Source organism: Dryobates pubescens, chromosome 21, assembly GCF_014839835.1.
Source record: "Dryobates pubescens isolate bDryPub1 chromosome 21, bDryPub1.pri, whole genome shotgun sequence".
NCBI classification, from domain to species: Eukaryota; Metazoa; Chordata; class Aves; order Piciformes; family Picidae; genus Dryobates; species Dryobates pubescens.
In genome coordinates this window covers 18,534,044-18,678,222 of record NC_071632.1, presented here as the reverse complement: position 1 = coordinate 18,678,222, position 144,179 = coordinate 18,534,044, and the positions used below count along the sequence as shown (strand labels likewise).

Genomic DNA, 144,179 nt, shown 5'->3' with positions numbered 1-144,179 from the left:
TTTTAAATACCTCCAGGGATGGGGATTCCAGCACAGCCCTGGGCAGTTGGTCCAGGGCTTGAAAATCCTTTTTGGTGAAGAAATTGTTTCTTATGCCTAAACCAAACCTCCCCTGGCACAATGTGAGGCCCATTCCTCTTGTTCTATCACTTGTTCCTTGGGAGAAGAGACCTGGCTGCAACCTCCTTTCAGGGAGCTGTGAAGAGTGAGAAGGTCTCCTGTCAGCCTCCCTCTCTTTAGACTAAACAACTCCATGTTAGGATGTTAGGAAGAAGTTCTTCATAGAAAGAGAGATTGGCCATTGGAATGTGCTGCCCAGGGAGGTGGTGGAGTCACCATCACTGGAGGTCTTTAGGAAGAGACTGGATGAGGCACTTGGTGCTACGGTTTAGTTGATTAGATGGTGTTGGGTGATAGGTTGGACTCCATGATCTCGAAGGTCTTTTCCAACTTGGTTAATTCTATTCTATTCTATTCTATTCTATTCTATTCTATTCTATTCTATTCTATTCTACTCTATTCCATTCCATTCCATTCCATTCCATTCCATTCCATTCCATTCCATTCCATTCCATTCCATTCCATTCCATTCCATTCCATTCCATTCTACCCTACCCTACCCTACCCTACCCTACCCTACCCTGTTCTAAACTGCTCTTCACCAGACTAGCTCTCAAGATCCTTCACCAGCTTCTTTGCTCTTCTTTAGACATGCTCCAGCCCCTCAGAGTCCTCGTAGTGAAGGGCCCAAGATGTCTAATGGGTTCCTCCCTACTTTTAATCAAGTGAGCAATTGGCAGAATCAAGGCAAAACATCACCAGGAGGTGCCATGAGGTCTTTCTGGATTTGACTACATCTGGTAAGAGCTGCCACAAGATGAGGCCTGACTTGTACCTAGTCCTTACAAAGGTGGAGCTGCCGCCCTGTCTGCATTAGCTGACACAAGGTGAAGGTGAAGCTGGAGGAAAACCCAGCTCCATGTTCAAAGTGCTTCAGTTCCTTAGAGACTGCTGCATGCCCCATGCCCAGAATTAAATGCATATTATGTGCATATCTATTGTGCCTATTAATATGCAGAGAGCAACAGCTTCTACTTTTCTCTCTAGAGTCCTGTTCTCAAAACACAGCAAACTGCACGTGACTGCAGAGGGTAGCTCCAGGCACCCAACTCCTCTGGGCGAGAGCAATGTGATCTGGTGGCACATGGAGTGTCCTTGGGCACGGGCACTGCCTGCAAACCCTCAGTCATAAGAGACAAGTAGGTCCAGCTCCCATCCCTGGGAATTTCAGCAGCACCAGGAACTGCCTTTTGGATATTTCTTTGCAGACTGACAGCAGAAATCACACACAGAGACAATGTGCCTGTGGCTGCCCTACTTTTTGGCAGCATCAGGAAGGTCTGGACAAGAGACAGGCAGCAGTTTGCTGTGCCTCATCTCAGGGCTGCTTTTTACTTTGGCAAGGTGGATGAGGGTGGGATTGTGTAGCAGCAGTTGAGCTTAGTGAGGGTCCTTGCAGTCTTTGCAGGTGTGAGGCACGGAGAAGAGGTTTCTGCTGTCTCCAGTTCTGGGCTCCTCAATTTAAGAAGCACATTGAGAAACTTGAGCATGTCCAGAGAAGGGCAATGAGGCTGGGGAGAGGTCTGGAGCACAGCCCTGTGAGGAGAGGCTGAGGGAGGGTTCAAAAGGGATTGGATGTGGCACTTGGAGCCATGTCAGGAGTTGTCAGGAGGTGTTAGGTATTAGGTAACAGGTTGGACTTGATGATCTCTGAGCTCTCTTCCATGCTGGTTGATTTTGTGATTCTGTGATTCTTCTTCAGGTAACTCACTAAGGTAGATACCAAATTCATTGTAGGTCCCACCAGCTTTAACCTTTGCTGGGCTGTTGGTCAGCATTGGAGGGTGAGTGGAAAGGGGGTGACACCTGCAAGGAAGCCTGGTGGGTTGAGTACAACCAGACCTCAAACCTTCTTACTAAAGCTCTGCCTAACCTGTAGAGATGGTCTTCATCTAGAGTCTGGTCATGGCACTGCTCTGGTAGAAGAAAGCTGTCCTGAGCTCTGGGAATGTCACAGAACCACAGATTGGTAGGAGTGGGAAGAGGGTGGTTCCTCATGTTGTCTGCCCCCTTGCCTGGTCCCTGGTCCATCAGCCTTAGGCAGTTGAGCTGAGCTGCCTCTGCTGCCAGTGCTGTTGGGAGCAGGGATGGAGTGGCTCAAGAGGCAGGACTGAAGCTGTGGTATGGTGTAGCTCCTGCCAGGCCCTGTGGCCTCTGGTATGTCTCCTTCTGCTTCATCCCAAACACATTACTTCGAATATGTAGCCCTTTAGAGCTGTGGTGTGGGGTTCTTCTTTCTTTGTGTCAGAAGCAAGATGAGGAGTCTGGAGGGTCTCAGTGCTGCTCACAGGTCTGCCTGAGCTGCCTGCTGCTCTGAGATCAGCAAAATAACCAACCTGGACAGCTCCCAAGCTGTTTCTGCTCTTTAAGACTCTGTGTGCCTCCAGGAGGTCAACCCACAGAACAACTTTGCAGTTCTCACCCAATATTCCTTTCCACTCCCCAGCTGAGGGAAGGTTGTTCTCCCTGGAGAGGAGCCTGGCTTTGTGTTGATCCGGGGCAAGAGTCCTGCTGGATCCTTTGCTCTGTTAAACACAGGAGTGTGTATAGAGGGAATCTGGCTCTGGGATTTTCCCAGCTAAGCCCAGCACTCACTCTGTCTTTGATCAGCAAAGAGGAGTCATCTCAAGAGGGTGTTTATTTATTTTAGTTTGGGTTAGGGCTGGATTGCCTTTGGTGGACATCTTCAAACGCTGCACTAGCCCCAGCTGCTGTGCAGATAATGATGAGTTGCTCTTTGAAGCTGGGATCTGTGTGCCTGGTGTGTCAAGCCTTCATAGCATTGAACATCCTTACCTTGGGATCAAGAGCCACTGTTGAATTGTATGCCAGGCACGAAGCTACATCCCTCTCAGACTGGAAACAACAAAGGCTGCAACTACCCTGTTAAACAGCTTGGACAGGACAAGTCCACAAAACAAAAGAGGGAAGTGGGGCTGACTGCTCTGCAGGTCACATTCTTGTCTGGCCCAAAATATTACCTTGGAAGACTGAAAGGGGGAACCCCAGGAATGTCTTGTTGCAACAGGTGCTTTGCTGTCTCCCTGGGATGGGACACATGGCCAAGCTTCCCAGCTGAAGGACTTCGTGGTTCTGCAGAGCTGTTTCCAGGAGCAGAGGCCATCTGTTTCTCTGCATCTCCCTCCAAAGGATGGCTGATTTTCTGCAACACTTTTTACACTCTCTTGGTTTTTCTCCACAGATGGAGCTGGCTTAAGAAAAAGCATCTCATTCATTCAGGATCATACACAGGATCATAGCCTTGCTTAGACTGGAAGAGACCTTTAAGATCATCAGCTTTACCTAATCCAACCATTATCCAGCCCTGCCAAGCCCACCACTAAAACATGTGCCTCAGCACCATGTTTACATGTCTTTTAAATCCCTCTGGGGCTGGTGACTCAGCCACTTCCCTGGGCAGCCAGCTCTTTCTCCTTGCTGAGCTCATTCAACCCATCCTGTAAGAGTATTGCAGGAGAAAAAGTTAGTGGGATAGCACCATGCAGGGCTTTTAATCTGCATTCTTATGGATCCTTTGTGTCTGGAAAGAAGGAGAAAGTGTCAGCATTGTGTGGCTAGCTGTGTTTTGAAGCACAATGAACAGAAATATCCATTGTCCCAGCCTGAAAATGCTTCAGCTCTGCAAATCCAGCTCCACAGCCCTGCAGACATAAACTAGCACAGCTCCACAGGCTTTGGCAGGGCAACACCAGTTGCAGGCACTGATTTTTCACTAATGAGGATGTTTGCTTGCAGAAATCCACCCAGTTACACCAGAGAAGGTAACTTCCATCTAGCTGCTCTGATACATACCACTGCGACACTGGTGTGTTCAGAGCTCAATTACCTCAGGATCTGGCTTGCCATGAACCAGTTGCATGACTCAACCACAGCTCCTAACAGATGAGAGGGTTCACATCCAGACTGTATCACAGTGCAGCCCAGCATGGTGTTGACATGAACTGCCTCAGCTGGTTAGGTTATTTCCATGGTCTCTGTGCTAACTGGAGCCAAACACTGCAAATCCTTTAGAATCATAGAATCAGTAAGGTTGGAAAAGACCTCAGAGATCATCAAGTCCAACCTGTCACCTAACACCTCCTGACTGACTAAACCATGGCTTCAAGTGCCACATCCAATCCCTTTTTGAACACCTCCAAGGATGGTGACTCCATCACCTCCCTGGGCAGCACATTCCAATGGCTAACAACTCTTTCTGTGGAGCACTTCATCCCCACCTCGAGCTTTACTGCAGGAATGTGAAGATCTTAGCGATGCCACCACATGTTCACTGAGGGAGATGCTCCAGTTTCAGTTTTGGAGAACCTGAAGGCTGTGAGGAGTGGCTGTGTGTGGCAGAGCAAAGGCATGCTACCTGCATGAAGTCAATAATGTATTTATAGGCCTTCAGCCTGATGGTTTTTCTATAAGGGCAAAATGATTTATTTCCCCCCCCACCAGTTGGAAGCTTTTGTGAAAACCCTCATAAATCTTTAATGTTAGTAAAGAGTCCTAGTCAAGCATCCTTAAAGCAGATGAGCTGCAAGTAGCTGTGTTGGGTCTTCCTTTACTGTGAAATTCTTCCTCCAACAGAGCTGCAGGCAAAAGCACAATGCTTTGGTTATTCTGAGCATCTGTGCATTTTGACCCAATTGCTGTACAGTGCCTGTCAGCAGAGAGCAGTGAAGAATACAGACCTGCCTGGTGCTGGCAGCTAATTAGTGTTTCCTTTGTAACTTATTTAGGAGAGGGATGAGAAGGAGGTGGGAAGAGGGGGATATGGTGGAGAAATTATTTCAGGAGCTTGAAGTAGTTTCGATTTCAAGTGTGGTTAGGGTCATTTCTGCTCACAGTTTGATGATGATGTTAAAAAACCCCTGTTTACCTACCTATCATTCTGTCTGTCTGTCTATTGCATCTGTCTACCTCTAGCTATTCTTTATCTATCTCTTCTGTCTATCTATAAAATCATATAATGATTATGGTTGGAAAAGACCTGTAAGATCAAGTTCAACTCTCTCTTTCTCTCTCTCTCTCGTCTCTCTCTCATCTCTTTATCACTCATCTCTCTCATCTCTCTCTCTCATCTCTCTATCTCTCATCTCTCTCATCTCTATCACTCATCTCTCTCATCTCTCTCTCTCATCCCTTTATCTCTCATCTCTCTATCTCTCCCTCTAGAATCATAGAATGGTTTGGGTTGGAACTGGACCTTAAAGTCCAGGTTGCTCAAAGCCCCAAGTAATCTGGCCTTGAACACCACCAGGGAGAGGACATCCACAACCTCCCTGGGCAACCTGTTCCAGTGTCTCACCACCTTCCCTGTAAAGAATTTCTTCCTCATATCCTGTCTAAATCTACCCTCTTCTAGCTCAAAGCCCTAACTCTCACAGCCTGTCCCCAGAGGGGAGGTGCTCCAGTTCTCTGATTATCTTTGTGGCCTCCTCTGGACTTGTTCCAACAGCTCAGTGTCCTTGTGCTGGGGCCACATGTACTGGATGCAGTACTGCAGGTGGGGTCTCACAAGATCAGGGAATCAATCTATCTGTCTATCTATCTATCTATCCATCCATCCATCCATCCATCCGTCCATCCATGCATCCATCCATCCATCCATCCATCCATCCATCCCTCCATCCACCTATCTACACACACATGTGTGCCTATAAAAAGAAAGACATGTATCTGGAAAAATCTGTGAAGTTTGGAGTGACAGCATGTCATTAAAGAAACAATCAATCTGTGGCATAATGAGTGAAGCTGTTCTTGCTGTCAGTGAAGAGAGCCATTTAACTATTTCTGGACCAGAAAAGTCCCAGTGGTGGAACTCTCCAGGGCCAGGCTGATTTGCACTAGCTAGGGAATGACTTTAAACCCCTGGCTCGAGAAAGTGTTTCTGGGAAGAGCCAACGTCTCACAGTTCCCATCACTCCAGTGCCAATGCTATGCACAGCTGGTGGTGGTGCTAATGGAGAACTTCATACTCAAGCTCCTGCTGATTAAGACTCCTGTCTTAATCCTGATGAATCCCTAGGACCAGTGGTGCACTGTGAAGTATCACTCATAGATCTACTGTGTGGGAAGACTTGGAAATAGGAGGCATTGGTCTCTTCTCTCAAAGGATAGAATGGGAAGAAACAGCCTCAAACTGCCCCAGGGGAGGTTTAAGTAGGGCATTTAGGAACAGTTTCTCCCTGTCAAGCCCTGGAAGAGACCTCCCAGGGAAGTGGTAGAGTGGCCATGCCTGGAGGTGTTTTAAAAATGTGTAAGTGGGGTGTTGAGGAGCATGGTTCAGAGGAGGACTTTTGCCAAGTTAAACAAAAGGCAGCCCCAGAACAGGTTCAGAAGATAAGGAAGCTGCATTCATGAACAGAAGCTGCAGCCTTAGAGGTAAGAAACGACTCAGCCTGCCTAGAGACAACAAAAGGACCCAGAGAACAGGGAGGCCCCAAACTCTGATCATGGAGAATCATAGAACCATGAAATGGTTTGAGTTGGAAGGGATCTGAAGACCCTCTAGTTCCAGCTCCCGCAGCCACTAGACCAGGCTGCTCAAAGCCCCATCCAACCTGGCCTGGAAGGACCTTGTTTTGGTTTACTGGTTGAGTAGGAACCTAGAGCCCAGCCCTGTTAGGATGGCTGGCATGTGTATCTGCCAAACACAGCAGAGCCAGGAGGCCCAGACCCACGCTTCACTGCAGATGGATCTTACTCTGTGTGGACAACGAATCCAACAAGCCTGGGATGCACAGCACTTCCCACACACATAGTAAAGACACATTATACATGTGCTGAAGTGCAATCTGTCCAAGAGTTCAGTCTACTTGAGTCTATGTGTGACCCACAATGGAGCAGCTGGTAGGTCTACCTTTGCAGGGAGCATGTTAATTAATAGGTGGCCTCCTTGGAGGGATCATTAAAGACCCAACACAATGCATGGGCTAGGCTAGGAGAAGTGCTGCCTTTCAGCCCAGGCATCAGCTCAGAGCTTTGATGCCTAATGGCCATTGAAAGGAAAAAGCCACTTCTCAGAAGCATAATGGCCATTTGGCTGAGTTCTCACTTGGATAATTACCCTTAAGGACCACTGGAGTCTTGACACGGGCTTCTGGCTGCTGTAACATTTACTGTGAGGCTTTTCAAATCCTCTCTGCTGAACAGAGACAGTATTGCAAGCATCTTATTGTGGAAATGTCAAGGTTTTAGTGATACCACGATGTATTTGTCTATATAAGTATCTTTGTGCTCTGTTTCCAGTTCTGAATCATCTTGTTTGCTCAGAAAAGCTGTTCTGCTGTCACTCTGGATGTGGTATGGTGAGTAAATTATGTCTTCTCTGAAAGTATTCCCAGGTAAGGAACAGTGTTGTGAAAAACAAGGCAGCATTTTATGGCTAAAACCTTTTGTTGTTGTTTGTATTTCAGGGGAGATCACAGAATCACAGAATCACTGAGGTGGGAAGAGACCTCAAAGATCATCAAGTCCAACCTGTCACCACAGACCTCAGGACTAAACCATGGCACCAAGTGCCACATCCAATCCCCTCTTGAACACCTCCAGGGATGGTGACCTCCCTGGGCAGCACATTCTAATGGCCAACAACTCTCTCTGGGAAGAGCTTTCTCCTCACCCTGAGCCTAAACTTCCCTTGGTGCAGCTTGAGACTGTGTGCTCTTGTTCTGGTGCTGGATGCCTGGGAGAAGAGACCAACCCCCTCCCTGCTAGAACCTCCCTTCAGGACAGACTGAAAGAGTTGGAGCTGTTCAGTCCAGAGAAGAGAAGGCTCTGAGCTGACCTTATTGTGGCCTTCCAGTATCTGAAGGGGGCTACAAGAAGGCTGGGGAGGGACTTTCAGGATCTCAGGTAGTGATAGGACTGGGGGGAATGGAATGAAGCTGGAGGTGGGGAGATTCAGGCTGGAGGTGAGGAGGAAGTTCTTCCCCATGAGAGTGGTGAAGCCCTGGAATGGGTTGTCCAGGGAGGTGGTTGAGGCCCCATCCCTGGAGGTGTTTAAGCCCAGGCTGGGTGAGGCTCTGGCCAGCCTGATCTAGTGTGGGGTGTCCCTGCCCATGGCAGGGGGTTGGAACTAGATGATCCTTGTGGTCCCTTCCAACCCTGACTGATTTTATGACACTATGATAATAGTTGTAGAGAGCAATGAGGTCTCCCCCGAGCCTCCTCTTCTGCAGGCTAAGCAACCCCAGCTCCCTCAGCCTCTCCTCACAGGGCTGTGCTCCAGGCCTCTCCCCAGCCTCCTTGCCCTTCTCTGGACACCTTCAAGTGTCTCAAAGTCCTCCTTAAACTGTTTTGAAGGCACCAGGGTGCTAATTGCTGGTATTGCCAATCCATTTGTGTGGAAAGCAGACAAACGGCAGTTCTGAAAAGCACTTAGGCTGCCTCTTTTCCTTGCTTTCCAGAATAAAAGCTTTCAGCACGTTTGATTTAAATGGCATTCTGTGTTTCAACTCCACCATCTCAGCAAAATAAGAATCCCTTCACGAAAGCATTGGTAGGTGAGGCTGAGAGTGTTATTTACCCTCAAACAGTGCTTTGGAACCACTGATTATTTAAAAAGGGGGGAAAAAAAACCCAAACCCCAAACATCTAAGAGAATTTTTTTTGTTGTATCCAGACATTATTGTTATTTTTTTTTTCTCCTGTGCAAATTCTGTGCAGGCTGAGAAAGCAACAATGCTGGAGCTCTCTTAATGAGTCTGTGGGCTGCAGCTACTGTTTGAGTGGAGCTTCACATGATTTCTTATAGTTAGGAAATACAAAGGGCTCTTCTCTTTCCTTGACTTGTGGCACTGCTGTTACAGGGTGAAATGGCATAGGATCATTGACCCAGGGAACGTTTTGGGTTGGAAGAGATCTTTAAAGGTCAGCTAGTCAGGGTGCCCAGGCGGCCAGGAGGGCCAAAGGCATCCTGGCTTGTATCAGGAACAGTGTGGCCAGCAGGAGCAGGGAGGTCATTCTGCCCCTGTGCACTGTACTGGTTAGGCCACACCTTGAGTCCTGTGTCCAGTTCTGGGGCCCTCAGTTTAGGAAAGATGTTGAGCTGCTGGAAGGTGTCCAGAGAAGGGCAACAAAGCTGGGCTGCCTGGGGAGGTGGTGGAGTCACCGTCATTGGTGAGTCACTGCCTAAACCTCCCCTGGTGCAGCTTGAGACTGTGTCCTCTTGTTCTGGTGCTGGCTGCCTGGGAGAAGAGACCAACCCCCACCTGGCTACAACCTCCCTTCAGGCAGTTGTAGAGAGCAATAAGGTCTCCCCTGAGCCTCCTCTTCTCCAGGATATACAACCCCAGCTCCCTCAGCCTCCCCTCACAGGGCTGTGCTGCAGACCTCTCCCCATCCTCTTTGCCCTTCTCTGGCCATATTCAAGTATCTCAACGTCCTTCTTAAATTGAGGAGCTAAACTAAGTCTGTTTCTCAAAGGCAGTGATCATGTCCACAACAACATTTCCTGCAGGTGAGATTTAGGTGTGAATTAAGATGCTCCAAGGCTTTTCAAGGCTTAGCAGGCTGAGCTGTCAAGCCATCAGTGGATTAACTCAGTGGATTTATTCTATTTATTTTTTCATCCTCTGAGTACAAGAAGCAAGAGATTGCTCTATGCATTTTTTTTCCCCCTGCCAAAGAAGTCACTTGCAAGATTCAGCTGAATTCCAAAGCAGCTTAGATTGATGATTTCATCATAAAATAGTCATGACAATGCATAATCATGGACTGGAGTACATTTACAACTGCACAAAAGATGAGACCTGTTCCAGTGAGTGAGAGAGGGCACGAACACATTCAAAATTCTTCTGCCTTTCTTTAGATGTGTCCTTAAAGGCATCATCCTGATGGCAGCTCCTTTGGTATGCTTCCTCCCCACCCCTCCTTGTTTTTTTGTCCATAGGAGAATCAGTTTTGCCCAGGTTGGTTGAATCAAGAGCTGTTTCTAACACTTGCATATTGATGCCTGCAGCATTGCAAATTTAATGTATGCACCTCACTGCTATGAATCATTGAAGAGCAAAGCTCCATAGGGGAGTGTAGAAAGATTAGCCTCTATTTTTGATCCAAATCCTAATGAGGCCAATGGAGAGGCTCATCAGGCATTGCTCCTAGACCCTTTCTGCCTTCTACCTCTAAAGGCTCCTATGGTTGGACTAGGGAGCAGAAGGTGCAGTTTTCATTCCTTCCTTTCACCACTGGGTAGCCTTCAACTAGTTGTGTTGTTTTGTTAGGACTCCAGTTTCTCTCCCTGATAAAGGAGGGAGATGTTCCTGAGTTCCCTGAATAATGATTTGGGTTCCCAGCAGATCAGGTTGGTTAACTCATGCTGAAACTGAGGTCATCAAAAATTAATACTCAGCTGGTGCTTAACCCCTGATGGATACAGTCAGATGCTGGTAAACCCCACAGCCTTTAAAGGCAGAGATGTTTTAACTCCCTCTATCAAAATGCAGGTTGTTACCTGCAGAACACTGTGTTTTGCTGTAGAAGCTTTGAATTCCATGAGGAAAGTCTGTGCAAAAGCCTTGCTCCTCTGCTGGTGGCAGCCTGTATGGACTCACAAGCCAACATGGCCATTCTGAGCTTAATAAAGCAGGGTCTTCAGTTACTCCCTGTTCTTACACAGCCTGATTAATTTGACATAATCATAAAATCATTAAGGCTGGAAGACACCTTTAAGATCATCAGGTCTGTTAACCCAGCACTGCCAGGGCACCACTGAAACATGTCCCCCCAAAACCACATCTAGGCTTTTAGATCCCTCCAGGGAGGGAGACTCCACCACTGGCTACAACCTCCCTTCAGGGAGTTGTAGAGAGCAAGAAGGTCTCCCCTGAGTCTCCTCTTCTCCAGGCTAAACAATCCCAGCTCCCTCAGCCTCTCCTCATAGGGCTATGCTTGAGGCCTCTCCCCATCTTTGTTGCCCTTCTCTGGATACATTCAAGAGTCTCAATGTCCTTCTTAAACTGAGGGGCTCAGAACTGGACACAGGACTCAAGGTGTGACTTAACCAGTGCTGAGTACAGGGGCAGAATGTCTTCCCTGCTCCTGCTGGCCACACTGGTGCTGATACTTGCAGGATGCCTGTAAAAGGCTTCCACAAGAAGTCTTTTGTTTGTCCAGGGAATGTACAATCGATTGCTCACCTACTAGACCTCATGTGTCTTGTGGATCACAGCACATGTGGCTTCTCATGGATCACAGCACATGTGGCTTCTCGTGGATCACAGCACATGTGTCTTCTCATGGATCACAGCACATGTGTCTTCTCATGGATCACAGCACATGTGGCTTCTCGTGGATCACAGCACATGTGTCTTCTTGTGGATCACAGCACATGTGGCTTCTTGTGGATCACAGCACATGTGTCTTCTCATGGATCACAGCACATGTGGCTTCTCGTGGATCACAGCACATGTGGCTTCTTGTGGATCACAGCACATGTGGCTTCTCATGGATCACAGCACATGTGTCTTCTCATGGATCACAGCACATGTGGCTTCTCGTGGATCACAGCACATGTGGCTTCTTGTCGATCACAGCACACTGCATTTTATTCTTTTCTAGGGAGATTAAAACCTGAATAAATATTTTTATCTTGCCAGGCTGGATTATTTATTCTCCCCTCCCTCCCTCCCTCCCTCCTTCCCTCCTTCCCTCTCTCTCTCCCTCCCTCCTTCCTTCCCTCTCTCCTTCCCTCCCTCCCTTCCTCCCTCTCTCCCTCTCTCCCCCTTACCCCTCCAGCAATACACCCAGGGAGGAGGCTGGGCAGTGGGTAAAGCCCCCAGTTGAGCTGTGTGGGGCTGAAGGCTTTATCCCAGTGAAAAAGGTGCAGCAGCCTGAAGAGCCTTGTTTGGTTTAGCACCCAAGCTCCCAGCTGGGTGCTTGACAGTCAGATGCTTCACAAATACTGGAGTGAAAAAAAAAAATCTCAAAGTAGGTTTTAGGCTTTTTGTTTTCTTTGGAGTGAGCACTTTTATGTGGTGCCTTTTGTTGAGAGCTCCCTAACAACCCAAGGGCAACGTGAGTGTCGTTAATTCAATGAATGAGGCTGTAAATAAAGGGGGAAATGTCAGTGCTAAATTTGATATCTCTATTATCTCCCAAAGCATGGCTTGTGCTAATTGAGCTAGATGAGAGTTCTTGCTGTCTGAGGACAGAATCAGAGACACTGTTCTCTGTTGCCCACTCAAGAAGATGGGAAGCACTCAGGTGCAACACTACAAGAGAGGGATCGTGAAAAGATTTGGAATTAGAGGGGCATCCAGACCAGGAAGCCCACAGAGGATGCTGCAGCACCATGTAGGCTGATGAAGGTACTCTTAACTGCACTAGTGGTCACACAGACTAGTTCTCTGTTAACACAGCATGTCTGAGAGAAGGAACTTGGACCTGGATGGAGAGCTCTGCATCTCATTAGGTGAGTCACACCAGACAGATCTGTATCTGCTGTGACCTAGCTATCCAGACAGATCTGTGCTTAATATTGTGGGACAGGGTTCCTTGTTGTGACCATGCTTAGGTCAGAGGAAATTGTGAGGAGTCTACTGAGAGCTTTTAAGCTTCCACTTGGCAAAAATGCTCTTCTGATGTACCAGTGCCACCGCTGCCAAGTTCAGCCAGAGCTCCAATTAGCACCGTGCCTGCAGCTGACCTCCATGAACTGTCTGTTGTGATTAAAAATCATCAACAATGAGCAATCTGGAAGGCTTAAACCAGGGAAATTAGAGGCAAAAAAAGCTGCCTGGTATGGAACCACGAAGCCCTGTAACACAATATTGCCATGGCTGCTAGAGGACCATAAGCTTGGCACTGAATTTGCAAGGCCTCGGGGGTGAGGCTTGTCAAGCTTGCTCTGTCTGAACTTTTCTTGACCTGTCCTCAGCTTTGTTTTGCTCAGTGTAGCTGTGACAGCAACATTCTATGTCTATGGCTAATTTCTTTTACTTCTGGAACCACATTTTTATATCCACAGCAGCAGCAAGCTGAAAAACTTCCAAGGAACATTTCCGAAGCACCCAATTAAAAGTCCCTCTCAGGAAACCAGGGCTGCACTTCCTGAAACCTTGCTGCACAGCCTGGAGGCAGGAGCCTGGGAACCAGCTTAAAAAAGCATCTTTGGTTTCCTGAACTGAGTCCCAGAGGGCTGAAGCCTCCATCTGAGAGGCAAATCAAGTAGTGTGTTCCAGGACTGGATGGAGAATGGGGAACAGGTTAATGACTTTGGGTGGGATTGATGTATATCTATTAAATGATCTTCTTGTCTAGCCCAGCCTAATTTGCTAGAGCTATAAACTCTTGCTGCATTCAATAGAGGGAAGCAGATGCCATTGGAGAACTGTTCAGCCATCCCAGCTGAGACCTAGTAGAATCTCTTGAGAGTTAGCAGCTAGGCAGTTCTCTTCTCTTAGACCACACCTTGAGTCCTGTGTCCAGTTCTGGGCTCCTCAGTTTAGGAAAGATGTTGAGTTGCTGGAAGGTGTCCAGAGAAGGGCAACAAAGCTGGGGAGGGGTCTGGAGCACAGCCGTGGGAGGAGAGGCTGAGGGAGCTGGGGTTGCTTAGCCTGCAGAAGAGGAGGCTCAGGGGAGACCTACTTGCTGTCTACAACTACCTGAAGGGAGGTTGCAGCCAGGTGGGGGTTGGTCTCTTCTCCCAGGCAGCCAACACCAGAACAAGAGGACACAGTCTCAAACTGGGCCAGGGGAGGTTTGGGCTGGATGTTAGGAAGAAGTTCTTCATAGAAAGAGAGATTGGCCATTGGAATGTGCTGCCCAGGGAGGTGGTGGAGTCACCATCACTGGAGGGGTTTAGGAAGAGCCTGGATGAGGCACTTGGTGCCATGGTTTAGTTGATTAGATGGTGCTGGGTGATAGGTTGGACTTGATGCTTTCAAAGGTCTTTTCCAACCTGGTTAATTCAATTCAATTCAATTTGATTCTATTCTATTCTATTCTATTCTATTCTATTCTATTCTATTCTATTCTATTCTATTCTATTCCATGATTGATGACGTAGCTCCTGGATCCCCTTCTGGTGCAGCTTTGCATTGATGTATTTATATGATTGATTTATAGTTCATGTTTCCCTGTATTTATCTACTTTTAGCACTTTTAGCAGCAAATCTTTCTCAGACCCAGGGATCCCAGCTTTGTTCAGCCTTGCAGGCTGTGCAGTGACTCATTCCAGTCTTCTGCATTGTCTCCTTCCCCCCCTCCCTCTCCCCCCCCCCCCAGGCTCTCCTCAAGGCAGCAGCAGCCTGTAAATGAATTGCTCTGGTTTGCAGTTTGTTTATTTGGTTTTCACCTCGGAGGCAGCATGAGCAGTCAGATGTGGGTGGGTTTGTTCCTCCTCTTGGGGTTGTCAAACTCCATTTTTTCTCACTCAGGGTTAAGTTCAGCCAAACAGGCTGGAAGAAAGAGATGGAATGCTTATTCAGGTCCTCCAAGTAATGTTCTTTGGGGTGACTCATTTAAAGCTCTTGAACTTGGAGTTCAGTGCTTCCAAATTCATGTTTCTCCTCCGCCTGCACCTGCATGGTTCAGTGCATGCACAGATTGTGCTGACAGCATCCTGAGCAGCTCCTCAGATGTCCACCTGCTTTTTGTACATACAACTGTGGAGCTGTTGGCTTCACATCAGCCCAACCCACAGAGGTATCCTTCATTTCTGGGGCCTCACCTATCTTTTGCACGTTCGACTTCACACCTTGAGAAGTGATGTTGAAATGCTCTCATTCCAGTGAGTAATATGCTAGCCCAGAAAGAGAAGGAGATGGAAAAACCAGGATTACCACCCTCAACATCAATCACCCTTCAGGCTCTAATCCCTCTTCTGCAGCAGGGCTAGGAATCCCTCAAAGAAACAGATTGCAAGAGTGAGGAAGCAAAAGCTCCCCTCGTTACTGGAGCTCACCCAGCCATCCTAGAAACACAGGCTGGCTGAAGACATTAGTCTCAAGAGGACTGAAAAGAATGTCTAGCCCAAATTGTTATGCTTATGAGGCAAAGAGAAAAATGAGGTTGACACAGTGTTAATGGGCAATAGCTGCTGTGTATTTATTAAAGCATTTGGGCCAGATTTGTAGGCTTAGGCAGTTTTATGAGGAGATTCTGGTAAAAGAAGAATTCCTTAGCCCTGTCTCTATTCAGGGGAGAGAAGGAAACCTATGCCCAGGTAGTGGTTCAGAGCACCAATGATTAATGGTGGGCTAATCATTTAAAGGATAATTAATAACAAGATCTCTGCACTGCTCCCTGGTATTCCTCATCTGTGACAGGACAAGGGGTAATGGATAGAAACTACAGCACAGGAGGTTCCACCTCAGCATGAGGAGGAACTTCTTCATTGTGAGGGTCACAGAGCACTGGAGCAGGCTGCCCAGAGAGGTTGTGGAGTCTCCTTCTCTGGAGCCTTTCCAGCCCCATCTGGATGCATTCCTGTGTGACCTGTGCTGGATTCTATGCTCCTGCTCTGGCAGGGGGGTTGGACTGGATGTTCTCCGGAGGTCCCTTCCAACCCCTAACATCCTGTGATCCTGTGATCCCCATACAGTTCTTCCTTACACCTAGTCTGAGCCTACCTTTCAGTTTCAAGAGATTAATGGCAAAACTGAAATGTGAGCCTGGGAGGTTTGCAGTTCTCACCCACAGGTTCGCAGCCACCGAGCTGCACTGCATTAGATTTTGGTGGCCATGCAATTCAGACAGGAAACATTGCCCCAGAGTAGCACACATCTTTTGACACATGTGCAGGAAGGCAAAATGGAGCAAGGAAAGGTCTGATTTGTCGTTGCTCCATCTGGAGGCTAAACCTGACATTTCTGTCTGCCAATAGCTATTTGTCGTGGAGCAGAGCCGCAGGGGAGGTTTCTCCATGCTAAATCAACCAGAGAAAGAAATGAGCCTTGTGCTACAACCAAAGAGGAAATTTAATCACAGCCTACATGTCTGGCTGCATAAATAATTTAAATATAAGCAGCCCTAATTTCAATATATTGAAACAAAGCCTCCCCAACAGCCCTGTGAAAAGAAAGCTAAACCAAACCAAACCAAAACTGGAGACACTGTTAGTTCAATATCTGTATTGATGATCTGGATGAGGGGATTGAGTCAATCATCAGTAAATTTGCAGACAACATCACGTTGGGAGCAGATGTTGATCTGTTAGGGGGTAGAAGGGCTCTCCAGAGGAACCCTGACAGGCTGGACAGATGGGCAGAGTCCAACAGGATGGCATTCAACAAATCCAAGTGCCAGGGGCTGCACTTTGGCCACAACAAACCCAGGCAGAGCTACAGGCTGGGGTCAGAGTGGCTGAGAGCAGCCAGGCAGAAAGGGACCTGGAGGTACTGATTGACAGCTGGATGAACATGAGCCAGCAGTCTGCCCAGGTGCCCAAGAAGGCCAATGCCATCCTGGCTTGCATCAGGAATAGTGTGGCCAGCAGGAGCAGGGAAGTCATTGTGCCCTGTGCTCAGCACTGGTTAGGCCACACCTTGAGTCCTGTGTCCAGTTCTGGGCTCCTCAGTTTAAGAAGGACATTGAAATGCTGAAATGTGTCCAGAGAAGGGCAACAAAGCTGGGGAGGGGTCTGGAGCACAGCCCTGTGAGGAGAGGCTGAGGGAGCTGGGGTTGATTAGCCTGGAGAAGAGGAGGCTCAGGGGAGACCTCATTGCTGTCTACAGCTACCTGTTGTTGTAGCCAGGAGGGGTTTGGTCTCTTCTCCCAGGCAAGCAGCACCAGAACAAGAGGACACAGTCTCAAGCTGTGCCAGGGGAGGTTTAGGCTGGATGTTAGGAAGAAGTTCTTCAGAGACAGAGAGATTGGCCATTGGAATGTGCTGCCCAGGGAGGTGGTGGAGTCACCATCCCTGGAGGTGTTCAAGAGGGGTTTGGATGTGGCACTTGGTGCCATGGTTTTGTAGTCATGAGGTGTTGGGTGACAGGTTGGACTTAATGATCTTTGAGGTCTTTTCCAACCTTATTGATTCTATGATTCTGTTATTTCATTCTCCACTAAGCTCCAGCCCTCTCTCTTTCTGTCCCATTTAGCTCATAGCCAGGACTCACAGAATCATAGAATCACAGAATTGTGCAAGATGGAAAAGACACAAACACAGAACTGCCTGGATTGGAAAAGACCTTTAAGAGCATCAGGTCAATCATCAACCTCGCACTCACAAGTCTGACCAAATGCTACAAAGAACTGGATCTATACAACTGTTAAATACCTCCAGGGGTGGGGACTCCACCACTGCCCTGTGCTGCCTGTTCCAATGCTTGAGAGCCCTTTCAGTAAAGAAATCCATCCAGATATCCAATCTAAACTTCCCTTGGTGCAGCCAGGGGCTATTTCTTCTTGTCCTATCACTTGTTACTTTAAGACACTGAGTCAAACCACTAGCCTGCTACTGCCACTTGCACCGCTAGCCAAATCCCTCAGCCCAACATCTCCAGAGGGCTCACTGGGATCTGTTTCAATGGACTCTTTGGCTTTTGAGAACATGTCAAACATGGGAGAAGGTCCACACACATCTCACAACTCACAGATCTCTCCCTGAGACAGCAGCAACCACGAGTGCAAGTCACTCAGCCTGATTCTGCTGCTGCCAAAGCTTGTCTGACCTTGTCCTCTTGGCTGAGTCTTGAACTCACCCTGTTCTTGGTTCATGATGTTCACACTTCCAAGGATCTGTTTGTGAGTGAGAAGGTTATTTATAATCACATCTATCTGATGGAGAAGACTGCATCATTTGCTCTCTTCCCGCTTCCATTGCTGGCCAGGCACCAGCAGTTTCTGAGAGGATTATTACATTGTGGCCAAGGCTGGACAAGGATTAAGCCTGAAATCAAAATTACAGAGTATGGCTCAATTCTGGGCTCTCACTACCTCAGGGGAAAGCTTTGGCATTCATCAGCTGGGTTAGTTATTAGGGCTGGTGAGAGTAATTGGTTGCATGTGTCTGGCTGCTGGGCAGGAAAGGGAAATGGGAAGGGAAATAAATGGGAAGAGAAATGGGAAAGGAAACGGGAAGGAAGAATGGAAGGGGGGAAAGGGAAAGGGAAAGGGAAAGGGGAAAGGGAAGGGACTTAGTCAGGTGTGAGCACATCAGTTAAAGAGGGTTGCTTTCCAAGAGTCAGCCAGGAGAATGTACCTAATAAACCCCATTCGAGTCTGGAATTGAGCCATCCAACACAGCAAAACATTTCACCCAAGGTCCCTCTCTACAAAGCTGTTGTCTCTCTTTGGAGACAAACTAGAAAACTCCATTTCATTGCACAGTGCTTTCTCTCTGGTAAGTGGGTCAGAGCATGGAAAACTCTCATCAACTTTGTAAACAGAAAGCAAAGAGCAATCATTGTGGTGGTGTTGACTCTCTGAGGGAAAGTCCCTCTCAAACAGTTTAATTGTATCTGTTGTGCAGTTGTTAACGTCAGAGCCACTCATTTGAACTCCTTTCTAGGGAGCTGTTGTCAATGTAGTTAACTCAGTTTAGGAGGAAATTCTTCTGTCCAAGTGCAGTAGATAAATGGAGGCAACAGAAATGCAGCACACTTGAACAACTCCAGATTGTCTGCTATTGGGCTTTGCAAACAAAAAAAGACAGGGCAGACATTGAAACCAACAACTCTTCTGCTTGAAAGGGGCTACAGGTCCACCATCAAAGACCTCCTCTCCCAGAGGTGTTGCATGGAAACTGTAAAGAAGGCATTTAGAGATAGCAAATGGATGTGAACTGCTCTGCAAAGGTCTAAGTGTATGACCTTCTGAGACACAGCCACTCTGGTTCCTTTCACAGAGCCACAGAATCCCCGAGGTTGGAAGAGACCTCAAAGATCATCACGACAGTGAAGACAAAACCATTGATACCAAGCTCTTGTGAACACAGATGTGTACTGTGGGTGGAAACATCAGTAACAAGATACGAAGATGATGATGAAAAGCTGCTACACAAACTCATTTGTTTGCAAAGGTGGAGGAGGAAAGTGGCAACAATTACAGAATCACAGCCTCAGGGGTTTTGAGGTTGGAAGAAACCTCCAAGGTCAAGTCCAACCCAGCACTGACAGCTCACCACAAAACTGTGTCCCTCAGCATCGCATCTGCATGGTTTTAAAATCCCTCCAGGGATGGAGACTCCACAACTGGAGACTCCACAGCTTGCTTGGCCAGATTGTTCCAGGCTTGACAACACTTTTGGTGATGATTTTTTCCCCCCTAATATCACAGTATCACAATGGTTGGAAGGGACCTCAAAGATCATTGAATCCAACCTGTCACCCAGACCTCATGACTAGACCATGGCACCAAGTGCCATGTCCAATCCCCTCTTGAACACCTCCAGGGATGGGGACTCCTGATAGCTTGCTTGAAATACACACCTGCACACCTCACAGCACCTCCAATGTTCTTGCCTTTAAAATACATAGAGCTGCTGGAGTTTTATATTCTCTATTAACCTTTAATACAAATTCTTGCAATAAGAAAATGTTGGTCATGTGGAAACCTTGAGTATAATCATCTAAAAATACACCCATGAGCAGAAAGGACATTGCTGTTGTTAAGGATGTAATTACACTTGCTACATTAGCACTTAGTGAAGGTTGCCTTGGAAGTAAAATATAAATCCACAATATCTCAATAAAGCAGAGAAAACCTTTTCTACCTCCAGTAATACACCTAAAACTCCTGACTTGGCTTATTGGCAGCATTCTTTAGAGCAATTATTTGGGCAAAGTGGGTTCAGCTTAGAGTGAATTCGACCATAGCTCCAGTAAAGAGATATTAGTTGGGATAGAACAACCACTGCCACAGTCATTTTCCTTGTAGGTCATCAAAAGAGCTTTTTCTCCCTGAAGATCAAATGAGAACAAGCCTGCACTTATAGAATCACAGAATCAATAAGCTTGGAAGATCATCAAAGATCATCAAGTCCAACCTGTCACCCAACACCTCATGACTACTAAACCATGGCTCCAAGTGCCACATCCAGTCCCTTTTTGAACACCTCCAGGGATGGTGACTCCACCACCTCTCTGGGCAGCACATTCCTATGGCCAATCACTCTTTCTGGGAAGAACTTTCTCCTCACCTCCAGCCTAAACTTCCCCTGGCACAGCTTGAGACTGTGTCCTCTTGTTCTACTGCTGCTTGCCTGGGAGAACCTCCACCTGGCTACAACCTCCCTTCAGGTAGCTGTAGACAGCAAGAAAGTCTCCCCTGAGCCTCCTCTTCTCCAGGCTGAACAACCCCAGCTCCCTCAGCCTCTCCTCACAGGGCTGTGCTCCAAACCCCTCCCCAGCCTCATTGCCCTATTCTGGACACATTCAAATATCTCAATGTCCTTCTTAAACTGAGGGGCCCAGAGCTGGACACAGGATTCAAGGTGTGGCCTAAGCAGTGCTGAGCACAGGGCAGAATGACCTCCCTGCTCCTGCTGGCCACACTGTTCCTGATGCAGGCCAGGATGCCACTGGCCTTCTTGGCCACCTGGGCACACTGCTGGCTCACATTCAACTGGCTGTCAATCAGTAGGTAGTGACTTGGTGGGAAATACATGATGGGATGCAGTGAAAAGCCTCATCAAGTCCAAACAAGAAATCACATCACACAGAGGAATTTATTATGTGTAATAAATTTCTTCATCACCACAGACTGAAGCTATGTGCCTATCATATCCTCATACTGTTTTAGCTGGGAGCAGACAGGACAGAGTGAAATATTATGGCTTCTAACTGCTTTATGCCAAAGAGCTCACTGTTAAGTGGCTGATAAGAAACAACCATTGATTAGGCATCCTAGAGACATAAATCTGTAAGGGCTGAGGGAGGAGGATTCATGGCAGCAGCAGCAAACTCAGCAGTGAGGTCCTGTCTCTGGTGTTTGCCTTCCTTTGCAAAATCAGATTCACATGTGGATTCAGGTAGAAAGTGGCAACAGGCTGCAACCAGTTGTCAAGGCTTGCCAGATGGCAGGGAAAGATAAACAGTCTGTGGGTGTTGGTATGACATGGCTCTAGTTCTCTTGGCATTACTGTACTTTAAAAGCAGCTTCTCAGCTCCCACCCACCCCTCTCAGTTTCTAAGGACTTGTGTCACTGGCTGGGAAAGCTGAGAACTCTGCAGAGCTAATGACATGTTTGCAGTGCTCACTTGTGTGACAGCCAGCTGAACATGAGCCAGCAGTGTGCCCAGGTGCCCAAGAAGGCCAATGGCATCCTGGCCTGCATCAGGAACAGTGTGGCCAGCAGGAGCAGGGAAGTCATTGTGCCCCTGGACTCAGCACTGGTTAGGCCACACTTTAAGCCCTGTGTCCAGTTCTGGGCCCCTCAGTTTAAGAAGGACATTGAGACTCTTAAATATGTCCAGAGAAGGGCAATGAGGCTGGGGAGAGGCCTCGAGCACAGCCCTGTGAGGAGAGGCTGAGGGAGCTGGGGTTGATTAGCCTGGAGAAGAGGAGGCTCAGGGGAGACCTTCTTGCTGTCTACAACTACCTGAAGGGAGGTTGTAGCCAGGAGGAGGTTGGTCTCCTCCCAGGCAACCAGCACCAGAGCAAGAGGACTCAGTCTCAAGCTGCACCAGGGGAGGCTTAGGCTGGAGGTAAGGAGAAAGTTCTTCCCAGAGAGAATTGTTAGCCATTGGAATGTGCTACCCAGGGAGGTGGTGGAGTCATCATCACTGGAGGTGTTCAAAAAGGGATTGGATGTGGCACTTGGTGCCATGGGTTAGTAGTCATGAGGTGTTGGGTGACAGGTTGGACTTGATGATCTCTGAGGTCTTTTCCAACCTTATTGACTCTATGAGATCTCCATGACATCAAAGCAAGTCCCACATCGTCTCCCCTGAGCCTCCTCTTCTAAACAAAAGTCTTCACCCTGGCATCTTGCCCTGGAGTCCAAAGCACTGGCCATTGCCAATCATGCATTTTTCTTGCAGGCAATGATGTTTTTGCAGTCATGAAAAGCCATTTCACTGCTGAACTTACACAAAGAAGCTCTAAGAGCCCAGCTCAGAAATGCCCTGGTAAACATGATGGTATGGTCTGGCAACCCCAGAGCAAAACCTGTGTGTCTAGGGAAAGCCATGCTGCCCTCACAGCCAGCCAGGAAGGATGGCTCTTGCTCAGAGGACATCAAAGGGAATGAAGATACCTCAGACTTCTTAGGTGACCTTCATCAAAGGCACTTACACAAATTAATTTCTGGGAAGTGATTGGAGCTCCTGAGACAGAAGACATTTGTTGGCAGTGTGTGATTATCCTCACCTCTCTAGACACAGAATAAATCCAACTGGCTGATCTTCCTTTTTTTCCCCCCAGCCCTGGCGTCCTCTGTTTCTGATTTCTCATTTAATCCACAGAGGGATTCAGTGGAAGTCAGCACACAACATCTCTGCTTCCCAGAATGGCCCAGAGCACCAGGCTCTTTGCTTTTAAATGCAAATAGTTAATCCACACAGAAGAGAGGGACACACAGCAAAGGCTTGCCACCCCTCATTGCAGCTTTGGCCTTTATCATGGGAGTGAACAGTGAATGTAAATCAGCTTAAAATGGGGTGAGCTGTGGTGCTAGCCCTGAGGACAAGGGAAAGCTCATTGACCTCTCCCTGGGATCTATTTTCACTGCCTGATAGTCATGTGCATTAAAGAGTGTGTCTTTTAGATGAATAATTATTGTCCACTTGTTGTTGCCTGCTAGGCATGTCCTCAACTGTAGAGGAAGGCTCAGGCTGTGTTGTGAGCAATAAAGACCCGACAAGATGATGCCAAACTGGGCACCCAGCAAGGATGAAACACAAACATAGAATTATGGACTCATAGAATGTCTCAAATTGGAAGGGACCTTGATGATCATCTAGTTCTAACTCTCCTGCTACTAGAGGGTTACCACCCACTAGGTCAGGCTGCTCAAAGATTCATCCAGCCTGACCTTGAACACTTCCAGGGATGAGGCATCCACAACTTCTCTGGGCAGCCTGTTCCAGTGTCTCACTACCCTCATAGTAAAGAACTGCTTCCTGATGTCTAATCTAAATCTACCCAGCTCTAGCTTAAAGCCATTGTCCCTTGTCCTATCATGCACAGGCAGATGCATGTTTTAGGTCACCATCCAAGGCTCAGGAGGCATCTGGGCACCTTGCAAGGTGAGAAAGCTGCCAGGGATGTGCATGCAGAGCCCACAAGCTGAGCACTGCTGCTGTGTCTGATGCTACAGGGATCAGTGTACAAGATGCCAGAGCTTGGCACACACAGTGTCTGGAGGAGGCAGAGAGAGAGCCAAGTTCATGCACCACCAGCTTCATGCAGCAGAAATGGAAAGGAATAGTCTGGAGTCTCAATAGCCCTACTGAGGAATTCTGTGCCTGAAAGCAGTGTTAATTTAAATGCCTTGCTAATGATTTGGACTCAACTAGCAGAGATTTGGAGGCTTTGCAAAATCCAAGTACAAACACCAGCCCACTTCTTTCCATGGAGAGAGCTACTTCCAGCTTAGAGAGTATGTGAAGAGATTTAAGTAAACAAATTTGTCTTCTGCATTGAAAAAAAATCCAAAGAACCCTGCACTGCCCCAAAATCAAGGCATTCCTTCTGAGGTAGATAAACACATTCAGAGGACTAATGTGAACTGTATCCCAAAGGCAATCTAAAGCAACACCCAAGCAGCAGGATGCTTAGCTCCACTCTCAGTTGTTGTGCTTCCCTTTATCCCTGCCAGCTGTTAATTACTCACTCATATAATTACTGCTAGAGTCAGAGATATTGTGTTTGCAGATACATGTGCAGTGGTGGTGGGCAGGTACAGTAGTGAGGTGGGGGTGGGTTAAGAATCTGGAGGTAAAAGCTGCAGGCAGGGTGCTCTCAAGAACAGTGTGGCCAGCAAGACTGGGGAAGTGATTGATTGTCCACCTGTACTGAGCACTGGGGAGGCCACACCTCAAATACTGGCTGCAGTTTTGGGTGGTAAGTAGAGGTCTCCAGATTTGATAGTGATTTGGGTTATCTGGATAACCTTTCAAATGATGAGATCATCATACCTAACTAGGCAACCACCTTAACCAGTTTATTACCTTCTCCTCTGCATTGCAGCCCCTATTACAGGAGGGATCTGGATGTCCTGGAAGGTGCTCAGAGAAGGACCACGAGGATGAGCAGAGGGCTGGAGCTGCTCTCCAATGAGGACAGACTGAAAGAGTTGAGGCTGTTCAGTCTGGAGAAGAGAAGGCTCTGAGGAGACCTAATTGTGGCCTTCCAGTATCTGAAGAGGGCTACAAGAAAGCTGGGGAGGGGTTTTTGAGGGTGTCAGAGAGTGATGGGACTGGGGGGAATGGAACAAAATAGTAATGGGTAGATTCAGCTTGGATGTTAGGAAGAAGTTGTTCCCCAACAGTGTGAGGGTGGTGAGAGACTGGCACAGCTTGCCCAGGGAGGTGGTGGAAGCCTCATCTCTGGAGGTTTTTGTAGCCAGGCTGGATGTGGCTGTGAGCAACCTGCTGTAGTGTGAGGTGTCCCTGCCCATGGCAGGGGGGTTGGAACTGGCTGATCCTTGAGGTCCCTTCCAACCCTGACAATTCTATGATTTCCTCCTCTCTGTGTCTTCTTCAGCACTGAGAAAAAAAGGAAGTGTCAGCTGGAAGCTCTTAGACACTATGTCTTCACAATGGTTTTATTGCTTGTTTTCAGCAGTATCAACCACAGAGAAGAACCTCCTCTGAATCAAGGAGATGAACCAAATACAAAGGAAAAAAAACCCCAAACCAACCCAACAAAAAAGAAGTAACCAATTCCTTGCATATGTACAGAGTCAGACCAAAATAAATAACATCAGGCAAAAGGCCATGAAACAAGGCAGAGATGTCACCTGTGCTGAGCAAGCAGGCCTGGTCTCACTGGCATGAAGAATACATCACAAGCACCTAGGTACATAGAGTCCACAGAGAGTGATCCTCTCTTCACAGCCACTTTTCATCACTCTTTTGCTGTCCAAGCCTATTTACAGGAGGGCAGAGCAGAGGGGCTCACAGTTTGAGTGCAAAGAGTCAGTTTGGCACCAGGTACTGAGCAACAACTTGAGGTGCTTGAAAGGCAGCCTGAAAAAATGCCCTCGGGAATTCCAAACTGCCTCTTCAAAGTTAATTTGCCATCACCAGAGTATCAAAAGTGTGGTGGTTTTTATTTGCACTTGTTTCTTTAATGTGCTGTTCAGATTTCCTCTATATACTAATGTACAAAATCCTCTCAAAACTGGGGTATAAAACACTTAGTGCTCTGCTGATGCCATCACATTTGTCCTCAAGGCCTGATCCTCAGAACCCAAATGGAGATTGCTTCCTTTACAGATCTCTTATGCAGTTTCCAGTCACAAGGTTTGGCTTTTGCTCTGTGATTTCACAGTATGCTAGAAATAACCAAGGTTTCCAAGCCAGGGCTCTTCAGCATGTACCACAACACCATGCAAGCAAACAGGGAGCTAGGACATTGAGACAGCAGGAGGTGGAAGAGATGGTCCACGAGCCCAGAAACACCCTGATTCCTAAAACCCATAGTTTACAACTGTACAGATCTCCAGGGGAAATAACAAGATCAGTCACTGTAATTATACCTCATCAGACTACTGTGTAAGCATTGTGCTTGGAGGCAAGGGGAAAAGTTGACTGACTGAAAGAAAATGGTTTGAAATCCATGCTCTTCTGGCTTCTGGGGCAACTGACTCCATGTACCAGGCTGGGACTTCCTTCCTTTTTCCTGTTACACCAGTTTAGTTTCAGAATGATGCCAGCAGAATCATCTCAAACTGATAGGGGTTTCTGCAAGGCCAAGAGCTTGCCTCCATCTCTCTGAGGGTCATCTACAATCCAGAGGCGTTCTGGTCCTTGCCACTGTAAGCGTCCGTGTGTGAAAGGTGCAAAGTTGCATTGCGAGTCAGGGAGCTCAGGACTTCAGTCCTTGTCTCCAAGAGCGTGGCACATTCATTGGTGCAGAGATGCCTTGGGAGGAAGCACAGGAGGGCTGTGTCAACACCCTAGTCAAGATCTTTTCCTCAGCTACAGACCCTACCTGAAAGCAGAGAGGCTCAGACACAGAGGGGAGGAAGCATGTTCTACATAGGCTTTGGTTGATTCATCTTCCAGAGAAGAAGCAGTGCTTCTCAGGCTCCTTGTTTCTGATACCACACAGCTTTTTCACAGCCCGTTTAGCAAAGCAAGCTGGACTTGCATGGACAGATTAAAACAAGCTTCACCAGGACATGGACTGGCATTTCCCAGTTTGAGAGATTCCCTTTTAGTCTGAAAATACTTCATATTTCCTGCAGAAACCCACTGTGGACTTGCCTTATTTTAACACTGAAGGTGGAAGGAATGGAGACAAACCAATCCTACCAACCCCTTTAATGGAGCTAATCCATGCTCACTGAGCTTCCTTTGGGACTTCATCTTGCTGTTTCCAATCTGTTGGAAGCCTTTTGTTACTCAGCAGGTTCATCTCTCCCTGTATTCCCATCAGATTGGAGGAGAGATTTGGGTTCAATCCCTCTGCTCCTACAGCCCTGGGGCAGTTGCCACCCTGCCCCATTGCTTCTGTGCTGCAGAGGGACCAAGTGGGATGCTCGAGAGAGAAGGACATTTGCTGGTTAGTTGGTGCCCAAACATTTGTGCTCCAGCAACACCTTTGGTGAGGAAAATGCAACTGCTTCCCAGGCAGAAAAAAAGAAAACACAGTAAAATGAAATAAAATGAAATAAAAATAAAATAAACCAAACCAAACCAAAATAAAATAAAATAAACCAAAAAAACCAAAATAAAATAAAATAAACCAAACCAAAATAAAATAAAATAAAATAAAACAAAATAAAATAAAATAAAATAAAATAAAATAAAACAAAACAAAATAAAATAAACCAAAATAAAACAAAATAAAACAAAACAAAATAAAATAAAATAAAATAAAAATGAAAAAAAATCTGACTGAAAATTACAAATAAAATAAAGCAAAATAAAATAACCCAAAAGAATTTAGATCTTCTTTCTGCTGTGCTTTGGTGGGGTCCCTTTTTTTCACTCCACAACTCCACTAGCAATGCTGATTTTCAAACCTAGTTTCAAGTGGATGCCCTGAAGTTCTGCAGTGGCCTAGAAGTCCTTCAGTGCTCCTTTTGAAAGCCTATCATGGTCCTGCTCTCATTTCGTGTTGCTCATGGGTGGGTCACAGAGCAATACAGGTCCCAGTTGATGATGATTATCACCAGTCTGAGGTGATCATTGACCCTTGCACCTGCAGACCTTGAGAAAATACTTCAACATACATCTTAATAGTTCCATGCTTATTACTAATTGATTCATAGTTTAATCATGGAGATACAGAGTGACTCATTCACAGGAGGGGGGCTGATGTCTCACCGGTATAAAAAGGGATTAAAAAGTTCCAGGCTGAAGAGAAAGAGATTATTCTAAAGGTAAATTCCAGTTTCATAGGAGCATAGAATGGGTTGGGTGGGGATGGACCTGTAAAGTTCATCTAGTCCAACTCCTCTGCAGTCAGCAGGGACATCTTCAACTAGAGCAGGTTGCTCACAGCCCCAGACAACCTGAGCTGGAATGGTTCCCAGGGATGGGACATCTCCCACCTCTTTGGACAACCTGGGACAGTGTTTCACCATCCTCACTGGAAAAAAATCTCTTCCTCCTCCAATCTCAACCTCCCTCTTTTAGATTAAACCATCATCCCTTGTCCTGTCACAACAGGCCCTGCTACAAAAGATTGTCCCCATCTTTCTTGTAGGCTCCTTGAAGTACTGAAAGGCCACAAGAAGTTTCATGCTGGTGTAATTCAGGAGTCACTGAAGTGAACTGGTTGGTGCAAGTGGGATCAGACTTTGTCCTGATTTCTGTAGAGAGTTTCCATATCTAGATTCATGATCCCCAATCATATCCAAAAGCCTGTCACAGCCAAGCATGACTCTTAATTTCATTTTGCAGCAAATGAATGTAGGTGCCCCCAGTGGAGCCATTCCTGTCTTCCAGCAGAGGGAAGGAGGTCAGGCTGGTGTGTGATGAGCAGCAGCACCAGGCCTGAGCACCACATAGTGTGTGCTGCATGAGGACAGTGCAGTTTGGGTTGTTTGGGTTTGGGCTTGCAATTGGGGTTGCACTGAGGTCCTAGAGCTCCATTTTGCTGATGAGTTGGATGAAAAACAGAGCAAAGGAGTCCAGACAATCAAGCCAAATTCCTGTGCTAAGCCAGCTAAATGACAGCCTGATCCAAATGTCATTGTTCACTTGATTGCTCATATCCCCCGAGTGAAAAGCTCTGATTTCACCACTGACTCCTCTGATCTCCTGAAATCTGAGGCCAAGGCAGCTGGGCTGGCAGCTCTGCTCTGCCTGCACCACGAATATTGCCATGCCTGTCACAGCAGGTACACTCAGCACACTGATTCCATCTCTCAAACACCCTTGACAACATAATGGTGATGTGGCTGCACCTTGGGTGATGAAATAATTGTGGGGAGGATGCCTGGAGGCACTGCTTCTGGCATGCTAATGTAAGTCAACATCTTCTGAAGGAGCCCCTCAGCTCAAGCCACATCCTATCTGAAGGCTCCTGCGTAGCAAAGCCTGCTGGTGCACCTCTGGGCTGCAGAAGGCCCTGTGGCATCAGTAAATACCCAGCCAAATTGTTCCCTGTCATGCCTCTATAAGGCAAGCCCACCCCTGCTGCCTTTGGCATATGGTTGATGCTGGCACAGGTTTGTGTGGGGCTGACATGGAATAGAAGCTGGAAGTGCAAAACAGAAGGTCTGGCCTGCAAATGGAGCTACAAGCACAGGAAGGGGGGAATGGAAGGTGAGGAAGAAGAGAGTGAAAATGCACAAGGCTTGTCACTGCTCACGGATCTTCTACCAGCAACTCTGCCTAAACCTGGTGGGAAGAGTTTCCCCTCTCACCTCACAAAGAAGGCTGCTGGCAATGGTGCTTCATTTACACTCAATGACCCAACCCCCTCCTTTGCTTCTCTGGGGCCTGGGATTTAAGTTCACATTTTAGGCACCTCGATGGATGCATTAACAAGATTAGGCAGAGGAGCTCTGCAGACCATCAGTTGGGGTGTGTGTGTGGGGTGTGGGGCAGGGCATAAATAGCCACCAGGATAGATAAAGAGGGTGAATGACTTTGCAGCCTGATAAGCAGATGTCTCCCAGACAGACATTGCTTACAAACTCCGAACCACTGAGAAGCAGCTTTTTATGCCAAGTGGAAAAACTTAGAAGCTGAAAGCAAGCTTTCCCTTGCTGCTTCTTGGATTCCTTGCAACCAGTCAGTCACCTGGTGAAATGCATAGCTAGGCCAAGAAGAATTGCACAGAAGAATTCATGGGACTGGTGGGACTTCTCCAGTACCTTCTGTGTGAAACCTAGTCCAGGTCCTGAAAGCACTCCTCAGGGCAGCAGCAGCAGCAAACACAAAGAGAGGTTCTGAGAACCTCATGGATGTGTCAATGGGACCTTGCTCCTGGGGTGTCATGGGAGAAGGGCACTGAAAATGCAGGCAACATGGGGACACTTCAAGCATCCCATTCTCTGGATTTGGGGAATCAGGGAGCTGCTAAGGGAGGGCTTCAATGATCTTCTGGCACATCACTGTTGGATTCGAAGTGCTAATGGTGCAGCTTTGGTGCAATGGAGACGTAACAAAGATGGTTTGCACCTAGCTAGCCTGGGGTCTTGCCAGCACTTCAATTCCAGGACCATGCAGCTCATTATGACTATTTTCACAAGGTCTAGCTATCCTCTTAGGTTTTGCAGGCTGGGTAGCCACTGGGACAGCATCTGACTTAGCTCACTGAAAATTCATTTCTTCAGGCCTACCCTTCACAGCTGTACCAGAGTATCTCATGCTCTGATTAACTTCAGTCTTTTACTCTACTCTCAGTCTCACACAAGGAGAACTATTCTGGAAGGATTGAGTTCAGATGATAACAGATAAAGCTCTTGGGAGGATTACAACATGGGAGAACCACCCTCCCAGAACTGAGAAAAGAACTGGATCTCCAGACCTTCAGCTCTCCTCTTGTGCTCACTGTGGTTTGTTGGCAACGAATCACAGATGCTTAAGGCAAGCAAACAAGCAAGCAGAACACATCCCAAACCGACCAAGTTAAAGATGCTTCAGAGAACTACAGTTCATTATGAAGAAAAAGAAGTCCAGGTGCTGTCAGTACCTGGTGCCTAAGCTGAGATCTCTGGACAAGGAGCCCACCTTCCTTTCCATGTACACTGGTGACCCAGACCCTCCTTTGTGAGGAGAGAGCTATGATGCATTATAGTAGGATGACAGCAGCCCACTTATTAGAACCACACAATCATTATGGTTGGAAAAGACCTCCAAGATCAAGTCCAAATGTCAACCCAACACCACCATGACCAGCAAGCCATGTCCCAAAGTGCCAGATCTACACGTTTGCTGAATATCTCCAGAGATGGTGACTTCTCTGGGCAGCCTGTTCCAGTGCTTGATGAGTGAGCTGGGCAGGCATTTCCCACACCCAGTGTAAAACTGCTGCAACCCCAAGTGATGCAGTTAGGTGGGAGACAAACATGCATACTTGCATCCTCATCTTGTCTGTCATAGAATGCATTGGGCTGGAATGCACCTTTAAAGCTCACCTAGTCCAACCTCCTTGCAGTCAGCAGGGGCATCTTCAACTAGATCAGGTTGCTCAGAACCCCATCAAGCCTGATTTTGAATGTCTTTAGGGATGAACCCTCCATCACCTCCCTGAGCAAGCTGTTCCACCACCTTCATAGTTTTTTTACTTCTTTTTACTACCTTCTTTCTAATGCCCAAAGAACAACTTCTTGTTGTTCAGCCTTCTAACTGTTTATCTTTTGCCTGAGTTTGGGATTGTGGGGGATTGTCTGAAATGCATACCTGGAGCATGAGATGCCTGTGATGCCCTGCAAGCTGCCAGCCTGGCATGTCTGAGCAGCATTTGGTTTCACACTTTTCCTTCACCCTTCCACCAAGGAAAGACAAGAATAAAATAGCAGTTCCCTTGGTTTTGCCAGGATCTGTGTGCACTCCTCAGGCAGGGATTGCCCCTGTGTGGAAACTACCAGGCCTTCAGAAAAGAGGTAAAATACACATCCACATCTTAAAGATCTAATGCCTTCATCACAGGAGGAAAGCTCCCTGCAAAAGCTGAAGGAGAAATGAATTTAATATCTCCTTCACTCCCTCCTGACTCCCAGAGTGCCAGTTGCATGCTGAGACAACCTGGCCCTGACAAAAGCCATTTTGCCTGCTGCTGGGACACTAATTTTTTTCATCTGGAGAGTGGCTCCTCATGGCAGGTCTGATTCAATTAAGGATTGAAGCAGGGTTCTACATCTCCCTTTCCTGGCAGTGTGTGCTAAGCAAGTGCAAATGTATTACAGACCAACTGTTTTCCCCTGATCCCTAATGACCTCAAGTGCATTAATGCACCAAGCTCTCTGGGTGGACTTCAAAAGAAGAAAGACCCCAGCTGTGCTCTGTTTTTTGGCACCTGGACATGTTTTTTACACATGCAAGTCGACTTTCCTGCTCCTTGAAAACAACCAAACACAACACAGTGTCATGGACACAGCACAGAGAAGGGCATTCAAGCTGGTCCTTCTCAGCCACCTGCTTCTCCAGAGGGCACCCAAAGTGCTTGGAAAGCTTTTGCTAAGAAGGATGGTGAGCAGTTAGCACAACACACTGTGGAATCCTCTGAGGGGCTTTCCTGGACTACAGCTTCATCTTCACATGTGTGAAAGGCAGAGGCAGGGACCATGTGCCTGCCTCTCCCCTTCCTGCTTATGTTCCTTCCCGTCCCTTCTCCCCATGTCCCCAAGTCTGCCTTTGGTGCCTTGTTGCCACCTCTTATCACTGAGACTTTTTTGGCACATTCATAGGTTTGGCACAGTCGTTTTTTTCCTGCTGCTTGCCTCCCTCTCTCCTTCACTGGCTCATGTATTAAAAAGTGCAAATGATCTGTGTCAGAGATGCCGGTCCTGGTAAAGCCACCAAGGACTCGGGCTCTCCCCTCCCTTACCCCCCATACTTCATTATGTGTGACACACCAGGATCCCCCAGGCTTTCCTCAAGTGAATGGGACCTTTACTCATAGTGATCAACCCCTGAGGGCTCGAAACTTCAGAGCTGAAGGTCTGGAAAGAGGAAGAGGAAAAGTATTTCTCTGCCTCTCGGCTCGTCTGATCTTGTCCTGGATGCCAGTGGCTTTTCCAGTTCTGTGTCCTCTGTTGGCTCATGTGGAGCATGTCATTTCACAAGGGTTTGTCATCATATCACTGATTCCTGGGGATCCCTCTGTCTCTCAGTGTTTCTCTTGGATGTCCAGCGGTTGGAGAGCCTCTACCCATCACACCAGGGAGAACTCTGCCTGGAAGCCAGAGCAGCGGCGTGTCTTTGGTGAGCACTTGGTCAGCATGGAGATCTGGGTGCTGAAGTTAGTTCCATTGCTGCCTAAGGAAGGGTGGTGATACTTCATGTCTGAGCCCAGGAACCGTTCCAGATGCCACCTCCGCCACTTTCGCTTCAGTTCGGCTTGGACCTAGGTGGTGGAAAGACAAAAGTGTCAGCACAGGGCAGCATCTCCTCCTGCTCTGACTTGTTTGTATGAGCAGCCATGGGTGAGCCTCCTACCAAGGGGCCAAGGATTAGTTCATAAAGGTCACTAAATACAACCCAACCAGAAGTTTCAGCCACATAGAAGGGAGGTGACAATGCTGACAGTGAGTGAACAAAACCACAGCTGAAATCCCTGAGCTGCAGCAGAAAGGAGAGCACAGAGAATTTCTTATCTGGTACAGCCAAGGTGCCTGACTACTTCTCTTATCCCTGGAAACATTCCAGGTCAGGTTGGATGGGGCTCTGAGCAATGTGGTTCATAGAATCATAGAATCAGTAAGGTTGGAAAAGACCTCAAAGATCACCAAGTCCAACCTGTCACCCAACACCTCATGACTACTAAACCATGGCTCCAAGTGCCACATCCAATCCCTTTTTGAACACCCCCAGGGATGGTGACTCCACCACTTCCCTGGGCTGCACATCCCAATGGCCAATCTCTCTTGCTGGGAAGAACTTTCTCCTCACCTCCGGCCTAAACCTCCCCTGGCACAGCTTGAGACTGTGTCCTCTTGTTCTGGTGCTGGTTACCTGGGAGAAGAGACCAACCCCCTCCTGGCTACAGCCTCCCTTCCGGTAGTTGTAGAGAGCAATAAGGTCTCTCCTGACCCTCTGCTTCTCCAGGCTAAACAGGCTAAACTTCAGTTGAAGTTGCCCCTGCTCATTGCAGGGGGTTTGGATTAGCTGACCTTTAGAGGCTCCTTCCAGTCCAAACCATTCTATGATTCTACTTAACTTTAATGGCAACATATTCTACACTTAGGGAGCAGAGTTGAGATTGTTTTTATCGCTGCTCTGGTTTTTGTTTGTTTGCTTGTTTGTTGTCCAGATACAACTGATTTAACCATAACTGCTTTGCAAAGCTCTCAATACAGCTGTTGGGTTTGGGGGTTTTGGTAGAAGCTACTAGGTCCTGCTCAGGGAGTCTACAGACATGATCTGGTTTACACTGTCCAGATTCAAAACCTGAACAATTCTGGCCACTCTCCCTGTCCCTTCTTGCAGCCTCCCAGTCCAAATATTTAGGTAACAGTGTGAATTAGATAAACCAGCTCTGTCTGAGGGTCTCTGGGATCAGCAAGCAGGAACAGCACACCAGGATGCAAGCCCCTGGACTGGAAATGTGGGAAAGGCAAGATCAATGCCTGTGAGGTAGGAATATGTGTGCCTGGCACTGCTCTGTGCCTAACAAGTCACATCAATGCCAGTGTCAGCTTTGGATCATCAATAAGTTTTGTGGTCCTGCCCTGCTCCAGACAGGCTCACAGGCAAAGGTCTCTGCTGGAGCTGGGCAAGCTGCTCTGTGTGAGGTGCACATGGTGAGGCTAAAAGCAGCATCAGAGCTCCAAGGGAGCAAATTGTGATTCTGGACACTTTTCCTCTCCCTAGGAAGCTGGAACACAAAGCCAGATGACAGCTGCTTCTTGTCCATGCTCAGTATATTGAGCTGAGAGTGCTCCAGCTGACAGCAGCTCCACATTTTCAGCTGCCCACATCTACTTGGCCCCTGTGATACAGGTTTAATCAGTCTCTGCTGAATCCCTTGCAGGCAGATGCACACAAATATCACTGCACTAACGAGCCCCCATCTTGGCAGTGGCTCTGATTCTGTGGAGGTGTCACACATTGAGGTGTTAAGCATGAGTAGGGCTTAGAAGATGGGCTCTATCCTTCTCTGCTGAAGGTAGTCCTGTTGGAGCAGGGTTCTATTGATTCTGCCTCATGATGGATTCAGCAGCAGCAGTACTGCACGAAAGTCTCACCATGGTTTTTTTAATGGTGGCAGAAACTCCCAGGTCCATGGCTGAGTTGCTTTTCTGGAGTCAGAGGTTTGACTTGGGTATTTACCCCCAACATGGTAACATCAGGAATGAGACACTTCTCAATCAGCTCTCCACAAGCATTCAATAGCTGCAAATGTTAACCGAACAATAGTGTTGATCTTACCTCTCCATTGAGGAAGCAGTAGAGAACAGCCACCACAAATCCCTAGGGAGAAGGAGAGAACATGCTTTTAGCACCTCCCAGAAGAGTCCAACTCCTGAGGCACTGCAAAGGTGCCTCTTAGAAACCACCTGGTTGCATTCTCCCTCTAAAAGGGGCAGGGGAAGCTTAGTTAAAGTACTTTGCAGCAAGTGTGCATGTTTGATTTCAAAGGTTGCTGCAGATTGGTGTTTGAACCCATCAGCACACAGCTCAGCTCTGAGGGGCACTTGGTCATTCAGACTGGGGCACTGGAGAGAACTGGATGGGATACTAGATCCAACTTTCCTCCATGGTCTTGCCAGCTGAAGCTGGGGGGATCTAAATATGCTCACAACTACATCATCAAGGCCAGAATGATCTTAGACATGATGTGGGGCTAAACTGTTCCTTTCCCACCTGCCCTCCAGGGACAGCTCATTTTTGAGGATGCCAGCTTTCACTGCAAACAGTCAAACATCTCTAGCCTTCATGGTTGCAAACATTACAGACAGCTAAAGACACTACACTCTCAGGTGAGTACAGATCCAGTGTTCTCCCTCATAACAGATGCCAGATGTGAAGGGATGATGGTGTAGGCAGAGACATTCTCTCATTCATCACTCAATGAAGGATGGCACTGGCGTGGGTATGGTACATGGTCACCAAGAGATCCTGTCTGCAGGCTGTGAGAACATAAAGTAGCTAGAGCTGAGTAGTGGAGGGATGCAATGGGATGACATACATCAGCAAGAGCCTCTTTTCATGCAAGCTCAGGGCTGAGGCTGACAGCCCAGCATGGGAACTGGCTAAAGTGAACCACGTGGGAGGGTCTAAGAAGCAAACTCCATCAAGGCTTCCTAAAGGTTCATATGGAGGACAGCCCCATGACTCACCATCACCATGCAGAACCTGCCTCTTATGCCAATGGACTGGAGCAGGATCTAGAGGCATGACTTGGCTTATTAACAGAGGAGAATGTTCATGGAAGTCAACTGGTTAAAGGCAGGCTAGGCTTCTAGTAATGTCCAGAAAGGCGCTGCTCCCAAAGGTGATTTAGCTCATCATACACCATGTCAACAAAGCATAAACTTCACTGAGATGCTAATTTTTCTCCTTTAAGTACAAAACTTCCCAGGGTGACTAACTTACAGAGGTACAGTTTCTTTTTAAGTGCCTAAAACGAGGTGAGAGAGAGTCTCCTTCTGGAATTCCAGCAGGGAAAGTGTAAAACTGGCTTCCATACTGGCCAAACTGGAGTGAGGAGCTTCTGTACCAAAGGTCTAAGGGTAGTATTGGGCAGATCCAGGGAAAACTCAGCTCACATGTTTGCTTGTTCCCTTGTCCAGCTTGTAACACTTCTCCCTGCTGACAGCTCTAGGGTGGCTTACCTGGAATGACCCAACCACGAGCTCAAAGACCAGCTTCACTTCTGCTTTGAAATTGTCAGGGAAGAAAGCAAACATGATGTAGTGAATGCCAAAGAGAGGGATCAGCAGCAAGGTGGACTTGGCCAGCCTCCTGTTGGAAAGACAAACATGAGTTCACAAAGGGAGAAGAAAGAGGAGCTGAAGGGTGAGCTGATGAGTGATCCTGCATCATGCAGTCTCCAAACTGTAATTTGCTGCAGTACATCATGATGGTGTGGCCTGTGTCACACATGGTAAGTGCCTCTGCTTGCACTTAGGAGATGTGATACAGGCCACTTTACCATGAGGTCCTGGGAACATAGAATCATAGAATTGTTAGAGTTGGAAGAGACCTCAAGGATCATCCAGTTCCAAGCCCCCTGCCACGGGCAGGGACACCTCACACCACAGCAGGTTGCTCACAGCCACATCCAGCCTGGCCTTCAAAACCTCCAGGCATGAGGGTTCCACCACCTCCCTGGGCAACCTGTGTTTTCCATTCCCCCCAGTCCCATCATTACCTGACACCCTAAGAAGTCCCTCCCCAGGGACTTAGAGCCTTTCAGCAGCAGTCTTGAGCAAGACAGCATCAAGAGGCTGCCTTTGCCCAGAGGGAAGGAGTATCTGGGGTACAGTGAAACTGAGGGTGTTGAGATAGCTCCTTACAGCCTCACCTCCCCAGGATTCTTGGGATGACCTGAGCTGGGATGCAATGGCACCTGGAGGCGGACCCTCAACTAGGCACAGTCACTGTAGGGCAGTTCAAACTCAGCAGGGCCCACGCTGGGAGCATTTCCACAGCCTTGCTTCCCTCCTCATTACCAGCTCTCATGTAAATATTGTCGTGCCTCCAGCTAGGGCAGAACGATCAGCACCACATCATTTCCCCTTGGCCCACAGGCTGCAGGTGGCTGGTGATTTCAGGTGTGCTAACAACATAAAATGTGACATCTTTATTCCTAGGAACTTCAGTGGAGGTATTTCTTTCTCCTTTCTCTCTCCTTCCCCTCCCACTGGAGATCTTCTTTTCATCTCCACAAGCTAAGTCATCATCTGGTGCTGTCTTTGTTTGCTTGGGGTTCCTGAAAATTACAGCTTCTGGGGCAGCAATGGTATGTTTAGCTCAGGATAATGACAGGCTACTGCACAATGAGTGTCTCCAAAGGAAGGGGATGAGCAGTATTAGTGCTTAATGGCATCAGGCTGGCTAATCAGAGGTCTAATTATGAAGAAATTGTAATTTATTAAGTATAATCATTATTAAAATATGACTGAGGGAAATAAAATGAAGTCAAGGGCTTAAGGATGCTTGTGGTGGTTTTGGCTCCCGTGGTCACCCACATCCTTTCAGGTCTCCCCTCTCCCAGAGGCTTCTGGAGGAATTGAAGCTATGGCTGGGATGCTCGATGTACTTGTTCCTCCATCTGCAAACCCTTCACTTCCAAACCTTCATCAGGCTCAGTCCTCTCAGACCATCTTCATTTATTTGCCACCTGCATAAACCCCCTGGGAAGGCTGATGTGCCAGCTTTATGCAGATGATGCTCATCACTGTAGCTCCCAGCAGACCTTTGCACCTTTTCCTGAGCCTGGCTCAAACACAGCTTGACATGGAGGTTGTGGTTGGAGGCTGTGGTTCCCAAGGGAATACCTGCTGTCTGAAAGGCAGCTGTGCACAGCTCATTCCAGGCAAAATGAGTGTCTGTAGGAAGCCAAGGAACTTTCCAGCAAAAATTGAGGGCCCCAGAACTGGACACAGGACTCAAGGTGTGGCCTAACCAGTGCTGAGTACAGGGCACAATGACTTCCCTGCTCCTGCTGGCCACAAAATTCCTGATGTGCTTCTTGAATGCACAATGGGAAAGTTACCCAGAAAACCTTTGATGATAAGATTGAGCTTTCAACATGAAGAGAATATAAAGAGATGAATTTTCCTTGGGGTTTCTGTGGCAGAAAACAACTTACAGTGGCTTCAAATGCTGCTGTCCCATTCTTACATGTCTCTGTCATCTCCAGAAAGCTGTTTTGGGAGACTTCTTGTCACAGTCTCCAATGCATTAAAGCCCAGTTCCCTGCCTGTAGCAGTCTGAAGGACACCTGAACCTCTAGCCTGCAGCTAAACTGAAATTGGTTGGAATTGCACAACACCACCACTGTCATCATGTCAACAAAATAAACAAGAGAAGGAGAGAGAAATGCAAATGGCAGGTCCCTGATGTTGCTAGTTTAAGACATAAGCATCTCAGATTTGGCAGGAGGAACTGTGGTGGTGTGCTCCCTGCTCAACCTGATCACACTAAGTACACCCACTGGTGGGATCCAGCCTTCAGGCTGGGACACTAAATGCTCATTTTCATAGGCAAACGTGGTGTCTCATGTTCCACTGAGGTTAATACAGTCAACAGGGACTTCCAGGTATCCCAGAGAATCTGGATGTTAGCCAGTTGCCACTGCATAAGTGTAAAAGTCCCCAATAGGTCCTGGCTCTGATGTGTGAAGCCCAGGCAAGTATCTCAAACCATAGAATCAGAGAATGTTTTGGGTTGGAAGGAACCTTTAAAAGTCATCTAGTCCAACTGTCTTGCAGTGAACAGCAACATCTTCAACTAGAGCAGGTTGCTCAGAGCCCCACACAACCTGACCTGGAATGTTTCCAGGGATGGGGGCATCTTCCACCTCTCTGGGCAACCTGGGCCAGGGTCTCACTTCTTGCATTGTAATAAAAATTCTTCCTTACACCTAGTCCAAATTTCCTTCTTTTAGCTTTAAGCCATCACCTCTTTTCCTGTCACAACAGGCCCTGCTAAAAAGTCCCTCCCCATCATTCCTGTAGTATTTTTCAGGCACTGAAAGGCCACAATAAGGTCTCTCTTGGAGCTTCTCTTCTCCAGCCTGAACAATCCCAGCTCTTTCAGCCTTTCTTTATAGGAGAGGTGTTTCAGCTTTCTTCTGCTCATTTTGGTGGCTCTGTGTTGTATCTCACATGGCTTGGACACCTGAAAAATGATCAACTGATTCATTCCATAATGGAACTGAGATTTTCTTCTGGCTGGAGAAGGAAGGTGAGGAACTGTAGATGTGAAGATCATTTGTACTCCAGCAGTACCTCCTGCTTGGCAGTCCAGTGTAGAGGAGTGCTGGCTGTACTGCATTTGTTTACAAGGCAAAGAGAGTTCTCCTGGCAGCTCCCACTTCATTGTAAAATGTGAAGTGAGAAGTCATGAACTCAAAGCCCAGCATGGCCTCTGAGGTAATCTGGGCATAACCCTTCCAATGTGGCTTGGCAGCACTTCTGCTGAGAGGAATGGGAGCCAACTGCTCCAGGCTGCTGCTTAGTGCTGGAACATATTTCAATATGCTGATTTAATCTAAGTACCTGGCCAAAGCTGTTGCAATCCTGGGGGTACACAATGCCCAGTTGGAAGCACATAAAGGGAGGTGATAGAAAGCATGGGGCCTGGTAACGTTGGTGTGTTATGAGGAGAGAAAAAGAGGTAATTGGCTTTGGCTGCTGGTGGGAGAAGCTAAGGTCAAATGCTGAAATCTCCTTTCATAAATGGGAGAAGTTCTTGAGGCAGATGAAATTGCACAATTTACCATCACTAGAGAGTAAATCTCAGACCCATGGCTGCTCAGTACTTAGGGACCATACTGATATTGTCTTCTACCTCTCAATGTCCTCCTTAAATTGAGGGCCCCGGAACTGGACACAGTACTCAATGTGTGGCCTGACCAGTGCTGAGCATAGGGCAGAATGACTTCCCTGCTCCTGCTGGCCACACTGTTCCTGATGCAGGCCAGGATGCCATTGGCCACCTGGGCACACTGCTGGTTGTGATTCATTCTGATCAGTGCAGGCAGACGTAACAAGGACCTGAGACAAACTGGTTGCCCCCTCAGACCCACACTTACGAATATTGGCTGGTTTCGTTGTGCCCAACGTCTGGAGAATGCAACTTCTGCACTAAGATGCGGATGATGCAGATGAAGAGAATGAAGTTCACCTGTTGGGAGGAGCAGAAAGAGAGAGAAATGAACAAAAAAAGTGATTTATTTTTTTTCCCTCTGGTGCAAAGATCCAATCATTAGAAGGGAAATCCTTTCGCTGCAGGATTTTATTTTGCCATGGAGCAAGCTGTTGTTAAAAGCCATGAGCAGAGAACCCCGCTCTGGGAGCACATAGTAAACCGACACAGGATGGCAGCCATCTTGGGCCTGACATCAGCCTGCTTGGGACTTTGTGTCAATACATCCCAAGTATGATGATGTCAAACCCATAGAGCACAGCTATGCACGACGTCCTGCTGCGCGGGGCAGTGCCGACGACAGGGTGGGACAAGAGCCACGGGAGCGAGCGGAGCGACCGACGTCAAAGCCCTTGGGAGACGGTGACACGGGACCAGCTGCCGAGCGTGTCAGAGACTGAGGTGGTGCTGAGCCAAGGAAACCAAACCAAAACACACAGCAGGATCCACCCAACAGGCCTCTACTCGATGCTACGGGGCATGTCTTCTCTGGAGAGAATCATAGAATTGTCAGGGTTGGAAGGGACCTCAAGGCTCAGCCAGCTCCAAGCCCCCTGCCATGGCCAGGGACACCTCACACTACAGCAGGTTGCTCACAGCCACATCCAGCCTGGCTGCAAACACCTCCAGGGGTGAGGCTTCCACCACGCCCCTGGGAAACCTGTTCCAGCCTCTCACCACCCTCATGGTGAAGAACTTCTTCCTAACATCCAAGCTGAATCTACCCATTACTATTTTGGTTCCATTCCCCCTAGTCCTATCACTTCCTGACACCCTCAAAAGTCCCTCCCTAGCTTTTTTGGAGCCCCCTTTGGAAACTGGAAGGCCACAATTAAGTCTCCTCAGAGTCTTCTCTTCTCCAGACTGAACAACCCCAACTCCCTCAGTCTGTTCTCACAGCAGAGCAGCTCCAGCCCTCTGCTCATCCTCATGGCCCTCCTCTGGAACTTGTTCCAGCACCTCCAGATCCTTCCTGTAATAGAGGCTCCAGAACTAGACACAGTGCTCCAGGTGGGGTCTCAGCAGAGCGGAGCAGAGCAGGAGAATCACCTCCCTCGACCTGCTGGCTCTGCTTCTCCTGCTGCAGCTCAGGATGTGATTGGCTCTCTGGGCTGCAAGTGCTCACTGCTGAGCTTCTCATCCACTAGCATTCCCAAGTCCTTTTCTTCAGGGCTGCTCTCCAGTCAGTCACTGCCCAGCCTGTATTGGTGCTTGGGAATGCCCCAGTCCAGCTGCAGGACTTTGCATTTGGTCTTGTTGAACCTCATGAAAAGGAGAAGCTGGAGACCTTTTTTATAGCAAGGGATGACCTCATCAACACGACAGAAAATATTCTCTCCTAGGATGTTAGACCAGAGGAGTCCAGCTAATACATTTGAGTTGGTGCTCTTCACTCAGAAGGAAAATCTGAGAGTGCTCCACCAAGATACTCAAGCAATGTAAACCTTCTTTAATAACAGAGGAGTAGAGCTAGGGATGGCAACTTCCTAATGGTATGTAGTAGATGGTACGAACTGAATGCAAATCTAATTGCTTTAAGGTCTCACCCATTGAATCATGCTGTTACTCAGGCAACATATGACAGATTTCCATGGACTTAATTTAATTGTAGTTTGGCACACAATCACTTTCTTTATCCTTCCATGGCTAGCAAATCCACAAATGATTCTGATTTGCAGTGATTGGAAGGCTGGAAGGGATTGTGTTAAGCAGCCAACCTGATTTCCTGCAAAACCAGACTGTCACATTTCCTCCAGCCCTTCCTGCATTTATCTTAGCACCAGGTGAGTGAAGGAGACTGAAGCACATCTCTCACTTGGGCATTCTCTCCAAGAATGTGAGGGATTGGAAATTAATTGCATTTCCTGGTTATGATGTATTGCTTAATCACTTTTTATCTGTCCCATGCCATTTATCATCGTTTCTGTTCACATTTATTTACTGTATAAAAATGGTTTGTGTCTGACATGGTGGCAAGTCAAATTTATCAGCTCCAACCAGGATTATCTGAATCAATTACTCTAATGAGCAGTGATAGCACACGAGCTGCAGCACTGAAGGTAAGATTGGAGTAGAGAAATACTGATTGTGTCGGCGTGCAGTAGTGAAAAGAAATGTGGGCACAGGGCAGTGGTGAGTCAGGTGGAGTGTGATTTAGGGGCTTAGTAGAGGCTTAACATTGCATGATAGAAGATATGGCCATCAGCTACTGGAGAAGTTGTTTATTTCTCAGCCTAGAGTACAATCAAAGGCATTAGGTCTGTTTCCTGTGCTTAATGCCTTATATATCTTCATGCCTTATATATAGAATAGAATAGAATAGAATAGAATAGAATAGAATAGAATAGAAATAGAATATAATAGAAATAGAATAGAATAGAAATAGAATAGAATAGAATAGAATAGAATAGAATAGAATAGAAATTAAATGGACTAGAATAGAAATAGAATAGAAATAGAATAGAATAGAGTAGAGTAGAGTAGAGTAGAGTAGAGTAGAGTAGACTAGACTAGACTAGACTAGACTAGAATAGAATAGAATTAACCAGGTTTGAAAAGACCTCAGAGATCATCAAGTCCAACCTATCACCCAACACCATCTAATCGACTAAACCATGGCACCAAGGGCCCCATCCAGTCTCTTCTTGAACACTTCCAGTGATGGTGACTCCACCACCATCCTGGGCAGCACATTCCAATGGCCAGTCTCTCTTGCTGGGAAGAACTTCTTCCTAACATCCAGCCTAAACCTCCCCTGGTGCAGCTTGAGGCTGTGTCCTCTTGTTCTGGTGCTGGTTGCCTGGCAGAAGAGACCAACCCCCACCTGGCTACAACCTCCCTTCAGGTAGTTTGAGACAGCAATAAGGTCTCCCCTGAGCCTCCTCTTCTCCAGGCTAAGCAACTCTAGCTCTCTCAGCCTTATATATCTCACAGATCTTGTAGATCTTATTGGTCTTGTATCTTTGATGTGTTTCTTCCTTCTCCTAAGATCTATGCTTTATTCCCATGGATAGGGAGAAAATGCTGCATTCCTCCCTGAAGAAGCCTGCTGTTGGTCAGCCCGAGCTCATCATGCCCTTCCTTTGTGACAGGTTTAGATGATATCTGCAGAAGGAAAATCAGAAACTGCTGAGTGAATTCTGTTTGGCAATGGGGAAATGATTTATGTGCCAAAAAGAAAATACAGGCTCACTGATCCAAGGAGAGCAGGGTGTAATTCTGGAGTGAAAGTTTATCCTGAGAAATGGAAGCCACTATCTATAGCTTTCTGTGATGACATCAAAATTGTGAGCTGTGCCATTCCAAGTATTGTATTTCTCCTGAACAGAGTAAGATGTAATTATTCAGACACTTTCAGGTTGGAGTCCTGTCTGAAAAGTGATACAGAAAAAAACCCCTCTTGATATAAAAGGAATAAGGAGAGTCTGTGTGTCTAAGGAAAGACTTCTGGTTCATTTCATTTCTGCTTAAATTTGGGTTGTTTTCTGTCGCGTTCCTTTTGTTCCCTTCCCACATACTTGCCTTCATTTAAGAAACCTCAGTGCTAAGTTTAACTCTGTGTCATTGAAGTTCTGGGTCGATCCGTGACAGAGGAAGCATGCAACATTCAGCAAGGAGGAAAGGACCCAGAGGTCCTCAGAAGTGTCATAGTTTGGGTGGTCAGCATCGATCGTATCCAGAAAAGGAATGAAGCCCTTCCACTGCTTTACCTGGAAATCAGCTGAGCTTCTCAAGAGCTTACTCTAAAAAAACCCACAGCTGGAATCCAGCTTTGTGCTGGATGCCATAGCAAGGGGCAAATATCTGGAGGAATTCATCTAACCTCTTTTCATCTACATAGAGATTTATGGTGGGACTCCTCCCACTTTACTTCATGGTGTTGACGTCTACAGCTGAACAAGTCATCCTGGGCTCTGCATGTGGTCAGCCTGGAGAAACAAATCCATTCATGGCACAACTCAGTTGATCTAATTTAGGCACTGATTCATTAGACAAGATGGTGTTGGGTGATAGGTTGGACTGGATGATCTTGAAGGTCTTTTCCAAGCTGGATAATTCCATTCCACTCCATTCCATTCCATTCCATTCCACTCCATTCCATTCCATTCCACTCCATTCCATTCCACTCCATTCCATTCCATTTCATTCCATTCCATTCCATTCCATTCTATTTTTCCTGGATCTCTAACCACGTCCCTCAGCCTCCCCTGGCTCCATACACCCATGACTACTCCACCAGAGTGGCCTGACATGGAGGTGGCCAAAATGAAATCAAATGAACTTCACTGTGTTGCCTAGTCCCTCAAACTCTTCCCATGGTCCATGCTTAAAGTTCAAGGTATTTATCTGGAGGGTGACATTCTTCACTGGCAGACAGACAGTCAGTACCCAGTGGGGTTTTATCTCTCAGTGCATTTCCCACAGGCATTCACAGAGCATTTCTCCACACCCCTTCACGTTCCATGCTTAGTATTAAAGATGGCTCTGCAGCCAGCAGAATGTGTTGATACTTTACCAAAATAGACACCAAAATAGGAGTTTTAATGATCCACCAGAAGGGGGATTCCACTATTTCCTCCCAGCACCTAAAAAGAAACAAAACCAGACTTAAAACATCGAGCTAAGCTCTGTAACCTTCTCAGGTGTTTGCTTTCCCTAAATGCTAAAAACAGAACCATAGAATTGTTTGGGTTGGAAAAGACCTTAGAGGTCATCAAGTCCAACCATCAACCCAGTGCTGCCAAGTCCACCACTAAAGCAGGTAATGAGAGCATGCAAAACATACAATAATAAAATTGTTAGGTATTAGCCTGTCCTCTAAATTCACACTTGGCACCAAAAAGAAAGAGCTTTAAAGCCTCCAGAAAATGCAAAGAAGTCTGTATTGTTATTAGGAATTGCTGGAGCTGGGTAGGAATGTATAGTGAAAAGAACTGGTACCCAAACTGGTTAATTCCTTTTGTCTCTCTCTCATTGTAGAGGCTATTTATTAGCAAAGTAAATAAAGGCAGATTTATGCAGATAGAGTGAAGCCATAAAATGAGTAGCCCTCAGGAAATGTGTTAGCATGACTATAAATCAAAAATGAAATGAGAAATACAAGCTGCTTCTCTTGCTGGAATAAGGACAAATCAGGGCACATTTGGAGCAGGAGAATGCAGGGGAGGAAATGGAGCTGACCACATGCTGCAAATGCAAGGAGTGAGGGCATGCCGTGAGTACAGGGTAAGCACCTGGTTCTGTAACCCTTTTGGAGTGTTTTAGCATCAAAGCCTTTCCAATTGCTACAGTCTGATTGCTTGGATGAAAGCACCACAGAGGATTGCAGGATCAGATCCTATTTGCTTGCACATACCCTGGATGTCTACCTCATCTGCTTAGCTATGCTATCTCTGATCCTTATATACAACATAAGCTGCTCCTAGCTTAAACAGGATCCTTTAACCTTTAAAGAGGTTAAAGAACAGATCCTAAGATGTGCCAGAGGCAAAAAAGAAGAGGTTTTAGACTCCTGTGGGACAGCAATAGGTGTGTTTATTAAGTATCTGCTGCATGAGTGTATTTTGAGTCAATTCTGCAGGATGCAAAGCTCTGCTCTGAGCATGGAGTTGCTCAGCTGGTATCTTTGCTATACACAGGATCACAGGGTCAAACAGAATCATGGAGTCAAAGAACTGCTTTGGTTGGACCTTTAATAGCCTTGAGTCCAACTGCCAGGTCACCATTAAACCATGGCTCTCAGCACCACATCTACACAGCTTTTAAATACCTCCAGGGATGATGACTCCACCATTTCTCTGGGCAGCCTGTTCTAGGGGTTGAGAACCATTTTGGTGAGGAATTTTTTCCTAATGTCCAACCTAAACCTCCTCTGGCACAACATGAGAGTGTTTCCTCTTGTACTATCACTTATTACATGGGTGGAGACCAACCCCCACCTCACTCCAACCTCCTTTCAGAGAGGGGTAGAGAGTTGAACAGAAAAAATTCCCTGTAAATATCCTCAAACAACCCAAAGAGAGTGAGTGTCTGGCCTAAGTGTGCCTGCAAGGAGACCTTGGAGCCTTTCCTGCTTCATAGTGTCAGAGGAAAACCTCTGCTTTGCCTGCTGTTTGGGTCAGGGCAGCATGGCTGGGTTACTCAAACTGCAGGTTTTTCCTTGGCCTCCCTTTCCCTGGAGACAAAGGAAGGCAGAACTATGAGGAAAAGATAACTGAGTCCCCAGGCTTACCCAACATCGAAAAAGTAAATCCTGACAATAGTCCAAGCAGTGATGAACACGGAGGGGGCACCTGACAAGAGAAGAGATGATGTTACTGTCAGAACCCATGATCAGTGTTCTCAGGCTATTCTCCCCAGCTCTCCATGCTGCCCGAGGGACTGAGGTGATGATGCCTTTCATCAAGGCTGGGCAAATGCTTCATGTTTTCTGTGCTCACATGCCAAAGGAGAAGCATGCTCCCTTCCTCTCCCCTGGTTATGTAAGATGAGATTCCTGTAACTGCTCTCTAGCAGCTTTATCTTCCTCTTGCAGTGCCTACAAAAAACTTCTGATGGTGAAATCATAGGAAAAGGAATCATTTTAGACATCTGCAGTGTAGACAATGGTATCTGAGACAGTCACCTGGGGTCTCTTTAGCATAAATGGAGACAAATACATACTTCTAATACAGAACCACAGCATGGTGGGGTTGGAAGGGACTTCTGGGGATCATCTAGTTCAACCCCACTGCTAAAGCAGAATCACCCACAGCAGGTTGCCCAGGACAGCTGTGACCAGGTGGGTTTGGAATCTCTCCAGAGAATGAGACTTTACAATCTCGCTTGGCAGGCTGGGCGTCTAAGAGCACATTTCTTGTCCTAAAGCAAACATCTACAGTAGTTCAGATAACCTGTGTGCTTGGATGACCTGTGTCATGGGCATAAACTGGAACACAGGAGATTCCATCCAAAAGTGAGGAAAAACTTCTTTCCTGTGAGGGTGCTGGAGCCCTGAAGCAGGCTGGTTTAGAATCTCTCCAGAGGAGAATCCTTCCTCATGCCAGCAACCTCAGAATATATCATGAGTGCAGATTTCCTTTGGTTTAAAAATCACAAAACCACAGAATGTTAGGATTTGGAAGAGACCTCCAGAGATGATTGAGTCCAATCCCCTTGCCAGAGCAGGATCACCCAGGGCAGGTCATACAGGAACACACCCAGGCAGGTTTTGAAAGTCTGCAGAGAAGGAAAGTCCACAACCTCTCTGAGCAGCCTGCTCCAGGGCTCCATCAGCCTCACAGTAAAGAAGTGTCTCCTTGTGCTGAGCTGGAACCTCCTGTGTTCCAGCTTGTACCTGTTATTCCTTGTCCTGCCACTGGGCACCACCAAAAAGAGCCTGGCACCTTCATCCTGACACCCACCCCTCAGATATTTATCAACATTAATCTTTTTTCAGCCTTCTCCTCTCAAGACCAAACAGCCCCAGGTCTCTCAGTCTTTCTTCGTAAGAGAGATGTTCAAGTCCTGCAATCATCCTTGCAGCTCTCTGTTGGACTCTCTTCAGCAGATTGCTGTCTCTCTTGAACTAGGGAGCCCAAAACTGGACACAATATTCCAGGTGTGGTCTCACCAGGGCATAGTAGAGGGGAAGGAGAACCTCCCTAGCCCTGCTGGACACACTTTTCTTAATGCACTCCAGGATGCTGTTGGCCCTCTTGGCCACAAAGATACATTGCTGCCCCATGGAGAACTTGCTGTTCACTAGGTCTCCAAGGTCTTTCTCCATGGAGCTGCTTTCCAGCAGGATGACCCCTAGTCTGTACTGGTGCCTGGGGTTATTTCTTCCCAGATGCAGGACTCTGCACTTGTCCTTATTCAACTTATTCAAGCCTGAGGTTTGTCTTTGCCTGGCTCTCCAGCTTGTCCAGATCTCACTGGCTGGCAGCACAGCCTTTCAGTGTGCCAGCCACCCCTCCAGCTTCATATCATCAGTGACTTGCTGAGGCTATACTCAGTCATTAACTGCATACACTTTTAAATCAGCCAGCTGTACTGCACTGAAGGAAACAATGTCTATGCACAAGGCAGGTTTAAAGAAGGTCTGACCTGATTAACTGCATCTGAAAGAAGGGCTGTGAACATCATCTCTTCACACGCTCATAGCGCAGAGAACTGTCTCTCTTGTGCAGTGTGAACCCAAGCGTAACTCCTGTCACCTTCAATGGAACTTACTCTGTGCCTAACTGATCAAACCCCGAGTCCAGGCATACTTCTCTACAGCACACAGTTTGATTTTTCCTTTTTCCCTCCCAGAGTCTTCTCTGCTCTAACTATTTCTCAGTTTCAGCTAGGGAGAGCATGCAACAAAGCTGTTTTGCTTACTTATACAAAACCCTTCAGCTAAATGGCTTAGAGGGAAAAAGAGATCTCAGTTTCCTCTTTGGAGAAAGAAACAAAGTTGATCTGGTAAAATTAATTTGCAGGAGTTAGCAATGCAGCTCTGAGAATTAAGCTGTGAAGAACTTAATCCTGTCATTTTTCCTTGTCTTTTCCTTTTCCTTTTTCCTTGTCCTTTCCCTTTGCCTTTTCCTTTCCCTTTCCTTTTCCCCTTTTCACATTCCCTCTTTTCCTTTTTCCCTTTCCCTCTTTCCCCTTTCCCCCTTTCACCTTTCCATATCCCTTTCCCTTTCCTTTTTCCTTTCCCCTGAACTCAGTAAGACAAAGAGAGTGTCAGATTGCAGTGTTTACTTCAGTCTGGGAGCTTTGCTGAGATCCTTCCTTACACTTTCGGGTCATTGCACAATATCAACCTTAGGATCTCAGTCAGGATCAAAGGACAAAATGGCTATAAAGGAGATGAGGAGTTTCAGGCCCATAGTCCTTAAAGACAGAGGTGCTCAATTAATCTAGCACAAGCTAAGCTCTTAGATACCTTTGAAAATTTAGACTAATTCTGTTAAACTGCTCTGGCCATCCCCTGATCTTATTCCTGGCATAGGGTAACCTGCCCACTACATCTCTGCCTTGCCTGAGCCCCTGTGTCTGTGGATTCAATCACTCTTACAAAGACTGTCAGGATCACCTCTTGGCATTCAATATTGAGAAGATGCATACCCCAGCCAATCAAGATGTACCACCAAAAGTATTTCCTCTCTGAAAAGAAGGAGATGACCAGCAGAGTGTGAAGATACAGCCCCTCCACAAGGAGCCAGAAGAAGTTGGCCATGATGCAGTACTGGAAGAAAACCATCATGGCTTTGCAGCCTACCTGGAAGAGAAGAAAGGAACAGTGGTGAACTGCAGCATATTTCCATAGTATCACACCTCCATACCAACAAACCTTGCTGTGGTGTATCTTTGGGACTGCTTTTTGCAGTACCTGAAGCCCTTATGGAACACGCTGTTGGCGTTTTCCAGTAGCACAACATCAGCCCTATCATGAGCACCATGGCATACAGGGATATGGGTCAGGGATGGCTGCACTTTGTGATCCTCAGGGTCTTTTCCAACCTGAATGTTTCTGTGGTTCTGTGATTCTGAGCTCTGTGGTTAAAAGTCAGAAGCCCTATCAAGCTTGCTTGAGGTGGACATGCAACACGGAGATGTCCTGCACTGGAACAGAATTGGATGCACTCTCCTGACTTACAAATGAAATCACTCTCTTTTCTCACTGCCTAGGCTTCTTGCTACTCCTGCCTAAGGTGGGTAAATTTAAAGCAGAGCAGGTATTTCTACAAGAGATGCAGTTTCAGGGCTGACTGCAGTGTTGCTCTTCCACTGAATCCTTTTTGACAGCCAACTCAGCGACACGTTTAGAAAACATCCCTCCCAGGCTTTGGAGAGACCTTATTACATGCAGCACTTGGTAATGGATCTCTGCCTTCCTGATCGATCAGACTCAGCCTCAGAATGGCTGTTATGATGCTGGGAAATACAATCCACGTTTATATAAGGTCCTTTACCCTTTAGATGACAGGCACCAGGCAGAGATGAGTTATTGCATCTCACCAAAGACTGTTTTTTTCCTAAAGAGCAGGCCTTGTGATGTGTCAGTGCTGAAAGACTGACACAGGCTTTGCTCAGAAAAGATTTTCAGCAGGAGAAACAGCTTTACAGCACTGATCCTTCTATTATTTCCCCTTCCACTATCTCATTTAGACCAGCTTGTTTACCTGTCATTCTTCAGGGGTCTTGTCCTGCTCACACCCATGAGGTGTTGTGGTGAGATGGTCTTCCCTGGTTCTTTGCAGATGGCACACCTGCCCAAGTGGCTTCCCCTCTTTGGGACTGTATTAAACATGGGTCATTTGCTTTCATGAAGGTCCCTTCCCTTTCCATACTCATTACTGGTGACTAACAGCTGAGTCAGATTCTGCCTCCAGCCAGTGAGGCAGAGAATCCCTTCTTTGACCCCAGCAAACACTTCTGGGTTTCACTTTAAAGTCCTCATAGTCAGTGAGAAAAATTAATCTTGATTGTTGTAGAAGTTTACTTAAGGATGTGATGAGACATGTCTTAGATCTACTGTAAGGGCCAACTCTTCCCTGCCTTAATGTGCCCAACCATCTATGCTGTAAACATCTACACTCATGACTGTTTAACTGAGGACTGTCTGAAAAGGAGGCACTCTGCAAGAGACACTCTGCTTAAAAAGAGACTACCAGAGTCATTTTAGCTAATGTGTTGAGCTTCCAGCTGCTGCTCCAGAAGGATGGAGATTTCCTGTGGGGCTTGAATACTGCATCCTGCTCTGGGCCCCTCACTAGAAGAGGTGCTGGAGCATGCCCAAAGAAGGACAACACAGCTGGTGAAGGGATTGGAGAGCACAAGTCCTTTGAGTAGCAGCTGAGGGAACTGGGGTTGTTTAGTCTGGAGAAAAGAAGACTGAGGGGAGAGCTTTTTGCTCTCCACAACTCCCTGAAAGGAGGTTGGAGTGTTGTGGGGGATGGTTTCTCCCAAGTAACAGCGACAAGATGAGAGGAAATGGCTTCAAAGTTGCACCAGGGGAGCTTTAGGTTGGACATTAGGAAGTTTCTTCCCCAAAAGGGCTGGTAGGTCCTGGAACAAGTTGCCCAGGTAAGTGATGGAGTCACTAGCCCTGGAGGGATTTAAAAGACATGCAGATGTGGTGCTGAGGGACGTGGTTTAGTGGTGGACTTGGCAGTTCTGGGTTGATGGGTGGATTCAATGATCTTACAGGACTTCTTCAATCTAAATGATTCTGTGACTCTATATTCCCACACATCTGAAGTGTATGAGATGCCCATGCTCAGATGACAGAAGCCTGCTCTTTCTAGAGTACCCTTGCTGAAACAGCAAGACAGGGGGAAAATGTACATGCTGCAGTACACTGCTGTCCTGAAAGGCTGATTTCTTCAACTGTAGTGTGAAAGGTTTATGGCAGGGCACTAAGACATATTTAAGTCAGCTTAAAGATCTGTGTAAGATATCAATCCTGGGCAATGCTGCCGCTCCTGGCATCATTTATGAAGTTGGGACAGTGTCTTCAGCCCAGTCCTGTGTCGTCAGCAAAAGCACCGCCTTAGATTTGCTCCAATAACCATAAAACCCAGAGGCCTCACAATCACCTTTAAGTTACTTAGGTAAAAGATATTGAGATATTTAAGGTAAAAGTCCAGGTCCTCTTACCTGGACTGCCACCTCTGATCACAGGATCATGGAATCATTCAGGTTGGAAAAGATTCAGGTTGAGTCCAACCATCAACCCAACACCACCATGCCCACTAAACCATGTGCCAAAGTGCCATGTCTACACCTTTCTGGAACACCTTCAGGGACACTGACTCCACCACCCCCCTGGGCAGCCTGTTCCAACACCTCACCACTCTCTCAGGAAAGAATTTTTTCCTAACATCCAATCTAAACCTGGTGCAGAAGGGAGAGATTTACACCAAGATTTCTTCAGGCCTCTTCAAGACAAGACAGATAAAAACTCATTTTCTCAGTGACAGATTTATCCAGCACTTTTCTTATATGTTGCCCAGAAGGCATGACCTCTCTGAAGGGCTAGTTGTTGAGTGACTCATTCTGAATTTGCCCACAGCAACAGCTGCTCTTCTCCTCATCTTAGTCAAGGCAGCTTCCTCAGTACTATTTAAAGCTTTTTAGAGCTTCCCACTTGTGAGTCTGTGGCTGGGACACACCTGGAAGATAGGGTAGCAGTAGGGAAGCACCACATGCTCTGGAGATGCTGCAATTAAGGTCTTCAAGCACAGGGACTGGAGTAACACAACATCTCTAGGACTATAGTGCCACTGTAGACACTTGTCTCATAATCATAACTAAATTCAGGAGTCTCCATCTTGAGCTGATTCCCACCCCACAGGCTTACATCAGACTGAATTCCATCCCAGCTCTCATCCACCAATGGATGATGTAACCTGTAATACCGATGCAACAATCAAGTCATGGCTCTGCTTGTAAGGTTACATGGTAGGATTAGTTCTCCATCTCACTATCATGGCGCTGGAATTCACACAGCTGACACAGCCCCACTCATTTTACAACCTAAACCTTGTGCAGCACCCTTCTTAGCTGTGCATTGTCCATCAATTCCTGTGCATGTTGTATGGAGATGTCAGGATAGATTTAGTTTTCAAAGATATTTTGTCGTTTTTGTGGGGCCTTTAACTTTTATTTTATAGAACCACAGAATAATTTAGATTGCAAAAGAACTTTAAGATCATCAACTCCAACAGTTAACCAAACACTGCCAGGTCCACCACTAAACCATATCCCTCAGCACCACATCTGCACAGCTTTGAAATCCTTCCAGGGATGGTGACTCCACTGCTCCCCTGGATAGTCTGTTCCAGGGCTTGAGAACCCTTTTGGGGATGAAGTTTTTCCCTAATATCCAACCTAAACCTGCCCTGGTGCAATTTTAGGTTGTTTCCTCCTGTCCTGTTACTTGAGAGAATAGGCTTGCTACAGCTTTCTTTCATATAGACAATTGGAGAGGACTAAAAAGTCTTCTCTCAGCCTCCTTTTCTCCAGGCTAAACACCCCCAGTTCCCTTACCCCTTCCTCACAAGAAATATCCTCTAAAACCTTCACCAGCTTTCTTGCCCTTTGGATACACTCCAGCACCTCAATGCCTTTCTTAAGAGTTAAAAGGAATAAGACTTATTTCTTATAACGTTGGTTACTCTCTGAGAGGAAGAGTTGCTTATGGGAGGAGAGGATCTAATGTGCTGGCCTAGGTGTTATTGTCTCTGTCAAGAAAGGAAGTGGGAGGATATTCAGCCTTGGAGTTTTGCCCCAGGAAGCCACTGGCCAAGCCAATATTGTTGACTGGAAACAAAGCTTCTCTGGCCCGTTCGAGCGGGAGTTTTTGTCCCACCCAGAGGTTAGAGCAGCAACCTTCTACAAGCCACCTTCACAGGGAGAAGTGTTTTTTCAGTAGTGGCCATTGATTCTGGCATGGACCTCTCTTGAGGTGGTGGCCAAGATGTAATGTTGTATCTTTCCAGCCTTGTCTCCTTCTCATGCAAAAGTTCTTAGTTGCTTTAGAGAGAAGAATGGAGGAAAATTCCACATCCAGGGTCCTAGAGGAGAACTGCAATGGTGAAGACACTTCCAGAAGTTGACTTGGCAAACTGAAAATATGAGTATCAGTTTGTTAACTCAGCCTTCTGCTACTGTGCCTCGTCTTCTGCAGAGACAATTTGGCTACACAGGGTAATGGTTTGACCCTACTGAGGCCAATGGCAAAGCCCCTGCTGATTTCGACTTGGCTTCATGCTGGAGGCCCAATTTGGAGACATTCAGCATGATGCCAATGGAGATTGTTGACAGAAAGAGACCAGCTTCTTACTGAGTGATTCTGCTCCTCCAGAAATGAGCTCTTAGGTCAGACTTTCCCTTAGCACACTCAGCCTTTTGTGTAACAACAGAAAACCAAGACAGATTAAAAAAGCAAACCCCCCAAACCAACCTGAACAAGACTGTCTGGCCAAAAGCCATCACTTCTATTTTCTTCCCTCATTTTAATTGCAGTTGTAGATTAGATTAAAACAAGTTAGCACTAAAACAGCCCCACAAGGCTTATCTCCCACCATGAAAGGGAGCTAAGGTCTACTCTAAGAAGAAACCTCCTCCAAAGTCGTTTGGGTGCTTTTTACTCCTTCCTTCCCTCTGGTGGAGTCTGACAAGCAAATAATGTCCAATGATAATCTGCAACACTAGACATGGAAAATGTACAGAAATGTTGGGTACTGAGGACCAAACACTACCTAGGAACAAAGAAATTTGACTAAAGACATTCTTAAAATGCCATCTTGATAGAAACAAAAGGGCTTCCCATTGAGGCAAGCAGCCTTCAGGTTGTGAGAGCCTAAGCTGTCAAGGTCAGAACCCCAGTTAAAGTAATTTCTCATGCATCAGGAATTATATCAAAGAAAAGGCCTTCATGGGAATAATCATTTTATGTCTTGATGATGGACCCTTCAGCTCCTGCTGCCCTTAGTGGCTTTAGCTGTAACTCAACCCTATGAAAAGCAGGGCAGACAGACACAGGCATGAGAGGTCTCAAACACACATTTTCCCTGTTAACGTGCTGCTCTGCATCAGTGGTGCCCTGGAAACATTATGCAAGAGTGCTCTTGAGCCTTGGCAATGGCAAATTAATTCAATTTATCTTAACCTGCTTTCCTGTAGGTCACAAAGCATTAGATTCTCATGTGCCCATCATTGCCTGAAAGCACACACCGGGATACTTACTCAGTGTCGGCTGTCAGTGGGCAATTTATGAAGCCATTACAACATAGATTTGTATCTGAGCTTGATGATTTGTTACTGCTTTCATAAAGCAAAAGTGATGCTTCTAGACTGAGGAGCTGTGCTGTATGGCCATAGCTGTGCATGCACACATTGCCTGGACAAGCTGGAGAAGTCAGCCTGTGTGAACTTCATGAGGTTCACAAGGTCCAGCGCAAGGTCCTGCACCTGGGTCAGGGCAATCATCAGGGTCAATACACAGGATCCCAGGAGCAAGGGTTGGAAGGGACCTCTGAAGATCACTGAGTCCAACCTGACTGCCAAAGGAGGACCATAGAATCTAGCACAGGTTGCAGAGCAATGCATCCAGATGGCTGCAGGCTGGATGCATTTGGGCTGGGAAATGAAGAGATTGAGAGCAGCCCTCTTAGAAAAGGACTTGGGGGCACTGGTGGAGGAAAAGCTGGACACGAGCTGGCAATGTGTGCTCACAGCCCTGGAAATCAACCATATCCTGGGCTGCATCAAGAGGGACAGCAGGTGAAGGGAGGAGATTCTGCCCCTCTAGTCTGTGCTGGTGACACTACACCAGCAGTGCTGGGTCCAGCTCTGTAGTCTAAGATTCTAAGATTCTGCTTCAGCAAACTAAATCTTTCCTGCTCCAATCAAGACTGTGGAAGGATGAAGATATAAGGAAGAAGCTATTGGGCTCAATTTCCATCTCTTTCCTGTGCCATCACTTCCACTTGCACCAAGCTTGGTCCCCTACTGAACCTGGGCAGAGCATTACATCTCAGACCAGAGTATCCTTTATCTAACAATGGATCAATCTGTACAGACCCCAAAGTCCCAGGAGATAACTTTGGCCTTTCTTTGTGCTTTCACCTCCTTAATGCCAGTTGAAAGCCACTTTAAATGGCAAGGCATTTAAAAGAGTCTTTTTCTGCTGATATGAAAGTTACACGAGACAACCTCTCTTTTATGCGCTTGCAACACAGCAAAGCATGGCACTTGCAGAGACCTTGCAAACTCTATTAAACTCTGTTGGATCTGATGGTCTCCAATGTCTTTTGTAGAATTCTCTGATTCTATGGAAATAAATGAAGCTGCAGCAGTTGACATCAGCAGCAAATGTGGTCCACATGACTGCACTTTATGCCTTGCCCACCTCCCACGCAGGCTCCCTCAAACACAATGCTAGCTGTTGAATTCAGTAGGAAGCTCTTATGTCTGCTCTTCCTCACATAAGAAGCAAGTTTAAGCCCCATGACTGTGATCCTCAAGGCTATTTAAGCATTTCTCTTCCACCTATTTTAACAGGGGTTATGTAACTCTCAGTCTTTGAGGGACTCGGCCTTTCTATTTTGCCTCTCAGGAATACTCTGATTTCTGGGGGCAGTCTTGTGAGTATTTCTAAAATGGTGATTAGCTCTAGCCGGTCTAGCCTCTGCCTCAGATGACTCAGAGCCGAGCTGAGATGTAAAAATAGGATTATCTTGGTAAATGTGCTAACTGCCCCTCCTTTGTGCTCATCAATCACAGACGAATGGCACTTCTGAGCGCATCTTCAGGAATAAAGTGAGTCAACCACGAGGCAGCAACTCCAGAGAGGAGGTGATCAGAGTTTTAACAAGGTCCTTCCCCACAGTTATCACATTTTCTGTCACTATTGGCAGCACTGCATTGCTTTAAAGTGCCAGCCTGTGAGTCAGTTGTGCAAAGAAAGTTCCTGCTTCCGAGCTCTTCCGCAGCCTAACTTTCTGCCTTCATTCCTGGGTTATTTCCACGAGCAAAGGGGAAGGCAAGGAGATAATTAATTCAAGCAAAAACTGTGTAAAACCATGTTAGAACTTGGTCTTTGTGACCTAAGTGGGAGCAGATGTCTCGAATATTCATTTCACTTTTACACAAGTCCATAAAAAGACTTCTGCTCTTCTGTGGTAGTTTTGTATGATTGATGCCTAAAACCTAATTTGAAGTCTTCCTACTGCAACAGGTAAGGCCAAATTCAGGTGTCTGGTCCCCAAGTCAGGAATGCTGGGAGAGGTCTCTGTTCATTTGGGATTTAGAAGCCTGAATCTGTTCTGGAAGTGGGGATGCCTTTGTCCTTTTTCCTTACAGGAACCAAGTGCAGTACTCCCCCTTCTAACAAAATCCTTGCAGCTCTGGGTTTGCCCTGCTGTAAAGCACTTTTTACAAAGGCTTGTAGAGATAGGACAAAGGGCAATGGCTTTAAGGTGCAAGAGGGTAGATTTAGACTGGAGATTAGGAAGAAATTCTTTACAGTGAGGGTGGTAAGATACTGGAACAGGTTGCCCAGGGAAGCTGTGGATGCTGCCCTCTCTGGAGGTGTTCAAGGCCAGGATGGATGGGGCCTTGAGCAGCCTATCTAGTGAAAGGTGGTCCTGCCCATGGCAGAGGGGCTGGAGCTAGTTATCTTTAAGGCCCCTTCTAACCCAAGTCATTCTGTGATTCTGTGATATTTTTATAACCCTTGTGTATCATCCAGCCATTCAATCTGAGTTGGCAATTAAGGTTAAAACCCCTGTGACAGGGAGCAACACACGCAATGGTGGGAGCCATGGGTCTGCCTGAGAGCACACTGGCTTCCAGGAGCTGTGGATTCTGCAGGACAAAGTCCTGTGTTTATACACTGAGGTGTTTCTGGATGGAACAAACACTTTGCATACAGCTTTCTGCAGTCATGCTGCAGTCATGCCTCAGTCATGACCCAGTGCAAACTCCTGCAGGGGTGAGAGGTTAGTTCAAACTCCATGGCTCATTGAGTTCTTGGCTCCTTTACCAACTGGCATTGGCAGTTATCTGTGGCAGCAGACACCAGGCAATTGTTTATCCTTCTAACCATTCATGGACCTTCATAATAAAATCCCATTGCTATGGAATACAGACCCCAGGGAACCACAGAGCAGGGAAGAAAACCCCAGAAGGTAACTGCAGTCCTGAGCTGCACTGAGCTGCAGACAGCACTCAGGGGAAAGCTGGGAGCAGGCTGCTCTTTGATATCAACTCAAACAGAAAGGGCATTTTAAGATCAGGGGCAGGACTTGGTAAGGATCTAGCAAAGGCCAGAAGGCAAGGAAGAATTTGGGTGGAGGGAAGAGAAAAAAAAGAATCTTTTTTTTCTTCTGGTGCTGTATGACATAAAAACCAGGTCCAGGAGGGACCTACTGGCCTGCTCTGTCCTGCTATCACCAGAAAGCAGCTCATCTAATGTCATGAATTTATTATGGAGGGGGTATTTATTTATTCATTTTTTTATAGGTGACTCCTGATCACATCTCTTTATTTTGGTGATTTCAGTTTCCTGGCCTAAACTTATTCATGACCAGTGTCCTCTTCTGTCCACATGACCTCTAGATAAACAGCTCTCCCCCCATTTAATGTTTGCTCCAACTGATAACACTGAATTTGAAAGTGGGAAAAAAATACTCCCAGCCTGGTTACCCTGCTCATTTATCATCCCAGTGGGGAAATCTCACTGCTGCAGACAGCTAGCATGGGATACACAGCCCCATGAAAAACAGACAGTGATGTCTACCCAATAGATTTCCTGCCTCAGCTCCTGCAGAGAGCTGGCCACTGCCATCAGTGGAGCCCAGACAGCCATCCAAATGCAGGTGCCTGCTTCAAAGTGAGGTGAGCAGTCCTTCAGGCTCCAGGGAGGACAATAATTAGAGCTCAACTGATTATAGCTGCATTTGGCTAAAAAAAAACCCAGTTCATAGTCCCATAGAATTATAGAATGGTCCAGGCTGGGAGGGACCTCCAAAGGTCATCCAGTACAACCTCCCTGCAGTCAGCAGGGACGTCCCCAACTAGAGCAGGTGGCCCAGGACCCCAGTGAGCCTCATGTTGAACATCTCCAGGGAAGGGGCCTCAACCACCTCCCTGGTGAACCTGTTCCAGTGTTCCACCATAAAATGGTTCAGAGGTTGGAATGGACCTTAAAGATCATCTAGTTCCAAACCCCCTGCCATGGGCAGGGACACCTTCCAACAGATACCCCTCAAACTTATGCTCTAGTCCCTTCACCAGCTTCATTACCCTTCTTTGGACACAATCCAGCACTGCAATGTCCTTCTTGTAGTAAGGGGCCCGAAACTGAACACAGTACCCAAGGAGTGGCCTCATCAGCGCTGAGAGAGGGAACTATCCCCTGCATCAGGGGACAATCACTGCCCTACTCCTGCTGGCCACACTCCTGCTGATGCAAGCCAGGATGTTTTTGACCTTGGCCACACCCTGGCTCATATTCAGCTGGTTGTCAACCAATGCTCACAGGACCATTTCCACCAGGCAGCTTTCCAGCCGCTCTTCCCCATTCTTGGAGCATTGCACAGGGTTGTTGTGAGCCCCAGTTGTGGGTTTGACCTTAGAAGGGCCCAGCTGTCTATAAACCTTTGACCCTGGTAGTTTATTTTATGCCTTCTCCACACAATTTCAACTGCAGCAAACTTTTCAGTTTCTTTCAAAGAACAGCACCCCAGAAATCTTTCCAAAGTACCTTTTCACATGCACTTGCAAAGTAATTTTGGGGCTGGATGACCTCAGAGGTCTTTCCCAGCCTCAATAACTCTGTGATCCTGTGAAAGAGGTGGAAACTCCGAAGTGCACAACTACTTACTGAGCTCACAAAGCAGTGTTCAGACTCTCCACTTTCAAACAGGATGACATCTTTGATGAAGACTGCGATGGCTCTCATGATGAAGGACATGAAGAGATGCATATGAATATAATTGCGAGTGCAGTGGAGTTTTCTGTTGGGAAGAGATGAAACAACATTTGTGAATAGCCAGGCTTCTCCAAAGCATTATTTATCTATTTACATGTTTTCTTCTGCCAAGATATAGACTTACAATCAATCATCAGGAGCCCTGAAAGCAACTATGTGTTGATGTAAATCATCACAAATCCACTTAAGCCCTTTTAAACCCACAAAACATGTGGCAATCCACACATCTGCAGCAGTATTGCTGTTTGTCAAAACCAAAGCAAAGCAGACCAAAAAAGACAAAATACAGAAAGCCAGGAAACAAGCCCATCACATTGCTCTCCTCTGGAGGAGAAACAGTTTTGACTGACTTAACTGCTCACAATGAAGGTCTGCTTTGCACAGAATGTTTGCACTGCAATAATTCTTTCTAGAGTGAAATGTTTCTTCAGGAAGAGAATGAAATCCTTAGTAGCTGCTGCCAAAATTAGCAGGTATTACAGGCTTTCTGGAGCAGTAAGAACCATCTTTTCACTTGAAACTGACTGGTCATTAATGATACTGAGCACACCAGTGTTTGTCTGTCCCTTGCCCACTAACATTTTGAAGATGAATTCTGATCAAGCAGGTCTATTTTTCCAGAGAGGCTTTGCACCAGCTGAAGTGAAAGGTCTAATGCCCTGGAAATGGGCACTTTGTGCAGTCATCAAAAGCACCACAGAACCTTGCTCAGCAACGTGATCAAATTACCACCTCCTAATGAGTCACTGAGCATGGCCAGGGTTTATGCTCTTAATGGCTGACAATGGCAAGATAATGTGACTTGAGCCCAGGCCTCTGTACTTGCAGGTGAAGGCAAGTCAAATTGCACTTTCCCACAAATGAAGGCTGTCACCCTCCACAGTTTCCCCAGCTTGGCTGGCACCTTGTACCTCGTTGAGATGTGTGTCTGAGTCACTCTTGTAAGAGGAGCAGAGAGAGCACGTGTCCCGAGATGTGCAAAGCAGTTGAAGGGTGAGGCTAATTTTGGAATGAATGTGAGAGTTGCCCTAGAATGTATGCTGCTTCCTACAGCTTTCTGTGGGGGTGATGTCTGGATCAGACTGTTTTAAACTGGACAACCATGTAAGGCATGGGAACCAGGGAAGCAACTGGAGAGGAGATGGAGTCACATCTTGAAGGCTCTTCCATCTCACAGAGGTTGGCCTTTTGCTGTTCTCCTTAGACATAAATAATCCTGTATTAGGAGATCACCTCACATGCAGACTTCTTTGCTGGAAGCACCCAAATTTAGAGGCTTGAATTTATTATAAGTAATAGACACTGCTGCAATCTAGTAATTTAATACCATTTGATATGCTGTTGAATATCTGCCCATCAAGCCATAAGGGTCTGTGTCTCCTGAAGGTCCTGCATCACATCTCCCACTGTTGTGCACATCTCAGAGGCTCCAGCATGTCTAAAATGGCTCTGGGTTCCTATGTCCTGCCATAGAGCTACAGCAGGAATTACTTGTGAGGAAGACTTTGGGAAGTAGTTTTGGGGTGTGATTCCCCTGCACCCTTCTGAATATCTGCTTTAGTAGAAAAGCAGAATACAGAATTAACCAGGTTGAAAAAGCCCTTCAAGATCGTCCAGTCCAACTTATCACCCAACACCATCTAATCAGCTCAACCATGGCACCAAGTGCCTCATCTAGTCTCTTTTTAAACACCTCCAGTGATGGGGACTCCACCACCTCCCTGGGCAGCACATTCCAATGGCCAATCTCTCTTTCTATGGAGACCTTCTTCCTAACATCCAACCTGAACCTCCCCTGGCACAGCTTGAGACTGTGTCCTCTTGTTCTGGTGCTGGTTGCCTGGGAGAAGAGACCAGCCCCCACCTGGCTACAACCTCCCTTTAGGTATCCTTCCATAATACCTAACCTAACTATAGAACTCAACTAGATCTCTGTGGACTGTAATAAGACTATGGCCTCTAGTACAGAGATCCAAATGTAACACTCTACATTTAGAGAGATGAATCCCACCTAATAGCTTACAGCTTTCACAAAAAAAGGGCATAAATCACATACCAGAAAACAGTGGTACTGGAAGATGGAGGAAATTGCCTCTCTGGTCCAAGTGCAACTTGACAGCACTCTTTGATAACATTCCCAGCCTGCAACTTAAACTACGCCCTTTGAGTCGTTCCCTTATGTGGCCATTTAGGCTGGGTGCCTCCAAAAAGCAGCCACAGAGTTGAGACCTCCAGTGTCTAGAGTGTCCATACCAGTATTTCTAGCCATAAATCCTGCATCCTTATAAATTTGGCTGCAAAGCTGTTGTCTCTTGCTTTCTTCCCTCTCTCCTCCCATGGGAGAGACTCTCCCTTATCTGGTAACGATGAGGGAGTATCAGAAGCCTCTTTGGCTTGAGTAATATTTTTTTCCTTGTGCAATCTTGGCTTGTTTAGGCCTAATGCCAGGGTAAAAAGGGGGTGGGGGGAGGGGCAGTTCAGGCCTGGCCAGCCTGAAACCAACCTAGAAAATGGAGGTGAGGGGGGAGATGAAAGAGCCCTCAGGTTTTGGGTGAAGCCCAGGTGGGGAGAAGGGAAACGGGCTTTTGGTCTGGTGTAGAAGAACTCGTGTGCTAAGTTTAGCCTGGGGAGTTGTTTGAATTGCTGTGCTCACCACTAGGCTTTGTAGTTTTCGTAGCACCTATGAACTGCTTTTCCATTTCAGCTTTCCACGACTACCCAATCCATTTGTGTGAGTGCTATTCTTTTCCCCCTTTTGCAGCAACAGAGCAATCTGTTCCACTCTAAACTGGGACACCTTACTTGTGCCTTTGTTATTGTTTTGCTGATGGCCTTACCTGAAGAGACATAAAATGATCATAGCAGCTGTGAGAGCAATGAGTGATAGTGTGTGTCCAATGGTGTAGCCAGTCTTGACCGTGCCGTAGAACGCCGTTTGCTAACATGAAGGGAAGAAAGAAGAAAGGTCTTGTAAAGAGCTGCCAACATACATTCCTAAATACCCCATCTCTAAGCTCTCCCTCACTTGCTTGGTGAGACAAGGAAACCATCCTACTTCATTGTCTTAAAAGAATCTCCAGCTCCTTCATCATTTAGAATCACATCCAGCAGAGTACATTATTCAAAGACCACCAATGTGTGCAAGAAGAACTGTGCCCCTGTACACTGCACTGGTTAGGCCACACCTTGAGTCCTGAGTCCAGTTCTGGGCCCTTCAGTTTAGGAAAGATGTTGAGTTGCTGGAAGGTGTCCAGAGAAGGGCAACAAAGCTGGGGAGGGGTCTGGGGCACAAGCCCTATGAGGAGAAGTTAAGGGAGCTGGGGTTGCTTAGCCTGGAGAAAGTGATGGAAAGTGAGTTATATACTTCTATACCTTCTGAATCTCATGTTGGCCTGCAAATACTGGAATCATCCTATCTAATTAAGGATAAATATAAATGGGGGGAGGTCATTCAAAGTTGACCATGTAAAATCAAGCACCATGTTCTGTGTTGGCATCATAGAGATATTGGTGTGATCTTCTCAAGAGCTGATTTCCTGCCACCCCCTGAAAATGAAAGGGAGGACTGCCTCTTTGGCCAGACATTTGATCTCTGCTTCCAGGGATGCTCAAGAGGATCCTTCCTGCTTGAGGAATCACAGTGGGAATGAAAAATTTGATCATGGGAAGGCCATGTGATTCTGATTTTGATCCTCAGTAAATCGTGATGTCTACCCACCCAAGTTTACAAACCTCTTCCCCTGGAGTACTGTTGGAATCATAGCCACAAGCTACAGCATATGGTGCAGGGTACACATCTGTCCAGCCCTGGCTTGTACAATTCCTGGTCACATTCCCTGGAAGAAAAGATAAAACGAAGATTTAGAAATACAAGTTCAGCTTGCTGTTGGACAAATGCCTGCTTTTGCTGGATTCAAATCACCTCCATCCAGAGACAGGCAATGGACCTGGTAAAGGGTCTAGAGAACAAGTCTTGTGAGGAGAAGCTGAGGAACTGGGGCTGTTCAGCCTGGAGAACAGAAGGCTCAAGGGAGACCTTCTTATTGGCTGCAACTCCCTGAAAGGAGGCTGGACCAAGGTGTGGCTCAGTCTTTTCTCCCAAGTGACAAGGAACAGGACCAGAAGAAATAGTCTCAGGTTGTGCCAGGATGCACAGGTTGGATATAAGGAGGGTTGGTGGGGGTTGGTCTCTTCTCCCAGGCAACCAGCACCAGAATGAGAGGACACAGTTTCAAGCTGTGCCAGGGGAGGTTTAGGCTGGAGGTGAGGAGAAAGTTCTTCCCACAAAGAGAGATTGGCCATTGGGATGTGCTGCCCAGGGAGGTGGTGGAGTCACCATCACTGGAGGGGTTCAAGAAGAGACTGAATGAAGCACTTGGTGCCATAGTTGAGTTGATTAGATGGTGTTGGGTGATGGGGTGGACTTGATGATCTCTAAGGTCTTTCCCAACCTGGTTAATTCTGTTCTATTCTATTCATAGAATCATAGAGTGGTTTGGGTGGGAAGGGACCTGTAAAGGTCATGTAGTCCAACTCCCTGCAGTCAGCAGGGACACCTTCAACTAGAGCAGGTTTCCTTTGGTATTATTTATCACACAGACTTCTATCCCTGACCTGAAAGCTGGTACAATAAATCAGAATGAACCAGTAGTCAAAACTTGCTTCTTAGATGAAGAATTGCCTCAGTGGAACTCAAGAGAGTTGAAATGCAAACATTTTCAACAATGGGGTTCTTTACACACAGGAGTAATAAAACTTCTGCAAACAGGAGCAAATCAATTATGCAGTTATGAGTCATGAAAATATTCAAGCATCACCTCCAGGAATTTCTGACAACTGAGTCATCTGAACATCTTCCTAACCCCAGACCTGTCTTGCACTGAAATCAGCAGCAGCCTATTCCCGTGGCTTAATTCACTTCTTGAGTCCTGGTGACAGGTGGATTTTGGCACTAAGACATGTCCCTGTAATTTGTCTCTACAACAGATCTGTAGCCCATTGAAGGCTCTGGTGCCCCTGTTCATTTCAACAGCTGCTCCAGAAGCAGTTAAATTTAGCACAGCTTGGTGGCTTGCTGTTCTCCAGGGTCACTGCATTTCATTTTTACTAGGATTCACATCAGGGTCATAAGAGATCTCATGAAAACAAATCAAGGACATGACTGTTCAGTACTTTTTTCCTTCTCTCCTCTTCTCTTCTCTTCTCTTCTCTTCTCTTCTCTTCTCTTCTCTTCTCTTCTCTTCTCTTCTCTTCTCTTCTCTTCTCTTCCTCTTCTCTTCTCTTCTCTTCTCTTCTCTTCTCTTCTCTTCTCTTCTCTTCTCTTCTCTTCTCTTCTCTTCTCTTCTCTTCTCTTCTCTTCTCTTCTCTTCTCTTCTCTTCTCTTCTCTTCTCTTCTCTTCTCTTCTCTTCTCTTCTCTTCTCTTCTCTTCTCTTCCCTTCCCTTCCCTTCCCTTCCCTTCCCTTCTCTTCCCTTCTCTTCCCTTCTCTTCTCGTGTGTTATGTAATTTCAGCTATTTCTTGCTCATTACAACAGATGCCATTATCTGAACCTATTTCCTGCTCAAAGCTCTATTGGGCATGCCTTCAGCTTTCATAGTGGTTCTGATTACTTGCTTCTTATTCTCAATGAACTAAGGGATGCTTCTTTCAGCCTAATCTTTTCTCAGAAGTACATTTGTGAATGGGAGCCTTGTGTGTAGGAGAAATCCTCTTCTGGGTGCTGTCAGGAGCACAGAACAAAATCCCTGGTTCCCATTTCAGGGGTGAACAATCTCTGCAGAAGCAGCAGGTGTATGGTCCCATGAGGATGGACTATTGTTTATCAGATGCAGAGGCACCAAGTGTGAGGTCCCATGAGGATGGAATTTTGTTTCTGAGATGCAGAAGCATCAGGTATATGGTCCCACAGGGATGGGACATTATGAGATGCTGCTAGTGATGCTGCAGGGACATACTCCAGCTGATTCACAGTGACTCTGCCTGTGGCAAAGAGGAATCAAGGCAACTAGGCAGAACTGTTCTCACTGTAATGTAAATTCAGTGAAATCTGAGGTGTAAATCAGCTATCCTGGATCCTCAGACACACCACCATTGCTGAGGTGCAGTAACTTGGATTTTGTATCTGAGTCCAGAGCAAAGCACCACAGGGAGAAAATCAGAGCGATCTCAGCACCCCAGGTCTTCCACTGCTGTCTTCTCTCTTTGCAGGTAGGAGGACAAAGGAGTTTAAAGATGAGGTTTTAAAGGGCACAAGGTGATGACCTTTTCATAAGGCTCCCTGCCAGGCAGGAGGGGATGGAATGTGCAAAAGGAGCAAAACAACAGTGCAGAAATGAAAGGGAGAAATAGTAATTAGCTTTCTGGAGGTGGCAAATAAACTGTGTAAGGGAATCCTTATGCAGGTTAAAGAAACTATAACTACTGCTGGAGAAAGGAGGATGGGAAACTAAGCAGTCAGCTTTCCCAAAGTGTGCTGTGGTACAAAAGCCACTGCTTACATAAGGGAATTAGAAGTGCAAATCTGAGGCTCACCTTTGGCTCATTTATATCAAGTGCTTATGACACTCGATGCACAACCACTATTGAAACAAGGGGGGAAGCCTCAGGCTTGAATGAGCAGTTTTGGGGAAGTTTTACTGCAACAGTGACTTAAAAGCTCACACACAGCACCAGAGGCCGTAATTCTTCAATCAAATCACCACATTTCCTAGCCCAGCTCTGTCTTTTTGAAGGTGCACTGGGAGTTGGTCTCTTCTCCCTAGCGTAGGACAAGGGGCAATAAGCACAAACCAGAACACAGGAGGTTTCACTTCAGGAAAAACTTCTTCCTTGTGACAGTGCTGGAGCACTGACCCAGGCTGTCCAGAGTGGTTGTGGAGTCTCCTTCCCTAGAAATATCCCAAACTCACCTAAACATGGTCCTGTGCAACCTGCTCTGCTTGACCATGCTTTAGCAAAGGGGTTGGACTAGATGATCCTCAGAGGTCCCTTCCAGCCCCCACCATTCTGTGATTTATTCCTGAGGAGTTAGTGGAATCAAGATAAAGAAGAGAATAGAATAGAATTAACCAGGTTGGAAAAGACCTTTGAGATCATCAAGTCCAACCTATCACTCAACACCATTTAATCAAATAAACCATGGCACCAAGCACCCCATCCAGTCTCTTCCTAAACACCTCCACTGATGGTGACTCCACCACCTCCCTGGGCAGCACATTCCAATGGCCAATTTCTCTTTCTGGGAAGAACTTTCTCCTCACCTCAAGCCTAAACTTCCCCTGGCACAGATTGAGACTGTGTCCTCTTATTCTGATGCTGGTTGCCTGGGAGAAGAGACCAACCCCCACCTGGCTACAACCTCCCTTCAGGTAGTTGGAGACAGCAAGAAGGTCACCCCTGAGCCTCCTCTTCTGCAGGCTAAGCAACCCCAGCTCCCTCAGCCTCTCCTCCCAAGGCTGTGCTCCAGACCCCTCCCCAGCTTTGTTGCCCTTCTCTGGACACCTTCCAGCAACTCAACATCTTTCCTAACCTGAGGGGCTCAAAAACCACACAACATTTGCTTTTTTGAAAGGTGTTTGATCTGGGCAGGAGTTAAACACTGAATGAACAAACTGAATGAATGAGAGAGAACTGTATTCCAAGCCATTTGTTGCCTATGTCTAGCTCTTAAAGTCCCCCCTCCCCCCTTTTAATTTCTTTTTGCCTCTCATCCGTTTCAAAGGCACACTTCAGACTCAGAAACATGACTGAAAGTTTATGACATAGGTGAAGTTTTAGCTCTTTGATCTTAGTGGAAGAAAAACTCTTATTGGTTTTTAATGGGAGCCTGAATTCATACAGTGAGATAGAAGGTCAGCCATGGCTATGGGCTGTTTGCTTTTGTCTCCCTCTTGCTTCTCTTGCCCTTTTCTGTAATAGCTTCTATGGGGATGGGGGAAGATCAGCTCTGAGTGGCAATCTGTCCTGCTTCTCTCTCGTCATATTCCATGGGCAGAAATCGATTTTTTCAAGCAGAAGCTATTAAAGCAATAGCCTTTTGTGTCATTTACTCTTCTTGAGATGCTGCCCTGTCCACTGGAACATCTCAAGTTCCATTTGTATTATTGATCTGTCCTACTGTTACTGGGGAAACACCTGAGACTTTCAGACAGCTATAGCTTGCACTAAACTAGATGCTCAAGTGGTTAGATCAGGGAGCAACTTGCGAGGTAAGTCATGACAAGATGTTTTCCAGATTGGCTTCATCTGCCTCAGTTGTGTTCTCATAAGCTCATTCTTTCAGTACAATTTCTGCTTAGTGTTCTGAGCCTATTTTCAGTATTTTATAGCTCCATGCCATAGTGCAACCTGTGGCATGGTGTCTTCCCATCACATGGTGAACACAGCTTCCAGTTTCTTCATTTCTTCTTTTCCACATCCCTTGCTCTGCAGCTACCATTGCCACTTCCCTGGGGCTTCAAAGAATGGAATAGAATAGAGTAGAATAGAATAGAATAGAATAGAATAGAATAGAGTAGAATAGAATAGAATAGAATAGAATGGAATGGAATGGAATGGAATAGAATGGAATGGAATAGAATAGAATGGAATAGAATAGATTAGACTAGACTAGACTAGACTAGACTAGAATGGAATGGAATGGAATGGAATGGAATGGAATAGATTGGACTAGAATAGATTTGCCATTGGAATGTGCTGCCCAGGAAGGTAGTGGAGTCCCCATCCCTGGAGGTGTTTAGGAAGAGACTGGATGGGGCACTTGGAGCCATGGTTTAGTTGATTAGATGGTGTTGGGGGATAGGTTGGACTGGATGATCTCGAAGGTCCTTTCCAACCTGGTTAATTCTATTCTATTCTAGTGTCATCTGTCTTGTCCATGTGATATTGAGGAATGTCAAGAAATAATGAAAATCTTCCAGATCTGTGAATGGCATAAAAATTTAATGTCAAATGACATCAGGACTGTGCTAGGCATTTTAAGGTTTCTAAATGCCACCAGATATTTTATCCTTCATTTACCATGAGACAGGATATTAGTCATTTGAAGAGTATATTTTCCACTAGGCAGGAAAATGACATTAACTGTTTGTTTCCCACTATTTCACCTTTTTTCCTCCCCCTGCTCTAAATATATAAAAAAGATTTTTCCTTTGCTCACAATTTGCTCTAAGCTTTCATGTTCCTGCAGAGGGATCAAAGACTAAGACATGAACATTAACCAGATGAATGATTTCCTTGAAACCTCTTCAATGATACTCACTACTACAAAGGAAGAACTGCTTCACAAACTTTAATGGCATTAATTTAACATCAAATCCTATAAAACCAGAGTCAATCTCCCTCTCCCTTTATTTAGGATCATTTCTGCTTTCTACCTTTGTATATGATTGCACAAAGTGCAGAGATCAGAGGAAATCAAAGATGCTGCTTCTGTTTTGGAAATGACATTGGTTTCTCTGTTTACAGAAGGAGGTGCCTCACACTGGATGCTCTGCAAAGGCGAGATTCACATGTCCTGTGAGACCTCCACATCTGCCAGAGACACTCTACAATCATTTGACTGTAAATGCAGACAAATATGTGGTTTATCTGCACCCTGGGCTTTGGGAAATTCTCCATTTCCCCTTATCTTACAGGATCATAGAATGGTTTGTATTGGAGGGGACATTGAAGGGTCATCTAGTTCAAACCCCTCTGCACTCAGCAGGGATATCTGCTGCTAGAGCAGGTTGCTCAGAGACTCATCCAACCTGACCTGGAATGATTCCAGGGATGGGGCATGTACCACCTCTCTGGACAACTTGGGCTGGTGTTTCACCACCCTTAGTCTACACTAAGATAAACATCTGTATAGGTTGGACTGGATGATGGTAGCCAATACCATAGTCTACCTTTCAGACCAAAAGCATGCTTATTTATCTGTCTGTAGCTAAGCCAATAGCACAATGGTTAGGATTAAATAGTGTTGGATGATAGGTTGGACTCGATGATCTCAAAGGTCTTTTCCAATCTGGTTAATTCCATTCCATTCCATTCCATTCCATTCCATTCCATTCCATTCCATTCCATTCCATTCCATTCCATCCTATCCTATCCTATCCTATCCTATCCTATCCTATCCTATCCTATTCTATTCTATCTTGGAGGTCTCTTCCAACCTGGTTGATTCTGTGATCTCTATCTATATCTCACATATGTAATGACATATCTCTGTGGTCAAATATCTCTAATGCCATTGCTCTGCCCTCACTGGATGAAGAAAAACTTCTTAGAGAGTTTTTTAATTCCTACTTAACTAACTCTGCTCAGTCTCCAAAACCCAGTGAGCAAATGTGGTGCTCAGGAGAGCACAAAGCAGCAACAGCAGGAAATTATTCCACATGGCTGGACTAAGGCACAGGGGTCTTGTCCTGCAAGATGTGATATTGCAGCAGCTTCTGCCTGCTTCCTCTGGGTGTTGATGCAGCAGCAATGAACTACTGGGGAGTTTAGGAAACCAGAAGGTTACAGAAATAGGATAGAATTCTGGGAGTTTGGAGTTTCCCTTCTAGGCCTGCATAGTTTTGGTGTGGCCTTGGTCAAATCAGGTAATCAGTGTGTGCTGGTTAATCAGTGCAGTGCTCTGACCTGATAAACAGGGACAATATTGTATCCTTCTTCCTATTCTTAATCTATCATGTGTGGTTGGAATGCGAGGCTGGGAGAGGGGGAGACTTATCAGCTCAGTGCCTAATCTCCAGTGCAGAGCTGCTGAATTCTCTGTGGCAGTCTGCAGGGCTACTACAATAATAACAAAAAAGGTAAATAATGACCATAAACTACCAGGATACAAAGAATCCTGTTGCTGCACGGCCCTTGAGACCTGAGTTTTAAATTAAAGCTTCCCAGAACATCCTGGAGAGAGTTAAGAGCCACCTTCTCCATTAACCTTCCCTGTCTGTTACTCATCAGGTTAATTTCTTGGCCTGTGGTCAAATTTGTCATTTCAGCAGAAAAAAATGCTTTATTGCCCACAGTTTCAGCTTGTTTATTTTATGTCAGAGGCTTAATTAATTACAGTGCTAAACTGTTCAACAAACATACTGTTACACAGGCTGATCCAATTTTCCCTGCACAGCATCCATGCTATTGGATTTCACCAAGAGCTGTTTTTGCATCCCTCTCAGAGAAGGGTGGGGTTTGGAAGGGACCTATGGAGATAATCTAGGCCAAGCCCCCTGCTAAAGCAGGGTCACCCTGAGCAGGTTGCCCAGGCTCATGTCCAGGAAGGTTTGGAGTATCTTCAGAGAAGGAGACTCCACAACATCAAACCTTGGATCCAGAATAGAACATGGTGCTTCAAGAGGGATAGGGAGGATGTTCCAATGGTATGAGCATTCCTGTAGGGCTTGGAAACCTCCTTTACCTTGTGAAAAGAGCTTGTTTCTCTTGATTACACCACAAAGCTTCCCCTGTGATGGTAAAGCCCACAGAAACGTGCTGTCTGGTTTTGCTTACCCAGAAAAGTGGTGAGGAATCTGAAGTACTTCGGGCATGGCCGGACCACAACTTCTCCCACCTCGGCCTCAGGCCAGCATGTGATGTTGTCCCACTGCCTTCTGCAACCTGGAGGAAAGAGAAAAGCAGATGGCAGGACAAGCACTTGTGGTATCTGCTGGATGGAGCAGAGGAACCAGGGCAGAGCAGCTCTGCCAAGGTGCAGATCACCTTGGTGCAAGCACCTTTTGAAAGGAAAGACACAGAAATACTTTCTTTATTCACATAGCTTTCATCTCCCCCAGTCCCTTAAATTCAGCCCTGCTGGTGTCTATAATTTTTCCAGAAATCAGTACAGAAATAACAGCAGATTGGTGCAAGGACTGGGCAAATCAGTGCTCATAGAGGAGAGTGTCTCTTTTTAGATCAAAAAGGCAGAAATATCTAACTAACTATCTCTCCTCCTTGACCTTATCTCTCCCTGTGACATTAAAACACCTGATCTGAACATGGTCCCTGTCCTTCTCTGCTTCCCTCAAACATCTGTTGCCAGGTGACATGCTCAGCAGGAAGGGGACACTGATGACAATCGAGGGGTCAGGAGCTAAATCCCTCCCCCAGAAGCAGTTTTCCTCCTTAGAAAGAGAGAAGCTGCAAAGAGCTGCTGGAGGTTGCCACCGGGAGATGCATCCATAGAGAGCTACGGAAGGGTGGTGCAAGGGGGCACTCTCCCAGCCATCCAAGCTAGGAATGAAGGTAGCAGCATGGGAGCTAACTTCTGGGAGAAAATGTAAGGTTTTGTTAAAATCAATCATTTCTGAAGACATCAATGATACATGCTGTCCCTAATGTGACATCAGCACTGAGCCCCAAAAGAGGTGGCAGACCTGAATGAAAACCAAAACAAACCCAGACAAATTCAGAAGCGATTTGCCTCAACATAGAATTATAGAATAACATCTAAGTGCCAGGTTCTACACATTGGCCACAACAACCCCATGCAGAGCCCATCCTGGCTTGCATCAGGAGCAGTGTGGACAGTGTGGTGTTGGATGATAGGTTGGACTCGATGATCTCAAAGGTCTTTTCCAACCTGGAAAACCTATTCTATTCCATGCCATGCCATGCCATGCCATTCTATTCTATTCTATTCTATTCTATTCTATTCTATTCTATTCTATTCTATTCTATTCTATTCTATTCTATTCTATTCTATTCTATTCTATTCTATTCTATTCTATTCACAGAATGGTTTGGGATGACCTTAAAGATCATCTAGTTCCAACTTTCCTGCCATGGACAGGGATACTTCCCACTAGAGCAGTTTGCTCAAGGCCTCATCCAACCTGGCCCTGAACACCTCCAGGGAGGGGACATCCATGACCTCCCTGGGCAACCTGTTCCGGTGTCTCAGCACCCTCACTGCAATGAATCTCTTCTTAATATCCATTCTAAATCTCCCCTGTTCCAGCTCAAAGCCATCCCCCCTCATCCTATCACTACAAGCCCTCGTAAAAGGTTCTTCCCCAGCTTTCTTGTAGCCCTCTCCCAGGCAAGCAGCAACAGAGCAAGAGGACACAGTCTCAAGCTGTGCCAGGGGAGGTTTAGGCTGGATGTTAGGAAGAAGTTCTTCATAGAAAGAGAGATTGGCCATTGGAATGGGCTGCACAGGGAGGTGGTGGAGTCACCATCACTGGAGGTATTTAGGAAGAGACTGGATGGGGTGCTTGGTGCCATGGTTGAGTTGATTAGATAGTGTTGGGTGATAAGTTGGGCTTGATGAACTCAAAGGTCTTTTCCAACCTGGTCTGGTCTGGTCTATTCTATTCTATTCTATTCTATTCTATTCTATTCTATTCTATTCTATTCTATTCCATTCCATTCCATTCCATTCCATTCCATTCCATTCCATTCCATTCCATTCCAGTACTGAAAAGCACTGTAAGGTCTTCCTGGAGCCTTCTCTTTTCCAGGTTGAAGAGAGCCAACTCTCACACTTGGTTCTCATCGGAGATGTGCTGCAGCCTTCTGACATGTTCCATATTTTGGAGGTCTTACTAGAATGCTGAAGACATGGTTGTTTGGGTTTTTTTCCTGTTAGATTTCTAGCAGCCAGTCACTTCAGCTGCTGCCTGGGTTAGATAGATGGCTTGTCAACAGAGGTCACTTTTTCATAGCACCTCTATTCTCAGTTATTTGTAATGCCTCATTAGGCTGCAACACTTCCCTAAGCGTGACCAACATGTTGCTGTTAAGGTCAACAGTCCAACAAAAGAAACCAGAACACAAAGAAAGCTTGGAGAAAATATTTTTCATGTGCAAGCAAAGGGAACTGGGAAAACCACTCCCAAGGAAAACCAATCCCAACCTGAAACTCCTCCTTTAAATCATCATTTACTACTTGAGCTAAGGAAATGGCTGGCAGCATCATCAGTCTGGTCAGACTGAGGCAGCATGCTGTCTCAGATCAATAAAGGGAGCACACTACATGCTTTGAAGATGAGAACCTCCTACCCTTCAGCTCTCTTTACAGGTTTTTTTCCCCCATCCTTCTCTCATGAGCAACCACAACTTTTCAAATGAAGGCCTGGGGTGAGTTTATCAGAGCCTGAAAACCAGCAACTGACGATATCATCTTCGTGCACCCTCTTCTGTAGTGCTCATTAAAATTCACTCTTCAGGTTTCTATTATCAGGTGCAAAGCTCACTTTCCACCACATCAAACTTATCTGCCACCAAACAGCCAAGCAGCTCCGAAGGTATTAAGATAATCTGCCCATGGGAAAAAACCCAGATGGTTCCATGAGAGGATTTTTCATAGCATCACTGAACTGTTGAGGTTAGAAGAGACCTCCAAGATCATCAAGTCCAACTGATCACCCAATCCTATCTAATCAACTAGACCATGGCAATAAGTGCCTCATCCAGGCTTGTCTTAAACACCTCCAGGGACACCAGCCCCACGATCTCCCTGGGTAGCACATTCCAATGGTCAGTCTCTCTTTCTGTGAAGAACTTCTTTCTAAGATCAAGCCTAAACTTCCACCTGGCACAGCTTGAGACTGTGTCCTCTTGTTCTGGTGCTGGTTGCCTGGGAGAAGAGACCAACCCCCACCTGGCTACAACCTCCCTTCAGGTAGTTGTAGACAGTAATAAGGACTCCCCTGAGCCTCCTCTTCTAAGCTACTACCATCAAACATCCCTAAGCATCACATCCATGTGCCACTAGGTGACTCCACCACCTCAGGGGCAGCCCATTCCCATGCCTGAAAATTCATGATCCACAATGTTCTCCTCCATTGACCTTAATAAATTCTAGTGTGCCCATTACCTCAGGACAGGTTGTAATGCAAAGTGAAATGCAAGGTGGTGGTTATCAGATGGGCTTTTAAAATGCCCTGTCCATTATGCACTTTGAGAAGTTTTGTCATCTATATCTTCTTCTGCCAGCATTTTTCACCAGCACTAAGCATGCAAAGAGGTTAAGGTGCTTGCTTTTTGCAGCAAAAGCTGCCTCTGATTAAAATACAGAGAAGACACACAAGAGTGCCCTTGCAAGACACATACAGTGGATCTTGAAAAAGCAGTGTAAACAACTGCCTATTATACACTGCCTATTAGCTCTTCCAGCATCACTCTTCCTTATTGTCACCCCCCCACCCCCCCAGACATGCTGACAATATCTGCACAGCTTCCTGGAAGGGTCCAGGTTTTAAAGGTGGGCTTCCTGGCCCAGCAGTTATGCATCTAAAAGTCAGATGTGTCAATCTAAAAAAGTCAATGGAAAACACAGCTCTGGCTGGTGGTCCATGTCACTTCCAGGGTGTTCTAAAGTTCAGGATGGAATAGAATAGAATTAACTGGGTTGGAAAAGACCTCTGAGATCATCGAGTCCAACTATCACCCAACACCATCTGATCAAATAAACCATGGCAACAAGCACCCCATCCAGTCTCTTCCTAAACACCTCCACTGATGGTGACTCCACCACCTCCCTGGGCAGCACATTCCAATGGCCAATCTCTCTTGCTGGGAAGAATTTCTTCCTAACATCCAGCCTAAACTTCCCCTGGCACAGCTTAAGACTGTGTCCTCTTGTTCTGATGCTGGTTGCCTGGGAGAAGAGACCAACCTCCACCTGGCTGCAACCTCCCTTCAGGTAGTTGGAGACAGCAAGGTCTCCCCTGAACCTCCTCTTCTCCAGGCTAAGCAACCCCAGCTCCCTCAGCCTCTCCTCCCAGGGCTGTGCTCCAGACCCCTCCCCAGCTTTGTTGCCCTTCCCTGGACACCTTCCAGCAGCTCAACATCTTTCCTAAACTAAGGAGCCCAGAACTGGACACAGGACTCAAGGTGTGGCCTAACCAGTGCTGAGTACAGGGCACAATGACTTCCCTGCTCCTGCTGGCCACACTGTTCCTGATCCAGGCCAGGATGCCATTGGCCTTCTTGGCCACCTGGGCACACTGCTGGCTCATGTTCAGCCTGCTACCAACCAGTACCCCCAGGTCCCTTTCTGCCTGGCCTTTCTCCAGCCACTCTGGATTCATCAGAAGATGAATCCTTCTTTGGTGGTCTTTTCCAAGGATGAGAAGGGGGCTTGCATGATTTGTCACAAAATTAGCATGATTAGCTCTTGTTCTTGACGTGGGCTTCTGAAGTCTTGCTCAAGGAATGGACTGGAGGCTGTTGGCCACATGCTGCAGCTCAGATCTTTCTGTCCAGCAGCTCAGCCTCTTTCTCTGGAAGCCAAATGCCCCAAGTGCAAGCCAAGGGCTGCACCAGCCTCAGCTGGGCTTTGAGGAGCCCTCCTCTAAGAGCTCCTGACTCAGACCAACTGGCTGAGGATCACTAGCACAGTCCTGGCTGCGGTCAGTCAGGAAATCCCACCACAGCTACTAACCTTTTCCACTGTCCCCACTAAATGTGACTCAGAGCTCAGGCCCTCATTTCTTCTCCCTTTAAAAGGTTAATAAACAGAAGGCAGGTCAATCATCACTGCTTTGCAGAACTGGCAGACTGGAGCACAAAACCCATTTATTTGAGTCATATCTGCACTTCCAGCAACATGCGGCCAAAGCTTATCTAGGAAGCAGCAGAGAATAACTTTCCTTCATGAATAAACATGACCTCCAGAGCTCTGGCATGGCTCTGGGATGCGACTAGGTATGGCTGAAGAGAGGAATGAACAGCAGTGGTTGGTGTCAGGCACTCTTTTAACCCTGGTGACCTCCCAATTCAGAAAGATCACCTTTGAGCACATCTCTCGTTCCCACCAATTTCTGCCCAATGAACGAGGTCACTCCTGGTCTCTCCTGAAGGATATTCTCACACAAGACTTTGGCTCTTTGAATTCATGTTCAGATGTAAAGATACCCATTTGATGCCTGGGGTAATCGCAGGATCTCTGCATGCCTCTCATTACCCACGGGGAGATAACAGCAAGGCAAAGGCACAGCTTGATAAACCACGCTGAGCTATCGCTGAGCACCATCGGAGGCTGTTGTGCTTGCACTGGAAATTCATTTTCACTCCAATTTGATATTGGCAGCCAGTTTCCAATCCCTCTGGAGTTAGAACTGTAAATAGCTACAGGGTGACAACCATTCTCCCACTAACAAGCTCATGTAGAAGTGCAGCCCAGGTGAGCACCTGTGGTTTGTCCGGTTTGGTCTCATTACAGCTAATGATCACTGCATCAAACTTCTTGACCCAGCTGAGCACTAAGCTTCTGCCTCACTGGAGAGCCTAGACTCCAAAAGATGGTCCCTGCAATAATCTTCTAACTCAGTTCCAGACAGGCAGCTAGAGTTCAGTCAAGGTAGAGGTTAGGAAAACCCATCATGAACTTCAGGTCACTGCTACTGCCACAAAGTCCACAGTGTACAGAATTCCTGAATCAGGGATAATCTTGTAGCTAAATCTTGAAAGTTTTATGCAATAACAGCAACAGCAACAACAACAATAACTGTAGAATGTTTTGAGCTGGAAGGGTCTTTTCAAGGTCAAAGACCTTTGATAGTTTCTTCTTCCATAAACCATGCACATTTAATGCAGTATGATTTTGCTTCTGAAATGTGTCAAATTCACAACCTCCTGGACCAAAGGGTTGCACAGTTTAAGTGCCCACTGGAAGACAAAATGAATCCTTTTCTGAAGTCCCTTTGAACCTGCTCATAGCTGGTTTCATTAGGAGCTGCCTAGTCCTTTTCCAAAGACAGAAATATTCTTAATCTAACCACAACAGCCCTTGCCCTGGGGAGAAAAACCATGAAATCCTCTTTCATATCCCTCCTCAGGCATCTCTTTTTCAAGCTGAAGTGTTCTGGCCTATTTCATTTCTTTAAGCATGGGGACAGTTCTCTATCATTTCTCCTTTGTATCTTTCTGTGGGTTTAATTCTACCCTGTCCTGCTCTGGACTTGCAGAGCAGGGTTTTACCACATTTTCCTGTGACAGATTTGGTTTGACCAGGGCTAGCTTGGCTCCAAGGTTTCACTAAATGAATCCTCCCATACTTCCCTGAAAATTCAACCCTTTCCCTCCTGGATTCACTGCTCTGCTCTCCCCTCAACTCCAGCCCCACTCACTCCAGCATCCTCTCTCAGCTCCATCACCTTTGTCATTTTAGCAACGCTGGCAGCGTGCTCTGCAGCAAACCCTCAGAACTTCCCTTTCAACTTCCCATGGCTTTGCATTTAATTTGGCTATTTTTTGCCTGTCGTGCAGCCTGCTATAGCTCCAGCACTGCAGGCAGGATGTAAGAGGGAAACCACAGAGCTGAAGGAAACCCACAATCCTGCCAGGGCACGCAACCCCCCGGCACTGTAGCATTTCCTTCCTAACACTGGTGTGCTCTTCGTGGGGCACTGATTCTCCTTTATTCCTCCCTCAGTGAGGGATCTGCAGTCCCAATTCAGCAGCAAATCACAGAATTATAGAATGCCTTAGGTTGGAAGGGACCTCCAAAGTTCATGTAGGCTACCCCTCCACCAGTGAGCAGGGATTTCAACCAGATCAGGTTGCTCAGAGCCCCAAACAACTTGACCCAGAATGCTGCCAGGCTTCTTGGGCAATCATAGAAAGCAAAAAGGAGCCCCAGACTGAGGGGGAAAGGGTTTTCCAGGGATTTTGCCACAATATCCATGGCAAGAGAGAAACTGATTTCATTTTCCCCACTCTGTATACAAGATGGGGAGTGTCAGGCCCACCACTTTCTGCTTCAAGCCCCCAGGTTGTATTTCTGCAGTGGCTCCCAGCAGAAGTTGTCCAAGCAGTCAACAGGAAATATTAAAAGACATTTTCCTCCCTAAATGTTTGCAGACGTGGGACTTGAAGACCTAAGAAAGAAACCTCACCTTAAGACCCCAAGACTGAGTCACTGTAAACAGTGTGAAAGAAATCACCAGAGACTATTTCTGGAGGATTATTATTTAAGCATGAAAATCCTATGAGTTTTTCCATCATTAACATCCACTAGGAAACAACTGGAAAAGAAATAAATAAATGAAAATGTTTTAATCTCTCAGCCTTTCTTTAAGCAACAGACTAAACAAACACTTGACTTTTTTTTTTCCCCCTTCAGCCCTTCAGATCACTATAAATCAAATCTGTGAGCTGAGCCTTCTGCTTAATCCCAGAACATGTAAACCAAACCAAAAGTTCCAAGATTTAAGGCAAAACCCACAACTTATCTCCTCACCAGCATCTAAACAATTGGTAGATCTCTAAGTGTTCTGACATGGAACATGCTTAAAGGAGGATTGCAGGGATTCCTCATTACTCACTCAAGACACTCCTCGCCTTCCAGAGGTTGTACAGAACTAGTACTTAGAACCAGAGTATGAGTATAGATACCTACCATTCCCATATGGCTTTTCCTATGTTGGGACTGCCAGACAGCAATTAATAGTGAAGATGACTATGTTCAACCTCTAGCAATGCTTTTTTGACTCTTAAGGAGGCAAGTGACCATTCTGGCAATGTAAGATCTAAAATGGGACTCTCTCAAGCTGTAGGTCCTTCATACCTCACTATCTTGCCTAGCAGAAGGAGACTGGGATGCTGCAAGGAGGAAAATACTAGAGGTGTTGGCTGTAGGTCTTTCATACGTCACTATCTTGCCTAGCAGAAGGAGACTGGGATACTGCAAGGAGGAAAATACTAGAGTTGTTGGCTGTAGGTCTTTCATACCTCACTGTCTTGCCTAGCAGAAGGAGACTGGGATGTTGCAAGGAGGAAAATACTAGAGGTGTTGGCTGTAGGTCTTTCATACCTCACTATCTTGCCTAGCAGAAGGAGACTGGGATGTTGCAAGGAGGAAAATGTTTGAGGTTTTGTGGGTCTGCCCAACAAAAAAGGCCAAGCAAGGAGAGGAGATGAGTACAGCAGCTCTCACTGATGGTTCAAGTGCTGTGAGATTCAGGGGACTTGTCCTCAACTTGCCAACATTTAGTCCAATCTCCATGAACTCCTTGACTTGCTTAAGTGGCAACTTGAATGGCAGCATCAAGTTGAGAGCTCAGGAGATTTGGCCACCCTATTGAAGTGCAAATTCTCCACCTGACCAACTCTTGGCTAGCTCACTGAAGGCAAACAGGCAAGAGATTGGCCCCTTTGGAGATGTCTTCATGGCTTGCCAGTCTTCAGTAAGCTGTGGTGAGGGCTCTCCTATAGGTTATGGCATGATTAAGAGGAATCTTACCCTGTTGCTACTTTAAAGGCTCACCCTCTACCTTCAAACCCAAATGATGTGCTCTGCAGTGGAAAAGGCTTTATGCCAATGCTGTGCTGCTCTTCTTCGTGGCAAATATTAGGCTAAGGTGTGGCTCCCCCACTTTTAAAAAGAAGGGGTAAAATATGTTTCATCTATAAACTGGAAGCCACAGACCTGCAACTAGAAAGTCACCAGAGTGCTTCCACAAAGCTGGAGAGATCTTCACCATGTAAAATCTTCATCATCTGGCTCTTGCTTATTAAATGTGCTGGAGTTTGTGCTGGAAATGTGCTTATTGCCCAGAACCATAGAGGGACATTTGCAGAAGCAGGTAAGGTTGTGTCAAAGACCTGTACCTCAGCCCTGTAGGAAGGGACCAGAGAGCTTTGTTTTTGCATGGAAGCACACTGAGTGGTTAGAAGGAAAGAGAAAAAAAAAAAAGCAAGCTAAAGTTATGAGACATCAATAATTTAACAGCTTTTCATAACAGAAACCCTGCTTAGGGCTGCTGGATGTAAAGCCTGGTACCTCTGACCTCAGCTTTGCATGTTCCCTGCCATTTCACATTCCTATGCTAAAAGGTCTGGAGATCAAGAAACAAAGGCACTTGGATTACAGAAAGTTCAGTGCAGAGGAAAATCAGCTGCAGCACTGGCTGCAGCAGGCTTTGGATCTTGGCCACATACTGTACTGGGAACTTGACATAATTTATGGAATAGGCAATGTTTTCAAATGCACTTACCCTAGATAAACAGGGGAGATTCCATCAGAAAAGGGCTCTGATAGAGTCAGGAGGAAAAGCAAAATGAAAAGAGATGAGGAAGCAGAGATTTCTTCCCCAGCAACCTGACAAGGGAGACAAATACATCTTTTCATCAGGCAGAAAAGCTCTGCACTGAAGGAGCTCATCTGAGCGATTACCCAGAGCTTTGAAAGTGCTTTGAGTTTCCTGTCCACTGGTCTGTAGCAGTGGCATTTTCTCCTTATTTTGTAAAGCCTTGGCATAACTAAGGCTGTGTGCATTTATATTTTATCCCATGCTAAGAAAACAAAGTAACCAAAAGGCCTGATAGCATTTAAAGATGTTACATGTTCTCCAAACCTAAATGCCTACTTCAGCACAAGACTTATGTCCACTACATGGCCACTAATCCCAACAAGGCTCCAGACAGCTGTTCCCAAGTCACATATAAACTGTTAGAAAGCTTGCAGCCAGGACATGTCAGCACCAGGCAAAACAAAAGCAAAGTCTCCACCTCTATAGTGTGTAAAAGCAGAAAAGAAATGCTGTAACATCTCATCTTGTGATTTCTGTCTGCAGATAGGTGAAGTCAAGGCAAAGATCAGCTCTTCTTTCTAGGAGGGAAAAATGAAGAAGTGCTGTGTACATCTCTGTTTGAATTTCATCCTGTTGCTGATAGCACCCAGGACTTCAGGTGATAGGGTAGGCTTAGGCAGAGATAAGCAACTGAGGAGGTAGCACTATTCAGCTGTGAGCTAGCAGTGCTCACTGGAGAGGAGAACTTGAGCAGTGAGGATGGACAGCCAAATAACAGCTTTCTAGGCAAAACACTACTGGGTACTACTCAGAAAGAGACTCATGGCCTGGAAGCATCTTACAATCACAGAGAATCATAGAGGACTAATTTGGAAGGGGCCTCAGCAATCATCTGGTCTAACCTTTTGTGGCAAAAGCATAGTCTAGACAAGATGGCCCAGCTGAATCTTAAAAGTGTCTGGTTTTGAGGACTCCACCACTTCCCTGGGGAGATTATTCCAGTGGCTGATTGCTCCTTTTCTTCCCAATCAGAATCTCCCCCAGGAGTAACTTGTACCCATTGCTCCTCATCTTTTCCATTGACTTCTTTCAAGCCATCTCTTGAATACTGGAACATGGAGATTAAGTCTCCCTGACCTGTTTTTTTACTCAAAGCTGAGCAAACTCAGTTCCTCTCAGAGGAAAACCCTGCTTGCTTCCCCTGCAAGCAAAGCCTCTCTCAGACCTTCTCAGACTGGGGACAGGTCTCTTCTGCACATGCATCAGTGCCACCTTACCCAGAGTTCCCCCTCAGATGTCTGGCAAGGTATCTACTACCAGTGGAAGCTACCACCCCTCAAATATGACAGTTCAGTGGCTCATCTAATCTCTCCCTCTGCTACCCAGTTTAAACCAGTAGCTTTTTGCTAACAAAACCATCCATCCTCAGGTATGTGAAGGTGGAAGCAGCACACACATGAGCACTTGGCAGGTCTCAAGGAAGTTGAACCACCCTGGCGTGGCCAGAAAACACAGCAGCTCTCCAGCCTGGGTTGAGGGGTCCATCCAGTCCTTTCTCCATCCTGCTGTGTGTACTACCTTGAGTGCTTGAGCTGCTGCCATCCACCTAGTGCTTGCTGTAGAGCTGGAGCACCTGGAGAGCTGCTGCTAACCAGACTGTCATACTGCTCCAACCAACACATCACCTATCACAGGGGGTCCTTATGCAACTGTAAGGTGAGAATTCACCTGAACTTTTGCAAGAAAGGAACTATTAATTATTTCTTATCTTACAGCACTATAAACAGATGGTGATGAATAAACAGACTCCTAAATTAAACTTCATTAATGTTTTTCCAGCTTGACTTTGAATTTCCATATGTTCACTGCTTCTTCTCCCATCCACCATGCCTTGACTACTTCAAGGAAAACTGACAAAGACCCCCAAGCTCCAAAGGTGGCTTTTCAAGCCAGCCTCCACTCCAGGCCTGTGGAACAGCCAAAGCAGTATTTGGAGTTTAAACAACATGGGCCCTTTCCCACCCAGATTTCATTGCATGCAGCAAGGATGATTGTGAACGTGCAGGACTCAGCTCTATTGCCTGCAAGTGGTCAAGTTTAGCAGATATGAAGCAGCATTGAGAGGGAGACTTCAGCACAAGCCCTGTGAGGAGAGGCTGAGGGAGCTGGGGTTGCTTAGCCTGGAGGATAGGAGGCTCAGGGCAGACCTTCTTGCTCTCTACAACTACCTGAAGGGAGGTTGTGGCCAGGTGGGGATTGGTCTCTTCTTCCAAGCAAGCAGCATCAGAACAAGAGGACACAGTCTCAAACTGCACCAGGGGAGGTTTAGGCTGGATGTTAGGAAGAAGTTCTTCCCAGGAAGAGAGATTGGTCATTGGAATGTGCTGTCCAGGAGGTGGTGGAGTCACCATCAGTGGAGGTGTTGAGGAAGAGACTGTATGCGGTGCTTGGTGCCATGGTTTAGTTGATTAGATGGTGTTGGGTGATAGGTTGGACTGGATGATCTCAAAGGTCGTTTACAACCTGGTCTATTCTATTCTATTCTATTCTATTCTATTCTATTCTATTCTATTCTATTCTATTCTATTCTATTCTATTCTATTCTATTCTATTCTTTCATGTTTTCCATTTTTCTGACTTTGTGATTTGTTTTCAGCTTCTGCTTTCAAGACAGACAGGTTTAGATGGCAAAGATAAAGCGAGCTGCTGAAGTACTTGAGGTATCAGAAGCAGCTTGATTGTAGCAGCTCCTTGGAAGCTGTTGGCAATTTTCACTGACACAGTAAAATAATCTCAGCTATCTCCATGCCTCTGAACTGTGGAGAACAGACAGGCAAAATGCTGGTCTGATTCTCTGAGATGCTGACAGCCTCTGGCTGTGAAGTTCTGAGCTTGCATTTAACTTCAAGAATCTAGCATTCAAATTGAATCAAAGGCCTTCCCTTTTGGAGAAAAAGTCCTGAAAAGTGATAAAGTGATGGAAGTTCAACAAAGGAAAATGCAAAATCCTGCAGCTGGGAAGTTGTCTTAAACCTGTACCACAGGGAGAGCAGCTCTGGAGAGAGGGTCCTGCTGGACACTAAGTTGAACAAGAGCCAGCAGCATGCCCTTGCCACAAAGAAAGTGAATGCTGTCCTAGGCTGAATTAGGATAAGTGTGGCCAGCAGGTCAAGGTCTGGTATCAGGAACCTTCTGTGGTCTAAAGATCTTCCCTCTCTGTTCTTGAATATTTTCCCTCAGACTCAAACTTCTTTGCAATTAAAATTAACTCCAAAACTGGACCAAGATGCCTGTGCCCAAGTGCTGCCTAATATTTCCACCACTCTCCATGAAGACTGTTTATGATGCCATGCTTCCTAGGCAGAACTATGGTCTCCATAGCTGCTCATCCCACTCAAATGTTAGTCGCAACACCTTGTTCAACTGCCATCTCTAAATGCCTCTCCTGCTTGTGAAAGAATATCTGATTGCAGAGCAAATTGATTAGCAGTAGCAGATTAAACAGGTAAGGAGCTGAGTCAGCCAACCTTGACCTGATTGCCTTCCTTGGTAAAAAACAAAGACATAGTTATTTTGTTTTATTTGGGTCCTTTCGGGTTAAGCTGACCTGTTTGTGAACTACAGCCATGGAGAGGTGAAGCTTTCTTAAATACAAAGCAAAAAACCCCAAAGCTCTCTGTGCTCCAGAACCACATGAAAAAATACATAAGAAAAGCATGGGGAAGCCAGCAAGAAGCAGCACAGCAGTGAGACCTGCCTGGCAGCAAGCCCTTAGGATCTCAGCCACACTTCACCTAGAGGCTTGCCACCATCTGTGAGTCTGGAAAGCCTTCAGCCATCCTCTCCTCCTTGGGAGAATTTCCCTGCTGCTGCTAACCATACCACCAGCTAAGCAATCTCTGTATTGCATACAGATGTCCTGGCTGAAAAATGTATCTGCAGTGAAAGCCTGTTTTCTGGGGGGGGCTGGGATTACTTTCTCCACATCTGAAAGATATTCAAAGTAATGCAGAGAACTGAGGAACTTTGTTCATTATAAACTCCCCAAACTGCTAAGTGCCTTAGGGAACCTCAGGCTGTGGAATTGCCTTATTGGTTTGCTTTGCATTGCAGTGATGGGAGATGCCACCAGAGAAGTAGCCTTGTACAGCCAGAGAGCAAAGGGAAAGGGAGAGAAGGCAACAGCCCAGGCAGCTACCAGGCATCTTGTCGTCTGCCATCACAGGTATCCAAATATCTCACTTGAATCACCTCTCTTTCAGTTTAAAACTGCTGCTCCTTGTCCTAGCTCCTTGACAAAGAGTCCATCACAATTGTTCCTATAGGCTGCTCATAAGGTGTCCCTGGAGCCTCCTTTTCTCCAGGCTGAACAACTCCAATTCTCTCAGCCTGTCCTCACAGGGTATGTGCTCCAGTCCTCTGGTCATCCTCTGGATCCATTCAGGTAGCTCCATGTCTTGTCCCCCCAGGCCACAGACCCACATTTGGCCACAGAGCCTGCAAACCAGCAAACACCAGGAGCGGAATCATCTGCAAAGGGCAATTATTTCCAGCAGATCTGAGCTGCACTCTAAGAATCCCCTTACATTAGGCAAAGATCTTGTAAACAGGCAAAGCAATCTGAACATGACCCCTCACATCCCTACAGAGATGCCTACCTGTGGCCAGAGTACACAGGAGCTAACTAAAATCAACTGAAAGAAATTCCTCACCAAAAGTCATTCCCATTCGATGGAGTGTGAAACAAACCACTCAGTCTTGAGTTTATTGGTAAAGAATCCCCTTCTGTATTGAATCCCAATTGTCACTTCACATTTTTATTAGTTACTTCAGCACAGAGGTCAAAGGGTGAGGGAGCAGAGGACTGCAAGGGCAGAGCTGCTCGTGAAACCCAATCCTGTGCTGCAATACACAACTGCATCCTGCACACCCTTACATAAACCAGGCAAGCTCTTGCCATGAAGTCAATAAAACACTCCTTCCTGCAGACTTCCAGAGAGGCTGTTCAGTATCCTAACAAACTTCCTTTAAAGTCCAGACTTTGCTCTCACAGCCGTTTAACTCTCCTGTGTACACACTACCAGCTTCAACCGCTTTTGGCCGCTGTTTTCTCCCCTTCTCACGCCAGAAAGTTAACCTCTTCTCATCAGAGGTGGTCATGCTTTTGTCTCTCTTGTATTCTGTGTATACTGTGTCCAGTTCTGGGTCCTTCAGTATAGGAAAGATGTTGAGTTGCTGGGATGTATCCAGAGAAGGGCAATGAGGCTGGGGAGGAGCTTGGAGCACAGCCCTGTGAGGAGAGGCTGAGGGAGCTGGGGTTGCTTAGCCTGGAGAAGAGGAGGCTCAGGGCAGACCTTATTGCTCTCCACAACTCCCTGAAGGGAGGTTGTAGCCGGGGGGGGGGGGGTTGGTCTCTTCTCCCAGGCAGGCACCCAGCACCAGAACAAGAGGACACAGTCTCAAGCTGTGCCAGGGGAGGTTTAGGCTGGATGTTAGGAAGAAGGTCTTCATAGAAAGAGAGATTGGCCATTGGGATGTGCTGCCCAGGAAGGTGGTGGAGTCACCATCACTGGAGGTGTTTAGAAAGAGACTGGATGAGGCACTTGGTGCCATGATTTAGTTGATTAGATGGTGTTGGATGATATTGAAAGTCTTTTCCAACCTGGTCTGGTCTGGTCTGGCCTATTCCATTCCATTCCATTCCATTCCATTCCATTCCATGTAAAGACTCCTGAGATGAAGGTAATTTCATGGATACTGATTCACACTCCTAACAGAGAATATAGAGACTCCCATCCTACTACTAATAAACAGCAGTCCTGTGGTCCATCCAGAATGGGTGACACCAGGAACAGCAAATGGTGCCTTATACCAGCACTGAATATCTAGAGGTTTAATTGGCAAAGAAAGCATTGATTTCACCCACAGATAAACACCCACCAGGAGGAACAGGTGTTCCAAGGGAAAAACAGCACTAAGATGAACATCATTGTTCACCAGTGGAAATCCACCTTCTTATCCCAAGCTGGTGATCAATCTCAGCACCACCATCAGGTGTTAATAACTGACTAATCTCTCTGACACATCAGATTACATCTGTGATTAAGCCCCTCTGATCAATACAATTGATAATGGCTCCTAAACAAAGCTTTATTTCCAGGCTGTGCCCAAAGAGTGCATTTCCTTATTTCCACTCATTTAATTAGAAAGGAAAACAAATTGGTTGTTATACCTCGAGTGATTTTCTTCTTGCAAACAGGAATGTGCAGAAGGCAACACACCCACCTGGCCATAAATCAAGGTGTTACACTACAAATGGCAGGGAATCCCAATTGCTTTTCTCCAGGGAACTGAAGTGGGCCAGAATTATATTTTTCCTGGGACTTTCAGTAGGGTTTTCTTTCTTCTCAGCAACACTCAGATTCAACAGTCATCACCAAAGTCACCGAGGCCTTAAACAACCTCAGGTTGTGTCAGGGGAGGCTTGAGTTGGCTGTTAGGAAATTTTGTTTTCCCTGAAAGCTGCCCAGGTAAGTGGTGGAGTCACCATCCCTGGAGATGTTTAAAAGATGTGGAGATGTGGTGCTGAGGAACATGGTTTGGTGGTGGACTTGGTGTTGTTAGATTTACAGAAGGGCTCAAAGACCTTGAAGGTCTTTTCCAACCTAAATGATTCTATGATTCACATGATATCACATCATCATCTAGAGAAGATTTCTCCCTGGCAAACCTCTATCCTATTCCTACTGTCAAAGTTCAGAGTTTTTTCTTGGCAGCTATGCTCAGCTACATTTATTAAGCTCTGGAGGCCCATCCCAGAAAAACCATCATTTTTCAGCCTACTTCTGTTCACACACTGTCCTGGAACACTGCAAGGGGGAAACACATCCCATTTGGGCACTTCCAAAACAGACTTCTCCAAAAGAGGAGTCACCTACAGTCACCCATTTGAGAGCTACCACTTAAGAAATGCAGGTTTCTTTCTGTTGATTGCAAGGGCAGCCTTGAGTGTCAAGACAGGACTCCAGCGTTGAACTCTTAACCAGGTGTCAGCTGCTTTCCACATAGTTTGCCTTATAAAAGTTGGTTGAACGCATGTTACCTCCCTAAACACACTGATGACATCAATAGAACAGAACAGAAATGGAATGGAATGGAATGGAATTAGAATAGAATAGAATAGAATAGAATAGAATAGAATAGAATAGAATAGAATAGAATAGAATAGAATAGAATAGAATAGAATAGATTAGAATAGAATAGAATAGAATAGAATAGAATTAACCAGGTTGGAAAAGACCTTTGAGATCATCGAGTCCAACCTATCACCCAACACCATCTAATCAACTAAACCATGGCACCAAGCACCCCATCCAGTCTCTTCCTAAACACCTCCAGGGATGGTAACTCCACCACCTCCCTGGGCAGCCCATTCCAATGACCAATCTCTCTTGCTGGGAAGAACCTCTTCCTAGCATCCAGCCTAAAACATACGCTTGCTGGTGCCTGTGCATGGAGGGCTTGCAACATGACCAAGTGTCTTGATACATCTGAATCAGGAAAATTGTTTTCAACAGTTTAATTCAGTCAAAATTAAAAGAGAAGGAAAAAGGAGGGGGGGAAAAAAACCAAAGACAACATTCTGGTTTGGATTAAACTTTGCAATGGGAAGGAAACAAAACCATTTTGAAAAGAAACAACAAATTCTCAGCACAAGTATTTATTGTTCTATTTGGAACTGTACTTAATTGAATTTATTTAAATATCCATGCAAATGAAATGAAGCACTTAGTTGAATCTCAGATGAATCTTTCTAGCTATCCTGATTTTTCCCCTTATTGGATTCCAGGAAAACATTTCTTCAAGTGCTTCCATCTAACTGCACACTTGAAACAGATTCTGAATCAAAGCAAACCATATTTCAGTAGATAAAAGCAGGGGCCAAAAGCCATCCTTGCACTCAGTAAAGTTCCTCCAGGGATCAGCTTGACCCCAGGATGCTCTTCTGTCATTAAAGCAGCATTGTACAGAACAGTCCTTCAGTCTGCAGCCTAACTGTGAGCAATGCCAAGGGAGAGAAGATGAGAAGACATATTCCACTCTTTCCTCTTTCAGAAGGCTGGATGCAAAGATCTGGCATGATGAGACTCCTCACTCCTTCCCCCAGCAATGTGATCCATGGCTTTTGTGAAGCCTGGCAGTTCACCACTGGTTCCTATGCTACCTTCACTCACAAAACCAGGACCTGTAACTTGAGAGACACTTGAAGGGAGAGGGGTCCAACTTAATGCTTCAGACCATGGCATTGACAGCATTGCTGAAGGATGGGATGGGACAACACCAAAGCCAAATATCTTTCTTTCTCTACCACACAGATCTCTACAGTTGAAGACTGAGCTCAGGTGTCTGTGCCAAAAATTCCTAAGTTCCCTGGAGCCTTCTCTTCTCCAGGCTGAACAACCTCAGCTCTCAACTCTTCCTCACAGAAGAGGTGTTCCAGCCTTCTGGACACTTTTGTAGCCCTGATGACGACAAGAAGAGAGCATCCCCATACCTGAAGTCTGGTTATCCCCAATGAGATCTGCAAAGCACTGGCTTCGTTCCTCTTCAATCTCCTGCATGATGATGCACTCCGGGCGTGTGCTGGATGCCTGCAGAGAAGGCAGAGAAAAGAGTGAGTAAAGCTCATTTATGCTCAGAGAGGCTTCCCTGGGGCTTCATGATCATCTTTCTCCTAGGCCACTACTCAGCAGGAGATATAGAGCTAGCCTTACTTTGTGTTTCCTTGAGAGAAGGAAGTGTAAATCACAGCCTGCTGCACAAGCAGCATTTCCCTCCATGCCTTCCTCAAGATAAAAAACCCAACAACCTGTTTTTATTTCTTTTTAAGATGATCAGGAGGAGTTCTGCTTCTTTACACTTTGGGACCCCTGCCTGACTAACCTCACACCAACAGCTGTCTAGGGCAGGAAGATGGCAGCTTTAATATGCATGCCAGGAGCGGTGGGATCTGTGCTTACATGGTTTATTCCACTCTCACATGGCCTGCCTCCTAGCCTATGCTAATTCAAAGCAAAACAAGACCCAAATCAAATAAGAAGGAAATCTCTGATGCAGATTAAGAGATCAAGGAGGTAAAAAGCAGGAAATTCCCAGTGACAAGACTCTTTCTCCCCAAGTGGTTTCTCCTCAGTCAAATCTAATTATGTTGTGTCTGTAATACAACAATGGCTATAAACGTGCAGGTAATTAATTGTGAACTCCTTGCAATGTGAAACTCATGAGCTGCCTCATCATAAACTGTTCAAATAACAATTTGAACTCCAAAAAGGCAGCCAGGAGCTGGTCAATGGGTCACATAACACAGTGTCCTGTTGCCACTGACTACTCTCAGCTTGGAAGGAACTTCACTGCTTTGGTCATTGCAAGCAGAGGCTGAGGCCCCATTACGCATGGAGCTGCTCAAAATCTCATCTCACAGGATCATAGGATGCTAGAAGTTGGAAGGGACCTCATGAGATCATCGAGTCCAACCCCCCTGCCAGAGCAGGACCACAAAATCTAGCACAGGTCACACAGGAACACATCCAGATGAGTCTTGAAAGTCTCCAGAGAAGGAGACTCCACAACCTCTCTGGGCAGCCTGTTCCAGTGCTCTGTGACCTTCACAGTGCAGAAGTTCCTCCTCATGTTGAGGTGAAACCCCCTGTGCTGTAGGCTCCTATCCACTGCCTCTTGTCCTATGACAGGGTGCAACTGAGCAGAGCCTGTCCCCTCCCTCTTGACCCCCAGCCATCAGAAATTGATAGACATTTATTAAATCCCCTCCCAATCTTCTCTTCTCCAGACTAAACTGCCCCAGGGCTCTCAGTCTTTTCTAGTCCAATTAAAAAGAATCATCATTAAAAACAAACCCACCCAAAACCCCAAACCATCCAAACACACACAAGAAGGGGAGGGATTTGTCTGTAGTTGTCTTGGTACTCAAATATTTATTTTTCCCAGAGGGAAACAGATCTGCAAGAGTTTTATCTTGGCTCATGTGAAATACCATAGATTCATTTCTCTTTTTGTTTTTTTTTTCTCTTCTTTGATTTATAGTGCTTGCTATATTTTTACATTTTAACCTTAAAAAGAGAGAGGGGAAGCCTGAGAGCTCTGCAGCAGCACTTCCTGCAAAGAGAAAGACCAACAGGTTTGCAAAATATTCTGGCTTTCCCAAAGGGAAGTTTCAACTCTCTGGACTTCAACCGTTGCCAAATTCGTCTCACATCTATAAATAACTCAAGTTTTCACTTTGGAAATGAATTCACACAGCTCTAGCTTTGATCAGGGCTGCCAAAGTGCTGTGTACATCTCCAACACATTTGAACTTGTTTGGGTTTTTTTCTTCTTTTTTTTTTTTTTTGTCTTTATAAATGCAGAAAATTTTCTACCAACCCCATCAGCAAGTTCTTCACTGCTGCATTTCCCCCTTCCCTAAAAACACCTGCCTGAGTTGGTTGATTGCATATGTACAGAATCACAGAATCACCAAGGTTGGAAGAGACCTCAAAGATCATCAGATCCAACCTGTCACCACAGAACTCGTGACTAAACCATGGCACCAAGTGCCACATCCAATCCCCTCTTGAACACCTCCAGGGATGGGGACTCCACCACCCTGGGCAGCACATCCCAATGGCTAATGACTCTCTCAGTGAAGAACTTTCTCCTCACCTCCAGCCTAAACTTCCCCTGGCACAGCTTGAGACTGTGTCCTCTTGTTCTGGTGCTGGTTGGCTGGGAGAAGAGATCAACCCCTTCTTGGCTACAACCTCCCTTCAGGTAGTTGCAGAGAGCAATAAGGTCTCCCCTGAGCCTCCTCTGGTCTGATCTGGTCTATTTTATTCCATTCCATTCCATTCCATTCCATTCCATTCCATTCCATTCCATTCCATTCCATTCCATTCCATTCCATTCCATTCCATTCCATTCCACTCCACTCCACTCCACTCCACTCCACTCCACTCTATTGTATTCTGTTGTGACAGGTTGGACTTGATGATCTTTGAGGTCTCTTCCAACCTTAGTGATACTCTGATACTGTGATATTCTATTCTATTCTATTCTATTCTATTCTATTCTATTCTATTCTATTCTATTCTATTCTATTCTATTCTATTCTATTCTATCCTATCCTATCCTATCCTATCCTATCCTATCCTATTCTATTCTAAGAGGCCAAGGACTAGGTCCTGCACTTGGGTCACAACCCCCCCACGAATGCTTTTTGGACAGCTTGGTAACAATTCATTTTACTTCTTCTCCATGCATTTTTTTTCCCCCTGTGTTGTTTTGTTCTGTTTGGTTTTTCCTGTGGGAAAGGCAGACAGGTGGGCCTGAGGATGACACTAATTCACATTTCCCAGCCAAAAAGGGTAGATGAAGGAAAAGCATGACCAGCTTTGGTTAGCTCACATGAACAGTAATCCAGTTTCCCGGGAAGATCCATTGTGGATATCCCTGCTCATGGCAGGGGAGTTGGAAGTAGATGATCTTTAAAGTCCCTTCCAACACAAACCATTCTGTGATTGTATGAAACTCAGCAAACCCTTCTTCACCAAGCCCTCCTTCCAAGCTCAGGATACCACTGCAAGACTGTGGCAGGTTTGTCAGAATCATTCAGACACGTTCCTGTGTAACCTACTCTAGGGTGCTTCTGTTCTGGCATGAGGGTTGGACTGAATGATCTTTCAAGGTCCCTTCCATCCCCTAAGACTATGATTTTTCCTGCACACACTCTGAAGCCCTGAGCAGAAAGATGGAGTGTGTGTTTTTTTTTTCTGGATGTGATTTCCTGCAGCTCTGAATTCTGCAGCAACTCTGAAGTGGAATTATCCCCAAAGTCTTTATTAATGAGAGTTTTCCTTCCCCCGCCAGATCCCAACAATTGTAAGAGGCTTACCGCACAGTCTGCCGCTGCAAGGAAAGCCATTGTGCACATTCTTTAATTAAATGCACTTCAAAGGATTGTCACAGACTGAAGGAGTCACAGAAATGTTTGGTCTCATCGATGCTGTCCTTCATTAACAGGGCAAGCTAACCACAAGCCAGCTCCGGTGCTCCCATGGCAACTACTGAAAGGCAGGTAGCATTCACAGTGTAGCCACAGCTGTAGGTGAGCAGGAGTATGGACCCACAAGAAGTGATGTGAGCCTCAGGATCTCCATTTCTCCTGATCCCAAAGTGTTCCTGGGCTTACCTGGAGCTCATAGTTTAAGGACACTAAAGCTCATGGAGTGTCTGCAGGACAAGTCTTCTGAGGAGTGGCTAAGGGACCTGGGATTGTTCAGCCTGGAGAAATGGAGGCTCAGGAGAGACTTTCTTGCTCTCTGCAATCATCTGAAAGGTGGCTGGAACTAGGTGAGGGGTCAGTCTCTTCTCCCAAGTAGCAAGCAATAAGACAAGATGAAATGGACTCAAGTTGTGCCAGGGGAGGTGTAGACTGGATGGACACTAGGAGAGTTGCCAAGCCCTGGAACAGGCTGCTGAGGGAACTTGCAGAGTCACCATTCTGGGAAGCATTTAAAAGATGTGTATGGAGCCTCTAGCAGAGATGGAGCCTCTAGCAGAGATGGGGACTGTGGTGATGACAGTGATAATAAGATTTGAAGTTAACCAAGGAAGGAGTAGAATTAAAAACACCTATGGATGATGAAATCACATCCCTCACCTATTTCTGCTCAGCTCCCAGAGCTTGCACAGCAGTGACACATGAGCACACTTCTAGTTACCCAAATGGCAAAGTTTTCTACCTTCCCATATCTTCTGTGAAGGAGGTAACAACACAAGACAAGAGAATCATTTGTCTTCCTACAGTTTCTGTAATGACTTCAGTCAGTGCTGTAGGTACAGATGGACTTTCTTATCCCTTTTTCATGAGGATAGCACAGGAAATGAGAGATTTTAGCAAGCAGGTCTTGTTTCAAGCTTCAGTAACATAACCTGAAGGATTTGCTTCTGGCTAGTGGCTCACCATTAATTTCAGCCCAGGGGCTTTTATTTGTGCTCATTATTTGTAGGAACACAGGGCTGAAGAAACTTCTTGCACAGCAACTTTGTCTTTGATTTCTTCCCTAACTCCATTCAGCTCTGCCTTAAAACCAGATTTTTGACCTTTTTAGTTTTGGTCTTTTGAACACCCTCAGAAAAATACAGTTGTATTCCTAAAACCCCTCAGAGTGAGCCCCAAAAAGTACTGTGTACAAGTGCAAGAATGAGCAAAGAGAGTGGAGCAAAAGGGAGACCCCACAAAGGACTTCTATCTGTAAGGACGTGTAACACAATTTCCAACAGTAACTCTGTCAAACTTCAAAATGCCAAAAGCTCTGATGGTCTGGAGGAAAACTGATTTAAAAAATAAAGTATTCATGTAGCAGGATAATTGTTTGCTCTTCTAAAGGACCTTTGTCTAAGGATGCAAAATCGTGTGACAGTATGTCATGGCGGCACGGAGAAGTAACTATCAGACACCAGTCAACATAGACAGAAACTGGGAGGTAAGACCAAGTTCAAAATATAGCAAAACAGCCTGTGTGGCCTTTGTGGGATCAATAAAGGACTGGCAAAACCAATGTGTTTAAAATCAGAGGCAGGCTATATTCTGCTGTGACCTCTACTCATGTTGTAAATCCACTACTCTGCAACCAGCCATCGGGAAGGGAAGGGACTCTCAGAGCACGGGTAGCAGCATGTGTCCCAAGGAGACTTCTCCAAATAAAAGAGGTCCAGGCAGATACCCAAGTATCCTGACTCTCAATTTTGCTGTTCAAACCACTCCAGTGAATGCTTCTGCCAGATATAACCATGCCAATAACAGATCCATCATTTGACAGGGAAAGCAGATGGTTTTTTTCGGCTCATCTGAGCAGCCCCTGTTAAACAAAGGCAACTTGGCCAAATCAATCCAGCAGCTTGGAGGCATGGAGACTTCATTTAGTCTGATTGTCCCCTTTCTGTGTGAGGGGTTGGAAGATCAAGGAAACATGTGCAGAGTGTTTTGCAAAGAGCTTGGAGAACCAGAAGGAAAGGGAGGCTGAGCAGCTGTGTGGCTTAACTCCTTACTGACAAGCTTGTATATCCCTCTCTTGCAAAGCAGAGCTGAATCAGGGTCTGAAGGAAGAAGTGACAACCTGGCACTGGAGTAATGGCACACAGCAATTAAAAGGGAGGCAGCACTGGAGTAAATTCTTACAACTGAGTAGGAGACAGCTCTGATGGCTGGGTAAGCACATTTAGCTCCTTCTTTGAATTCCCATCTGGAGTAGGTTAAATATGAATTTCCTTTCCAAGAAGCTCAGATGAAGGATTTGAATTTGAGAGATTGCAGAAACAGAGGCATGCTGCAACACTGAGATCAGTGGTGTTTAGATCTACGGCTCAGAGTAAAGAGCAAAGTGTTGTAATATCCCTCTTATGATTGACAAAAAGTAAGCCAGGAACAATAGTGATCATGCCAAGAGTACACAGGGGCAGCAAAGGAAGGAGGCAAGTGGATTCCACTATCTGACTTCTGCAGAAATTGGAGGGCAGGAAAGCAGCTTGTTGCCAGAACTACTGGTCATGGACTGCTTTTAATTTCCTTTTGCCTTCAGGTCTGAGGAGCAAAGCTTGCTTGGGGAGAATTCTGTTTCTTTTCCTCGTTCAGAAAGTTCACTGCAAAACTGATCAAACCTTCTGCAGGAAATTCCCCCCCTGAGCTTCTGCTGCCAATTACAGGAGCAGCAAAAATCCACAGGAAATGCAGATCCAGAACTGCTTGACCTCCAAGACTCAGAAACATGGGCAAAAAATACGTGTCTATAATGTAAATATCTGTATCTGTCTACTTCACATTGATCATCCTTAGCTGAAGAGAGAAGCAAGCTCAGGGCATAAGTCACTTCAATCTAAGGGGACCATCTAAAATAGATTTGAGGGAACTTGCCCTGTGCTGCTTTAGGCAGCTGGCTGAGGGGTGGATGTCTACACTATAATTACCTGAAGTTAAATGAGATAATCCCCACAGACCTCAGCTTATGTCTAAGCTGAAAGATTCCTCTCCTATCCTTCCTCAGCATGCTCTAAGAGCAGATGTGAGATGGTACTTGGCAGGCTCCCTACAGAGGAGTTGAGTGAACGACTAATAAGTGCTCTAATCTGTTTACAGGTTGTCTTGTTTTCAAGATATATCAGCTTGGAAATGCTGTTGTTCAAAAAGGTGTGAGGCTGCAGGAGGATGTGCAGGTAACCTGTTAAAACTGTCCTGAATTGTTGCTCAACCAGCACTGAATCATCTCCTGAGCAGCCGCTGCCAGAAGAAATGGTCCCTAATTCAATTGCAGCTCAGAAGGGACTAGAAATCCCTGTACAGATGTCTCAGCAAACCCTGTGACTTGCTTGTGCTCATTCTGGTCATTTCTGTCCTGGGATAGACCAGATTCTAACTCCTGACAAAGCCTCCACCTAGCCAGCTCTGATTCTCACTCTGCACAACCACAGAAGGCCCTCACTTAGTCTTGCCTGCTCCCCACTGCATCCCCAGTTCACTCCAGACTTGTTCTGCTCCTGAAACCAACCCAGATGTTACCATTCACCAAGTCAGCCATCCACAATATGAAAGATTTTGTCTGAACTCAGATCTGCTCAGAGGGCCCCAGGAAGCTGCATAGCTTTGGGTGGGGTGTAAAGCAGAATGGGATCCCAAATACAGAGCAATAGAGACTGGCAGTTTGAGCCCACGGACATGCAAGTGGGCAGCTCAGTGTAGAGGCTGTGACCAAAAGCATTCTCGAAACTACCATGAAGTCACCGTGGGTTCCTCCCTGCCCTTTATTTTCTCAGTCATCCCTGGAACTCCCACAGTGCCCAGGAGCTGTGTACACACATTATGTACACAAACCCTCCAGCTACTGGGTATTTGTAGCCAGAGAGCTGGATAAAGCAGGCTGGATGTTCTCTAGTTCTCAGAAACCAGTAGTCTGTTTTGAGGAACCAGAGCTTTGGTTAGCAACATGGGCAGCAGCTCCTTTTAACTTTTAGGCCAACTGAAAAGCTCTGCAAATGCCTAGAAAATCCAAGGTTACTGCTCCACCAGTAAAGCAAGGGCTGGAGTGACAGACACCATGCTGACCCACCATTCATGGTGGAAACATCATAGCTACAATAAGCAGCAACTTCACCTGAAGCTCTGGAGAGGTCATGTTTCCCATGCACAGCTTCTCATTTTCCTGAGGAAAGGATGTGAACAGTGAAGTGGCAACATTACAGAGCAGCCCAGCAGCCACTGTCCCTGGCATAGCTTTCTGAGGCAGAGCAGGCTCTCTGCAGCTCAGTGGCAGCTAGCAATGTGGAGGAAGAGAGTGCTCAGCATTTACTGGGTGCCCTCTCCTTGCTTTAGAATAGAATAGAATAGAATAGAATAGAATGGAATGGAATGGAATGGAATGGAATGGCACAGAATAGAACAAACCAGGTTGGAAGAGACCTTCAAGATCATCGCATCCAACCTATTATCCAACACCACCTAATCCACTATACCATGCAACCAAGCACCCTATCAAGTCTCCTGCTGAACAATTCCAGTGATAGTGACTCCACCGCCTCCCCAGGCAGCATATTCCAATGGGCAATCACTCTCTGTAGAACTTCTTCCTAACCTCCAGCTTAAACCTCCCCTGGCACAGCTTAAGACTGTGTCCTCTTGTTCTGGTGATGGTTGCCTGGGAGAAGAGACCAACCTCTGCCTATCTACAACCTCCCTTCAGGTAGCTGTAGCGAGCAATAAGGTCTCCTCTTCTCCAGGCTAAGCAACCCCAGCTCCCTCAGCCTCTCCTCACAGGGCTGTGCTCCAGACCCCTCCCCAGCTTTGTTGCCCTTCTCTGGACATCTTCCAGCAAGTCAACATCTTTCCTAAACTGAGGGGCCCAGAACTGGACACAGGACTCATATCTCCAACTAAAGAGGCAAACCCAGACACATTCAGCATTTGGAGTACTCAATGCTTGAACTTTCCTGAGCTCACCTGACAGTAAATGACTTTAGAACATGGATCCTCCAACTTTGTGATTCAGCAGCCATAAGAATATACAAATTGGGTCAGCACCACTTCCCCAAGAACAACCAGGAAGAGATGTTCTTAGTGACAAGGTTTAGTGAGGAACTTGGCAGTGCTGGAAATATGGGTAAACTTCAAGGTCTTTTCCAATCTGAGCTTTTCTAGGATTCTATAAGCTAAAGGGAAGAGAAATACAGAAAACATGAGCAAAAACATCTGCATGTAACAATGATGAGTCCACAAGTCATACATCACTTCCCACTTTGCAAAAGTGCCCCTAAGAAGGCTTGCTTCTGCCACTATTCAAAGCTTTCTATCAAAATCCAGGTACATGCCTGCAACAATCTATAAATGCATCTCATTTCAAAGAGCTCACTTCAAAAGACTGATTACCTACAAGGGAGAGTACAGAACCCAAAGATGTTGGCACAAGATGGGTTTGGATAATTCAGAGATCAGAAGAAACAAATCTTCCCTCTTTCAAATGAAGCAGAAGTGATTCAGACAAGAAGGCTCTGGGTGAGGATGTCTCTTGTGGATTTATAAAATGTCCTTCACAGAACATTGGGAACTCTATAGAATGATTCTTCACAGACAGGCTGCCAGGAAGAGGAGCCTACTGGGATGAGCTCCCAACCTAGGTTGTGTTTCAGAACAAAGGATAAACTCATTCTTAACAATGAGGGACTCAAGAGTATCTCAGCGATTTGGACCACCCCAGGAACAAGAGCTACCATCTTCAGCAAATGAGGACAGGGTCATCCTTCTGGGGAGGGGTCTGGAGCACAGCCCTGTGAGGAGAGGCTGAGGGAGCTGGGGTTGCTTAGCCTAGAGAAGAGGAAGCTCTGGGGAGACCTTCTTGCTGTCTACAACTCCCTGAAGGGAGGTTGTAGCCAGGTGGGGGTTGGTCTCTTCTCCCAGGCACCCAGCACCAGAACAAGAGGACACAGTCTCAAGCTGTGCCAGGGGATGTTTAGGCTGGATGTTAGGAAGAACTTCTTCACAGAAAGAGTTATTTGCCATTGGAATGTGCTGCCCAGGGAGGTGGTGGAGTCACCACATCACAAATCAAAGCAACCTGCCAGCAAGTCCCATGTTTTGAACATAGAATCTTTTAGGTTGGAAAAGATCTCTAAGATCAAGCCTAGCATGGAGAGTCCTGGCCAGGAAAGTCTACCACTGGCTTTAAGGAAGCCAGGATCTCACCCTGTCATTTCCTTCAAAGCCTCACCATCCCAGCTTGGCTGTTAGCTAGAGCTTTGCTTTCCACTGGTCCCTGAAGAAAAGTCAACTTGCAGTTGCCTTCCACTGTGCAAGCAGATTGTGATGAACCAGCTGCTCAGAGAGATAATTAATTCTACTTTATCGCCCTGAGCATTTTCTTCTGTCATTCCTTACCTGCTAACAACACAGATGGGGGAAAAGAAGATGCTTCTGCTTTGGTTATGTGGAAAGGAAAATATGACAGTCACAAAAGACACAGAAAATGAATGCTTCTGAGGACGCATTTTAGTGGTACTCTACCACCAGATCACTCTCAGGTGATGCTGAAAACGTTCTACAGGAGTAGTATCTCCAGGCTCTTTAGACAAGATAGAGAAATCAAGGTAGACAGCTCAAGATCAGCCAGCAAATTAGTAGCTAAAAACCTCCAAACAATAGAAAACAATCCCTCCCCCTAAAAACAACCCACAAAAAAAACCAAACAACAAAATTTCAGGTCTGGTTGCCACCCCAAACTCCTTCCTAATACCAAAGACAGATGAAAAGAGTCCCAGCCTCCCCCTGCTCCCTAGATGCTTCACACACTGTGTTACCAGCATTTCCATGCCTCTGAAAGACATTTCCACATGCCAGTGTATGCAGATGTCCTCCTGTGCCAGAGATACCCTGCCTTCTAGGAAATACTTGAATGTTCTCTTCAAAACACTCTGGGTCAGCCAGTGAAAAGCCAACTAGAGGCAGAGAGAGAATTTGGATGGACAAAAGAGTGGAAAAAGAATTGGCCCTGGTTCCATGGGAACAAGAGGAAAACTTTAAATCTCATTTGAGGAATACTGGCTAGGAGGAAAACATGAGACTAGACAACTACAGAATCCCAAGGGGCTGGAAGGGACCTCTGGGGATCAGCTAGGCCAACCCACCCTGCTAAAACAGGGTCAGTCACAGAAGGCTGCTTGCATGTAAGCAGGTTTGGAATCTCTGCAGAGAAGGAGCCTCCACAACCTTTCTGGGCAGCCTGCTCGACTCCTCCAGCACCCTCACACCAAAGAAGTTTCTCCTCATGTTCAGGTGGAACCTCCTGGGTTCCAGCTTGTGCCCATTGCCCCTTGTCCTGTCACTGGGCACCACTGAAGAGAGTCCTCTTGCCCCTCACCCTTTAGAAATTGATAGCCATTGCTCAGACCCCCTCTCAGGCTGCTCTTCTCCAGACTAACCAGCCCCATGCCTCTCAGCCTTTCCTCCTCACAGAGATGCTCCAATTCTCTCAGCATCTTGGTGGCCTCCCACTGGAATCCCTCCAGCAGTTCCCTGCCTCCTGTAAACAGGGGAGCCCAGACACAGGACTCCCATGTGGCCCTACGAGAGTAAAGCAGAGTGAGGGGACGAGGAGGAGTATGGCAAGGAGAGAGGAAGATAAAGCCTGTGACGGACATTAGGAATGATCAGAACACCTGGGCAGAGCAGTTGAGAGTTCTGATCATTTTCTGGAAGGACAATAATGCTTAGGGCAGTATGAGAAGCAGCAAACCTCTGAGCACTGCTAGAAGTCTGGGGGTTGCTGTCAAAACCAACTCAGCTAAACAGGGGGGGGAAAAATTATTCAACAATATAAATAAAAAGAGAACAACATGGTGGGGGGGAGGGGGGAAAGTGAGACTGCTAGGCAAAAATGCTGAAATTCAAGACAAAACTAAATATAGCCTCCAAAAAAAAGAGAAGTCACATGCAGTCCCACCCCACCCCACACACACACTTCTGTTCTCTGGCTCCTCCAGAGAACTGGAGGGAAAAAACCCCACAATTTTCCTAATGCAAAGTGGAATAGTTACACAGGGGGCAAAGGATTTAGCTTGAACAATTGAGAATGACAGCAGGGGCTGACTGTGAAGGCAAACAAGGGGATGGAAACAGTTGTGTGTGAGGTGAAAGCCACTCCAAAGAGAACAGCATGCTCAGCTTGGATGGTGGGAGTGGTACCATCTGGCTGAAAGTCAATAAATATAAAGCTTATTATATGTAGGGAGGAGGGGGGGGAGGGATGAAAAAGATGCACACAGCTATCAGCAAGTTAATCTGAGCACAGAAGACTTCAGAATCACCACTTGAAGGAAAGAGTAGTTGAAAGAGTGGCAGCAAGTGGGGACTTGGACAGAATACAAAATGTGGTTCATTGAAAGCAAATTGTGGCAATACAGGATGTCAGGTAGAGGCAGTAGAGGATATCAGGCAGTGATAGGACTAGGGGGGATGGAATGAAGCTGGAGGTGGGGAGATTCAGGCTGGAGGTGAGGAGGAAGTTCTTCACCGTGAGAGTGGTGAAGCCCTGGAATGGGTTGTCCAGGGAGGTGGTTGAGGCCCCATCCCTGGAGGTGTTTAAGCCCAGGCTGGATGAGGCTCTGGCCAGCCTGATCTAGTGTGGGGTGTCCCTGCCCATGGCAGGGGGGTTGGAACTAAATGATCCTTGTGATCTCAGTGAGGAGAGCGATGCAGGATCCTTGACACATGCACACACATGCCTGCAAATGGCCAATGCAGATCTGCCTGCAACTAAAGATTGGGGCAAGGACCCTTAAAAAATGTGCCTCTGGATTAATTATGATTAATCAACCCTTTCCAGTGACCTCCTCTATGCCTTAGCAGGCACTGCTTGTGCAGCAGGGTTTCATCCAGAGCTTGAGCTTCCCTGGCTGCCCTCCAACACCCCTCGATGCTGTATGCTTGGTCACATCACATCAAGAGGCAGCAATCACATCAGACAGCTGCCCCAGAAACTGCAGTCCTGCAGGTTAGCTACAAGAACACTGGAAAGCCAGGAGGAGGGTAAAAAATAAAATTAAAAAGAGAGAGAGAGAGAAAGATAAGCAGCTAAATGGAACTTTGGTTCTGAGGAAGAAAGTGTGAAAGTAAGCCAAAAACCATCCTGCTGACTCCACAAAATTCCTTCAAGTTTGTAAAGTAAATTAGCTGAGAGTCAGGCAGCAGCAGCATGCTGAGCAGCAAGAGCATCAGTGTGGGGAAAAGGGAACATCTACCTCCACAGCATTCCCCTCCAGAAGGGCAAAAGAAGGGAGAAAATCAGCTCTGCCTATTGCTTATTCATTGTTTCTTTGTCTTGTGTGCCTTTCAAATACTGAATATTATATGGGAGACCAAAAGGAGCTGACAGGCTTTTGATTTCACTGAGATTTCAGTTCTCAAATGATCTCAGGAAGTGGGGTAACTTCAGATGACACTCAACTCTTCCCTGCATGCATAAGGAATCATGTCTCTGCACAGAGCCAACATAGGGTTCTGAAGGACATAGTTTAGCACCAGACTGGGTAGGTAGATAATGGTTGGACTTGATCTTAAAGGTCTTTCCCAGCCAAAACAGTCTCAAGCTGCACCAGGGGAGGTTTAGGCTGGATGTTAGGAAGAAGTTCTTCCCAGCAAGAGAGATTGGCCATTGGAATGTGCTGCCCAGGGAGGTGGTGGAGTCACCATCACTGGAGGTGTTTAGGAGGAGACTGGATGGGGTGCTTGGTGCCATGGTTTAGTTGATTAGATGGTGTTGGGTGATAGGTTGGACTGGATGATCTCAAAGGTCTCTTCCAACCTGGTCTGGTCTGGTCTGGTCTGGTCTATCCTATCCTATCCTATCCTATCCTATCCTATCCTATCCTATTAACAAGAGTGCCCATTTCTTGCTAACGCAGCCTAGAAATCTACTGATACACTCTCAGTGGTCACTAAGCAATGACTTCCAGTCTTGACAATACAAATCTGAGACACTCAGATCCTGAGTGCAGGAGCCTGAGCCTCAGAAAAAGCCCAATCCAGTATTAGTGGTGCTGGTATTACGCCTCCAGCTAACAACATAATCATGGCCTGATTAATTCTCTCCGCTTTTAAGCTGGTAGAAGTGTGTCCAACATAACAGCAAAGTAACACAGGTGTGAGTTATCTCTCATAGTCATTATTTTAACAACCTGTTCAGTTGTAAATTTGGCCAAAGGAATATCCCAGGATTGCTCCATGCAAGGATTGCTCAATGCAATGGATGTAAGCTGCAGCACAGGAGGCGCCACCTCAGCACAAGAGGCAGCTTCTTTACTGTAAGGGTGACAGAGCACTGGAACAGGCTGCCCAGAGGGGTTGTGGAGTCTCCTTCTCTGGAGACTTTCAAAGCCCATCTGGATGTGTTCCTCTGTGGCCTGAGCTAGATTGTAGGGTCCTGCTTTGGCAAGGGCATTGAACTCAATGATCTCTTTGGGTCCCTTCCAATCCCTGACACCCTGTGAGCCTGTGATTCAGCAGAAGCATCCTGGTGAACACAGGAGATCAGGTAATGCCTAGCACTGTCTAATCACTGAATTTCAGAAACACTGGCTGGAAGTGATTTCTGGAGAGCACTGGTCTAGCTTGCAGCTGCAGTAGCTGAAAGCTAGACCAGTGCCACAAATTTCTCTAGCCAAGTCTTAAAAATATCCAAGCATGGAGACTGCACAAGTGTGTCTTTGTTGCTCACCCCTTGCAGTGTGGAAATCTGCTTCATTTTTAAGAGCTCTTCAAGTACCTGTGATCTACGAGCCTAACTTCTGAATACAACCTTAGGGACAACGTAACTTGAGCTCAGGGAACAGCCATTCCACCACTTCTTCTACAGCAAAAGGTCATCTACATAGTTAGATGCCTTTTAAAACAATGACCAAGACATTTATGTGGGGAACCAGGAGCCTTTTTGCAGAGTGAACTGTAAGACACAAACTTCAGTCAAAGAGATTTCCACTGACCTGGAAACAGCCAGGGTTTCACTTGATTTCCAGGTAGCTGGCACAGTGCACGTCCTGGCTAACTGACTCAGCAAACATTGAGAATGGCATTATAAGGATGATGCCTAAATATCTGGAACGCTTGCTAGGGCCAAAGCAAAACTTCTCAGCTCCATTTACAGAGAGAGAGACAGAAAACCAAGAAGTCTAATCAATCACAAGCAGCAAGAGCCTAAACCATAAGCAGATTTCCTACCAAGGATATCTATTTAATGTGACAAAAAGGCTTAACAAATTCCTGTGACTGAATTCTCTAATGAGACAAATGAGGATTAGAAGTAAAGCATTGCTTGGGAATGGTTTAACACTGATTGGCATAACTTACCAGAAGAGTCTTTCAGGATTGTCTCACCAAACAGAATCATGGAATTGTTTGCTTGGAAGAGACCTTTAAAATCATGAAGTTCAACACTTCCAGGTCACCATGCTCCTCAGCACCACATTTACACTGCTTTTAAATCCCTCCAGGAATGGTAAGCCCATCACTTCCCTAGGCAGCATGCTCCAGCCCTTGGCAACCCTTTGAGTTCATTTGTAATCCATGATATTCCCTCATCTTTTGCCTAAAAGAGCTTCACATGTTAGCAAAGTCTTGCCTGGTACTTTAACAGCAAAGAGTTGAAGACCATCAGCTGCAACCCCCAGCAAACACCATGGGCTTCTTAGAGCATTTATTTAGGATACAATCACATAAGATGGCACCTGCTAAGCATCCATATGCACAATGGATGACTAACAATGAGTCCATCCCAGTATCCACCCAAGGAAGATGGACACCTTAAAAACTTCTCCAGGAGTTTGCTCCATTCTCTTCATTGTTTCTTTTCCCTCTTGTTAGTTTTGCTCCCACTTAGAATCATAGAATCAGTAAGGTCTGGCTGGCTCATGTTCAGCCTACCGTCGACCAGTACCCCCAGGTCCCTCTCTGCCTGGCTGCTCTCCAGCCACTCTGACCCCAGCCTGTAGCACTGCATGGGGTTGTTGTGGCCAATGTGTAGAACCTGGCACTTGGATGTGTTCAATCACATGCCCTTGGACTCTGCCCATCTGTCCAGCCTGTCAAGGTCCTCTGCAGAGCTCTCCTACCCTCTTAACAGATCAACTCCTGCCCTCAGCTTGGTGTCATCTATTTTTCTGCTCAAGATCTGTGAAAAATTTTAAAGGCACAGCCTAAAACCACCACAAGTACCTGCCACATAACCCTCTCCTCCTGATGGCCAGGCACCAACTCAGTGGTGGAGAGCCTCTTTCACTACCTGCTTCTGTACACAGTGCTGTGAGACAAGTCATGGCTCTTCTGGAAGGATGGGCCAGGAGGGCAAAGAAATAATGATGCAAGCTAATCACGATTTCCCACTCTAAGTTATTAACTTGGAGGAAAACCTAACCTTGGCTCAGCTGTGAATTCAAAAAGGACAAATTGGAAGTGAAAAATCAATAAGCAAACCAACAAACCATCCCAGCCATGTTTGTTAAATGGGAAAGAAATACAGGTGATGAAATAGAATCATGATGCTTAGAATCATGGTATGGGGACCTCAAGGCTCCAGCTGGTACAAACAAGAGATCAAAGAGAAGTTGGTGGGGTTTTGTTTTGTTTGGTGGTTGGGGTTGAGGTTTGTTTTGTTGGGGGTTTCTTGGTGGTTGTTTGAGTTTGCTTTTTAAACAACAGCATTGCAATACACAAAACCTTACAGATGGTAAAGCCCAGCAAAGGAAAGTTCCATCTTGATCTGCATTTAGAAAGCAGCAGGGCAACGTGCATATGTCTGATGATGATGAAGAAGATTTTCCAGTCCATTAGTAACAAAGGCAGATGTTAAACAACATCTACAAGAGATAAACATTTGAAATCAGCAGGCCTGGCTCACTTGCACCTAAGAGCACTTACAATAGCTGGCTGAAAAGGTCTATTTGAATGCAGCCAAATGCAGAGGCTGCACTCAAGAAGAAATAGATTCAGCAGAAACCTCCAGAATGGCAGCTTGAATTCTGGAGAAGCAGTAAGGTGGCAGAGGATTTGGTGAATAAAAGAGGTAAATAATTCAGTGTGAACTCCCAGGATGTGCTGCTGAGAAAAGGTTAACACAACTCTTTGCTTTATGAACTGAGCAGCAATGAGGAACAAGAAGATAAAAGCCCTTTTCTGCTCAGTATTGGCAAGACCTGTGCTTTGACACCCATGTCAGGCATTTTTAAAGGGCAATAAGAAACAAAGGAGGGTGTAGAAAGGAAGAATAAATGCAATTAGAGGAGCTCCACATCTTTCTGGAGCAAGACCAAGGGCTGGGGGTCAGGAGGGAGGGGACAGGCTCTGCTCACTTGCTCCCTGGGAGAGGACAAGGAGCAATGGAGGTAAGCTGTGGCACAGGAGGCTCCACCTCAGCACAAGAGGCAACTTCTTTACTGTAAGGGTGACAGAGCACTGGAACAGGCTGCCCAGAGGGGTTGTGGAGTCTCCTTCTCTGGAGACTTTCAAGACCCATCTGGATGTGTTCCTGTGTGACTTGAGCTAGATTGTATGGCCCTGCTCTGGCAGGGGGGTTGGACTCAATGATCTCTTTGGGTCCCTTCCAACCCCTGACATCCTGTGAGCCTGTGACCTGGAAGCCCTTACCACAAGGTTATCTCAGTAGACAGACACTGGACTCCTATGTTTAGGCGAATCAATCAGCTGTTGAATGCCTTCAGAGGCTCTGTACTATAAGGTAGTTCCATCTAGCAAAGAAAGGTACAATGGGAGCCTCTGCAAATTCCTAACTCTCTGCAGGGTAATCCAAAGAAAGAGAAATGGATGTGCAGAGCTGTGTCCATCTCAGCTCCTGAGAAGAAGAGTTCAATAAAATGTGAGTTGTGCTTGATCAGAAACACGTTGTTGGACTGCAGTTAACTGGAGGTAACTGGTGAAAATGAGTTGTTTTCAATAACTAGCCAAACAAAACAATCCCTTCCCATCAGGGATTACTCCAATCTTAATATAGCTACAACTGCACAGACTTCCTGGGCTTTTGATGTCAGATTTTGGCCCAGGCAGGGAGATGTTACATTCCACTTGGATTTTCCCAAATAGCTGCTAGCCTCTAATCATGGAAACCCACTTGCCCCTGCTGCATGTTTGGGAAAAAAAAACCTTCAAATGATGAAGTTTCAATAACATTCTGAGCTTCAAGAGGAGGAAATGCCACAGAGAAGTCCTTACAACTCCACTTTAGAATGGAATGGAATGGAATGGAATGGAATGGAATGGAATGGAATGGAATGGAATGGAATGGAATGGAATGGAATAGAATAGAATAGAATAGAATAGAATAGAATAGAATAGAATAGAATAGAATAGAATAGAATAGAATAGAATTAACCAAGCTGGAAAAGAACTTTGAGATCATCAAGTCCAACCTATCACCCAACACCATCTAATCAACTAAACCATGGCACTAAGTGCCTCAGCCAGGCTCTTCCTAAACACCTCCAGTGATGGTGACTCCACCACCTCCCTGGGCAGCACATTCCCATGGCCAATCTCTCTTTCTGGGAAGAACTTTCTCCTCACTTCCAGCCTAAACCTCCTCTGGCACAGCTTGAGACTGTGTTCTCTTGTTCTGGTGCTGCTTGCCTGGGAGAAGAGGCCAACCCCCCACCTGGCTACAACCTCCCTTCAGGGAGTTGTAGAGAGCAAGGTCTCCCCTGAGCCTCCTTTTCTCCAGGCTAAGCAACCCCAGCTCCCTCAGCCTCTCCTCATAGGGCAATCCTGTTTGATTAACACCCTTTTGTTTGAAGAAGCCTTATCAGGGTCTAAATTTCCACACCATGAAGCAAGAAGAGACAAAGCAAAGTCATATGCCCACTGAAAGGCTGAGAGATGTGGGGGTCCCTAACCTGGAGAAGAGCAGACTGAGAGGGCATCTTCTCTATGTTTACAAATAACTTAAGGCTGGGTGTCAAGAAAGAACCAGACTCTCCTCAGTGGTGCCCACTGACAGGATGAGGAGCAATGGATAGAGAACTGCAATACAGTAATTTCTGCCTCAACATTACAGAAAGCTTTGCTGTGAGTGTGCTGGAGCCTTGGAGCAGGCTGCCCAGAGAAGTTGTGGAGTTTTCTTCCCTGGACAGATTCTAAAGCCACTGGTTGAACCTGCTTTGGCAAGGGAGTCTCCAGAGGTCCCTTCCAAGCCCTCCCATTCTGTGATTCTGTGATTCTCTATTCCAGTGACTGGGAGAAATAAACCCATCCTGAATGAAGGAGCTGTCCTGCTGTTCCAGGGAGGAGGCACCATTCTTATTTGCTATTTACTGCTCTTTGAAGCAGGGACACCCATGTCATCAGTTCTGGGTTTGCTGCACCCTACAAGCCCAGGCTTGGACTCATCAGCCAGGGACACAGTGAACTCTGCTTACTTCTGCCAATTGCAAACTATTTGGACACACTGCATGTAATGAAAACAAATGGATTGTGCAACTCCTGGGACTGCAGATGTGCCGTGGGTCAGAGGTTCAACCTCCTTGCTATCTCAGATGCCCCATCCACATCAAGGAGGGTTTTGTGGCACATGGCTTATCAGATTCATCTGCCTGTTGATTTGGGAATGCAGACCCAGAACACATCTGCAGTGCTGGGATTTCATAACCCAGTTCCTTTACTAAGCCTGTGAAGTGTTTTAACTTCTCCCTGAGGCTTATCAACAGTCAAAGCTGAAGATGCATCTCAGTGATGGAAGCTTATACTGCCATAGCAGAGGTTCCTCCAGCTAGGGAAGGTCTTTCCAGACAGTGTAGCACAGGCTGTTGGCAACAGGCATTACATTTGAGGGTAGGAATCCTGAAGAAGCTCTTCTCACCTCCACAGGCTGCCAGCTAAACAAGAGAAAAATGAGGATATTCTCTTCAGCAGCTCACCTCTGCCCACCACAAAAACAACAACAAATTGACTTCACCATCATCTGGTTCATGCCATTAACTCCCCTTCATTTGGTCTCCTGCCTCAAGAGGCTGCTTCCTGCCCAGAACATCCCATTCTCAGCCCTGCAAGCATTGTCAAGGTCTGCTGTTTGCAGATGAGACTTTACAGTACTTTGACACAGCACAAAGCTGGAATGCAAAAACTGGCTGCAGGATGCAGCTGTGCCTTCTGTATCCCTCAGGAGTTTGTCAAGGTACAGGCATTTCTGAGGGAAAGTGGCTTCACTAAGTGTGGAAATGTGGCTTTGTCTCCTTGTTCCTAAATTCCCATGCTTGGGATCGAGAGAATCACACAGAAGACACAGCAGTGGCAGAGTGTGAAGAGAAGCAGCAACAAATCCTGAAATCAAAATCTTAGCACCCTGTTAAGAGGCATTTATTTTAATAGAAATCCTATTATTTCCATAATCAGAGGATCATCAGAGAATGGTTTGGGTTGGAAAGGACCTTAAGGATCATGTAGTTCCAACCCCCCTGCCATAGGCAGGGACACCTTCCACTAGCCCAGGTTGCTCAAGTGCATGATAAACCTGGCCTTGAACACCTCCAGGGAGGGGGCATCCACAGCCTCCCTGGGCAGCCTGTTCCAGTGTTTCATCACCCTCACTGTAAAGAATTTCTCCCTAATTTCTTCCACTCTACCCTTATCAAGCTTGAATCCATTCCCTTTTGTCTTTTCACTACAAGCCCTTGTAAAAAGTCCTTCCCCAGCTTTCTTGTATTCCACTGCAGGTACTGGAAGGCTGCTTGATGGAGCCTTCTCTTCTCCAGACCAAACAGCCCCAACTCTCTCAGCCTGTCCTCATAGCAGAGTGCCCAGCCCTCTGACCATCTTCTTGGTCCTTCTCTGGACCCACTCCAACAGTTTGATGTCCTTTTTGTGTTTGGCATACCAGAACTGGACATAGCAGTCCAGGGAGGGTCACACGAGCTGCATCATAGCTGCATGTACTGTCACTTGTATGTGATGTGCTTTCCATACTGACAAGACTGCAGGTGAAGAGGGAAATCTCTTCCTCCACAGCCTTCCCAACCTGGGCAAGGAGCCATCCACTGCTGTGCCTGTCCAGCTTACACATCCAAAACTGAGCCTCGCAAAGTGCTTTAGGAAAATGAAAGCCAGCGCTCCTGCCTGGTTTATTTATAGCGGCACTCCAGACTGTGGTTGTGATTATGTGGGCTGGAAATACCCTTGTGGGCAAACAAATTAAATAAATAAACAACTTCAAAAATCTGCAAGGTCTTGGGGAGTCCTGGATGGTGTTTATCACCTTGCTTCCTTGCTGGTCCAGCTGCTCTTTTTGCTCGTCAGCCTACGGGGAAGAAATGTGTAGGTCATATCCTTGGTGATAAAAATTGCTATCAGGCAGCTGTTACTTAGAGTTATTTGACAGCAGCATCTCATGCCACAGCGTGACCAGAGAAGGCCAAACAACAGAAGTGACCAGAAGAACGTAGAACCATAGAATCATTGATTCATTTCATTTGGACAAGATATTTAAGATCACAGAGTCCAACCATTATCTAACTCTACCAAGCCTGGTGCTAAACCATCTCCCTCAACACCACATCTCTGCATCTTTTAAACACCTCCAGGGATGGAGATTCAACCACTTCCTTGGGCAGCCTCTTCTAGTGCTTGAGAAAACTTCCAATGAGGAAGTTTCTTCTAATGCCTAATATAAACCTCCCCTGGTGCAACCTGAGACTATTTCCTCTTCTCCTGTCACTTTTTACTTGGGAAAAGAGACCAACACCCACCTGGCTCCAACCTCCTTTTCAGGTAGTTGTAGAGAGCAAGAAGGTCTTTCCTGACCCTCCTGTTCTCCAGGCTTTCCCAGTTTCCTCAGCTGCTCCTCACAAAACTTGTTCTCCAGATCCTTCACCTGCTTTGTGCCCTTCTCCCCATTTGCTTCAGCACCTTTATGTCCTCCTTGTAGTGAGAGGCCCAAAACTGAACCCAGCCCTCAAATGTGGCCTCACCAGTGCTGAATACAGCTTTGCTTTCTGCTGGGTTTACACCCATTTTTGTACCAAGCACAGTTGAAAGTCCCCTAGATTGAGCCCATGGCCAGCTGTGGGCTTTGCTCCACAAACTTAATGAAGCATATTAAAGAGACAGAAAACAGAGGGGAAGTGCTTTGCTTGACATCAGAGCCCATCAAAATGTGCAGCTTTTCTCTGCAAAGCCACGGTCTAAGAGGCAACAAAGGTCGAGGTTGGCTCCCTGAGTGCAGAGGTCCCCTGTGATCACATCATTAACTTTATTCCTCACTATATGGAGTCAAAGCTCAGATCTCTCAGTGAACTTCTGCTGAGATATGAGAAACAAAAATCCCAACACTTTTTTTTTTCTGAGGAGTAGGGAAATTCCTCCTGACCTGGGATCCAAGCCACTGTGGATTAAAGCTCTTAGGAAGGAGACTACTCCTTTTTTTTCCCCTTCTTTTTCTCTTTTTCCTTTTCTTTTTATGGCCACAGCAATTTGCCTCTTTGGTGGCATAAAGATTAAATCCATCTGGAATGGCTTTTTAATTAAAATCATACTTTGCTTATCAGAGTGAGAACACTTAACTGATTACCAAAGAAATGTGGAAACCTCTGGCACCCTGCTCTCCCTTCCCCAGCCAGCCTGTACAGCAAACTCGCTCTCCTAAGCTGAGTGTAACCCTTTGGAGGCCGCCCCACATAAGCTCTCCTCACCCCTCTTATGGACCAGAAAAAGTCACATAAAGTCATATAATCATAGACTGGGTTGGGAAGGGAGGAACCTTAAAGATCACCTAGTTCCAAACCTCTTGCATGGGCAGGGACACCTCCTACAATACAGAACTTAGTACTCTAGAGGACACACAGAGTGTATACAAGAAAGTGGATGCAAAAGACTCCTCTCCCTGGCTGAAGCTGCTGGAGTTCACTCTTGTTTTAATTTGCTGACTCCTGGAAATTCCCCATGGAAGCACAGAATCTCTATACATTTAATTTCAACTCCTTGGCTGTGCTGTTATTTATCTTCACAGGAACTGAGAGGTTTCTCATTGTCTCAAAACTGCTCTCAAACCAAAGGCTGAAACCATTCCCAGCAGATTACAGAATCACAGAATTGACCATGGTGGAACAGACCTTCGAGAGCAAGTCCAATCTAAACCTCATTGCTGTCTACAACTACCTGAAGGGAGGTTGTAGCCAGGAGAGGGTTGGTCTCTTCTCCCAGGCAACCAGCACCAGAACAAGAGGACACAGTCTCAAACTGCACCAGGGGAAGTTTAGGCTTGAGATGAGGAGAAAGTTCTTCACAGAGAGAGTTGTTAGTCATTGGAATGTGCTGCCCAGGGAGGTGGTGGAGTCCCCATCCCTGGAGGTGTTCAAGAGGGGATTGGACGTGGCACTTGGTGCCATGGTTTAGCAGTCATGAGGTGCTGGGTGACAGGTTGGACTTGATGATCTTTGAGGTCTTTTCCAACCTTATTGATTCTATAATTCTATGATTCTAAACACCTCACCATCCCACTGCAGCAGTTTAGGATCTCTTTTTTCCATTCCCCCAACTGCTATCATCCTGGCTTGGTTCCAGAGTCCTCTTATTTTGATGGAGGCTTCTCCATATGGTGACAACAAAACTTACACCTCACAATATGGGCAAGGGTTGGTCACACAAGCTGTGCCTGCCACCCACCCACCCACCTTGAGGTTTTCCCTGAGGAACATCTCATGTGCCCCAGCCTCTGGGCCACAGGGAGGACTGCTGTTGCCTGTGCTACATTTGAGTTTCAACCTTCCAGGGTTGCTCCTGTAAGAGTTTTCATGAGCATTAATCTCACAGTGGGATCCTCAGACGGCACGGCACGGCAGCGCTAACGTCAGCGGAGCTAAGCTGATTTATTTGGGCTGAGGATGGTAACTGCAGGGTAGGATTTTCCCAAGCACAACTATTAGTTAAATTCCTGGGGCTGGATGAATATGTGACCAAGTGTCTGCATGCTTTTATCTTTCTCTTTTCAGTGCCAGCTCCTGCTAGGGAAAGGGATGCTGAGGCAGATGCTAGAAGTGAGGTCTTGAACCCATGCTGTTCAGAATGATCCTGAGGGAATTTCCATCAGGACAGCATTGTCACAGAACTCAGCTGCGTTTTCCTTCCAGACAGAAAGGAGATCTGATGCTGCTTCAATGGGGAAAGAAAGTTACTCTATTTTTAGCTCCAGTAAGACCCCTGCAGCCACAAGGTGCTGGATTAGAGGGTGAAATAATCATCTCCTGCTGGAACCCACCGAGTCCAACCTATCATCCTACACATTATCTAATCAGCTAAACCATGGCACCAAGCTTCCCATCCAGTCTCTTTTTAAACACCTCCAGGGATGGTGACTCCACCACCTCCCTGGGCAGCACATTCCAATGGCCAATCTCTCCTTCTGTGAAGAATTTCTTCCTAACCTCCAGCCTAAACCTCCCCTGGCACAGCTTGAGACTGTGTCCTCTTGTTCTGGTGCAGGTTGCCTGGGAGAAGAGACCAACCCCTTCCTGGCTACAACCTCCATTCAGGGAGTTGGAGAGAACAAGAAGGTCTCCTTTGAGCCTCTTCTTCTCCAGGCTAAGCAACCCCAGCTCCCTCAGCCTCTCCTCACAGGGCTGTGCTCCAAATCCCTCCCCAGCTTTGTTGCCCTTCTGTGGATACACTGACTTGAGACACAAGCTCAACAACCACCTTCCTGTAACTTCCTTTCAGGCAGCTGTGGAGAGCAAGGTCTCCTCTCAGCCTTCTCTTCTCTGAAGCAACTTTCCAAGACAATGTTTCCATCTCCCAGTCTCACCAGTCTCAGAGTCAAACACAGATGTGCCTCCAAGCCCAGTCAAACTCCCGTTCCTGCACTGGCAGGTAGATCCACACCGCAGTAATGCTCTGCTCCAGCTAAAGGTGGCATTGCCCTGCCCTGCACATTCACACTGCATTGTGAACAGTGAGTGCCCCAAGAGCTGCCCTCCCCGCAGCAGCTGAACAACACACACATCAACGGGAAGGCTCCTGAGGAGGAGGTCCTGGGACACATCACACATCCCTTTCAGAAATGGGCCAACCCCCAGCACAAGAGGAGTTTGCTTTCTGGCTCTCAGTGCTGCTCTTGGCAGGGTATTCTCACATCTCCCTCCTCTCACTGTTACAAATTTTCCCACAGCCAAATCCAATCACATGGAGCACACAAACTCTCCGGGCACCAGCACTTTGGAAGGTGCTTCCATTCCCTGACGGTATCCCAAGTGCTTGTGCAGGGGATCATGTCTTCTCCATGACTTTGATTTGCAAGCCAGACATGAACTATGAAGTCTTTATGATGGAGGCAGAAAACAGTGACAAGAAATGGGCAAGCAAAGGGAGTGTATTTTCTTACCTCGTTCCTAATCTGGGTTTTAGACATTCAGCTGCAAGACCACCCCTAGCAGAGAGCTCATTTACAGAGCCTAAAGCTGAATGAAGACCTTCTCATCTTTGTCCTGAAATGCTGCCCTCTCCAGCTGCATCTGAATTTCTTGGTTCCTCTCCTTCTACTCATGGTTAACTCAGCAGATGTTGTGCCTTGCCTGCATTTCTCCTCAGGCTACTCTGCAAGGGAAAGCAGCATTTATTTTTAGGTGCATTGCACTCTGACTGGTTGCCCTTTCCTCCCAGGGCTGCAATATATATTTAATACTTGTTTCCACAGCTAACAGCCCAGGAAGCTTGAGTGGTGAACTGGAAGGAAAGAAATAATTACAAAGTAGAGGGGCATCAACCTGCCAATCATGTTAATACCCCATCTAGAATCAGAGGCTTGACTTTTCAGCAGTGCCATAGTGCAAGAGAAAGCAGGTCTGAATCAAAGACACAGTTGCTCTTTTATGATGATGATAATGATATTTTCAGTTGTGCAATAACAGCTCCTGTCAGATCTGCAGCAGAGAAACAGAAGGAGAAATACATTGTTGGAGCACTCTGCAGGGAGGGGGGTGGGGGGAAGTGTTGGAAATAGGCAGTACAGGAGAGACAACTGCACCTAGGCTCTGAGTGTCCCCCCGGCCTGTGCCTCGGAGTGTCCCAGCACTGAGATGCTTCTAGACAGCAGTGATCCGAGTGGGATCAGCAGCCCCAGTGATCAACCCACCAAAGAGATTCAGCTCAAATGTGGATTGTTACACAAGGGCTACAGTTCCTAACCCTTTTTTCACCACAGTTCAGGACTGCTGTCCTCATGTCTCTCTCACCCATTGCTCCCAGATGCTCTTCCACACAGTGCTACAACCTCCTCCACTCCCTCATCCTAGTCCTCACCATATTCCCAAGCAAACATTACACTGGGATAGAATAGAATAGAATAGAATAGAATAGAATAGAATAGAATAGAATAGAATAGAATAGAATAGAATAGACCAGACCAGACCAGGTTGGAAGAAACCTTTGAGATCATCCAGTCCAACCTATCACCCAACACCATCTAATCAACTAAACCATGGCACCAAGCACCCCATCCAGTCTCTTTTTAAACACCTCCAGGGATGGTGACTCCACCACCTCCCTGGGCAGCACATTCCAATGGCCAATCACTCTCTCTATGAAGAATTTCTTCCTAACCTCCAGCCTAAACCTCCCCTGGCACAGCTTGAGACTGTGTCCTCTTGTTCTGATGCTGGTTGCCTGGAAGAAGAGATCAACCCCCACCTGGCTACAACCTCCCTTCAGGTAGTTGTAGACAGCAAGAAGGTCTCCCCTGAGCCTCCTCTTCTCCAGGCTAAGCAACCCCAGCTCCCTCAGCCTCTCCTCACAGGGCTGTGCTGCAGACCCCTCCCCAGCTTTGTTGCCCTTCTCTGGACACCTTCCAGCAACTCAACATCTTTCCTAAACTGAGGGATCACACATCCTGGCCAGTTCCTGAGGTCTCCACCAGAGCTTGCAACAGCCACTTGGACACTTTTCCCTTTTGCATCTCTTTTCCACAGTAAATCCAGTGCTGCCAAGCACTGGTGCCTTTCCTTTAGGAAACGGCAATCTTTACTCAGTCCTCCACTTTGCTCTTCTTCCACAGCTAAATTCGGTGTTTCTGGAAGATGTCCCTTCACTACATCCTGCCTTTACTTGCCTGTAACAAGAATATGTAGGAAAATTTAAACAAAATAGTCACTGAACAGAGAAGCAAAGCTTCAGCTTTGCAGCTAGATTTAAAAACATTTCCAGATGCTCAGTGGTCTCTTAAGACAATTCTGAGGCTCAGGTCAAGTAGACCCAAGGCAGCAAGCTCCAACTTTTCATTTCCTTTGCATCTACAGAGTCATGAGGGCTTAGCCAACAGTTTAACTGGCAGTGCTGTCTAGCTCTGGGAACAGCTTCCTACCCAAAGGAGCACAAGAAAAAAAGCCAAACAAAAACAAACCAGAAAAAATCTCAACACTTTAAGCAGGGGAAGGTAAATAACTGTGTGAATACCAAAGCAGCCCTACGTTGGCAGAGACCTCAAGGACACAGAAAGGTTGTTCCTTCCTTCTATCCCCAAGCTTGTAATGAAAACAAAAGTCAAGGTGGAAGGTACAAATACATGTGCCAACATCAGGAGCCTCTAGCTCATTGTATGCAAATTTATTTGTAGTGTAGCTCACATGCTTCCAGTGCAGCCTCCCCCAATGACAGACAGAGAACCAACAAGGTTGGAAAAGACCTCAGAGATCATCAAGTCCAACCAATTACCTAATACCTAACACCTCCTGACAACTAAACCATGGCTTCAAGTGCCACATCCAGCCTAAGCAACCCTGGTCCCATGGACTTGTGGGGATCCAAGCAGCTAAGGAGGTCTCTAACTACTTCCTCCTGGATCACAGGGGAACTATACTGCTCCCTGCCTCCATCTGCCAGCTCAGGAGGCCAGTTGTCCAGAAGACAACCTATCCTGCTATTAAAATTTGAGGCAAAGAAGGTGTTAAGTACCTCTGCCTTTTCCTCATCTTTGGTTACTATGTTCCCCTCCGTGTCCACAAAGGAGTGGAGGTTGTCCTTGCCCTCCTCTTGCTATTAATATATTTGTAGAAGGGTTTTTTGTTGTCCTTCACAGCAGAGGCCACTCTAAGCTCTAAATGGGCTTTTGCCTCTCTAATTTTTTCATGCATGACCTAGCACCATCCTTAAACATTCCATGGGTTACCTCACCTTCCTTCCAAAGATGATACACCCTCTTTTTCCCCCTTGATTCACCCAGAAGTTCATTGCCCAACCAGGCTGCCCTGGGGCTCATCTTCCAGCACATGGGCACAGCCTGCTCCTGTGCCTTCAAGAATTCTTTCCTGAAGTAGGTCCAGCCCTCCTGGAACCCTTTGTTTTTAAGGGCTGTTTCCCAAGGTTTCCTATGGTTAATGTCATTTCCCCACCCAAATAAAACAACCACCCCACAAGCAGCCTAGCAGTCAACCCTTGAGCATATCTGTAATTCTTCACATAGTGTTTGGCCTCCTTCTGCTGCCCTGTGAAGCTGGGAAGCATCTCAGCAGCAGCCCTTTTCTCTGCCTTTGTGGATGTCAAGCAACATGAAAAACACTTCCACTGTGAAGAAGAGGTGGAAAAGCTCAATTATGCTGAAGAGCCAGGATGAAAAAGGAGAAGTAACCACAGAGAGGGATGCAGAAATTGCAGGAAACAAGTGGCTTGTTTCAGTGTTGGCTCTTCTGCACTTGCACCTGTCTTTGAAATGATCTCAGGGCAACAGGAAAACCCTGCAAGCTCCTCAGGGAGGGAGTCCCAAATCAGCACAAGGCTGATGGAAGGGCTCCATCACTCATTTGCATAGCTTCCAACACACGGCAGGACTTAGGAAGGGGAAGAAAGTAGCTACATCCCTTTGCATTCCTTGCTGCATCGTCCCAAATCACTAGTCCCAAATTAGAGGGGAAAAAAAACATCCAGGAAATACTAAGCACAACTCAGGACTGAGCCCAGTCACTGATGGCAAGGAGGATGAAGTCACTTCAGCAGCCAGACACATGCAACTACATCAGCTCCAGATGGCTTGGACACAATGAACTTAAAGGTCTTTTTCCAACCTAAATGATTCTATGGCTCTCTGATCCACCAGCCCTACTGCAGCTCCACAGCTGAGTAGTATTTCTGCAAGCAAGGGCTGAACAGTCCTGGGGAATAAGTCTCTTCCTCCCTCACTGTGCAAGAAAGCACACTGCTGGTGCAAAGGGGTTTCATCTCTGCTCAGCAAACTCCTGAGGGCAGGGAAAGATGGCTTGAAAAGAAAAATCATTCAAAAAATGCCTATTTCATGGCACTTGGGACATGGTTTAATGGCCATGGTGGTCTGCTGGTTGGACTCGGTGATCTTAGAGGTGTTTCCCAACTCAAACAATTCTGTGGTTCTGTTTAGCACACTGCCCAAACCACGATGGACTTTCCATCCTTCCCCTGATACTTGGCTAGGGGTCTGCAATGGGAAAGAAGCTGCACAAATATAATCACTGCAGCCACTTAAAATAAAAGTGGGGTTTGGCTGCAGCAAATTAAAGGTGGAAGAGGTATAACCTCCATCAGGATTTGGACTCTGGCTCTTTCCAAGCTGAGCACAAGAAAATGCTGAATGTCAGCACTGAACAGCTTCTCATTTTGTTGCAAAGGTAAAAAAGCTGTTAGGGATTTCTTTTTCTGGGGGGTAGAGGGTGGACATCACATTCATCATATTTAATTTTGGTTCTTTTCTTTTTTTGCCTTGCAAAGGGCTATGTTCCTTAAAGTTTAAGCTGCAGCAGGCTGGCCACTTAGGAGAGATGAAATAAAAGCTGCTTCTCAGTAATGAATAAAGCAGGCTGCAGGGAAAAGCTCACTGTGGGCAGGCTTCCTTCTTTTATCATTCTTACACAACACATGAGACACCTGGGGAGGGGATTGAGCTTGCAGTTTAAGATCTCTCCATGCAGGTGTCTGCTTGAGGACTGAAGTGCCAGTGAGGGTTGAAAGAGATGCATAATGGGGGCACACGGCGCTATTGGAGATGCTTTATATTCTCTGTTCATAGCATCCACATGAGCCTGGCAGTATGCACAGCGTCTGCAAGGGCTTTGCTCTCCAGAAAAAGAATGGTGGGGGGCAACAGAGTGTTTTCCTGCATATCAAATGGCCTGAGGTACCTGAGAGGAAGGAGCTGAACTGAACCTGCTAACACTGCTGACCACAAGAGGAGCTCAGAGCATGTGGGTCGCACAGAGAAATGCCAAGGTGTGGAAGTCCTAATCTGCAAGGTGAACTCCACTCCGAGGTCACCTGCAAGGAAGCTCACAGACTGATTAGCTGTGATAGACAATGACATTTATAAGGGCCCTGGAGACATTTACTGCTGAGAAACTGGTTGTGATGTGACAAATCACCAAGTACTAATTGAAACATCTGTTAAACACAGAATCGAGGTTGGAGCCTCAAACAAAAAAAAATCTTTTAAAGAAGACACCCAATAGATTTCATCTTTCCAAAGGAGACACAAAGTATTGATGTTTCCCCCTCCAGACAAAAATTGTATTTAAATGGATTTCTACTTTTTAGTTCCCTTCTCTCTTGACAAGATGCAATTTCACAGGGATGAGGATTAAAACGAGATGTGGAGCTGGCACTCAGCTTCCACCTGCCAGGACAGAACATCCCTGAGCCTGCTGTAAAAGCTCCTTGCCTCCCCTCACCTTGCCCACTGCCCTTGGAAAACAAGTATGGGGCACTGGAGGTTGAGGGTGAGGTGATTCTGATGCCAGAGGACACACCATCTGAGGTGTTGCCTAAGGCAAAACAGCCTAAGGTGAAACAGCCTGCCCCCAGCATCAGGACTTGTTCCCTCAAAAAAAAAGAGAAGGGTAATTGCTGTTGGTGATTCCCTCCTGAGGGGAACAGAGGGCCCCATATGTCACCCAGATCCTTCTCACAGGGAGGTTTGCTTCCTCCCTAGAGCCCAGGTCAGGATGTTACCAGAAGGCTGCCCTGTCTGGTGCAGCCCCCTGATCACTATCCCTTAATAGTTATGCAGTTAGGGAATGATGATGTTGCAACCAGAACTCCCAGGGATATCAAAAATGACTTCAAGGCTCTGGGAGAACTGGTTGAGGGGGCAGGGACACAGATAATTTTTTCATCAATACCCTTAGTTGCAGGAGGGGATAGCAAAAGCAACAGGTCAGAAGCTGTAATCAACAAGAGGCTCAAAGGCTGGTGCTACCAAAAGAATTTGGGGTTTTTTGACCTTGGGGAACATTCTATGGCACCAGGTCAGCTAGCAACAGATGGAGTACATCTGCCCCAGGGGAGGAGAAAGATCATAGTATATGAGAATGGCCTATCCCTCAAAGGGAAAAAGATTCTAGGAAGGGAGCTGACAGGTTTCATTGGAAGGGCTTTAAACTAGATTTGAAGGGGGCTGAAACCAGTGCCCCCAGACAGGAGTCAGGAGTGAATGATGATCTTGAAGGTCTCTTCCAACCTGGTCTGGTCTATTCTATTCTATTCTAAAAGGAGGAAGGTGATCATGGGGATGGTGGCTCAGCTAACAGAGAACTTGGGGTCTCCATAATCAGTTCCTTTGGTCTCCTCTTGAGTTTCAAACGATGTAAATCAATGAAGCTGAGGTGTGACATCCAGGACTTTATCCAAACAGCATCACCAATCTGTTATCTGGCCCGCTAGTGTAAAGCAGCAAAGAATAATCCCAGCCTGGTTTTGAATGAGGAAACAATGCCAAATCAGTTCTAACACTTGAATTTAAATGCAAATGGCAGAAGTGTTAAATCTCCATCTCCCAGGAGAGCAAACAGTGAAATGGATGGTTAGTGACTGCCCTGGGGGGTGAGAAATCCACCTAATGGGACTAATTGAAGAGTTTAAGGCTGTTAATATCCAATGTTTCAGTTGACTGGAAAAGTGACTTTGTTAATGTAAAGTACATCAGGCTCTATAAAATTCCTGCACAGCTCAGAAGCTCAAATAGCTCTTTAAGTCCTGGAAATACCATATATGAAGTTAGAGCTGTGGATAAAATCCAGCACAGTAAGCCACCAGTAAAGCAGCACTAATGTGTGCCTTCCAGCCTTGAGCAACCCTAAGCCTGTGCACAAAAATGTCCCTGAGTTACCTTTTTAAACCAACCACCTAAAAACTGCTGAATTGAGTGTTGATGTCACCCATGCTGCCTTCACACCAGGGCTGCTGTGACTTCAGGCGCCACATCTGCCTGGCACCTGCATCACCAGTGGGCGAGTGGGGGAAGGAATATGGGAGGCAAGGACCAGAAAGGAATGGAAATGAAATATCACACCTGCTTCCACCTCTTAACCTCACCTGCTCACTTCCAGCAGGTCAAGCTGTGTTCACACAGCCTATTTATATTTGTGCAGACTGGCAATTATTAAGCATAAGTGCTCTTGCCATTAGAGCTCTTTCCTCGTTAGGGTAAGCAGTTTCAAAGTGATTTGTAGCAAGGCTAATAGCCAGTAGATGATTCTAATAAAGCTGAGCTTTCAGAACACACACACACACACACACTCTAAATAAATCTCGGTGCTTTATTAACAACATCCTCATCAGAAAGAAACTTTTGCACTTTTATTTATGCCTTGAGAAGCCTTTTGGTTTACTAAGAAGCCACTGCTGAAGAAGTCAGGCTGAAGGTGAGGAGAAAGCTCTTCACAGAGAGAGCTGTTAACCATTGGAATGTGCTGCCCAGGGAGGTGGTGGAGTCACCATCCCTGGAGGTGTCCAGAAAGGGACTGGACATGGCACTTAGTGCCATGGTTTAGAGTCATGAGGTGCTGGGTGACAGGTTGGACTTGATGACCTTTGAGGTTTTTCCCAACCTTATTGATTCTATGATTCTAAGTCTGGTATCACCCCATTAAAAGGGCTGTATTCAAGGAGCATTCAGCACCTGGTGGCTTCAGAAGCCTGTCCTCTTCTCAAACCTTCCCCAAGGCACTTTCTGAGCACTAATGAATGAACTCTCCCTGTGTTATGGGTCTTGTAATGTGAAAGGTGAAGCTCATGCCCAGAGAAATAAATCATCCCAGAGAAATCCCTGGTGGTCAGGCAGGAAGCCAAGCAAGCTGCAGGTTGTTCCAAAAAGGAATGGTGACAAGGAGACCGCTCAGCTGGTGAACAGCTTTCCCCAGTCATGCACAGGACCTCTCTGGCACAGCAATAGCTGTGTTAGCTCTGGAGGGAGGCCAATCTGATGGCTGGCATCATTTCCCTGCCCTTCTCATAGCTCAAATCAAAGGGTCTGAGTTTTCTTCCACTGCAGTCTTCTGGGATCTCACTTTCAGAGGTACAGACTTTTTCCCTTTTGGCTCAGGTCCCACCCAAATGAAGCTGTAAGGCCTCGTGACTTCTGGAAAACATCTGGGAGCGTGGAAGAAAAGGAGCAGTGACACAGCACACACTCAGCACTCACTGAGTGAAACTCTGCCTGGCTGCACTGGGCAGGAGGACAAACCAGTGCCACTCAGCAGGCAGGCTTGGCAAGTCTCACAGAGGGAGCAGGAGCTTCTGTCTGCCTGCCCATGGCCTCCATTCCACCTTCTTGGCTGTAACTCCTGCTCTGGGGTCTCAAAGTAGCACCCTTGACCGAGCTGTATATATTTTTAAGCCTATGACTGAAGAATTTTCTGGGTTGCATCCCTTAGATTTTGGGTCTCACAAAAGAAAGACAGACAGACAGAAAGAAAGAAAGAAAGATTCCTCTTTAATATAGAAGAGAAAAAACCATACTTGATAAAAGCAGAGCCTGGAGCTGTGTTTCATCACACAGCATTTCCTACACATCCATTTCCAGTGAGCCAACGTGATGCAGCAGCAATCCCATTTGCAGTTGCAGAATGACACTGCCACACTTGTGCTGACTCGATCTGAGGGCAGGACCTGACCTCCCATGCTCACAAAATGAAGCAGAGTTCCACTCCTCATCGAAACTTGAGGAAGAGCTTCTATTTTGCACAGATAATGTGGCTCCTCTCCTGAATTTGAGCCACGGATGCCATGCAGAGCGTGACAAATCTCCTCCAAGTGCGGTCAGGTCTCATCTTGGGTCATATTGATCTACCTGGTGTCTGGTGCCCTTCCTCAGACTGCCAATAAGTGGGACATTTGATGTTGAACAGAGAGCTACCCTGCCTGTACCCTCCCTCTCTTCTCCAACAAAGACTTGTGCCTACAAACTAGACCAAACACCAGGTAACTTTCCAGTCCTACCAGATTAAGTCAGCATATTACGTGGCAAGTGGGAGATGGATTTCCATGAGAAACTTCTAGTGAGAGTCCAAATGAAGGATCTAAAGATGCTGGGGAGACTGAAGCATCTCTCTGACGAGCAAAGACAAAGAGATCTAGAGCTGCTTAGCCCAGAGAAGAGCTGACTGAGAGGGGATCCTTTCAGTGCTGATAAATAGCTAAAGGGCAAGGGGCAAGAGGATTTGGCCAGGCTCTTGTCAGTGGTGCCCAGTGACATGCCAAGGGGCAATGGGCACAATTTGGAACACAGAAGGTTCCATCTAAACATGAGGAAAAGCTTCTTTACTCTGAGGGTGCTGGAGTCCTAGGCAAGGCTGCCCAGAGAGGTTGTGGTGCCTACTTCTCTGGAGAGATTCTAAACTTGCCAGGACACTGATCCTGGGCAACCTGAGTGACCCTGTTTTAGCTGGGAGGTTGGGCTAGGTGATCTCCAGCAGTCCCTTCTAAACCCTCCAATTCTGTGAGGTACCAATCTTTCCATCTGTTTCTGCTGGAGACCCTCTGATAAAGGGAAAAGGCTGTCTTTTGTTTTAGTTCCTCCCTAAAATACAGCAGAAATTCCATGTTTGCCTTTTCCAAGGCACCCTCAGGAGGGCTGAAACACCTCTTCCATGACACAAGACCCATCCCTTACTCATGTCCCACCTTTCTTCCTTTGCATCCACCAACTACTGTGACCCCCTCCTCTGATGTTCAAGTGAGGAAGAGAGAGGCAAATAACCACCCAGCAAAGTCACATCAGTAGGAAACAATGAAAACAAGAACAAAATGTCACAGCAGCCTTTCAAGTCAGCACTGGATGGACTTTGCACAAAACACAGTGCACCACAATTTGCATTTTTATCTGGTGCAGCCCTCTGGCTGTCACATTGCTGCTGAGAGTACAACACAAAGCAGTTTGAAACAGAGAGCTTTCAAAGCACTGTAAAAAGGGGGGGAGGAGAAGGAACAACAGGCATGTGCACCTCCAAATTCACCAGCCAGGCAGCTTTCTCTATCCAGGGTCCCATCTGCCTCCCAATGTGAAATATTCAGCAACTCTCCCTCTTCCTAAGACACCCTATGGACTCATAATCATAGGATCCCAGAATGGGGAGGGTTGGAAGCAACCTCTGGAGATTATCTAATCCAACCCTGCTGCTAAAGCAGAGCCAGCCACAGCAGGCTGCCCAGGATCACAATGTCTAGGCAGGTTTGGAATCTCCCCAGAAGAGACTCCACAGCCTCTCTGGGCAGCCTGCTATGGGACTCCAGCACCCTCACTGCAAAGAAGTTTCTCCTCATGTTCAAGCGGAAACCCCTGGGCTCTGGTTTGTGCCCACTGAGCCTTGTTCTATCACTGGGCACCACTGACAAGTGTCTGGTCCCATTCTCTTGCTGGGCATTGATCAGATCCCTTCTCAGGCTACTCTTCTCCAGGCTCAACAGCCCCAGGTCTCCCAGCCTTTCCTCCTCACACATGCTCCAGTCCCCTCAGCATCTTTGTAGCCTCCACTGGACTCCCTCCAACAGCTCCCTGCTTGAACTGGAGAGCCCAGAACTGGACCCAGGGCTCCAGATGCAGCCTCGTTTCCTTTTATGATACACCACCATTTCCCTCCTGGCTGGTTCTCCTGAGGTTTCCTGCTGGACACAGACCTCTTGGCTGTGGGGAGGGTTTGACATTGAAGGATGTGAATTCTTCTGCTGACACACTGTGGGGCTGGAGCAACATGCTGTTGGAAACTAATCTTAAACACTCCCCATCTGATTTTTTTTTCCCCTTGGCTACTGTGGTTTAGCCTGTTTTGCTCTTTTGCCTTGCTTTACCCTAACTAAGAGCTTCCAAGTGTATGTGCTGCTGGAAACATGCCCCCTGAAAACTTCCAGCATTGCTGAGATGCAAGGAGAATTTCTGAGCTACCCAGAATACAGGGTTGGAAAACTGGTTCTCCAGGATAGCTTTAAATAAAGTCAGTCATGCATTTGTACGTCTATAAATTGAATAAATCCTACACCCAAGTAACACACTGAGGTTTTGGGGCAAGGCCTTTGTTAAACACAAGCTGTCATTGCAAAAGGATCTTTGTGTGGGACGCAGGAATTGGGTTAGAGGATTCTCATATGCAGCTTCTTTGGCAAAACCCATTGATTATTTTGGTTTAAATGTATTTGTCTAACTGCTCGGTCAAGGACAGGATGAAAGAGATGCAGACAGGGTTGAAGTGGTTGTCCCATGAGCTTAAATTGATCTGATTTGCCTTTGTTTTTTTCTCTTCCCCCCCCCCCCCCCAATGATCCTGTTTCCAGCATTTAAACTCAGACTGCTGAAGGATCAGAGACAAGTTATTTTATTCCTTTCCATCACGCATCCACTTCGTGACTGGAGCAGAATGAGACTCTGAAGAAAAGCACAAATTACACCAGCTGGACAGACTTGGCTAATTCAACAAGTCTGCAAACTGAAGGCATGTGGAATCCACCAAGTGCTCCAAATTATCCACATCTCATCTACTAGACACACTCTGAAAAAAACATAATAAATAAATAGAATCATAGAATCAAAAATAAAATAAATAGAATCATAAATAATCAATCAATAAAGAGAATCATAGAATCAATAAGGCTGGAAAACACCTCAAAGATCATCAAGTCCAACCTGTCACCCAAGACCTCCTGACTAACTAAACCATGGCTTCAAGTGCCACATCTAATCCCCTTTTGGACACCTCCAGGGACGGTGAAATAGTCCAGGTTGTAGCTCTCCTGGCCAGATGGTCTCAGTTACACCCCCCAAAACCTAAACTGACCCTCTAGGGATTACTCTGGATTTGCCCCATGCCCCCCACCACTGACTTCAGCAGTTGCCAATGCCAAAAGCTGGCTGCTGGGGGAGGCAGGTCCCTGGTGAGCATGGTGTGCTGAACTACAACAAAGGAGTTCTGCCTAATTTCCGTTTCTTTTTTTTTTCTCCACACTTGTAGCTCATGAGAGGCCGAGGTGAAAGTTTATAACTGCAATTAGAACCCACATGACCACAACAGCTTTATTATGGCACTGCACTTCCCAACCAGCCAATCCAGAGGTTTTTTCCCCAAGGACATATCAATTCAAATTATCACAACAAATCATAAGAACAAAAACAAATTTCTGCTGAGCCGTCATATGTGCCAAGCACCAGATTAGTACATGGCAGAGTGATGGTGGCTTTGAGAATCATAGAATCAGTAAGGTTGGAAAAGACTTCAGAGATTATCAAGTCCAACCTGTCTCCCAACACCTCCTGACCAACCAAACCATGGCTCCAAGTGCCACGTCCTATCCTTTTCTGAACACCTCCAGGGATGGTGACTCCACCACCTCCCTGGGCAGCACATTCCAATGGCCAATTACTCTCTCTGTGAAGATCTGTCTCCCCACCTCCAGCCTAAACTTCCCCTGGCACAGCTTGAGACTGTGTCCTCTTGTTCTGATGCTGGTTGCCTGGGAGAAGAGACCAACCCCAACCTGGCTACAACCTCCCTTCAGGGAGTTGTAGAGAGCAAGAAGGTATCCCCTGAGCTTCCTCTTCTGCAGGCTAAGCAACCCCAGCTCCCTCAGCCTCTCCTCCCAGGGCTGTGCTCGAGGCCTCTCCCCAGCCTTGTTGCCTTTCTCTGGACACATTCAAGTGTCTCAATGTCCTTCTTAAATTGAGGGGCCCAGAACTGGACACAGGACTTGAGGTGTGGCCTAACCAGTGCTGTGTACAGGGCACAATGACTTCCCTGCTCCTGCTGGCCACACTGTTCCTGATCCAGGCCAGGATGCCATTGGCCTTCTTGGCCACCTGGGCACACTGCAGGCTCATATTCATCCAGCTGTCAATCACTAGCCCCAGGTCCCTTTCTGCCTGGCTGCTCTCCAGCCACTCTGTCCCCAGCCTGTCAACACCAAGTCCCAGGTTTCAACCAAGAAACAAAACCAACAGGGATTTTTCTCTAGCATTGAGGCACTTCGACATCAGCCACCTTGCAACTCAGGACCATGTGAATCTCTAAGACACTGCTAGGAACCAGGGCTCAGGATCATCAACACAGTGAAAGAATGAGAAAGCAACCAACGGTCCCTCTAAACCACGGGCAAGGAAGTGAGATAAAGCATGAAACAACAAGATCATAAAAGGGCTGAGAAGGAGCTGGTACAAGATTGCACCCAGGCTGTGCCTTGCCATTGTCCCAAGCTTTAGGAGTTGTACTTATGGACAGTAAAGTCCAACCCAAGAGAACCAGCAAAATGGACCAATCCTGCCACCAACTGCATGTTGAACTTCAGCAGACTATGGTACTAAAGTCTGCAGGATTTGGCTCCAGAGGACCTTTTCATGCCAATGATGTATAAAGAAATGAGACTTTATATTATTTTTTGCTGTGGGTTTCACTGGAAGCAGGAGTTGGAGCAGCTCCAGCTGCTGATGGGAGCTCTGCCCCCTTCCCATTTCTCTAGCTCCAGCCATGGACATGAGCTATTTTGGATCTTTCCTAAGCAAAGTCTCTAAAATTCCAGGAACTAAATGCCTGGTCATTTAAAAAAATATTTTAATCCATTTTTCCCAGCCTCTGTTTCCTCAAAGAAAATCTTTGGCAATGTAGATGGCTGGGTGGCTCAAGATGACAGCCAAAAGGAATTGAAATCAGCCCATTTGCCTAATTTCTTAAGGGACAGGGGGACAAGAAAGGAGAGACAAGTGATGCAGTGACAAATCTGGGTTACATTCCACCCTCTGAGGCACAGCTTAGCTGGTCTGACTGCCTGCTGGGGATCAGAGCAGCTCCAAGCCAGCCACTGTCTCCATCAGAGCAGAGCAAACAGAAGCAACTTGCCACCAGGTACCAGTGGCACAACCTAGTTCCTGTGGGCAACATCACCCAACCCAACAGGACGCTGGTGAGGCAACTTCACCTTTTACCGAGAGGAAACAAATGGGGGAGACGATTAGAAGCAAGAGGGAAACTCAACCAGAGCCAGAACCCATCTCCTCCCCTCCCCACCTCAGTCTGCTGAATAAAAATGGTCTCATGAGAGAAATCGCTGCAAGGAAATGATCTGCAAGAACAAAGCTTCAGCAATTTGTGCGGAACCCTGCGCTCCCGGCTCGGAGCAGCAGCTTCCACACACACGTGTGTGCGCACAGAGCCACAGCTCCAGCAGAAACCAGTCCGTTCCCCAGTTCCACGCAGTGCTGTGAGCCACCCGCGGCGGGGAGTGAAACAGCCCTGCCCCACTCAGGGACCTGCAAGCCTGGAAATTCTAAGGAGGAGGGACACAGAAGGCAGAAAACACACACATCCTTTGCCCCCAGCTTCTGCTGTTTCCTCAAACAGGGCATTCACGTGAGATTTTGGTGCCAGAGGGCAGCGCTTTGCTGAACTTCTCACGGGCAGTTGCTTTTCAACCAGAGGAAGGTCCCATCCGAGAGCCCCTTAGCCCCAACTGCATCACCTCTAGGAATTTCATCCTCAGGTTTGGGAGGGATCTTTGCACGAAATGATCAAGCTCCTGAAGAGAAACCAAAGCAAACCGAAAGCCAGGCTGCAAACCTGAATGACAACGAACCCAAGAGCCTGAAATAAACCACTAAAACCCCAGGGCGAATTCCTGTAGGGCGAATTCCCCTAGCTCGGGAGAACCTCTCAGTCTCGAACAGGGAGCACACCTTGACCAAAAAGAAATTTAAGCCAATGCTATCTTCTAGCTTATCTTAAGGGGAGGGTGGAAGGAAACCAAGCACAGATCCACCTGCCCTAAACCAACCGCGCCTGCAAAGTTGCCCAAAGTTTGCCGGAGGCTAAGCCGATAAACGCCGAGCAGGTAGCGGGGAAGAGCCGGGAGTTGAGCCCCGGGAGGACTCACCGCGGAGAGGAACCAGCCGAGCAGCGGCACCAGGATGCCCAGGACTGAGTACTCCATGCTGGACCAGGGGACACCCCGCACCGCACAGTCCCGGCGGGGCGGCCGCGGGCAGCGCTTCGTTCCGCTCCCGGCACCGGCCTGACCGCATCCAGGGGAGGAAGCGGCACCTCTACGCCTGCCGCTCCGCGCCTCTCCGCGCCCGCTCCGCCGGAGCCCTCCGCACCGCCCCCGGCCGCCTCCCTGCGCGGGGCGGGAACGAAACCGCCTCCTCCCGCCCCCCCATCCCCGCCCCAGGTGCCCGCTGCACTTTCCGGGCTGTCCCTGAGGTCCTTCGCCTTCCTCCTCCCCCCCCGCCCCGCGCTTCTTCGCTCTTCACCCATTTGCTCCCTCCACCTTCCTCCTACCCCTTTGTCTGTCCCCCTTTATTAATTTTCTCTTCTTTTGGTTCTTCCTTGTTTGTCTTTTCCTTCTTTTTCCTTTCTTTCTTCTATTTGTTCCTTCCTTTTTCTCCCTTCCCCCCTTCCTTTCTTTTTTTTTTTTTATTTTCCCTTTTCCTTCCTCCTCACTTTTCCCTCATTCCTTCTTTTTTTCTTCCCCCTTGTTTTTCTTTTCCTCTTTTCCCCTTCTCTCCTTTTTCCTCTCTCCCCTTTTCTCCTTTTCCCTGTCTTCCCTCTTCCTCTTCTCCCCTTTTCCCCCTGTTCCCCCACCTTTCTCTGTTTCCCATCTCTCCGTTTCACTGCTTTTCTCTTCCCCAGCTTCCATTTTTTATTGTTTCCCTTTTTCTTTTTGCCTTTCCCCTTCTATGCTTCCCCTTCCCCCCACCCCCATTTCCTTCCTTTTCCTCATTTTCATTATTTTCCCTTTTTCCTCCTGCCTGTTCTACATGTCTTTTCATTCTACCCCTCCCTTCTCTGCTTACTTCTTTTTTTATTATTATTTTCCTTTTTTATTTCTGATCATTTTTATTTATTTCATTTTTTTTTCTCCCTTTTCTCTTTGGGTTCCACCAATGCTGAGGAAAATAGCAAGGCTTTATTTTCCATTTTGATTCCCCAGCTGATGCTGTCACTATGGGGTTCCTCCAGCTCCAGAGCAAGAAGCTTGCAAAGCTACAGCATGCAGGGCAAAAGCATCTCGCTTCTTGGCAGAGCCTGGGGCTCTCTGTTGGATTCAGTCCTGAGAGATGCTGAGAATGATGGCAAATGGGTAGCAGTTAGAGGCACAGGAGAGGGCCCAGCATTGCCATGAACTCTGTATGTGGGTTGAATTGTACTTGGGAAAGCAACCCAGCACTGCTGGGAATGGAGAAGAATGGTTGGTTAAGGCAAAGGCTTCCAGGGAGATGCCTTCTTATTCCTCAGGGATGAGGCTTCCTCTGGAATAGCTGCTTGGTTAGAGGGGTTTAAGTGGACCAGTCTGCAAATCCCAACCTGAATCAGTCAATCTGTATGTTCTCTCCCTGCTGTTTTCAGCAGAAAAAGAGAGAGAAAGGCATAACAAGGGCAAGAGTTCCAAGGTGCAGGTCAGTGGCATAACACTTCTGGATTTCTTATTTTGGAAGAACAGCTCAAGCCCAGACTGATCTCCATATATTATGCAAATGTGGAAGCCTCTCCACTCCCCAGCACATTATGGACCATTTCATTTAATATTAAGGGCAATGCTCCCTTCAGCTCAAGAAAAACCACAGGTAGATGGCTGCTATAGTGTGAAGACCCAAACAAGTTTCAGAAATAAGGGTAACAATATGAAAAATAACCTTCTCCTTTCTGTTCTTTTCTCCCCAGTCCTGCTAGCTTTTTGAGCTCAGACAGATGGACAGGTTTGTTGTCTTTTACACTACCTGCTGAGGAGGGAAAATGAAAATCCCTCTGTTTAGGAGGCCCTGGAAACAGCTCCCTAATTCCAGGCTGTTCGACTTCCTGACATTACCAGGAAACCTGCTCACTTTTAGGGAAAGGGCTTAACTGTACAAATCCTAAAGTCATATCCAGTCTCTAGTGAACAAATCAATAAACCATTCAATTTTAAAAGGTAATGTGCAAAAGATGGGAAAAAAACAGAGTCATGGAATCCCAGCATGGTGGGGGCCAGAAGTACCTCTGGGGATCCTCTGGTCTAACTCCCTTGCTTAAAACAGGGTCACCCAAAGCAGGTTGCTCAGGATCACAATGTCCAGGCAGATTTTTAAACTCTCCAGAGAAGAATTCATAACCTGTTTGGGCAGCCTTGTCCAGGGCTCTGTGATCCTCAAAGGAAAGAAGTTTTTCTTCTCATGTTTAGGGTTCCAGTTTGTACCCACTGCTGGCCACCCGTGAAGAGTTTTGCCCCATCCTCTTCACAGCTGCCCTTTAGCTCTTGCTGAGCATTGAGAAGATCCTGTCTTATGCTGCTCTTCTCCAGGCTAAACACCACCAGTCTCTCATCATTTCCTGCTCACAGAGATGCTCTAGTCCCCTCAGCATCTTTGTAGCCTCTACTAGGCTCCCTCCAGTAGTTCTATCTCTCTCTTGAACTGAGAAGCCCAGAACTGGACACAATACTCCAGATGTGGTATCACCAGAGCAGAGTAGAGGAGAGAGGAGAACTTCCCTCAACCTGCTCATCGCCACCTTCATGTACTTCAGTCAGGATGCTATTGACCTTTTTGGCCACAAAAGCATGTTGCTGGCTAATGGTGGAAGACTTGTCTGCCAGTACTTCCAGGTCCTTCTCCTTGGAGACGCTATAGAATAGAATGGAATAGAATAGAATGGAATAGAATGGAATGGAACAGAATAGAATAGAATTAACCAGGTCGGGAAAGACCTTCGAGATCATCCGGTCCAATCTATCACCCAACACCATCTAATCAACTAATCCATGGCACCAAGCACCCCATTCAGTCTCTTCCTAAACACCTCCAGTGATGGTGACTCCACCACCTCCCTGGGCAGCACATTCCAATGGCCAATCTCTCTTGCTGGGAAGAATTTCTTCCTAACATCCAGCCTAAACCTCTCCTGGTGCAGCTTGAGACTGTGTCCTCTTGTTCTGGTGCTGGTTGCCTGGGAGAACCCCCACCTGGCTGCAGCCTTTCCAGCAGACCAGCCCATATCTTTTGAATTTGCTATGGAAAACCTCATCCCTATATCCTGTTTCTCATCATCAGCGTGCCACAGCTTATCATTGCCAGAGGAAAAAGAGGGACAAGATGTTAATTACATCAATTAGTTGTACAACAATTTGAACAGGCCGGGAAGCTATATAAAGCTCGTCTGGGATAGTACAATGACAGGGGAATGGCCCATTAGCTGGTCACTGCCCCTTGCTGCTATTAATAGCCATTTGTGTTTGCTGATTTCATTTATTCATACAGCCTGAATGCTTTCAAGTGTCTGTTAAAGACAGATTTCCCTTGAGGGCAGAGGCGAAGGTACTGGCAGATGTTGCTCTTTATTCTCTTTGCAGAGAGAGTGGATCTGAAGGTTTTGTGTCTTGTGACTGATTTTACAGGGAAAGTCTCAACTACTTTACAGGAAAACATTATAGGAAATCTCTCAGTTTTACAGAAAAGCTCCCAAACTTACAGGACAACTTGCAACTACTGATACTTTTTGCCCTGTGGGCTGCACTGGATGGAGGTCAAGACAGTTTCATCTCCTGTAGGTATCAAGTGAGCTCCACAGTGCTAGGAGCAGCCTTGGTGATTGATTTGAAGATACCTCCTCATTTCATCCCATGCCATCAAATCTTCCAGTGCCAGTGAACACACCTTCCTTTCTACATGTGGCTTTGGATTTTGTATCAGTCACTCTTTAGGCTCGAGATGAGGAGGAAGTTCTTCCCAGAGAGAGTTGTTAGCCATTGGGATGTGCTGCCCAGGGAGGTGGTGGAGTCCCCATCCCTGGAGGTGTTCAAAAAGGGATTGGATGTGGCACTTTGAGCCATGGTTTAGTCAGTCAAGAGGTGTTGGGTGACAGGTTGGACTTGATGATCTCTGAGGTCTTTTCCAACCTTATTGATTCTATGATTCTATGGGAAAATCTCGAAAAACCTCAGAACCTTTGATAGAGGAAAACAGCAGAGGTAAATAAAAGCAACTGAGTTGTTTCCTGTCTGATATTTTCCTCTCTGCCCTAGCAATCAGAAATACAAACCCCATTAAATGGTAGTGCCTGGAAAGACAATATTTGAGAGCTGATTCACGCAGCAGTTGGCTGAAGGCTGGATTGGGTTTGCCGCTCTGTGCCCTTGGGGTTGTGTTCCCCATTTAGCTTTCTCTCCAAACCCAACACAGTGCATCTGTTCCACTTTCCACTTCGTGACTTCATTTAAATAAAGGAATAGCATCATGTTTCCATAAGCAGACTGTGGGATATATTCCTGTGTACTATTTGTATAGGGATTAGAGGCAAGACAACATTCACTGGGTTGTTTGGCAAACACAACAATTGCATCCACGCACGGGACTTCATTGTTTGCAAACCATGGCATAAACCATTGCTTGTTTCCTGCCTTTTAACTTCCCTTATTTATCATTGAATTGTTTAGGTTGGAAGAGACCTTTAGGATCACCAATTACACCCTTTAAACCAACACTGCCAGTCTGGCACCTCACCACCAGTTTGTTCCTCACCACCACATTGACATGCCCTCTAAATCCCTCTAGAGATGGTGAGTCCCCCGCTTCCTCAGGCAGAAATCAATCATTATGGTTTAGTTAGTCAGGAGGTGTTGGGTGACAGGTTGCACTTGGTGATCTCTGAGGTCCTTTCCAACCCTATTGATTCCATGATTTTGTAAGTGTGAAGTTTGGAAGCAAGTGGGAAAACACATATCAACTCATGGGAGTTATCAATCAGTAAAGGATCCAGTCTTTTCCGAGCTGGTTAATTCTGTCAAAGGGTCTGGGGTGTTTTGGGTTGGTTTTTTTGGTTGTTTGCTTGGTCTTTTGGTTTCTTTGTTTGCTTTTAAATTATTTTTATTCCAACTCTTCCTGTGGAATTCTTATAGTAGGTTTCCACACACTGAACCGTGCCTTGAGCTGGTTTAAGCATCATCCTTCTGCTATTATACAAAGAGATCTCTCAGTTTACTCCAAATATCCATCTTGTGCAGTCTCCTTCTCCAATGTCATAATAAATATGGGAATTCAGCAGTCTTGATTGCCAAAATTAATCTCTCTTGATCTGGGGACTGATTTCTGCCAAGAGGTACAGGTGTTGTATGATTTTAACCATACTTTGGCTAGAAGTACTGTGGACATAAATATAGATGCTGCTAAGTCCTACACTTTGTGCTATGAATGTTTATCACAGAATCTCACACAGTGGTAAGGGTTGGAAGGGACCTCTTGGGATCATCTAGTCCAATCCTGTTGCTAACACAGCTATGTCTGGATCAGGTTACGCAGGAATCATAGAAGCAATAAGGTTGGAAAAGACTTCAGAGATCATCAAGTCCAACCTGTCACCCAACACCTCATGACTACTAAACCATGGCTCCAAGTGCCACTTCCAATCCACCCTTGAACACCTCCAGGGATGGTGACTCCACCACCTCCCTGGGCAGCACATTCCAATGGCCCACAGCTCTCTCCGTGAAGAACTTTCTCCCCACCTCCAGCCTAAACTTCCCCTGGTGCAGTTTGAGACTGTGTCCTCTTGTTCTGGTGCTGGTTGTCTGGGAGAAGAGACCAACCCCCACCTGGCTACAACCTCCCTTCAGGGAGTTGTAGAGAGCAATAACGTCTCCCCTGAGCCTCTCAGGCTAAACATCCCCAGCTCCCTCAGCCTCTCCTCGTAGGGCTTGTGCTCCAGGCATGTGTCCAGGTATGTTTTGAGACAAGGAGACTCCACAACCTTTCTGGGCAGCCTGCTCAGTCCTCCAGCACCCTCATAGGAAAGGATTTTTTTCTTAAGTTCAGGTGAAACCTCCTGTATTCTCTTTTGTACCTGCTGGTCCTCACCCTGTCACTGGCCACCACTGAGAAGTGCCCACCCCCATCCTCATGACCCCCACCCTCAAGGGATTGATCAGCACTGGGGAGATTTTCTCTCAGTCTTCACTTTTCCCATTCCTGTTGCTCACCTCAGTCTGGAAGACAAGAATAGCAATAATTACCTACCAAACTCCCAGGAGGCTTGAGGATTAATTGCTTCATAGTACTCAACATTTATTTTCACACAATCAATGCCACTGGGAGCAGCAAAATAAGCTTTGCAATTATGATTACATATACACAGGGGACCATTCACTCAGGAAGTGCTTGGATAAAACACTTTCCTTAAAAATAAAGTAAAAAATATAAAGTCCTACTTACATTTAGGCAGGGGGAAAAAAAGTAAACTCTTTGGGCTCAGGAAGAATAAACAAAACCCTCCTTTGCAAATGAACAAACAAGAACCTCCTCAGAACTCAAGATGGCAGTTTGCTGGAGCTAGGAGGAATTAAGGTGAGTAGAAACCCATGCATTATTAAACCTGCACTATTTACACTGGGAACATGGTAAAACTGCTCCAGGGTACATGATGTGCCAAAAGACACTGAGGAAACTGGGTGCCTGCCTCTTCCTCTCCACCTCTTCTGTAGAGATTTGCAGAGCAAATAGAGAGGAGACAGTAATGGCAGGGATGTGTGACCAGAAAGCTGATAAGCAGAGCACTTTACATCACCACAGCCATATTTCATAGAATCGTGGAAATGTTTCAGTTGGAAAAAACCTCTAAGATGACTCAGTCCAACCACCAACCCAACAACACCATGGCTGCTAAGCCATGTCCCAAAGGGCCATATCTACAACTCTCCTGAACGCCTCCAAGGATAGTGACCCTACCACCTCTCTGGGTAGCCTGTTTTGATGTCTGACCACTTCTTCTGTAGAGAAATTTTCCACCTGGCTGCACCTCCTTTCAGAGAGTTTTAGAGAGCAATGAGGTCTCCCCTCAACCTCCTCTTCTCCAGACTAAACAATCTCAGCTCCCTCAGCTGCTCCTCCTAAGACCTGTTCTGCAGTCCTTTCATCAGCTTTGTTGCCATTCCCTGGACATGCTCCAGCAACTCTGCATCCAGGGGAGGTAATTTTCCTTCCATGTCATGGACACCATGAGGAAACATTTTGCTATCATGAAGAGTCTGGAAGAAAAAGCTGCTTGAAGCAGGGCAACAAGTGTATTGCTTGACACCAGAGAGATCACGCATGCGGAAAGCTTGGGCTAGAACACAACCCTCTGGAGGCTGAGATGAAGTCTGCACCTTATCATTAGAGAGTGTGACACTCTTGACATTTCTGTGGAGGGGACAGGAAATGGAACATTTCACACAGCCTGGTCAATTGCATCATAGAGCTGATCTGTACGGAGAGGAGTAGCTGCTGGCAGCGTCTTTGGATCAAGCCTCAAACAGTTTCTGACTGAGTGATGAGAACCTCTGTGGCTAACATCAGTAACTGAGTTTAAGACCTTCCAAGCTGAAAACAGGAATGCCTACACAGCAACTAATTTCTGTGATAAATGTTTCATGTTGTAAATAGATGTTGTTAGTCATGATGTAAACTGACAAGTGGAGTACCTAGTGAATAACAGACTCAGGGCTCTTCCCAAGCTGTCTGCTTGTACTGGTTCTCCAGAATCCTAGCTGGTCAGGTGTGTTGTATGCCTGGACCATGCTGGCTTTTCCCCAGCAGCACTGGGCTGCCTGCAGGCACTGGTTGGGCAAATGGCACAGAGGTCATAGGATCTCACTGGAGCCTGGGGCTTGGGCACAGCAATGGAAAATAGGGAGAGGGGAATACAGTTGCCTCTTTCCCCAAACTGAGGGGTTTTTTCCCAGCTCAGGATGAAAGAAGGGCAACAAAGCTGGTGGAGAGTCTAGAGCACAAGACTTGTGAGAAGCAGCTGAGGCAATTGCAATTGTTCATCCTGGAGAAGAGGGGGATGAGGGGAGATCTCACTGATCACAGCTCCTGAGAGGAGGTTGTAGTGAGGTGTGGATTAGTCTCTTCTCCCAAGTAACCAGCCAAAAAAAAACAACCAGGCCAGGGGAGGTTTAAACTGGATATTGGGAAAAATTCCTTCCCTGAAAGTGTTTTTAAGCCCTGGTACAGGCTGCCCAGGGAACTGGTGCATTCATCATCCTTGGAGGGATTTAAAAGCACTGTGGTGCTGATAGACATGGTTTAGTGCTGACCTGGCAGTGCTGGGCTAGGAGTTGGACTTGATGATCTTAAAGACCTTTTCCAGCCAAAATAATTCTGTGAAACCATCTGAGTCTGAAACTTGCTGTCTGTCTATCACACTTCTCAGAAATCTCATTGTTTTCAAAGAGAAAACTTAAATTGGAGCCTTTCTGAGTGGGTAGTGTGAAGGCACCTGCCTGCTTGGAGGACTCTCCCTTGACACACCAAACAGTCCAAAGTCACTGGCATGTCAGTGAAGGGTGGATTTGTGCAGCCCTCTGCAGGCATTTTTTTGGCAGTCAATGAACACCCTTTGTAAGACTATTGATTTTCCCTCTGTTTGTTTAGCTGGGATATCCCTTGTTTCCAACTTAAACCTCCTACTCAGAATCCTTCTTGCAGAAAGAAAGAAATTAGAACAGCTCTGCTTATCCTTTTTCACTCAGTGCTATAATCTCCTGCAGAGTCCAAGCAAGTATTATGGTCGAAAGCTCTTCCTCCATCTCTTTTTACTATGAATCAGATCTTAAAGGCTTATTGTCTGCTGCAGTTTAGTTTTCTTGGTTGAGCTGCTGAATATCACAGTTAAGGGTTTATACTGCTTCCTTGATTCCCTCATATGATGCATTTCTTCTATATCTGCTGCCTCCAGGATATATTTGAGCAAGCAAATTAGGCATTGTTACTATATGCTAGCAAAACATTACATCTGCTAATGGAGAGAAGTGTCGTGTTCTAAGTCCTTTCAATGCACAAGAAAAATACAACAGTTTCTGGTGGGGAATAAGAAATGACAGTTGGCTCTCCTGAATTAATTCTGGCTGGGAAGAATTTGTCTGACATAAATGTAATTTTCCAGATGATTTTGATTTCTTCCCCCCCCACCCCCCCACTTTCCCAGACAACTCAGCTTTCCTTGTAAACAGACAATAGTTCCATGCCCAAAACCTGCCAGACTGACTATACAAAACAGGCAAACCCTCTTCTAATCCAGGGCTATTTGCAGCCCAAATCGTGTTAGATATAACCAGATTGACAACAACGATTTGCCACACTTCCTCTCATGTTCTGACAGTGCAAATGCAAATGACATAATGATATTCCAGCAGCAATTATTTCCCCAAAGAGGCCCCATTCTGTGGCATCCTGGCCTGCATCAGAAATAGTGTGGCCAGCAGGAGCAGGGAAATCATTCTGCCCCTGTCCTCAGCACTGGTTAGGCCACAGCTTGAGTCCTGTGTCCAGTTCTGCACCCCTCAGTTTAGGAAAGATGTTGAGATGCTGGAAGGTGTCCAGAGAAGGGCAACAAAGCCGGGGAGGGGTTTGGGGCACAGCCCTGTGAAGAGAGGCTGAGGAGCTGGGGTTACTTAGCCTGGAGGAGGCTCTTCTCCCAGGCAACCAGCACCAGAACAAGAGGACACAGTCTCAAGCTGTGCCAGGGGAGGTTTAGGCTGGAGGTTAGGAAGAAATTCTTCCTAGAGAGAGTGATTGCCCATTGGAATGTGCTGCCCAGGGAGGTGGTGGAATCACCATCACTGCAAGTGTTTAGGAAGAGCATGGCTGAGGCACTTGGTGCCATGGTTTAGTTGATTAGATGGTGTTGGGTGATAGGTTGGACTTGATGATCTCTGAGGTCTTTTCCAACCTGGTTAATTCTGTATTCTTTTTTTTTCCCTTTCTTATTCCTCCCCCCCATATCAAAGGATGAATAACAGCAGAGGAGTTAAAGTGTATTAGCATGACTTTGAAGCCTGGGAATAGCAACCAGCTTCTAGGGGGTTTGGCACTGGGTTCTGCAGCAGAAAGGATGGTTCAGTTGTGGGTGCTGCTGGAGTCATCTAGAAAATGTCAGGCATATAAAGACATGCTTCCCATGGAGAGCTGCACATTATCCAGGAAGATGACATAATATATGTTGAGGGAAGAGAAACATCAGGCTCCAGTGCTTTTAAGATAATGGTATTGAATGTATCAAACTGTTCTGGTGTGTAGGCTCAGTGCTGATGTCTTCTGTATTACCTGGTGACGCTGAAAGGGATTTCATGGCGAGATAAGTGACCTTTCTGAAGGACAGAAGACTTTGGTACTGGACTTTTCTTCCAAGGTGCTACATTGCTGTGCTTTGGACTCGCTCCTCATGTATTCAAGGCTTTGACATAACCCTAGTGAGGTTCAGCAGAGTTCAACAAAACTGTATTTGCTTCAACAGAAAATATGACCCCTGGCAGTTCTGACATCAATCTTCTCCCTAAGCTGTATCTTATCTCTCTATTTACACTCAGTCCCCTGTGTTCTTACAGCGTCTTCTTTTTCTGTGTCTTCCTCTCAGATTGTAAAGCCTTCAGAGCAGAGCAGTATTTCATACTTGTGCTGCATGCTGCATCACACATACAATGGTCATCAAATAAATACTTCAGCTGGGAGCAGCAAAGAGCAATCATTCAGAGAATCATAGAATCATAGAATCAATAAGGTTGGAAAAGATCTCAAAGATCATCGAGTCCAACCTGTCACCCAGCACCTCATGACTACTAGACCATGGCACCAAGTGCCACATCCAATCTCCTCTTGAACACCTCCAGAGATGGGGACTCCACCACCTCCCTGGGCAGCACATTCCTATGGCTAACAACTCTCTCTGTGAAGAACTTTCTCCTCACCTCCAACCTACACTTCCCCTGGCACATGCTCCACCACTTCTTTTAGGGTGGAAATGATGTCTGTATACTGGTTCATCTTGGGTTGGGTAGAGCCTAAAAACTAGGCTGAATGTAGTTAGCCAAGGAATAAATATCCTGATGCAAACACTGAGGACAGCATCAAGCATCTGGAAAATTTTATGCTCAGATATCCAAGGTTTTGGTCACAGGTAAGACAGAGGAGTGATGTCTTCAAGCAAAACAAAAGTAATCTGTTGACCTCAGTGAGATCCTGCTCTCTTCAGGCATTCACAGGAAGCAAGATTCCCGGGAGAAAGTGAGGTTGATAGAAATGTTTTGTACATAAAACCCCACTGCCAAGAGCAGCTGGGCTCGAAAACTTACAGTATCTTTTTCCTCTTCAGTGCCACTGGTACTCTGAGGGTGAATTCTAAAGCAGCTGTGCCATATCTCACGCTGTTTGGGGAGGTGAGTGGGTTGTGCTCACTGTGTAGTGAGTCATCCTCATCTTGTTTAACTGCAGCTTACCAATTTCCCTTTGTTTATGTGTGTGTTCCAGGCATATCTGATCGATGATGCATGCAGCTCTGGAAACTTGCTGCACCAAGTCTCTGCACTTGCCATCAAAGTTTTTTTTCAGCAGCATGGGTGGAGATTGGAGGATTTAGCATCAGATACACTGTGCAGATCTAAAGATGTTCTGATTTGCCCATTTATCCATGCACAGGTTGAACCAAGGTTCTCTGCTACCAAAGATAATGGTAAAATGTGAGACCCTAATTAACCTCAAAATGAAATCCTGTCTTCCAATTTGCTTACAAGGGAGAAAAGAATCAATTTAAACAATGTAAAGCTGACAGGGAATCTCTTAATAGGGGGATGCAATCAGCTAAGGCTTCATCTGAAGAAATTATCCACAGTCAGGGAAAAAACCAGTAAATAAAAAGACTTGTTCCAAATGTCTGTTACTCAAATCCTGTTGAAGCTGATAGGGCTTTAGGAACTGCTTAAAGCTCAATATCTATTCAAACTGTCTCCTGTTTGGGGGTTTACTTGGGGCTTTCCTGAGCTGGGTCAGAAGAGTCCCAGATCAGATAAACAGGACTGCACATCAGAGCAACCACTCAAGCCCAGGCAAGAGTCAAACATCTTAGAAAGAGTTAGCTGTTAACAGAGTCTGTGCCACATCAGCTCTGCTGCCAGTGGAAGCCCCAGAACAGGCTGCCCAGAAATCTGGTGGAGTCAGCATTCCTGGAGGGATTGGAAAGCTGTGTAGATGTGGTGCTGAGGGACTTGTGGCTGGGGAGGGACTTCTCAGGATCTCAGGTAGTGATAGGACTAGGGGGAATGGAATGAACTGGAGGTGGGGAGATTCAGGCTGGAGGTGAGGAGGAAGTTCTTCCCCATGAGAGTGGTGAAGCCCTGGAATGGGTTGTCCAGGGAGGTGGTTGGGGCCCTGACCCTGGAGGTGATTAGGACCAGGCTGGATGAGGCTCTCACCAGCCTAATCTCATGCGAGGTGTCCCTGCCCATGGCAGGGGATTGGAACTAGATGATCTTTGTGGTCCCTTCCAGCCCTGACTGATTCTATGATTCTATGACATGGCTTAGTGGTGACCTGACAGCAGTGGGTTAACAGTTGAACTTGATGATCCTAAAGGTCTCTTTCAACCAAAACGATTCTGTGATTCTGTGCCACGCTGGTGAACCCCAGGCTGCCAGGGAGATAGCTGAATTTAAATCCTTGGTGCAAGCAGAGTGAATTCTTTTTCACCTCAAGAAGTGGTGGTATTTATACCTCCTCTGGTCACCTCCTCTTCTCTCTGCAGGGCTTGTCAAGACCATAGATCTGCCGACGCAGTTCCCAACAGGACGAGTTTCACTGCGAGGAAATCTGCCCCACTCATCACGTTAACTTCTAGGGAGTCTCAATCCTTGGAGATGGTCAGGGCAGCAAGACTCCACATTGTGCACACTCCACACCACTTGTGCTTTTCATGCTGTGCAAGGCTTGGTCTATTCCTAGATATCAAAAGGGCCCATCATAAAAGTCAGTATTTACATGTGCTTCTTTAATTGTGGCCGCAAAAGCAAGCACACTCCCTGCCAAAAGCCAGCCTGTAAACACTGCACTGTTATCACAGGGCACCACAGTTTGCATCCTTAGATAAATCTTCCGTCTTTACTGGAGCCACTGTGTCTTTTGTACATAAGAAAGGGCATTGCTCCCTTATACAGCCTCTCAGTTGGGCTTCCTGGGTGGCAGTTGTTTGCTTAAACACGGGCAAGACAATATCATCTGAGATGCCCCATCGGAGCTACGTGTGTGGCAAACACCATACAGGATCTGCAGGATCTGCAGTTCATCCCTGCTTTTCTGAGCAGGCAGCTAAAGCTGGGCAAGATGTGGGTACTGTGGCAAAAGAAGTTTTGCTCTTCCAAACTCTGGTTTTCAGTTCGTGAGATAGGAAGTGTTAAAATCGGGTGCTGAATTGTGGAATGGTTTGGGTTGGAAGGGACCTTAAAGATCATCTAGTTCCAACCCCACTGCCATGGGCAGGAACCTTTTCCACTAGACCAGGTTGCTCCAAACCCCATCCAGCCTGGCCTTGAACGCTTCCAGGGATGGACATCCACAGCTTCTTGGGGCAACCTGTTCCAGTGTCTCACCACCTTCACAGTAGAGAAGTTTTTCCCAATATTGAATCTATATCTATTCTATTTCACTTTAAAACTGTTACTTCTTGTCCTATGACTACACTCCCTGATGAAAAGTCCCTCCTCATCTTTTCAGTAGAATGCCTTTAAGTACTGGAAGGCTGCTATAAGGTCTCCCCAGAGACTTTTCTTCTCCACACCAAACAATCCAATCTCTCTCAGCCTGTCCTCACAGCAGAGAGGTTCTAGTTCCATGGCCCTCCTCTGGACCTGCTCCAAAAGGTCCAGGTCTTTCCTGTGCTGTGAACTCTAGAGCTGGACAGAGCACTCCAGGTGGGATCACACCAGAGTGGAGCACAGGAGCAGAATCCCCTCCCTTAACCTCTTGCCCATGCTTCTGGAGGTGCAGCCCAGGACACATCTGGCTTCTGAGCTGTGACTGCACATTGCTGCTTCGTACTTGATTTTCATCCACCAACACCCCCAAGTCCTTTTCTACAGGGCTGTTCTCAATCTGCTCATCCCCCAGCCTGTATTTATGCTTGGAATTGCCCTGACTCAGGTGCAGGACCTTGCCGTTGGCCTTGTTGAACCTCATGAATTTTGCATGGGCCCACCTTTCCAACTGGTCCACATCTCTCTGGATGACATCCTGTCCCTCTGGCAAGGTGACCACATTGCACAGCTCAGTGTCACTGCTAAACCTGCTGAGGTTGCACTTGATCCCACTGTCCATATCACCAACAAAGATATTCAACAACATCACTCCCTATACAAATTCTTGAAGAATGTCACTCATCACTGGTCTCCACTTGAAATAGAATAGAATAGAATAGAATAGAATAGAATAGAATAGAATAGACCAGACCAGGTTGGAAAAGACCTTTGAGATCATCCAGTCCAACCTATCATCCAACACCATCTAATCAACTAAACCATGGCACCAAGCACCCCATCCAGTCTCTTCCTAAACACCTCCAGGGATGGTGTTTAGGAAGAGACTCCCTGGGCAGCACATTCCAATGGCCAATCTCTCTTTCTGTGAAGAACTTCTTCCTAACATCCATCCTAAACTTCCCCTGGCACAGCTTGAGACTGTGTCCTCTTGTTCTGCTGCTGGTTGCTTGGGAGAAGAGACCAACCTCCACCTGGCTACAACCTCCCTGCAGGTAGTTGTAGACAGCAAGAAGGTCTGCCCTGAGCCTCCTCATCTCCAGGTTAAGCAACCCCAGCTCCCTCAGCCTCTCCTCACAGGGCTGTGCTCCAGACTCCTCCCCAGCTTTGTTGCCCTTCTCTGGACACCTTCCAGCAGCTCAACATCTTTCCTAAACTGAGGAGCCCAGAACTGGACACAGGACTCAAGGGGTGGCCTAAGCAGTGCTGAGTACAGGGCAGAAAGACTTCCCTGCTCCTGCTGGCCACACTGTCCCTGACGCAGGCCAGGATGTCATTGACCTTCTTGGCCACTTGATCTTGAAGCTGAAAAGCCTTCAGACACTGTGTTGTTGAAGGTTTAATTCAGAAAGCCAGCACAGGCTGTCAAGCAGGACCCTCAGTTAAAATTTGGCAGAGTTCTTTCCTCCAGCTGATTCAGCAAGCTGGCATTTCTTTGTATCCCTTTATTTTGGTTTGGGTTGTAGGTTTATTTGTCCAATCAATACAGCCAGTGAGTGCAACAGTTATACAAACAACTACAACCTGAGCTGAAGTTATTTGCTTGGACTGACTTCCACTTTGAGTTGGGAAACAGGGATGCGGTCACCTGCGGGCTCCTTCAAAGGATGGTCAGCAAGTTGAGATCCCTTGCTCCAAGCAGTGGTTGACAGGCTTGATGCTCTTAAAAGTCTCTTCCAACTGAAACAATTCTATGA

General features: G+C 46.5%; 1 protein-coding gene across 1 annotated transcript; it reads right to left on the bottom strand.

Moving 5' to 3' along the window:
- Positions 1–31,943: 31,943 nt before the first annotated feature.
- Positions 31,944–128,996, bottom strand: LOC104298092 (vasoactive intestinal polypeptide receptor). The gene is made up of 13 exons (XM_054171253.1): positions 128,833–128,996; positions 89,176–89,272; positions 71,152–71,259; positions 63,388–63,491; positions 62,493–62,593; positions 59,548–59,680; positions 49,278–49,431; positions 46,414–46,474; positions 44,698–44,767; positions 40,069–40,160; positions 36,140–36,269; positions 34,734–34,775; positions 31,944–32,709 (listed from the first exon to the last, which is right to left on the bottom strand). The coding sequence occupies exons 1-13, from the start codon at positions 128,887–128,889 to the stop codon at positions 32,518–32,520; spliced, it is 1,341 nt and encodes a 446-aa protein (XP_054027228.1). The 5' UTR covers positions 128,890–128,996; the 3' UTR covers positions 31,944–32,517.
- Positions 128,997–144,179: the final 15,183 nt, after the last annotated feature.

Bases quoted from the DNA above. Each gene is read 5' to 3' on its own strand.
- LOC104298092 (XM_054171253.1), bottom strand. From the start codon at position 128,889: ATGGAGTACTCAGTCCTGGGCATCCTGGTGCCGCTGCTCGGCTGGTTC. The intron at 63,492-71,151 runs GTAAGCAAAACC...CTTTTCTTCCAG, and splicing joins ATTCCTCACCACTTTTCTGG to GGAATGTGACCAGGAATTGT. The intron at 44,768-46,413 runs GTAAGCCTGGGG...GTTTCTTTTTAG, and splicing joins ATTTACTTTTTCGATGTTGG to GTGCTGGGAGGAAATAGTGG.